Source organism: Bos mutus, chromosome 28 (assembly GCF_027580195.1).
Source record: "Bos mutus isolate GX-2022 chromosome 28, NWIPB_WYAK_1.1, whole genome shotgun sequence".
NCBI classification, from domain to species: Eukaryota; Metazoa; Chordata; class Mammalia; order Artiodactyla; family Bovidae; genus Bos; species Bos mutus.
The window spans coordinates 7113129-7228332 of NC_091644.1; the positions used below are offsets into that span (position 1 = coordinate 7113129).

Here is a 115204-nt window from a genome sequence, read left to right on the forward strand (position 1 = left end):
TGCACACACACACACCGTTTTGAAGCCTGACTTTCGATTGCAACTGAATACCACTCAAAAATCCTTGAACTTGAATTTTCTTGGTACTCTTATACTTCTTCCCTCAGATCTATAAGCTTATAGGACTGTTTGGGGTGAAGGGAAGTCTAGTGCCTTCGCTAGTCTCTTCAGGGGAATTTCGTTTCTGTGTAGTTTTTTTTTTTTCTTTTGTGGTTAAAATCTTTGCCCCACAAGCTAGCTCCTAATATTTGGTTTGCTCTTTGGCTTGCTTCTTCCAGCCCCGTCCAGTCTCCCTCTCAGGGCTGCTGACCTCTGACACAATGGGGAATTCTACCTCCAAGATCCTGATGCCCACCCTTCTGTGAGGGTAGAATGAGCCATGTATTTAAATCTATCAGTTTGGTCCCATCTTCTCTAAGAATGTGCACAAGAGGATCCAGACAGGATGATCCTCATCTCTTTGTGGGTACAGCCTTGCTTCGTTGCTTGGTGATAGAACCTCATGCCGTGGTCCTGCCTTTGGGAAGTTGACCTGTGATATCCCTATTGTTCCTGCTGATTCCAAGGGAGGGGGAGTCCTGCTCTCTGCTCTGCATAGGCTGACATTTACCAACCACACTTCGGCTTTACAAGGACATAGAACACTGTGAGTGAGGGGTAGGGAAAGAGGGCTGGGTTTGAGACCTTATCCAGTCTTCGTGTGGTTTAGCACCTCCAGAATTAATTTTCTCCCCTATTTATGCTGGATTGTTGATCTGTCAAGCATCAGTTGGAGCATAAACTGTCTTAGATTCAGGAAGAAATGCTCACTTTCTTCCCTGTGTAGTTGTCTTTCATTTAAATGGTCCATACCTTGAAGGGTCATGGCATTTCCCTCTGCCTTTCCCCCACACAGAAACTCTACTCTCCTCTGCCCTCTTCTTAGATCCACAGTAAGCCTCAAGCTGGAAGGCTGATGCAGCTAAGAATTAATCTTGCTAGTTTGGGCATGAGGGGCAATGAAACCTACCTCAGAGAAGCAGAAATGTTTTTGTATGGGAATCTGCTTAGGAACAGGATAACGGAGCTGTTGACATTCCTTTACCAGATGGTCTCTTACCCTCTGCTTTCTAGAAACAAGAACATCGTTTCAGGACACTGGAGGACTCCAGGTCACCGCCGGAGTCAGGGACAGGAGACAAATCCTGGCCAGAGGCCTCTGCCAAGGTGATCACAGTAAACACCTCTCTTAGCAACACTTCTGCTTTGCAGGGGGGCTCAAAATCCTGCCACCTGAAGAAAATGACTCTTAACTCTATAGGGATGCCAGAAGCTCCTTCTTGCTAGCCAATAACACTACAAAAAGCCTTTCTAAATTTAGCTGGAAATGTGTAGAACTTTTGGCAGAAGTTGGGAATTCATAGGGGACTCCATACTAAAAGGTCATTTTCTGAATGCAAGCCAATCTAATATGAATTCCAGGTTTACATCTGAGGGGCAAGGCGGGGGGGCCATGAAGGTGGTGATGGAGATGAAGGCTGAAATGGATGTAGAGACAGAGATGGAGATGGAGGTGGGGATGAAGACAGCAATAGAGATGGAGATGGAGATGCAAGGGCGATGTGTCCTCCCTAAAACTGTCAAGGAAGAGGGACCAGTAGTGAATGGCTCTCTTCTCTCTACCCCGGGACCTAAGATGAATTTTCTGCAGTACAAATGGCAAACTTCACTGGGCTGGAGGAAATGTAGGTGAAAGGATTTGTAAATGAGGCACAGAATCCTTGTTGAGACACCTGATGGAAAGTCTTCTTCCTGAATATGTGAAGTGAAGTTGCTCAGTCGTGTCTGACTCTTTGTGACCCCATGGACTGTAGCCTACCAGGCTCCTCGGTCCATGGGATTTTCCAGGCAAGAGTACTGGAGTGGGTTGCCATTTCCTTCTCCAGGGGATCTTCCCGACCCAGGGATCGAATCAGGGTCTCCCGCACTGCAGGCAGACGCTTTACCTTCTGAGCTACCAGGGAAGCTTCCTAAATATATATTTATTTAAAACAACAGTAAGGATTTTGTTTATTGTTACAGGACTTCAATGATATATTCTTTCCCTCCCACTCAATTCCCTTTTTTTCCCTCCAGAGGATAAATATTGAATACCTTCAAAGCTGGATGTGGATGGCAAGAGGGCAGTTTAGCACAGGTATCTCTAAGCTGTGGCAGGCAGGGGTAGAACTTTATCAAAGAGCCAATAATGAAACAATTCCTCAGCTCTTCTTTTACTGAGTCAGCTCTCAATAGGTTTACAAGAAACTACAGCCAGTTAACAAGGAAGAATGCCATGAGAAGGAAGAAGGAGGCCCAGAGCCATGTCTGGGTTATGGAAAGGATTTTGAATTTGCAGAATATCACAGATGATAACATTCGATCACAAAGAGTGAAATGCCTTCTGAAATCACACACATGCACATATACGAATATAAACATGCAGGATGTCTTTTTCTAGATGTAGATAAGTGGAAGCTGACAGTGGAAGGCTGAGGCTTAAACAGAAGCTCTTCCTGTGGAAAGAGAGGCTGTTAATAGCATTATAGAACTAGGTATGAAAACTGGGAGCTCTGTTCTGCAATACTCACTTCACAACTGCTCTGATTATTTTGTCTTTTGCTACCTCCAGGTGTTCAATCTTATCTGGTGGGGAGTAGGAGGTACCTGTCAATACTTCCGCCTGCCTGTCCAATCTTATATCCTCCACCCTTTCCTTCACCCCGCTTTCCCAGGAAACTTAGACTCATGCTTTTTCCCTCTGTTCCACCTTTCCCTCCTAACAGTCTCCCTACCAGATGTAAATATACTTGTGTCTTCCTTCACTTCCTGACTCATCATTACCCACCATCTTCATTTTCAATCTCCCATTCATTCCTTAGCCCACTTCAAACTACTTCTGGATCTAAGTACTCCAGGATTTTAAGCTTCCTCTTATACTTGATATTACTGATCACTCCTTCCTGAATCCTTCTCCCCTGGTTTTCCTTCTTCCTCTTGGCAGCTCTTTCTCAGGCTCGTCTTTTTTGTATTAAATCAGTGCTGAAGTTCCTCAAGCCTGGCTCCAAGCCATGTTTTCTTCTCATTCAGTACATTTTCTCACTCAGGCCTTGGCTAACTGATCCACCCCCAAGGCTTTAAGTCATCACTGTCTATCAATGATTCTTCTCTTATCCACCTGATCCCAGCTCTGAATACCACCTTCCAACCTGGCATCTCTTTGGGGCAGATCAAAACCTTCAAACTATTTGCTCTCACAATCTTTCCATGCAACCCCTGTTCTCTTCCAAGATTCCCATCTCAGTGAACCAGTACACACATCCCATCTTTGGCCACATGCAAAAAAAACTTAACGACTTTTCCATAATAACTCCGTTTCCTTCACTGCCCACCTAAATCCATCACCAAGTTCCGTGTATTGGATCTCCCAGAGGGTCCTTTGACTGTTTCCATGACCACCACCCTAGAGCAAACCTCCACCATCTGCCATCTAGACTACTTCTGTGTCTACCTGGCCTCTTTTCAACAAGCAATCTTTTCAAGATGCCATTCTGACCATGCCACACACTTTGCTACAGCACGCCAGGTGCTTCCCATTGCACTTGGGATGAAGACAAGCTTTTCAGCCTGTGTAGTATGGCTGTACTAGGCTTGGTTCCTTTATAATCTTTCGAACATCGTCTCATAGCTTCCTCTTCCTTGCTTTTCCAGCAGCACTGGTCTTTTCCTCGATTTATCAAACTCACCCTGCTCCCTGTCATCACATGACTCTTGCACACTAAATTACCTCTGTCTGGAACAAATATTTTTAGCCTGGTTGAATCTGTTCTCAGTTCAAGAGGCAGTTCCTCAAGGAAGACTTTCCTGGCTTTATTAATTTCATCAACTGGTTCCATAATAATATGTATCCATATCGTTTTGTATTATAATGCAGTGATCATTTTGCATTTGCTTACTGTTATTATTTCTATATTATAATGATTAAGTCTGTAAGCTCCATCCTATTTCCAGTGTTAGCAAAGTACTTGGCACAGAATGGGCATGCAATAAATATTTATTTGAGAAATAAAGCAAGGAAGGAAATAAAGAAGCCTGAGAGAGAGGGAGGAATTAGGAAGAGAATGAACAAATGAATTTATGTTTCATTTCAGAATCACTGGAAACAGGCCAGCCCAACATGACATGGAAGACTACCTGAATTCACTCCTTTATTCAATAAATATGTATTATTCATTACTAAAGTAATATACTTTTTTCTGATTATGAACACAATTTGGAAACCACGGGGAAATACTTAAAATATAAAAGAAAACCAATTCATAGTCCAATGATGAACTACTGTTAAAATCAATTCAGTTCAGTCACTCAGTCATGTCCGACTCTGTGATCCCATGGACTGCAGCATGCCAGGGTTCCCTGTCTATCACCAACTCCTGGAGCTTGCTCAAACTCATGTCCATCATGTTGGTGATGCCATCCAACCATTTCATCCTCTGTCATCCCCTTCTTCTCCTGCCTTCAATCTTTCCCAGCATCAGGGTCTTTTCAAATGAGTCAGTTCTTTGTATCAGGTGGCCAAAATATTGGAATTTCAGCTTTAGCACCAGTCCTTCCAGTGAATATTCAGGACTGATTTATTTTAGGATTGACTGGTTGGATCTCCTTGCAGTCCAAGGGACTCTCAAGAGTCTTCTCCAGGACCACAGTTCAAAAGCATCAAATCTTTGGCGCTCTGCTTTCTTTATGGTCCAACTCTCACATCCATACATGACTACTGGAAAAACTATAGCTTTGACTAGACAGACTTTTGTCTGTAAAGTAATGTCTCTGCCTTTCAGTATGCTGTCTAGGTTGTTAAAATAATTTGCCACGTTTCTTTTTTTTTTTTTCTATGTACGTGTAGTATATAAGTAGGATCATTCTATCTATGTATAATAGATTTGCTTATTTCTCTTAATGAAGTATGATGAACATTTTCCTGTGTCGTTAAGAATCCTTCGAACACATGGTATTTAAACTTCTAAAATGTATTCTATTGCAAACATGTATGTAATTTAGACATCTTTCCACTTGCCGGATATTTAAGGGCTTGCCAATTTGTCGCTTCTCTAACTAACATATACATGCCTTGTGGGGCCCAGAGACAAATAGGATAATGCAGTGACTTCTGCAGGAAGTGGACTTAGGGAAAACAGGAGGCAGGTTTTTCCAAGTGGCTTAAGAGAATATTTGCTTGAGGGTTGCTGAGCCCGAAGCAGGTGTCCTCAGAGTGGAATGTATTGTCAGTCATGGTAAAGAGCTTTTTGTCTCTCAGGTGTGAGCCCTAGCCATAGTGCCAGATTCCCGGGCGGGTCTGGCTTAAGGCACCTGACCTTCAAACTCTGGGGCAAGGAGCCCCAGAGGCCTTGGCTAGGACTAGCGGACCGCCCCCACACAGCTGCGGGGCACTCAGGCCACACGCCGCCACGCGCCAGGAGCAAATCTCCGCCCCGTTCAGCACTCCGCCACACCCCTCACTGGAGACTCTCACACGCTCTTCTCGTAGCTCCGCCTCCAGGCGACCTCCGCAAGCCCGCCCACCCCCCTGCAGTAGCCCCGCCCCCGGACTGCGGACTCCGCCCCCGCAATCCGGGCCCCCGGGCTGCCCCGCCCCATGGGCCGCTCGCGAAGCGCGGAGGCGGGGTCCTGCGCGGTGACGTGAGCGGGCGTGCGCGGTGACGGCCCGCGTCCCTGTTACTCAGCGGAGCGGCGGAGGCCGGACGACGCGGCCCGGATCGCGGAGCCGCGAGCAGCGCTGGGTAACGGCTGCGGAGACCGCCGAGACGGCGCCGGTTCCCGCCGCCGGGCTTTCCTGTCGCCATTCGCTGCGCTGCCGGGTGAGTGCGGCAAGTGCCTCAGGGCCAGGGCGGCCGGCGGCCCCGCCGTGTTTATGTTATTGTGCCGCCGCCACCGCCTTTGCTCAGCCGTGACCCCCTCCCGGGAATGAGGACGGGAGCGCGCGGCGGGCGGGGGGCGCGCGGCCGGCGGGGGCGGCGCGGGAACAATAGCGGCCGAGGAGGCGGGGGCCGGCCGGGGGGCGTGGGGCTGCGGGACCCAGGCGCGTCCCGGCCGCCCCCTCGGCCCCAGCTCCGCCCGTCGGTCCTCGCGCGCCCTCCTCGCGCGGGTCCAGCGCCCACGTCGGGAGAGGAAAATGGAGCGGGAGGTGGGTGGCAAGTTCTAAAACACTTCGGCGAAGGTCTGGACGAAGGCGCCTAGTCGGCCCGCTGCTCCCCGGCTACCTCTCCCGGCGGCAGGGACCCGCAAAGAGCGCTCCGGTGGCCGGGTCGCGACGCCTGCCCGGCGCCCACGGGGACAGTGTTTTGTGTCTCGGTGGTTTCTTTGTGCTGATGTTCTGAGCGAACGCAGGCAGCGGTGCCGAAAGAGGCTGGAGTGGCCTTCAGCTCCCGGATTCGAGGAAGCGCTGGGGCTCGAGGCTTGGGCAGGAGGTGTCCGTCCAGCTCAGCGCGAGCTTCAGTGGTCAGCGCGCCTTTCTCTTGAGGGTCACTCCGTGGCGACCTTTTGACTTTTTCACCCCAGCCTCCCTTCTCTTTGTCTTGCCCTTGTGTTCCCTGTCCTTCGAGGGGAGCCAAGTCTGCTTTGAAGTACTGTGATGAGCACTTTTCGTTTTAATTTCTGAAAGTTTCCCATCATATGTTTACTGTGAACTAACTTAATAACGTGTTGACTACACGGTGTCAGACAATGTGCAGTGGTTACTATTTTTGCCCCTGAAACTCACTGATCTTTCTAGTAGAATTCTGGTGTGTCAGTCCATTGTGTTTTAAGAAAAGCATCTAGCGAGTACCTCCTTGGTAATGAGAACATCTGTTTGTTTCATTCATTCATTCAGGAACTGTTCAGTATTGTACCCAGATGGAGTTTGAGGGCAGAGAGAAATACCCTCTGATGGAAGAAAATACTCACACTGAACTATAACAGATGTACCTTTAAATTAGACGATTGTATAAGTGATGTGTGTTAAAGAAGGTATAGTTATGCTTTGGGTTATTTTACTATTTTTAGTAGTATATCTGGAATTTCTAGTGTAACATTTTACTTATTAAGAAGTAGGGTTATATTTGGTCTAAACGTACAGCAGCTTTTATGTATTTCCTTACAGTCATTTGTAATATTTACTTCTGAATCCCTTGCTGTGGGTTAAGCCTAGGAGGTCAGATGTGTGAGTGAACATGTTTAGTGTGTACCTGATGTAACAAGCAATCAAAACGTGACTTCCTTGAGGACAGGCCTGTCTTGCATCTGTGTCTCTAACATCTAGCCTGGAATATAGTAAGTGTTCGATGAAAATCAGATTGATGAAAAGCTCTTTAGAGATGATAACATCAAGCCTTAACAAAAACATTTTAATGTTCTCTGTATAGTTTTGGAAGCCTAAAGCAAATTCACTTCCGGATGGCTAAATGATCAATTCATATATATATTATCTGTCATGAAAATAGGGGCTTTTGAATCACTTCAGTATTAATTTTTTTCCTATCACTTCTAACTCATTGACTATCTTAAAATTAAACCTTGTCTAAAATATTTTTTTAAATATGTGAGTGTGTCTGTGTGTGATAAGTGCACACAGACACACACACAGTGATATTTCAACAGGGTCTATATTGATTGTGAATATTACCTTTTGTGAATATTACTTGAAAAGTTTCTGAATACTCTTTTAGGCAGAAAAGTTAAAATAAACAAATTGCATAAAAATTTTTGTTAGAAATGTTTAATTCTAAATTCTTCATTGTACTAATACTATTGGTGAGGCATATGGGCCTAAAACTGAAAATAATAATAATTTGTCCACATTGCATCTCTTTTCCACTTAGTATATTTTAGCATTTGCTTTGGATATAAAAGAATTTGAGGTGAACTTATTCTCTGATTTAGAGAACAAATAAATAAAATGATACTTTATTAACATAAAGGATGAAAATCTTGAGATACTAAGCTTTATTGCTTTACCTAGTTAATATGTCAGATTTCAGTGAGGGTTACTGATACGGATCCCCACAGTCATGCTATACATGCTATACTTGTCAAATCAGAGTTTTTTGCTTGGTTTTCTAAATTCTGTTGGCTTTAAAAAATAACATTTTCAAGACAGCCCATACTCAATAGCAGTTACTCCTTATTCCACTCTACATTATCTTTAAAGGAAGAAAGAGCACTGATTCTGATAATAAGTATATTCCATTAATGAATTTGAAAAGGGCTCCCTTTAATTGTACTGGAAGAGCAAAAAACTATATCCTTTATATCCCAGGAGAAAGGTCGCTTGGAAGGAAATTAGTTTAAGAGTAAATTCTATCAAAATTAATGAAGTTAGAATCTTAGCTGTTTGCCCAGTGCCTGATATTATGGAAATAACCTTGTGATGATTCTCAATGCTTAGTGAAACAACTTGAAGTAATTTATTAAGTGACTAGTCCCAAATTATCCTAGTTGCAATTAAAAGCTTGTTGAATAGAAGCCTGATTCTTAATGTCTTGACTTTGTCAGTGAGTTGAGTTTTGACATATTTGAGTCATCCAGATAATTGAGCTGCTTTGTTGCACGTGTGTAAAGTAATGTCTGATATTAAGATGCCAGCTCTCTAGAGATCTCTGCTCAAGTCAGTAGTATGGATAGTAGTCTTACTGATTCATGTAGTTCAAGGAAGTCATTATAGGCACATAGCTTTAGATAGAAGTCATTTGCCTATTTCTGTGAGCTATGATGCTAATTGTCTTAGTCATGGGTTCTTTACATCAATATTTAGTAGCTTTGTCTTCTTGCTCTAATGCAGATTAACTTGAACTTTGATTTCACAAATGAGTTCTGAGTCAACAAACTTTGCTGCTGAAAAGGTGACAGGAGCTTATTAAAGTAAGCTGCCCTTACTTCTGTCCATTAGGGCAATAGTAGAAATAGACATTTCCAGGAATCAGATCTAGATGACAGAACTTCTCAGTTCTTTGTTGTCAACAGGCCCTAGAGCTGTAGACAAGTGGCTTGTCTTTTTGGTTAGAACTGTAAACTGAGGCTGTTGAAGCTTTTTTTTTTTTTAAACAGAAAGGTTATTCCCCAGATAGTTGGTTCTTTAGAAAACCTTCTGGGACAAGAGAGTCTTTCTTGGGTGATACCAAAATCCTGTGTCAAGAACAACAATGAAACTTAGACTTTGTAATGTACAGAAGCAGAGAAAATTATTGAAACAATATTTTCTGTACTATCTATACTTACATATCAACTATAAAGCCTTACTGGGAGCCAGGAGTTCTTTTGTCCTCGTACTGTCATGTCCAGCTCTGTGCGACCCTATGAAGTGTAGCCCGCCAGGCTCCTCTGTCCGTGGAATTTTCCAGGCAAGAATACTGGAGTGGGTTGCCATTTCCTACTCCAGGGAATCTTCCCAACCCAAGGATCGAACCGGTGTCTGCTTTGGCAGGCAGATTCTTTATCACTGCACACCTGGAAAGCCCCAGGAATTCTTCGGTTGGTATATGTTATTTATTCCGTAGCACCAAGCTTACTAATGAGATTTTGTGCTTTCAGATACTTAGTGGAAAATGTAAAAAAGAAGAGTTTATTAGCCTCAAGAAGCTTATGATCATGAATAGAACTTAAGGCATATCTAAACAGTGAATTTATGTTCTCTTAAAAGATTATGAGGCTTCTCCCAAACGAACACATCTGGGAAGGCCAAATTTTATTGAAATCTAGTTTTTAAAATTATATGTGAGTGTGTATATGTATAGGGCCTTTTAGAGTATTTATTAACTGCCATTCTTTTTCAGGGTGGTGGGTTGTATAACAAATGCAGCACAAATATTGATATATGTCTCCATTCCATATACCTTTGTAGTGCATTGGATTTGGTTAAAATGTAATCATTTTTTAACAATGTTAAGGTGTTCAGACTTAGTTGTGGTTGCTAGCATGAACATTAGAGTCAGCCCTGAGTTCCAGTCCATACTCCAGATCTAACTAGCTATATGGTATAGGCTAGTTCAGTTTATGTAACAGTTCTGGATATGTAGCATTCAGTTCAGTTCAGTCGCTCAGTCGTGTCCGACTCTTTGCGACCCCATGAACCGCAGCACACCAGGCCTCCCTGTCCATCACTAACTCCAGGAGTTCACCCAAACCCATGTCCATCGAGTCAGTGATGCCATCCAGCCATCTCATCCTCTGTCGTCCCCTTCTCCTCCTGCCCCCAATCCCTCCCAGCATCAGAGTCTTTTCCAATGAGTCAACTCTTCCCATGAGGTGGCCAAAGTACTGGAGTTTCAGCTTTAGCATCAGTCCTTCCAAAGAAATCCCAGGGCTGATCTCCTTTAGAATAGACTGGTTGGATCTCCTTGCAGTCCAAGGGACTCTCAAGAGTCTTCTCCAACACCACAGTTCAAAAGCATCAATTCTTTGGCGCTCAGCTTTCTTCACAGTCCAGCTCTCACATCCATACATGACCACAGGAAAAACCATAGCCTTGACTAGACAGACCTTTGTTGGCAAAGTAATGTCTCTGCTTTTGAATATGCTGTCTAGGTTGGTCATAACTTTCCTTCCAAGAAGTAAGTGTCTTTTAATTTCATGGCTGCAGTCACCATCTGCAGTGATTTTGGAGCCCCCAAAAATAAAGTCTGACACTGTTTCCACTGTTCCCCATCTATTTGCCATGAAGTGATGGGACCAGATGCCATGATCTTAGTTTTCTGAATGTTGAGCTTTAAGCCAACTTTTTCACTCTCCTCTTTCACTTTCATCAAGAGGCTTTTTAGTTCCTCTTCACTTTCTGCCATAAGGGTGGTGTCATGAGGTTATTGATATTTCTCCCGGCAATCTTGATTCCAGCTTGTGTTTCTTCCAGTCCAGCGTTTCTCATGATTACTCTGTATATAAGTTAAATAAACGGGGTGACAATATACAGCCTTGATGTACTCCTTTTCCTATTTGGAACCAGTGTGTTGTTCCATGTCCAGTTCGAACTGTTGCTTCCTGACCTGCATATATTATCTGTCAAGTGAGAATAGTAATAGCACATAATCTCATAGGTCTGTGAGATTTAAATAAGGTACTGCGTGTACAGTACCTAGAAGACTAGATGTAAGTATTAAGGACATTTTAGCTAGCTATTGTTATCACCAGTTATTAACTTGGAGCAAATTTAAAATGCCAAGTAAATTTAAAAGCAATTTGATGTACAGTATCCAGTCAGATTCTCCAGAATACACCAGTTTTTTTTTCCCCTTCTCCTCTGAGTCTCTGGGATTTTATTTAAAATTTTATCATGTCCTCTGTTTTCTTTTTTTTTTAAGTTTTGCTTTTTTATTGGAGGTTAATTGCTTTACAGTATTGTGTTGCTTTCTGCCGTGCGTCAGCATGAATCAGCCATAGGTGTACATACATCCCCTTCCTCTTGAACCTCCGCCCTGCCTCTCTAGGTTGTCGGGGAGCAGAGTTTGTCCCCCGCATCGCCCAGCAGGCCCCCCGCTGGCCGTCTCTGTCCACATGGTAACGCGTGTGTTTGCAGGTTGCTCTCTGAATCCGCCCTCCCTCTCTTTCCCCTGCTGCGTCCACGAGTCTGTTCCGTGTGTCTCCAATTGCGGCCCTGCCAGTAGGCTCATCACTGCCAAGGGCACCTGATCTGAATTCTGAAATGATTTCACAATGGATCAGTAATCCTCTCTGCCTTAAAATTTGGAAATGTTCCCAAAGCAAATAATAAAGGAAAAGTTGCCACATTTACCTTTCCCGTGTAGAGAATTGCCAAAGCTTTCCTGGGTTTATTTTGACAGATATCTGAAGGAATGGGAATCCAGGAGCTGTGAATAACTTTATCGTGTACCCACATTTGAAGAAAATGGAATACTGTCACGTCTTTTAAATTTAATCTTATTGAGATCTCTGATTCTGTGTGAAAAGTGCAAATTTGTTAGAGACTGGGTAACCACAGTAGTTCATTAACCATTTTCTAGAGCTTGTTAGGTAGCATCTGGAAATACTGTTTTTCTTTTCTCTGTTTTGTTTGTGTGGTTATTTTGGTAGACCAAATTTCTTGTTCCTTCTTGCGGACAGCGACTATGAGTGATGCGTTTTGCACATGCAGTATCTATTGAGAAGGCACTCTGTACCAAATCAGGTATTAAGTGATTGTGGGGGCCACATGGAGTAGAAGTTAGTCTCTGCTTTCAGTGAGTGCAACTTAATGGAAGATACGAACAAACATAAGTGCGTTTAGGTCCTAATACCAATAATCAGGACCAAAACCAAGTGTTGTTATGCATTTCATTGGGAATTTCTTTAAGCATCAGGCTTCAGAGCTGGCTGGATGTTGGGGCATTTGGGGCTTCTGAACCAAACATCTTTAGCCCTGCCTTTTAAAATATACTGACTAGACAAACCACAAAAAGCAAAACTTCTTCTCTCTTTTGCTATTGCTATTGCTAAGTCACTTCAGTCGTGTCCAACTCTGTGTGACCCCATAGACGGCAGCCCACCAGGCTCCCCCGTCCCTGGGATTCTCCGAGCAAGAACACTGGAGTGGGTTGCTATTTCCTTCTCCAGTGCGTGAAAGTGAAAAGTGAAAGGGAAGTCACTCAGTCGAGTCGGACTCTTCGCGACCCCATGGACTACAGCCCACCAGGCTCCTCCATCCATGGGATTTTCCTGGCAAAAGTGCTGGAGTGGGGTGCTTCTCTCCTAATTTCTGGTTAAAGTTGAGAGTGTGGTACAGATCAGTTAACATCTAAATCAGAAGAAAAGGCATACCTTTATAGTCACTTGGAATCCACTTTGGAACATAACAGGACATCAAAATAAGCACATGAAAAGGTGCAAGTCAAGTTGTTACCCGGAGTCCTCCAACTACTGTATTGAAGCTCCGAATACGGAGGGTTAGATTGATGCTTGCAGCACTTTCTTGAGCCTTTTTCTGTTATTGATAAGTGTGGCTTTACTACTTGTTGTTGCTCAGTGGCCTAAGCCACATCATATTGATGAGAACATTAGAAAAGAAAAACTGTGAGACACACGTGCTTTGCTTGGCATGGAGCATGAAAGACAACAGGAGATCGCGGTTTCCTAAAAGCTGTTAATGGGATGGAAGCCCGCCATTCCCTGCCTTGCTTCTGCGAGGGTGGTCTCTCTAAAATGCCATTTGGGCCAACCAAAAGTGAGATAAAGGAAAGCTAGCCCTGTATAGATTTCCCTGTGACTAGGAGTCGCTTTTCAGTCAAAAAACCAAAGTGTCTGGCTTTGTTACTGTTGAAAATTTAAGTCTTAGTGATTTTATTTTATTTACATTTTATTTATCTTTTGCCGAAGCAGTATAATCATTTGATTCAGAATTCCAGCGATTAGATAAATATACAGCAGAAAGCTTCCTTTCCACGCCTTGCAGCCCAGCCGCTCCATTCCTTATTGTGGAGACGGTGTTGAGTTCCCCATGAATCCTTCCAAAGGTTGTTACTGTGTGTGCAGATAATATAGATACATAATTCCTTTCCAAAACCTTTGGTCTGGATGTATTTCAGAATTAAGGTTTGGTTTTTTTATGGGTGGGGAGGAAGGAAGGACTTGTGAAAAAGATAATGTAGTGCTTCTGGTATATTATCAAGAAGCGCGTGCAGGAGGTAGTGTGCCAGTCTGTGATGAGGCACGTTAGTATTGCTGTATTGAAAGCATAAATAGATAGTAGGGATAAATAAAGACTATAAGTAGTCTTGTGGAATTTTTGGTCAAATAGGTTTGATACCAAATAGATTTGTGCTGAACTTGAGAAACTTGTGTTTCTTGGAGCTTTATGGATTTCACAGTTGCCAGTGGGAGATTGTGTATCTTACGTATGTATGTCCTTTGCCTCCCCTATTTTTTTAAGTTGCAGACCGTGCACATACCCTTTACCTTTTGTTTTTAGCTTAACTGTCTAGCTTAGAGATGATTTCATATTAGTCTTATCAGTCCATAAACAGCAAGCTTATTCTTATTTTTTTTTTTTAGTACCTTCATGGTATAGGACTTGTTTCAGCTTTGGCTGCTGTAACAAAATACCATAAACTAGGTGGCTTAAAAAACTAACGTTTATTTCTCACAGTTCTAGAGGCTGGGAAGTTCAAGGTCGAGGTGCCAAGAGATTTGGTTCCTAGTGAGAGCTGTTCCTGACTTTCAGATGTCACCTTCTAGCTGTGTCTTCATATGGAGAAAGAGTGCTCTGCTCTCTCTTCCTCTTTTTGTGACACTAATGCCATCATGGGGCCCCATTCTCATGACCTCTTGTAAATCTGATTGCCCTAGGGTATTATGCAGGGGTTGGCTAGGGCTTCAACACAAGACTTTGGGGAAGATTAAATAGTCCAATGTTACACAGGCATAGCATGTATTTAAGTAGCCCCTTTCTGAGGCACATTCAAGTTGTTTCCAACACTTTGCTATCAGGAGCCATGGTGCAGTGGGTTACTTTATGCATACATAATTTCACACTTGTATCGAAATGTGTAGGAGACACTTCAAAAATGGAATTGCTCGGTCAGAGTGTGTGTGTGCATTTATAATTTTGATAGATACTGCTGCAGTGCCATCTGTAGAGTCTGTTTCACCACTACACATTTCACCAGCACTGTGTAAGGATGCCTGCTTCTTTCCTCATTGCCAGTATGAGTGAGATTAAACATCCTTCATTCTTTAAGGATTATTGTATGGAGGTGAGAGTTGGACCATAAAGAAGGCTGAGCTCCAAAGAAGCAATACTTTCGAATTGTTGTGCTGGAGAAGACTCTTGAGAGTCTCTTGGACAAGGAGATCAAACTGGTCAATCCTGAAGGAAACCAACCCTGAATATTCATTGGAAGGACTGATGCTGAAGCTCCAGTACTTTGGCCACCTGGCATGAAGAGCCAACTCATTAGAAAAGACCCTGGTGCTGGGAAGGACTGAGCTGGAGGAGAAGGGGACGACAGAGGACAAAATGATTGAGTGGCATTACCAAATCAATAGACACGAGTTTGAACAAACTCTGGGAGATAGTGAAGGACAGGGAATCCTGGCATGCTGCAGTCCATGGGGTTGTAAAGAGTCAGACACGCCTTAGCGACTGAACAGCAATTGGTATTTTTATTGTGAACTATCCATAACCTTGCCTGAGTTTCTATTGCTTTGTTACTCATTTTCTTAGATTTGTAAGATTTATTTTTATAAGGAAATAGTTGAATGAAATTTCTTGGAAATATTTTTCCAGTTTACTGTTTGTCTTTTAAATTTGCTTATGATGGTTTTGTCATGCTGACTTTTTTTCTCCTTAAGCTTACTAGTCTTTACTGACCTCTAAATTATATGCCGTGGTTAGCAAGTCTTTCCCTAATTCCAGATTATATGAAAATTTGCAAATTCTGTTTCTCTAGTATGTCTATGAAATGGAACAGAGAAGTGAGTTGGTCAGAAAAATGTGGGGTTCAGTGGGTAAAGAGGAGAATGTACAGGGAAGGAGATGGCACAGGCAGAGAGACTGGCCTCTGCTGGACATTTCCTCCATCAGATAGGGAACGTAGAAAAGCTGTGTGTCCTTCTGAGGGAGTTTGGAGGCTGCAGGATGAAGGCACGTCCTTTTGGTTTTATCTTCTCTCCTGGTTTCTGTTTTATCAGTGAGATTGGTATGGCCAGAGGCGGATGGGAGTGTTTAAAGCAGTTTGGTAAGAAGTATTGATGGTTCATTTGAGAGTTAGAAGTCATGAATTTAAAGTGGTATCAATCAGCCTGGTTTTGTGATTACTGCGGGCTCCCCCAGCAGTATTTTTCTGAATAGTTACAAGCACAGATAAGGCAGGTGGTTCAGTTCCTCTGGAGTGAGGTTTTGCCAGGTGTATCAGTCGGAGTTCTCCTGAGAAGCAAATCAGCAGGAAATACATTTGTATGTATGTGTACAGAAAGAAATTTCAAGGCACTTGGTTACACAGTTATGGGGACTGACAAGTTAGAAATCTGTAGGGCAGGCTGGCAAGAATCTCTTGGACAGAAGCTGATGATGCAGTCTTGAAGCAGAATTTTGTCTTCCTTAGGAAAATTTCAGTTGTGTTCTTAAGGCCTTTCAACTGGTTGAACGAGGCCCACCAGCTTTAATGAGGATAATCTTTATTCAGTTGTGGATGTTAAACGCATCTACAAACCTTCACAAGGACACTTAGATTACTGTTTGATTAAATAACAGAACTGTAGCCCAGCCAAGTTGACACATAAACTAGGTCAGTATAAAGGAATGAAATTCTGCCATTTGCACTTATATGTGGAACCTAAAACAGAAAATAGAGGAACGTCTATAGCAAAACAGAAAGAGGCTTGTAGACCTAGAAAAGAAACTAGTGGTTCCCGTTGGAGGAGGAGGAGGAGGAAGGGCATGGCGGGTATGGACTTTAAGAGGCTGGCTGCTCCGCGTTAAGTAGATAAGCAACAGGATAGATTATGTATTACAGGGAATTATAACCACTATCTTATAATCACCTCTAATGAAATATAATATGTGAAAATAGTGAATCACTATGTGGTACACCTGAAAGCAACACAATTATAAAAAATTTTTAATTAAAAACTTTTTTTTAATGAAAGGAAGAGAGAAATGAGGGCATTTTAGAAGGAGCGTTTAGAGGAATGGTGATGAATCATGCAGTCTAGTGTGGACAAGAAAGGAGCTACAGTCAGGATGAATAGTAAGGAGGTGGTGGTATCTGGGTATTGGACAGTCTGGCTCGAGCTGTTGCTGGTGTGGTCACAGGAAGTAAGAGAACTGGGAGTTGGACTTGATGGTCAGAGTGAGATGCTTGAAGTAGTGATTTGACAGATGTAATAGTTTCTGGCAATGACAATGTCCAGCGTGGCCTTGGGATGGGTTGCTGAGGTGGAGCAGATGGAAGAGGGGGGGCCAAAGAGTTAAAGGGGCTGCAGTATTAAAGGGGTCAGTCAGTCTGCGTGAATGGTGAGAGGAGTGAAGGTACAGACTGTGAATCAGTTGCTGACATCTCTAATCAACGGGCGAGAAATGGAGGGAAGGTAGTTAATGAGAAGGAATAGGAAAGGTAGTATAAATTTTCTGTTGCTGGTCACGGTTAGAAATCTCAGAAGTTCTGGTAAAGGATTTGGGGGGTAGCAGATGAGAAATTGAGTGAAACGGAGGATACACAAGCAGTGTGGCAGTGACAGTTTGGGAAATCATAGAGGATCAGGAAGAGTGGGACTCAGGGATGTAAGGTGTGGTGAGATTAATCTTGCTAGTAGCTAGGAGAAGGTGGCCATCAGTTCAGCTGTTAGAGGACACAGAATGGCAGTGTTTTTGGCAAGACATAGGATTGCTAGCCTAGACCTCTTTGTGGATTGTAGAAGGAATTTGAGATATCATGACTAGTGTTGTATTTTTAAGTGAAATAGAATAGAAAATGTCAAGGTGTATCACAAGTAATAAGGGGCTAAGATAAGGATTTTTTAGCAGCTTTATTGAGATTTCATTCACGTATCATTACAGTTCACCTATTTGAAGTACACATACAAAGTCTTTTTCATATATTCATGAAGTATTGCAATCATCACAACTAATTTTAGAACATTTTTGTTACTCCTGAAAGAAACTCCATGCTTATTAGCTAGCAGTCGTTTCCTGTTCCTGCCTGTGCACATACCCAACCGCACCTCCTGCCCCAGCCCCAGCCCCAAGTGACTACTTACCTTCTCCTCCTGTCTCTGTAATAAGTGTGCCTATTCTGGACAGTATGTAATGTGTAGTCTCTTGTGATGGCTGCTTATTTCACTTAGCATAATGTTTTCAAGGTTCGTTCATCTTGTAGTATGTGTCAGTATGTCGTTATTTTCTGTGGTCTAATAATATTCGTTTGTACAAATATACCACATGTTCTTTACCCACTCTTCAGTCGATGGGCATTTGGCTGTAATAAGTAATGCCGTCATGAGCATTCATGCACAAGTTTCTATTTTTTCTTTGTTGCTTGTGCTTTTGGTGTTTTTATCTTAGAAATCACTGCCTAATTCAAGGTCATGAAGATCACTCCTGTGTCTCTTCCAAAGAGTTCTATAGTTTTAGCTCTTACATTTAGCATTTAGCATTGTGGTTCTTTTTGAGTTACTTTGTGTGTGATGTGAGGAGGGGATCTGATTTCATTCTTTTCATATGGATATATAGTTGTCCCAGCACTGTTTGTTGAAAAACAGTTGACCCGTGAATGACATGGTTTGAACTGCACTGGTCCACTTTTATGCAGATTTTTTTCAATAGATACGTAACTGTAATGCTGCATACAAGATGCAGGGTTGAATGAATCCAAGGATGTGGATAAGAAGGGCCGACTGTAAAGTTATATGTAGATTTTCAACTGCATGGTGGGGGCTCAAGGGTCAACTACATTGTACTTTCTTGTTCAAATGTCTTACTGTTGTTGTCTTTAAAATCTTTTTTCCCAACTCACTTTTATTCCATTTATCCATATGTCTGTCCTTATGTCAGTCACCATGTCTTGCTTATTTTCTATAGTAAGAACTGTTTTATGAAATTGTGTTTCAATTGAGTGTTCTTACATACAGATACACACAGAGGTGTATATGTAACTGGCTGTGATGTAAAATGCTTGCAGACATCTGATTTGAGCTGTGGCCGCACCCTCTCTCTGGCGGCAGCTTAGCGGGCTGTGCCCGCCTCGGGGACTGTACCAATAGGGCGTGTGAGAGGGCCTGACTGTGGGCACGTGAATATATTTTAGATTGGAAGGCTGACTTTATTTTTTTTTAATTTTAGTAGGTATCATGTTCTTTTTGGATATATGTGGACCAAAGTTTTAGAACAACTATGAATTTCTAAAGAATCAGTTAGATGAATTTAAGGATTAGGAAATGCATGATTTGATATTTTGATTGAGGTTAGTGGACTTTTGTACAGGGCCAGCTCACAGTTAAAAAAAATTTTTTTTGGTACACTAAGCATTTCTGTATCGGATAACTTTCTTATCTTGATCCTCTGTGTTTTCCTATAGGCCGTTGTCAGTTTCTTTCTTTTTTTTTTTTTAAATCATGTCTTACTCTCTTCCTTTTTATTAAGGTATTATATGTGAAAAATTATAGGCATAATTTAACAAGGATCATCTTAATCCATTTAGAGACAAAAATGTTTCCAAGCTGGGCAGTGCCATGGCTGGTCTATTTTATTTTTTCTTTAATCCTAGGATATTACCCTAGGGGGTCCCAAGATAAAACCAAGTGTTTTATTACCCCCTATTTCTCCAACCCCATACTTCGTTGGTTCCTTACCTCTAATATTTAACACCCGTTCTCCGCCAGTCTTGTAAATCTGAAAAGTTCAGCTCAGCTTTCCAGCCACCTTTATGGAATTGGCAGATGCACCCTGAGAAAATGGCCCTCTCATGCCTGGCTTACCTCTGAAGATTTTCTTACTGTCCCAGATCTTTGCCTCCATACCGCTTTATTACCTTTTTAGCAGTCTGATGCCTTTGAAGAAGTATTTATAATTTTTTTCTTTTTGCCTGTGAGATGTCCAGTTTTTCTCTTTGCTTTCAGTAAGAGTGAGTGAGTGAGTGAGTGAAGTCGCTCAGTTGTGTCTGACTCTTTGCGACCCCATGGACTGTAGCCTACCAGGCTTCTCCGTCCGTGGGATTCTCCAGGCAAGAATACTGGAGTGGGTTGCCATTTTCCTTCTCCAGGAAATCTTCCCAACCCAGGGATCGAACCCGGGTCTCCCACATTGCAGGCAGACGCTTTACCGTCTGAGCCACCAGGGAAGTTGAGTGAGTCTAAATTACCCACTTCTCTATTACAGTTGTTGTTGTTGAGTTGCTAAGTCGTGTCTGACTCTTTGTGATCCCATGGACCACAGCACACCAAATTTCTCTGACCTACATTATCTCTTGGAGTTTGTTCAGATTCATGTCCATTGAATCAGTGATGCCATCTAACCATGTCATCCTCTGTTGCTCCCTTCTCCTTTTGCCGTCAATCTTTCCCAGCATCAGGGTCTTTTCCAGTGAATTGGCTTTTCACGCCAGACAATGGTGACAGACTACTGAAAGGGTGTTTTTTTTTTTGAAAATTTGGGGTGAAGGTATGGCAGAAAAAGATAAAGTCCCATTTACTAATGAAATCATAGCGTGACGAATCCAGGGACTGGCTAGTGATGCAGTTCAGTTCAGTTGCTCAGTCGTGTCTGATTCTTTGTGACTCCTGTGGACTGCAGCATGCCAGGCTTCCCTGTCCTTCACCAACTCCCGGAGCTTACTCAGATTCATGTCCATGAAGTCAGTGATGCCATCCGACCATCTCATCCTCTGTTATCCCCGTCTCCTCCTGCCTTCCATCTTTCTCATCATCAGGGTCTTTTTCCAGTGAGTCAGCTCTTCACATCAGGGTGGCCAATAGTATTGGAGCTTCAGTGTTAGCATCAGTCCTTCCAATGAGTATTCAGGGTTGATTTCCTTTAGGATTGACTGGTTTGATCTCCTTGTAATCCAAGGGACTCTCCAGAGTCTTTAGCACCACAATTCCAAAGCATCAGTTCTTTGGTGCTCAGCCTTATTTATGGTCCAACTCTCATGTATTACTTGGCAGTTCACTATTATAAGGGAAAGCAATTTATTAGCTTAATGAAGGCTTATGTCATGAAATTCCTTATTTGAAATTCTATTGTATGTGATTTTAGGGTGAGAGTTTGAGTACCAGTATTCTTATATATGTGGTATATATTCATCATAGATCAGATCAGATCAGATCAGTCACCAGTCGCTCAGTTGTGTCCGACTCTTTGTGACCCCATGAATCGCAGCACGCAAGGCCGCCTTGTCCATCACCATCTCCCGGAGTTCACTCAGACTCACGTCCATCGAGTCGGTGATGCCATCCAGCCATCTCATCCTCTGTCGTCCCCTTCTCCTCCTGCCCCCAATCCCTCCCAGCATCAGAGTCTTTTCCAATGAGTCAACTCTTCGCATGAGGTGGCCAAAGTACTGGACTTTCAGCTTCAGCATCATTCCTTCCAAAGAAATCCCAGGGCTGATCTCCTTCAGAATGGACTGGTTGGATCTCCTTGCAGTCCAAGGGACTCTCAAGAGTCTTCTCCAACACCACAGTTCAAAAGCATCAATTCTTCATCATATATACATTATACCAATTATTAGAGAAAGGAAAATAGGATTAAGATTAGAAAAGGGAAGAAATACTTGTCAGAAAATGATGTTTTTGCAAGGTTTGGGAGAGATGAAGATAAGGTAACATTTTCATGTGTGTCAGGAATTAAAAAGATCAGTCACATACAAAAGCAAAAGCACATACTTTTGACATGATATTGTCTTAGTTATAGGGCTGTAGAGTCCTAGGTAGTGTGGAGGAGGCAACGAGAAGTATCTGCATAGTTATGTTGAAGAAAATTTTAAAATTTGTTCTACAGAGAAACCCCAGGGTAGCCGTCTAAGTCATTAAATGGAGGGATTGACGTTTGGGCTGGAGTTCATGATTGTGCCTTATAGCATTATATACTAGCACAGCCACTAAGCCACTAATATAGTAAGGGATTGCAGGGAGAACTTAATTCTGTGAACCTTGTTAATACCAGTTACATGAAATGTTGCTGGTTTTGATCTGGTGTGCCATCTTCATATGTATTTATGTGTGTAAATTAACTTACGGTCTTCATGAATCCATTTATGCTGCTGACCCTTCAGGGCGGTCATACATTTCTGAAATTTCAGAATTACGAAAGTTTTTATCACTCATCAACCATTGCAGTTGAAAAGGGAAATAACGTCTTTTATAGTCTCTCTCTTTTTTCTTCTTCTGAAAAAATGAGAGATGTTGGAGGTGTTCAGTCTTAGGTCATTTTATCAGTAGAGTTTTGGTTGATACTTTAAACTTTAGAAGATAGGAATTCTTTCTTAAACTGATTCTGTGTCTTTCATGTTCTTACTTTCCTAGTATCATGCAGTGTGTACGTCATAGGAGACTGACTGAAAACCTGTGCTTCTTTCTCACTCCTGCCCATGGAGCCTGCTGTTACTGTCTTCTGGTGGTTTACAAACGGTCATTTAATCAGCTTTTTTTTTAATGACTCTTCTTCCACCCCTACCCTTGCCCCAGCTTTCGTTAAGAGTGTTCAAGCATACAGAGAGATTGGAAGAGCAGGACAGTGAACACCTGAATACTGCCACTTGGATGCAGTTGTTAGCATTTTGGTATATTTGTTTATTTCTCTCCTAATAGAGACTTTTTTATGGGGGCTGCATTTGACCCCTAAAGCATCTCCTAAAATTAAACACATTGTTTTATAAATGTCATATTTGGGAGAAGACAGCCTTAATATTTGGTCTGTATGCAAGTTGTGCATTTGTAGTGGGCTTTCTTGAGCCAGAATTTTAAGTTCATGCGTTACATTTGGTTTAGTCACTTTTAACTTGTTCCCACCTCCATTTTTCTCTCTGATACTAACTTCTTGAAGAGATCAGACCAATCATTTTATAGAATATTCTTGGCATTCTAGATTTGTCTGATTGTTTTCTTATGGTATTTGACTTTTATCTCTAACCTTTGGGTCTAAAGGCTGCATTATATTTAGATTTTTTGACTTAGGTGTTCCTGTGTACATTGTATTGATTCATAACATAAGACAGGTCATATCATATTGTCTACCTGAAATGTGATCATTTGGTTAAGATGATATTGACTAAATCAGTTCATTATAAAGTTGACTTTCCTCCTTCCCTTTTGCAATTAGCAGTTGACCAGTGAGGTGATATTTTGATACCCTACAAATATTGTTTCCGAGAAGCATTTTACCTGATGTTTCTAGCATGTATTGATGAACCTTATCTAAACTAGTTATTTCATTTGGGCTTGCAGAGTGATGCAAGATCCTTCTGGATCTATTAGCCAGCTGTCCTCCGTTAAAAAGACCCTTCCTATGTCAACTGAGATTGAAGTACAGTTCAAAAAGATGACGGATATGCTTATTTTCCTTTGATGTATCAACTCTAACTCTGAGAATTCTTTCAACTCTGAAACACAGAACTAGATTTCAGCTCTGAAAATTGGTGACTAGTCTTCTCCAAAGGTGTCAAATAATTTTATTTCTCTCTTTTGGTTCACAGGAATTTTTGGTTTGGAGGGATGGGGTTTGCAGTCGTTTAGTCACTGTTCCTTTTTTTCCTAGGCTTTATTTTTTAGGAATTTTAGATTTATAGAAAAAAGACAAGAGCATATTACGAGAGTTCCCATAAACCCTGCACCCAGTTTCTTCTGTTCCCTAGATCCTCCGTTACGATGGTACATTTCTCATAATGAGTGAATAATACTGATATAGTAGTATTGGCTAAAGCCCGTTATTCATTCCGTTTTCCTTTGATCTGGTGTCCTTTTCTGCTTCAGGTGTGCCATCCAGGAGGCCACGGCACGTTTAGTTGTCACGTCTCCTCAGGATCTTCTTGGCTTTGAGTTTCTCAGACATTTCTTGAATGTTTTGATGACCTTGGTAGTTTTGAGATGTTTTGTAGGATATCCCTTTATTGGAATTTGGTGTTTTTCTTATTTTTAGACTAGAGTTATAGGTTTTAGCTTCCCTGTGGCTTAGACGATAAAGAATCCGCCTGCAATGAGGGAGACCTGGATTTGATCCCTGGGTTGGAAAGATCTCCTGGAGAAGGAAATGGCAGCCCACTCTGGTATTCTTGCCTGGAGAATCCCCATGGACAGAGGAGCCTGGCAGGCTACAGTGCATGTCGTAAAGAGTCAGACACGACTGAGCGACTAAGCCCAGCACACATGGGTTTTAGAGAGGAAGATCACAGAGGTTAAGTGCCATTTTCATCCATAATATCAAGGGAATATTCCATGAGCATGATTTACGACTGTTGATGGTGGCCTTGATGGCCGGGTTGAGGTCATGCTTGTCAGATCTCCCACTCACCCCTTACCTGGTTGTGTATACTGTTGGGAAGGAGTCACTGTGTGCAGCCTTGAAGAATGCGGAGTTACACCCTTTCTCCTTGAGGGGAGGGTACAGTAGTTATTTAGCAGCCTTCTGCACAAGAGATGTGTCTCTTCTCCCAGTTGTTAATTTATTCAGTCATTAATATCAGTGTAGATTTATAGGTATTTAAAGTGTTCTGTGTAGATTTTTCCAGCTTTGGTTATTGAGACCTGTCTCAGCTGGCTACTGTGCCCTCTGACTGCCTCTGTCACAGTGGGCGATTTTGCTTTTGAGGCTGTCTTTACTTTTTGGCACTGCAAGATGCCCCCAGCTCATCTTGTGTATTTTCTGTCCCAGACCTAGAATCAGCCATTTCTTCAGGGAGTCCTCTTTCAGTTTATTGGAGAATGGTGCTAATTCTCCAGTAAAGATGATAAGATCTGGGTACTAAATGTGCTCCAATAAAGATAATAAAATCTTGGTGCTAAATGTGCTTGTTGCTTCTGGGATATGGTTTCTTTTAGGCACTCTGAGCAGACAGAGTAAAAAAAAAATGAATGTGTATATATTAACACACGTGTATAAATGTGTCTATATACATGTCTATAAATATTTCTTTGTGTAACCATCTATGTCAGTAGTAAAGTTAATATGAGTTCTTACTGTCTTCTATTTTAATCCATTACCACATGAATCATTCTGGCATCCTGCCCTAATTGGTCATAAATTTCCTCCAACAGCGAGAAGCCTGCCTCCTGCCATGTACCATCCATTTACTTGGCTGTTCAATTCCAGTATGTATATGTGTATAGCAGTATCAAAATTATTGATTTATACCCAAATAGAAACAACTGTATCAACTAGGAGGTTTTTTTTTTTTTTTTTTTTTTTTTGGTCCACTTGGTGGGAATTTATAAATCATCTCATTTGCAAACAAAAGCAGTTTTCTTCTTTTAACAATCTCTGTACTCTCTAATTTCTTTTGTTGTCTTACTGCAATAGCTAGAACTTCCAGTATGGTATTGAATAGGAGTGGTAAGAAGACATGTTTATTACCTTGTCTCTGAACTGGAAAGTATCCAGTTTTTTGGGCTTCCCTTGTAGCTTAGTTGGTAAAGAATCTGCCTCCAATACAGGAGATCCCAATTTGATTCCTGAGTTGGGGGGATCCCCTGGAGAAGGGAGTGCTCCAGTATTCATGGGCTTCCTTGGTGGCTCAGACAGTAAAGAATCCTCCATGGGGGAGACCTGGGTTCAATCTCTGGGTTGGGAAGATCCCCTGGGGGAGGGCATGGCAACCCAATCCAGTATTCTTGCCTGGAGAATCCCCATGGACAGAGGAGCCTGGCGGGGTCCATGGGGTCTCAAAGAGTCCTACATGAATGAGCAATTAAATTAAAAAAAGAAATCCAGTTTTTTACCTTTAAGTATAATGTTAACCATAGACTTTTTTTTTAAGGTGTTCTGTATCAGATTGAGGAATTCCTATTCTCAAATTCTGTTTCTAGTTTTCTGAGTTTAAAAAATTTTTTAATCATGAATAGGTAATAGTGAAGTCGCTCAGTCGTATCCGACTGTTTGTGACCCCATGGACTGTAGCTTGCCAAGCTCCTCCATTCATGGGATTTTCCAGGAAAGAATACTGGAGTGGGTTGCCATTTCTTTCTCCAGGGGATCTTCCTGACCCAGGGATCGAACCTGGGTCTCCTGCACTGCAGGCAGACTCTTTACCATCTGAGCTACAAGGGAAGCTCATGAATAGGTATTAGATTTTGTCAAATGCTTTTTCTTCTGTTGGTATGATTATATGATTTTTCTTCTTTATTCTTTTGATGTGGTGGGTTACATTTATGAATTTTAGAACCAGCCTTGATTTCCTGGAATATACCCCTTCATTGTGGTATAGAATTCTTTTTATACATTGTTGAATTTAACCGCAGATATTTTGTTTAGAATTTTTGCATCTGTGTTCAAAAGAGATACTGTTCTGTAGTTTTCTTGTAATGTGTTTGGTTTTGGTATTAGGATAATGCAGCACTCACAAAATGAGTTTGGTAATATTTCCTCTGCTTTTGTTTTCTGGTAAGAGAGTATAGAGAATTTATCTTCATTTTTTTGTTCCTTGTGTGTTTGGTGAAATTCACCAGTGAAACCATTTGGACTTGGCACTTTGAGCTGAAGGTTAGTAACTATTGATTCAGTTTCTTTAGTAGATACAGGCCTATTCAGAGCATCTGTTTCTCTGTGTGAGTTTTGGTAGATTGTCTTTTCACAGATTTGATCTGTTTCATCTCCTTTATCATCTGTCCTTTTAACATATTTGCAGTCAGTAGTGATGGATCCCTCTTTTTGTTGGTAATTTGTGTCTTCACTCTCTCTTTTTTTTCCTTAACCTAGCTATACATTTATTAATTTTATCCATATTTTCAAAAAACAGCTTTGGTGTTTTTTTTCCCTCTATTTTCCTGTCTTCAGTTTTATTGATGTTTGCTTTAATTCTTTTTTTTTTTTCCTGCTTGCTTTACGTGTCATTATTATTATTATTGATGTTCAAATTGTCTCAGACGGGGTCAGTGGGAATTTCTTAGGGTGACTCTTCTGTCATTTTGACCTAACCTGGTTGGTCACTGAGTGCTTCCTGCCAGTGGAAGATGTATGTCTGTATTTCAACGTGTACATCCTCTGCCTCAATCTGGAACACTTCATTTCTGTAGAAAATTAGTTTCAGTCTGAATTTTATGTAATTGTTCATTTCTTGCATTCACATTTTGAATAGATTTGCCACACAGGATCATCCTTTTTGCTTTCTTTGGTAGTCTACAGAACAATTGAGGTCTCTCCTGTCCATGCTAGTATTCAGTAGAATCTTACTTATTTCACATACAGAACCTTTTTTCTGTTCAGTTTATGTGGATATAAAGACTTTTTTTTTACATAAAGCCACATTTTTGTGAAGTCCCTCAAAGTGATTTGTACTTCAGCAGTTTGAACTCCTGCTGTATTAAGAGATAATTGAACAGCACATTACTATACCATTTTAAGAAGCTACAGTATTCTAAATGATCTGATTTGGCTTACTGCATTTCTACAATTATGTCATCATTTATTTTTTAAAGTGTTTGAACTTTAACTTCTGGGCTTTGTTACTTTTTCTTTTAAAAATATTTACTGTGCCAGCATCTTACAAATATTAACACTCATTTAATCCTTTTAACAACCTTATAGATAGAGATTATTTATTATTCTGTGAAAATCACATGGACAGAGGAGCCTGGCGGGCTATAGTCCATGGGTCGCAAAGAGTCAGACATAATTGAGTGACTCATCACTCCTTCATTTTACAGATGGGGAAACTGAGGCAGATAAAATTAATTCCCCAGGATGGTGGGGCCAGAATCTGAATCCACACAGTCTGCCTTAAAGTCTGAGTTTTAATCACGGCTTCGTGCTGCTTCTCCTCTGCTGGTTAAGTAAAAGCTGTTTGTGATGCAACATCATGTTCTCCCTTCTCTTCATGTTAATTATGGCATAGTGGGTGCGGCAGTGCAAACCAGTTGTATAAGTAATGTAGTTTTGAGGTTTCTAACCAGAGGAAGTTAGAGCCTTGTATTTCATTGCTCTGAGTTATTGGCCCTTTACTGAAATTACTTTTGGCCAAGACACAGACATTGTACAGTGATAATCTTCAGAAAGACTGAGGTCTCTTTTTAAAAGATTTTATTAAATCTGTTTAGAGTATGAATTTAAATTTAAAGGAGAGTAGAGAGTAAGTGAGAATACTTAATAAACTGCAGAGCTAAATATTTATAAGTTCATTGGTGTACATAGTTCTTGCTGACACTATATAAGATGTATTGTTTTATGAGAAGAACATATTTTACTGGAAATACTAGGTTTTGGGATCAGAATTCTAGATTCTAGTTCTTTGATATGTTGATGTAGGGTACACTGCATCCTATTTCCTGGTGAAATTTTCTTCTTATTCTTTCCCTCCTTATAGTTACTAAGGCCTGCTGGTTTCCTAAGGTCAGGGCAAATTTTCTTTTTGAAAGAAAATTATCCAGTGCCAAAGCGAGGAAGAGAGTAGTGAGGAGCATTTTCCCATTTTTTAAAAAATCAAATGCAAATACATAGAAAATTGAGGGGAAAAGAAAGATAAAAAGATAAACTATCCATAATCTTGCTAATAATGTTTTGGTGTATTTATTTTCATATATTCCATGCATGTGTAAGAAATTACATATATTTATGTACATGGACTCATGTGTATGTGTTTATTATGAGAGATCTAAAAGTCATATTAGTTTATATTAATTGGGAACTAGAGTAGTGATAATTGCTTTGATTTGATTAGGGATTAAAGTCTAAAAAATACATTTTGCTTTAAAGAAATGTGTCCTAATAAAGTGAGGATTTTTATAAAAGAAGAGATTTACACCATTGGTTTCTATACCTTAGTTTACTAGTTTGCTAAGATTTATTATCATCTCTTTAACAGTAGAAAACATAGGAAGGAATTGCCAGAACTCCATGAAGTTCAGCAGTTTTCACAGTAATACTATGATGCTATTTGCCTTTTTCATGCTTATTCTCAGGAGTTTTTTAGTGGCCATATGGCCTGACCTGTGATGTGGCAACAGAGTGAGTGCAGAACCACATAAGAGAATTCCAGCTGTCTGAAATTAAACCAGACAGGAAAAGGATTTGAAAAACTGTGACACAGTGGGATGCTTCTCACCAGCTTTCAAAAAATGGTTGTTTTCTATCCAAATGGTAGTTATATTAGCATGCAGTAAGTTTATTTTATTTTAAAATAAGTTTTAAAAATTTAAATGTTCAACTTTAATGTCTAATATAGTAAATATTGATAGGTACAATCCACATAAATACAAATTCTTTGGTATTTTCAATAATTTTAAAGGGCTTAAGGGATCCTGAAAGCAAAACCTTGAGCTGCCACATTCTATAAAATTAAAAAATCATTTGTTACTCTCACTACCTGTCTTACCAGAAGAATCTTGGGAAGCTGCCAAGACTCCCAGGGACAGATATAAATTTTCCAAAATTTTAATTTTAAGTTGAAAGTTAGAGTTTTATCATTGGTAGTAAATACTGTCGTTTGTTTTCCTTGAAGTACTGAGCTGACTGCCATTTTTGAGAAAATGTCTTCTGGAGACTCTAGTCCAAGTGATAGTTTGTCCATTTCTTTCCAGTGTTTTATGAAAAAATGGCTCACAACTCAAAAAGTTGCATGGTGCTTTTTTTTTTTTCCCCCAGACAACAGTTATTTTCCAGTATACAAAAGAAGTGCTTGTGTGTACTTTTCGTTTCATCATACAGATAATTTAGATCTTCCTCTTTTTTATTGCGCCAAAATTTAACAATTTAATTGCAATGTGAAATCTAGAACCATATAAATAAAATTTTCTTGCTCTATTAAAACTCATTGGTCTGTCTTGAATTTAAATAAATCGTTTGCCTATGCATTGGTAATTTGGAAAATACTGGTTGAGTTAGATCTGCAAATCTTTTAAACCTTTATGTATTTGATCACAACACCATTGCCATCACCAAAACCCAAATGTTTCAAGTATTGGGAGAGCTGAAATTGATACAATTAATATTTTGAGGGGGAAATCAGTAAAATTGTTACCTTTAATCAAACTGATGATTATAAAAGAGAGAAGCCACAAATTATCAATATCTAGAGTGAAAGAAGGAAATGGCAACCCACTCCAGTGTTCTTGCCTGGAGAATCCCAGGGATGGCGGAGCCTGGTGGGCTGTCGTCTGTGGGGTTGCACAGAGTTGGACACGACTGAAGCAACTTAGCAGCAGCAGCAGCAGAGTAAAAGAAGGATGTCATAATATATCCTAGATTAAGGGAATACTGTAAACAATTTTCTGCTAATAATAAAAGTGGATGAAATGGACAGATTCTTTTCAAAGATAATGCATTACCTAGACTGAAAAAACAAAACTGTGTATTTATTAGAGAAATTGAATTTGTAATGAAAATCTTTCCCAGGAGCTCAGTGGCATCACAACAGAACACTAATTAGATGAATCCACCGTGCCTAAAGTGTGCATTTGTACTAAGTTTCTTCAGTCATGTCTGACCGTCTGTGAGCCAGTGGGCCATAAGCCTCCAGGCTCCTCTGTTCATGAAATTGTCCAAACAGGAATACTGGAGTGGGTTGCCATGCCCTCTTCCAGGGGATCTTCCTGACCCAGGGATCAAACCAGCATCTCTTATGTCTCCGCATTGGCAGTTCAGTTCAGTTCAGTTGCTCAGTCGTCTCCGACTCTTTGCGACCCCAGGAACCACAGCACGCCAGGCCTCCCTGTCTATCACCAACTCCCGGAGTCCACCCAAACCCATGTCCATTGAGTTGGTGATGCCATCCAACCATCTCATTCCCTGTTGTCCCCTTCTCCTCCTGCCCTCAATCTTTCCCAGCATCAGGGTCTTTTCAAATGAGTCAGCTCTTCGCATCAGGTGGCCGAAGTATTGGAGTTTCAGCTTCAATATCAGTCCTTCCAGTGAACACCCAGGGCTGATCTCCTTTAGGATGGACTGGTTGGATCTCCTCGCAGTCCAGGGGACTCGCAAGAGTCTTCTCCAACACCATAGTTCAAAAGCATCAATTCTTTTGCGCTCATCTTTATAGTCCAACTCTCACATCCATACATGACCACAGGAAAAACCATAGCCTTGACTAGACGAACCTTTGTTGACAAAGTAATGTCTTTGCTTTTTAATATGTTGTATAGATTGGTCATAACTTTCCTTCCAAGGAGTAAGCGTCTTTTAATTTCATGGCTGCAGTCACCATCTGTAGTGATTTTGGAGCCCAGAAAAATAAAGTCAGCCACTGTTTCCAGTGTTTCCTCATCTATTTGCCATGAAGTGATGGGATCAGATGCTATGATCTTAGTTTTTTGAATGTTGAGCTTTAAGCCAACTTTTTCACTCTCCTCTTTCAGTTTCATCAAGAGGCTCTTTAGTTCTTCTTCACTTTCTGCCATAAGGGTGGTGTCATCTGCATATCTGAGGTTATTGATATTTCTCCCGGCAATCTTGATTCCAGCTTGTGCTTCTTCCAGCCCAGTGTTTCTCATGATGTACTCTGCATATAAGTTAAATAAGCAGGGTGACAACTTGACGAACTCCTTTTCCTATTTAGAACCAGTCTGTTGTTCCATGTCCAGTTCTAACTGTTGCTTCCTGACCTGAATGCAGGTTTCTCAAGGGGCAGGTCAAGTGGTCTGGTACTCCTATCTCTTTCAGAATTTTCCACAGTTTATTGTGCTCCACACAGTCAAAGGCTTTGGCATAGTCAATAAAGCAGAAATAGATGTTTTTCTGGAACTCTCTTGCTTTTTCGATGATCCAGCGGACGTTGCAAGTTGATCTCTGGTTCCGCCTAGACTGGCGGGTTCTTTATCACTAGTACCACCTGGGAAGCCCGTGCCTGAAGCGGTCACTTTCAGACTTCGTAGTCTCAGAACATCTACATGAAAATCATTGAGGCTGTCAAACAGGTTTTCTTTTTGCGGGCTATAGCAATCAAAATTTACCTATTAGTAATTAAAATTAAGAACTTCAAAACTTTAAAGAACTTAAAGAACTTTATCAGTTCATTTACAAAATAATAAACCAGTTGCAGGTTAATGTAAGTTAACTTTTTAATGAAAAATAAACTATTATACAAAAGCAAAAACAGTATAATCTGTTGTCGATTCTCAGATTTCTTAGACTCTGGAAAACTCTTGTACATCTGTGAGAGAATGAGAATGAAAAAGACGAATGATATACATTTCTGGATTTAACACTTTAATCTTTCAGCAGTTTAAAGTTATAGTCTCCTGTAGTTTCTGGCTTGCATAGTTTCAGGGGAAAAGGTGGTGGTAATTTTTGTCCTTGTTTCTGAAAAAGTTTTGGAAACTGTACATCTATAGCTCCCTGGCAGTTGTCCTTTTCCAGCTTATGGAGTTTTGCCTTATGCATGTGTAAATTAGTATTTGGCTAAAGAAAGAAGAGAGGAATCCTAAGCTGATTTCTGGAGCTCTTTTTCCTCTGAGTGGCTCTCTTGTCTCTATTCTGGCCTCAAGATTTCCAGTCACTTTTGCTTTCCTTATCTGGCTTCTCAGCTCTGTGAGGCTGCTGTGCTCCTTTCATTGTGGCTGTTCTGCACAGTGGTCTGGAAAGGGCCCCTAGGCAGAAGAGGAGGGAAATTGCAAGACAGCTTATTAGTTTCCCTTTTCTTCCCCCCAGGGGTTGAAGGCCTGATTTCTCTGTTACCTTGTGTCTGATAACAGTGTCCCATTTTCTCCTCTGCCTCCTTACTGAAAGAGGGTAAATCTGATCCTAGTACTCCACCATGCCAGAAGCAGAAGTCAGCTTTGTTAATTTTTATTTTTAGAGTTGCTTCAAGAACCATTGTTTTAAAGGAATTGAACTCCATTTAATGTATCCATGTAATGGGTAATATTGGACAATTGACATATTTTTTCTCTAGGTAATCTAACTGTGGATCTGAGTTAAAATGTAATAACAGCATTGGTAACAAAATATAAAGATAGTTCCAGGTCTCTCTGTGGATACCAACATCTGTGGATGCTCAAGTCCCTTATATAAAAAGGCATAGAACAGTCAGCCCTCTGTATCCAGAGGTTCTGTATTTGCAGATATGAAGAGCCGACACTAAGGGTAGAAAGCCTAGGTGGCAGTGGGGAGTAAGAAAGATACCTACCTTCACCACCATCTGAGAGAACAGCGGAAGAAGTAGTGCTTTGAAATACAAGATTTCATTTAAAGCAGGTGTGTTAGTCGCTCAGTCGTGTCCGACCCTTTGCGATTCCATGGACAGAGAAGCCTACCAGGCTCCTCTGTCCATGGAATTCTCCAGGCAGGCATACTGGAGTGGGTTGCCATTCCCTTCTCCTATTTAAAGCAAAGAATCGAATAAATAGATAAGGTTATAGGGGAATTTGTAGCTACAGTTATAGTGGCTCCGTACAATGGTGTGGGAGCATTGAGAATAGAGGTCTTGGTCAAGGTCAGAGAAGTATAGAACTCCTCTGGGGATGGTGATGAACATTTGGTTGGGCATTATTTTTTTTAATGAGGAGTGAGAACCATGATGAATTTTGTCTTACCCTTTTCTGTGAGATTGTGGGCACTTGGCCCAGTTCCCAAATTAATTAACCAACTTGACCTGAAGTGAAAGGTTCAGTTGACAGTAGTCTTAACTTGCCTGAAAGTTAAGGGAGCTCTGAAACTTGGATGATTTTTTGTTCTACTATCTTCAAGAGAAGGCATTTGAGGATAGAAAGCCAGAGTGAAGGAGGCAGAGAAAAGAGGGTAGTACCATACAGAAAAATACATGGAAAATTTGTGCTGTAAATGTATTAATTAAAGACCTGAGTTATTTGATATGTGGATTTGTAGTAGTTAAATTCTATCTCAATGGATTACCCTTTGAACATAGCACATTTCTGATATATCCCCAGTCTTTGCCCCATTTAGGATGCATTTAAGGAATGCAAATTCAATATTTGCTAAAATAGAGCAATATCAGAATAAATAAAGATCACATGCTATTTTGACTCTATTAAATGGATTTCCTCAGTGACCATAGATAACTTGGAAACAGCTGTAGTTGGTCATCTCTTAAAATTATTGTAAGTAAATATGGTCCAGGTGAAGCCTAGTAAGTTTAGGGTAACAGATTTGCTTCTCTATATACATTTTTAAAGCTGCACAGATTTTGTGAGCTCCTTTTTTTGAGCTACTTTTGAGTTTACAGATTTTGGAACTATTTATAGCTCCCTGTTGTCTGTATTCCTAAAGAGCTGCCCCTGTTTAAGATTGTTGCCAGATTGGCCATCTGCTGTTGTCTCCCACTAGTCATTAGTTTTTCATCATGGCTTAAGCAAAGCAATTCTGCTCATTCCTGCTTTGGGAGGTTTCACATCAGGCCTCTCTACCGAAACTGATTGAATATCTTGTTGGTAGTCATTCTGAACGTACGTTTCTAAACTGGCAGACTGCTTACTAGGATTTCATTGTTGATATATTCTCTAGCCACACAATGCTTAGTGCAGAGATTAATCTTCCTGATTAATTCAAAATATATTTGTTGGATATCTTTTATAAGTACAGCAATGTATAAGTACTTTGGGAAGCTTTTCAAAAAGTAATAAAAGATTTTTACTATCCTCCCAGTGCCTATAGTTTATGGACAGATAATATATATATGTTTGCCAAAATCATGCCGTTACAATCGCTAAGACAAAGTGAAAACGCTGTAGGAGCTCAGGAAGTCCAGGTCAGGTTGTGGTGTGGTCGTGCATGTCTCTCATTCTTCTTTTCCTGCTGAGATCCAGAGAGAGGCAGAAAACGAAATCTGAATCGATACTTTCTAAAAGAAAATCATCTACAACAAAGTGATGCAGAAAGATTGAAAGTTAAAAAACAAATTCATGAACTTTAAAAAAAAGATTAGGAAATTGTAAAGGAAACCAAGTATAATGGTAATATATGATATGGTAGAATTCAAGGTGTGAAACAGTAAACAGAATAGAAAGGGTCTTTTTTTATTGATAAATCCTGTTGGGAGACTTTAACATACTTACCTCAGAGAGTAAAGTATGCAGAGAATAAATAAGGCCATAGGAAATGTTACAGATTTCCATAAGCTTGTCAGGAAACCGGTTTCATGGCTTAATCCAGTATTTTTGTGAATTCCCCACTTTATTTCTCTACGATCCGTTCTCTCCTAACTGCTGTGAGTCAGCCAGTATACAAGCTTTGGGTTCTTTGTTAGTTTCTGTTAGAAAGCCAATCCTAAATATTTTGTGAATTTAGTAAAGTTAACTATTATTTGTCGAGAATAAAATGAAATAGGAACGCTTATTTTGAGTCTAAGATCTGATTTTTCACATATACACACCTATCTCCCTATCCAACCCTAACCCTGAAGAAAATATGAAAGTAAACTTAAAAGTGATGCAGTGTAGACTTCTTCCATAAAGGTGGAATACACGTTTCTCTATTCCTCCTGCTATGTGCAGGTAAAAACCATGGACATTATGAATAAAACAGATGTAAGACTCTGAAAAATGAAGAGGTAAAGGTAGGTGGGCTTAGGCCCTCAGAACCCAAATAATAGTATGACTGTGAAAGTACTGAGTTTGTTACCTCATGTGTTCTAGTGTGGGTATGGGGAAGCTGGCAACCCAGAAAGGTCTGGCACCAAAGGCCTCAAGAAAAGTCCATCTTCTTTAGTCAGGAATTAGGAATGGGATAGCCTAGTGAGACAGAAAACTTTTAGGCAGTAACCATTACACTCCAGCCAGATATACAGAAAAAAATCACCCTGATTAGCAGAAGCCAAGTGAGGACCTAGACTTTCATTCTTCTCAGTCATAACAAGGCAACCCCTCCCTCCTGTGGTGTCGGTAGAGACGATAGATGGGTCCGGGGGACAGTGGGGATGGAGTAATAATGTGCTCTTCCAGCCACGGCAGTATTACTGGTGACCCGGAATTGCCACCTTCACCCAGTATGACAGGTTTCCTTTCCCTTCCCCTCCCATCATCCGTCAGCAGAATCTGGGGAGGAACCTGTACTTCCACCCTTGCCAGGCAACAATGAGACCGTATCCTTCTTCCCCTACCAGAGCAGAGGCAGAAGGAGCCTACTATAACAAGATTTTAAATAAGATCCATAGTGTCATAACAGTACCCCAGATATGCAGGTTTCAATCGAAAGTATCGTATCAAGAACCAGGAATGTTTCAACTCAAGTTAGAAAAGAGAGTTAATACACACCAATGGCAAGATAACACAGGTGTCGGAATATCTGACAAGGATTTTCAAGCAGCCACGGAGAAAATTTTTCAACATACAATTATAAACACACTTGTAACAAATGAAAAAAATGTAAATTCTCAACAGCTTTGATAAAATGAACCAATTACTTGGAAAGTACAAGCTATCACAACTCACACATCATGGTATATAGGTAATTTTAAATAGCCCTAAACTATTGAGGAAATTAAATTTGAAATTTCAAAATGAAAACCAGACCTGATTGTTTTCATTAGAGCATTCTACCAAATTCTTAAAGAATTCACACTATTTCTGCACAGTGTATGTAAAATGAAGAAATCCTTATTAATTTCATTTTATGAAGCTAGTAATAACCTTGCTAACAAAGTCAGACAGAGACAATAACAGAAAAATAAAAAACTGCAGACCAATATCCCTCTTAAGTATAGATGCAAAAATTTCTTAAATTATAAGTAGAATATAATTCAGAAATATATTTTAAAAAATACACTATGACCAAGTGGACTTAATTCTAGGAATGCAAAGTTCGCTCTGTATTTGAAAATTAGTCAGTATAATCAACCATAATAACAGGATAGTGAAGAAAAAAAATCACGATTGTATCAGTTATTGTAGAAAGGGTTTTGACAAAGTTGAACACCATTCATGACTAAAGCTCTCAGAAAACTAGAAAAAGAGGAGAATTTCCTCAATTTGATAAAGAACATATGCAGAAAAGATACAGTTTAAGTTCTACTTGATGAAAAGATGAATACTTTCCCCCCATGATTAGGAATAAGGTGGCAAGGATGTCCATTCTCACAACTCATTCAAGATGAGGTTCTAGTCAGCACAGTAAGATGGGGAGACAAAGTGTACAGAATGGAAAGAGACATTAAACTCTTCCTGCTTGCCTATGCAATGGTCATGTGTGTAGAAAATCCCAAGAAAGCTGTAAAAAGACCTGTAGAACTAATAAGTGAGTTAAACAATATCACAGATACAAGACTGGCAAACAAAAATATGTTTCTGTACTAAAACAATGCACATGTAGAAACCAAAATAAAGATTCACTATCATTTACAATTGCTCAAAAGAAGAAATACTTAGATATGGATTTAATAAAACATTTATAGAACTTGTATACTGAAAATTGTAAAATGCTGCTTAAAGAAATGTACAAGCTAGATAAATGCAGAGGTATACTTTGTTTATAGGTTGGAAGACTCAGCAGAGAATAGAAATCTGTTTCCCCAAAATGGGTACACAAGTTTAAAAAGCTCCTATCAAAATCTCAGGAAGATTTTTGTTTCCATTGGGAAGTTTATAAGTGTTTGATTTTTAAAATTTTTATTGTAAGTATATTTGATTTACAGTGTTTGACAGCATAACGTCTAGGTCCATCCGGGTTGCTGCAAATGGAATCATTTTATTCTTTTTTATGGCTGACTAATATCCTGTTGTGTGTGTGTGTGTATTGCATCTTCTTTATCCATTTATCTGTTGATGGACATTCAGACTGCTTCCATGTCTTGACTGTTGTACACAGTGCTGCTGTGAACGTTGGGGTACATGTGTCTTTTTGAGGTAGAGTATTCTCTGAATGTATGTCCAGGAATGGAATTGCTGATCATATGGTGATTCTATTTTTAGTTTTTTAAGGAATGTCCATGCTTTTCTTTGTAATAACTGCACCAACTTACATTGCCATCAACTGTGTGGGATGGGGAGGAAGATTTTTTTGGTTTAGCAAAATTATGCTAAAATTTATATGGAAAGCAAAAGAACTAGAGTGGCTACAACACTTTTGAGAAAAGAAGAATAAAGTGGGCCATTTCACTCCACTCAATGTCAAGACTTATTAAACAGCTAGAATAATCAAGGCAGTGCAGATTGGCACATAGATAGGCCTGTAGGTTAATGGAAGAGACTAGAGAGAAAACTAGAAACAGCTCCACACAAATAAGGCCACTTGATTTGATAGAGATGCAAAAGACAGTGGAGGCAGGATAGTCTATACAACAAATGATGGACACCCACACTTGGATATCCATAGACAACCACGTGAGCTTCAATCCAAACCTCACACCTTATATGAAAATTAACTCACAATGGATTCATAGATTGAAATGTAAATGCTGCAACCTTAAAACTTTTAAAAGAAGATACAGAGGAAAATCTCTGGGACCTAGAGCTTGATGTAGAGTTCTTGGACGTGATCCCCAAAGCACAATATAAGAAAAAAAAATGTTCTTCACCAAAATGAAACACACTTGCTCTGTGAAGGACCCTATCAAAAGAATGAAAAGACAAGCTACATACAAGGAGGAAATATTACCAAACCACCGATCTGACAAAGGACTCATAACTAAAATATGTAAAGAACTCTTAAAACTCATCATGAAAAAAGCAATCCAGTTAGAAAATGGGCTAGAGACCTAGAGACCCATCTTATTGAAGAGGATGGGCTTCCCTGGTGGCTCAGACAGTTAAGAAGCTTCCTGCAATGCAGGAGACCTGAGTTCGATCCCTGGGTTGGAAACATCCCTGAAGAAGGGAATGTTCCATAAACAGAGGAGGCTGGTAAGCTACAGTCCGTGGGGTCAAAAAGCGTCTGTCGCGACTGAGCAGTTAACACACACACACAGGATATGTGGATGGCAATAAGCGCATAAAAAGATACCAGCATCACTGACACTAGGAAATGCAAATTAAGATTACAATGAGATACCTCTACACACCTTTCGAGATGATTACATTTGAAAAATGACAGTACCAGGCTCCCCTCGTAGCTCAGTGGTAAAGAATCCACTGGCCAGTGCAGGAGACATGGGTTCAGTCCCTGGTTTGGGAAGATCCCATATGCTGCAGAGCGAGTAAGTCCATGTACCACAACTACTGAGCCTATGCTCTGGAGACCTTGGGCCACAGCTACTGAGTCCCGGACACCCTTGAGCTCATGCTCAGAGACGAGACAAGCCCTGCAACGAGAAGTTGGAGCGCCACAACTAGAGTGGCCCCCACTTGCTGCAGCTAGTGAAAACCCCGTGCAGCAACGAAGATCCAGCACGGTCAATAAATAAATAGATAAAATTTTTGAAATGACAGTACCACATGCTAGCATGGATGAAGATACCTGAATCTCTTAAACATTGCTAGCAGGAATGTAATATGGTACAGCCACTCTGGAAAACAATTTGGCAGTCTCTTAAAAACTAAACGTACTCTTATCATATGACCCACTAGTGACACTCCTGGGCATCTATCTCAGAAAAAGGAAAAACTGTCTATGTGAAGACATGTACATGATTTTTCATAGCAACTTTATTTGTTACAACCAGAAATTATTAACTAAAATGTCCTGCAATAGATGGATGATTAAACTTATCTGTGGTGTGTCCATACTGTGGAATCTTAATCTACAAAAAGGAATGTAATATGTGCAACAACTTGGATAGACATTAAAGTCTACTCTGCTGAGTTAAAAAAACAGTGTCAAAAAATAGCTGTATGGTTCCATTTATATAAACATTCTTGAAATGACAGAATTATAGAAATGGAGAACAGATAACTAACTGGTTGGCTGTTGCCTGAGATGAGGGGTAGAGGGTGGAGAGGGAGGTGGATCGACCAAAGGGTAGTCTTTGTGATAATGGGATAGTTCTGTATGCTGATCATCGTGGTGATCGTTACACAGATCTACACGTGATAACGTGGTATAGAAATACACATATTGTACCAAAGTCAGTTTCCTAGTTTTGATTTTATATTTGTAGTTCAGTAAGATGTAATCTTTGGAAGAACTGGGTGTAGAGTATGTGGGACCTCTTTGTACTACTACCTTTGCAACTTCCTGTGAATTCAAAATTATTTCAAAATAAAAAGTTAAAAAGAAATCCTAGCTAAAACATCAGGTGAAAAATTCTCAGAGAAAATAAAAAACCTCAAGGTGCAGAATCTCTGAGAAGTTAATTGTGTGACACAGATTGGCTTTCATCCAGAGGGTGATTTTGAAACTTGGTAAACTTAAGTTTCCTTTCCTCAGCCTCAGGAAGCATTGAGAAACTTTGAGGAATAATAAGGTCTTTCTGAGATGATAAATTTAATAAGTCGTCCTCTTATCCTAAAAGCTCAGCCTCAGAGGATTGAACTGGAAACCCCCCCACCAATCCCACCATTCTTCAGTACTGCAAAGAAAATTGATTTTTCTCTATGCTTCTTGGTTTTAATATGCATTAGAATCACCTGCTGCTGCTGCTGCTGCTGCTAAGTCGCTTTAGTCATGTCCGACCCTGTGCGGCAGCCCACCAGGCTCCCCCGTCCCTGGGATTCTGCAGGCAAGAATACTGGAGTGGGTTGCCATTTCCTTCTCCAATAGAATCACCTGGAGGGTTGCTGAAACACGGATTCGCAGTAGACATCTACAGGGCTTGTAGGTCATGGGTATGGGATAAGGCCTGAAAGTTTATAGTTCTAACAAGTTCCCTGGTCACAATGATTTTGCTGTTTGGAAACCACACTATGAAAATTATTAGTGTAGATATGTGGGGGCAAGATCATTGCTGAGAATTTTGAACAAACGGTGGTTACTCATGTGGTGTGCAATTTGATTTCAATACCCCCTTGGTGGTCTAATAAAATTTCCCTGAGATAATTTAATTTGGTACCCCTCTAATGGTAGTGATCATATATTTGCACTGAGTCTCAGTAGCTCTTGGTAGAAGCAAATATGGGTTCTCATAAGAGAAGCTCATCTTTATCCCAGGGCTGAAAGCTTTTCCAGACACAAAATTCCAGGCTAGTAGAGCGAGCGACAGCTCAAAGTTCCAGCGCAAGAAAACTGAGTACCATGAGCAGGAGTCAGCAGGAGACCAGCGAGTAAGTAAGAATAATCAGACAGAGAATATAAAATAACTGCTTAGTAAGTTTATAGACATGTTAAAATATATACCAAGTTTAAGAAACTATAAAACTAACCCAAAAGATTTTTTAAAGCAGCTAGAATTTAACAGAATTTAAAATTCTAATTGAATCTAACTAATTGAAACTTTTAGAAAATCCTCAGTAGTTGGATATAACCATACATGTAAATTTGAAGAAGAGAATAATGGATTGAAAGAAACAAGGAATTATCCTGCATGTTTCAGGAGAAACAGATGAAAACTATGAAAGAAAAGTCGAGAGCCATCCAACAATATCTAAATAATTACTTGAATGGCCTTCTGTAAAAGAGACTGGAAACAAACAACAGTTGAAAAGATAATGGTTAAGAATTTTGTACAACTTTTGGGCAATGCTGACCTGTGCATTCAAGAACCACAGGAGCCCAAGCTGGGTAAATGAAATTCTCAGCTTTGTTTCAGTGGAACAGCAGAAGATCAAAGACAAAGAAAAGACCTTAAAATTATCTAGAGAGGGAAGAGAGGTTTACCTTCAATGGTGTTACACTCAGAAGTCATTGAAACATAAATAAAAAGAAAAAAATCTAGAATTCTACACCAAGGGAAAAGGGGAAATTCAGACACTTCAAATAGATGGCAGTTCTTCACTAAAGGACATTTTGAAGAATGTACTCTAGGCAGGAGAAGTGATTCTCAGATGAAAGTCCTGAAATGTAAGAAGGAATGAAAGACACATGAGGTGGTAAGTGGCTTAATAAGTCTAAACAGGTAATGATTTGTAGAAAACAGTAGTCATGTCTCATGGGCTTTTAAAAATGGAATTAATATATACGCTAATAATAATATATAAGCCAGAGAAGGGTGAATAGCATTACGCATTCTAAGGTGCTTGTTGGTAAGAGGAGTAAAGATATACAACTTTTCAGAGTCTAAATTACTCAGCATGCATGTTATATGAAGATTAGCAACTGAAAAAAACTGAAGGAATGACTTCTGAAATAGTATAGAAAATGGGATAAAGGAGAACTGAAATCCAGAAGAAGAAATGCAACAAGCAAAAACATAAATAGTTCACAGAATAAGTAGAAAATATAAAGTGGTGGATGTAAATCCAAACATACCGGTAACTACACTAAATATAAAATGTAGTAAGCCATTAATTTCAAATGTTGGGCTAAATTTGAAAAATTCAACTATGCAGTTTATCAACCCCACCACCCCCCAGAAAGGAGAGAGTATCAGATCAAATCAGATCAGTCGCTCAGTCGTGTCCGACTCTTTGTGACCCCATGAATTGCAGCACACCAGGCCTCCCTGTCCATCACCAACTCCCAGAGTTCACTCAGACTCATGTCCATGGAGTCAGTGATGCCATCCAACCATCTCATCCTCTGTCGTCCCCTTCTCCTCCTGCCTCCAATCCCCCCCAGCATCAGAGTCTTTTCCAGTGAGTCAACTCTTCGCATGAGGTGGCCAAAGTACTGCAGTTTCAGCTTTAGCATCATTCCTTCCAAAGAAATCCCAGGGCTGATCTCCTTCAGAATGGACTGGTTGGATCTCTTGCAGTCCAAGGGACTCTCAAGAGTCTTCTCCAACACCACAGTTCAAAAGCATCAATTCTTCAGGGCTCAGCCTTCTTCACAGTCCAACTCTCACATCCATACATGACCACAGGAAAGACCATAGCCTTGACTAGACGAACCTTTGTTGGCAAAGTAACGTCTCTGCTTTTGAATATGCTATCTAGGTTGGTCATAACTTTGCTTCCAAGGAGTAAGCGTCTTTTAATTTCATGGCTGCAGTCACCATCTGTAGTGATTTTGGAGCCCAGAAAAATAAAGTCTGACATTGTTTCCACTGTTTCCCCATCTATTTCCCATGAAGTGGTGGGACCGGATTCCATGATCTTCGTTTTCTGAATGTTGAGCTTTAAGCCAACTTTTTCACTCTCCACTTTCACTTTCATCAAGAGGCTTTTGAGTTCCTCTTCACTTTCTGCCATAAGGGTGGTGTCATCTGCATATCTGAGGTTATTGATATTTCTCCTGGCAATCTTGATTCCAGTTTGTGTTTCTTCCAGTCCAGCATTTCTCATGATGTACTCTGCATATAAGTTAAATAAGCAGGGTGACAATATACAGCCTTGACGAACTCCTTTTCCTATTTGGAACCAGTCTGTTGTTCCATGTCCAGTTCTAACTGTTGCTTCCTGACCTTCATACAGATTTCTCAAGAGGCAGATCAGGTGGTCTGGTATTCCCATCTCTTTCAGAATTTTCCACAGTTTATTGTGATCCACACAGTCCAAGGCTTTGGCATAGTCAATAAAGCAGAAATAGATGTTTTTCTGGAACTCTCTTGCTTTTTCCATGATCCAGCGGATGTTTGCAATTTGATCTCTGGTTCCTCTGCCTTTCCTAAAACCAGCTGAACATCAGGAAGTTCACGGTTCACATATTGCTGAAGCCTGGCTTGGAGAATTTTGAGCATTACTTTACTAGCGTGTGAGATGAGTGCAGTTGTGCGGTAGTTTGAGCATTCTTTGGCATTAAGTTTTCAGCTTTCTCATTAACTGATAAACAAGTACACAAAACACTGACTTAAGACCTGTTTATAGTATCCTTCGTATCTGTCCCATGTCTGTAGCATCTGCTGTCGCGGCAGTGTTTTCACCACTGATGTTGAGGGGGTAGTGCTTTCTTTCTTAAACTTTTGCTTAGTCTCACCAGAGGTTTATCACATTTACTTGTCTTTTTTGGTCATTTTTCAAAAATTTAAAGTGCATATAACATGGAATTTAATATTGGTCACATTTAGTACATTCACAGTGTTGTGTAACCATCATCAGTATATTATTCAGAACATTTGATTTCCCCAAAAGGAAGCCTTATGCCCATTAAGTAGTCGCTCCTCAGTCTCCCAACTCCAGCTCCTGGCACCCATTAATCTGCTTTTCCTCTGTATGGATTTGCCTATTTTGGATATTTCACATAAATGCAACCATTCAGTAACTTACTTTACATAAAAACGCCCTTTTATGACTGGCTTTGTTCACTTCCTGTGTGTTTTCAGTTCAGGTCATTCATGTGGTATCAGTAATATCAGTACATTGTTCTCTTTACATCAGGACAATACTTCATTTTATATGTATATCATATAAACATTTTTGTTTATTCTTTAAGCAGTTGATGGACATCTGGATTCTTTCCAGCTTTGGCTACTGTGAGTTAGTGCTGCTATGGATGTGGGTGTATGAGATTTTGTTTGAGTGCCTGTTTGCAGTCCTTTTGGATATATGCCCAGGACTGGAATTGCTAGGTCGTATGATTATTCTGTTTAATTTATTTAGGCAGTAGCCAGACTTTTCCACAGTAGTCGCACCATTGTATATTCCTTCCAGCAGTACACAGGTGTTGTGGTTTCTCCACATCCGTGCAGTGACCCCTTGTTGCTGTCTGTCTGGTTGATAAAGCTAGCCATCCTAGTGGGTCTCATCGCTTTGATTTGCATTTGCCTGATTGTTAATGATGTTTATGATCGTTAATGATGCTGAACATCTTTTCAAGTGCTTACTGGCCATTTGAGTGTCTTATTTGGAGAATGTTTTTGCCCATTTTTTGATTAGGTTGTTTATTTTTATGTTGTTGAGTTGTATGAGTTCTTTATACATTCTGAATCCTGGACCTTTGTCAGATATTAATTGCAAATATTTTCTCCTGTTTTATAAGTTGTCTTTTTAACTGTCTTGATATTATCCTTGGATGGTTTTAATTTTGGTGAATTTCAACTCATTCTTCCCCCTTTTGTTTCTTGTGCTTTTGGTGTCATATCTAAAAGCTCATCGCTAAGTCCAGAGTCAAGAAGACAAAATTTTAAATATCTGCATGCAACAGTAGTTATAAACAAAAACTACTAAAAGTGATATGTGTAATTAATGAAAAAAGATATTAAAACTTGTGGGATAAAGTTATACAGTATATTGATGGAAAGCTATAGCCTTAAAATGCACTTTCTTAACAGAATTAACATTACTTTTTCTTTTATCCACTAGATGGCTCAAGTGCACTACTTTGGCAACTCATACAGACATTTGTGTGTTTGGCCTGTGATTTCTGCTTTCTGATTCAGTTCAGTTCAGTTGCTCAGTTGTGTCCAACTCTTTGCGACCCCGTGGAGTGCAGCATGCCAGGCTTCCCTGTCCATTGCCAGCTCCCAGAGCTTGCTCAAACTCATGTCCATCAAGTCAGTGTTGCCATCCAACCATCTCGTTCTCTGTCCTCTATCATCCCCTTCTCCTCCTGCTTTCAGTCTTTCCCAGCATCAGGGTTTTTTTCGGTGAGTCAGTTCTTCTCATCAGGTGGCCGAAGTATTGAAGCTTCAGCATCAGTCCTTCCGATGAAAATTCAGGACTGATTTCCTTTAGGACTAACTGGTTTGATCTTGCAGTCCAAGGGACTCTGAAGAGTCTTCTCCAGCACCACAGTTCAAAAGCATCAATTCTTCGACACTCAACTTTCTTTATGGTCCAACTGTCACATCCATACATGACTACTGGAAAAATAGCTTTGACTAGATGGACCTTTGTTAGCAAAATAATGTCTCTGCTTTTTAATATGCTGTCTAGGTTTGTCATACTTTTCTTCCAAGGATCAAGTGTCTTTTAATTTCATGGCTGCAGTCACCATCTGCGGTAATTTTGTGAAAGTCACTCAGTTGTGTCCGGCTCCTTGAGACCCCGTGGACTATATATAGGCCCTGGAATTCTCCAGGCCATAATACTGGGGTGGGTGGCCATTCCCTTCTCCAGGGGATCTTCCTAACCCAGGGATCAAACCCAGGTCTCCCGCATTGCAGGTGGATGGATCCTTTACCATCTGAGCCACCAGGGAAGCCCAAGGATACTGGAGTGGATAGCCTATCCCTTCTCCTGCTAATCTTCCCAAGCCAGGAATCGAACTGGGGTATCCTGCATTGCAGGCAGATTCTTTACGAGCTGAGCTATCAGGGAAGCCCCTACAGTAATTTTGGAGCCCAAGAAAATAAAGTCTGTCACTGTTTCCATTGTTTCCCCATCTATTTGCCATGGAGTAATGGGACCGGATGCCATGGTCTTTGTGTTTTGAATGTTGAGTTTTGAGCCAGTTTTTTCACGCTCCTCTTTCACTTTCATCAAGAGGCTCTTCAGTTCCTCTTTGCTTTCTGCCATAAAGGTGGTGTCATCTGCATATCTGAGTTATTGATAGTTCTTCCTGCAATCTTAATTCCAGCTTGTCCTTCATCCAGCCGGGCATTTCACATTATGCACTCTGCATATAAGTTAAATAAGCACGGTGACAATATACAGCTTTAACGTACTCCTAGAGTTTGAATACTCATTGAATATCCGTACTGATACGATTAAGAGGCAGTTGAAAATACAGGAGGGAGGTCAGGGCTGAAAACAGAATTGAGAATCATAGCTAAAGCTATGAATTTACCAAGGAAGGGTAATATATAGGGTGATATGGTCGTCTTTGGTACTGTGTATGTTTAAGAAGTGGGAATTAGGAGCAGAGAAACGGTACTTGCAACATTTGAGCAATTTGCAGAGAAACTTAGGTTAAAAAGGAGTTAATGAAGGGGCCAGTGGATTTGGGACGTCTTGAGTGGCTCTCCAGAGGGGCCAAGAGATAGTGGAACGTGAAAGGAGGTTGTAAAGATGTGAGGGTTAACTATGACTTTTTGGCAGCCATGGCATCTGTGACTTACTGCCAATGAATGATGCATACTATATGCGATTTTTAAAATCTCTCCAGTATAATGACATTTAAAAAACATGACTTTGCTTTAAAGTTTTTTATTAGCTGGGTTCTGGCTTTCTGAAATGGAGTACACTGATCATTTACTTTTCTAAGGCCTCAGAGTGTCATAATTAGTGATTGGTACACGTCACTACTGTACCTGGGCCTTTTGAGCACTGTTAGGACTTGTTCTTAATACTGAGTGCTTGCAATGTGCCTTGTGTTTTGAGGCCTTCTTCTCTAGGTCATTTGACATAATTACTCAAGGATTTTTTTCCTTCAAAGTACTTCACTGTGTTATAGTTTAAAACTGTTAAGAGAGCTGTTTAGGAACAAATAAATATACTTAAAGTAGTTAACACTGTTAACATTTATGAATCAGAAAATTCCAAACCCCAAAAAGCAAATTATTTTATCACTCGGCTATTTGGTGTGTTGGACAACACATGTTATGTTTAAATTGTCTTCAAAGTGACTTAATGAGATTTTTCTGTATGTAAATTATTGTACTACTCCAGAAAGTCATGTATCTCTTTAGGGAATTTGAGGGGGAATATTAGAGGAGAAACATTTGATATCTACTGTAGATTTATGTGGGGAAAAACATTTGTTGTTAGTCTCTGGCTTTTGTTGCTGTTACTGTGTTAGTGAGAAAAGGAGATTTTTATGGCCTAAGCTGTAGGTCTTATCCAGTGAAGGGCAACTTGAAAATGAGATAGAACTTAAACCTTGAATGTTTCTGAGTGACTGATTATAGTTTTGTAGCTGAACAGTTAAACCTTTTTACTAAGGTTGCATAACTTCAACTTAGAACTGTCATACCTGGTTAATACGATCAAATGGAAGTGCTGTTTTTCTCCCCATCTGAAACATGGTGTAATTTACTCTGAAATTCAGGGTTTGGTTTTGTTTTGTCATGCTGGGAACATGCATATTTAATTACTAAAAGCTGTTTGTCATGGGATCATTTTCTTCTAACACCTACCTAGCACTTAAAAAAAAATCTGATTATAGCTGGCAAGATAAACCTCGTGGTAATTATATGTGGAATTAACTAACATGAATAAAATTCCCTGTAAGATGCTTCTGGGATACTTCTCGTTTGCTGTTCCCAATTTGTGGTTTTAGAAAGTACCTCTGGTGGTGGTTGAATGTGGTCAACATTTTCTTCTCTTGTGAGCCTGAGAATCTTATTACTAAAAGACCTGACAAAAGTTATTAGAAAATGTCAGGCATTTGACTCTTTCTCAAGGAGTATTCTGTGTGCTGTTTTTGGATAGTGGAAGAATTTGCCCAGGTGCTGCATTGTGCATAGGTGCCCTTACAACTGGGCACTCTTCTTTGTATAAGAGCTCATAAAAATGTTATAAGAGTCTACATGTATGACTTTTTTAACATTAAAATGAAAATACCTTTTGAAAACCTTGGGAAATAGTATATTCTTACAAGTTAGGTTACCTATTTTTATTTAATTGAATGTCATTGACAATATTGGTTGCATTTTAGCCACTAACATTAATAATCTAGATACAGTTGAGAACTCCAGAACCAGTTTCCTAATATTCTGAGGTTTTTGCCATTTTGCAAACAAAGTGATTTTAAAATTTTGGATACCATCTAACTGAAATGTTGATAACCATTTCATAACCATATTGGATTCCATTACATAAAATTACCATCATTTGTTTAAAAAGTAACCAGATGCATATTACTTTATTGATGAGGACAGTGCTATAAAGTCTTTCTTAAAAAATTATTTATTTTTAATTGGAGGATAATTGCTTTACAATATTGTGTTGGTTTCTGTCATTTATCAACATGCTATAAAGTCTTGAGGTCTTTAAGAAGTTACTTGAAGGTGTAAAATCTTGGGAACTAATTATGAGGTTTCCATATAGCTGCCTCTGTTTAGCTAGTCTTCCTCAAAATATAAACATTGTGGAGGGACACCTGTCTTAGCATTATTTGGAATGAAATAAACCTACTCGAGTAAACTCATCTAAGATGTGTGTATACAGTGAAATATCACTCAGCCATTAAGAAGAATGAGATAATGCCATTTGCAGCAACATGATGGACCTAGAGATTATCATATTAAGTGAGCCAGAGAAAGACAAGTATCACATGGTATCATCTATATATGCAATCTAAAAAAAAAAAGATACAAATTGAAGTAATTTACAAAACAGAAATAGACTGAATATATCTGAATCACTTTGCTGTACACCTGAAACTTATACAACATTGTAAATCAACTATACTTCAATTTTTAAAAATTACACATACAAAAAAGAATTAAATCTATTTTATGGGATAGGTCTTAGAAAATCCAATTGCAAAAGTACAAGCTATGGAGGGTGTAAGGGAGTGTCAAGAGGGAGGGGATATATGTATACTGATTCACACTGCTCTACAGCAGAAACCAACATAACATTGTAAAACAATTATCCTGGATTTAAAAATAAATTTAAAAAAATGTACAAACCAGGCCTCTTTGTGGGTAGGGGTCAGATTCTCCTAATAGAAGGAATTGGTAGTGGCCTGGTCACAAAAGTTATCTCTTGGCTGGAATGATTGATTTCTTTCTGTGATCGAGGGTAGCTTAAAGAATGATAACTATACTGATGATTAAACAATTTACTCTCTACTTCTTTACAAAGGATCTCTGAGAGTAGATCCTAACCTCTTCTTTGTAAGAAAGCAGTGCCTACAGAGAACAAAGGAAAAGTAAGAGACTCAAATTTAGAGGCACATTATTTCAGCCCTCACTTAGGCTCTTACTTTAATAAAGTCTGAGTCAGATGAATTAGTTTTATGATTCTAACTTCTTCATGGAAGCTTTATTATTTTAATGCTTATGGTAGTGACATTTCATCATACATGAATTTAGTTTTAACTTTGGAATATCCAACTATGCATATCTTGCAGATACATGACAATTTAAATTGTACAAACAATTAATATTTAAACAATTGAAATTCTGTCCATCTCAGTGAACTTACTAGGCTCTTGGATGCCGGGGTCCAGCCCCGGTGGATCCAGGGAATTTGAAGCGGGGACGGCGTCGGCGAGGATCAGGAAACAATTGCTTAATTAAACGTTAATTAAGGATATAAAGAGTGATTTAATAAGGATAGCTCAGTGAGGAAATTCAGTGGAGAAAAGAGGCTGAATAATTCAGCCAGAAGGTGAGAGAAAGAACGACGTGGAGAGACCAAGCTTTGGTGAACAAGACCCGCACTTTATTTTCCAAAGTAGTTTTTATACCTTAAGTTATGCATAGAGGACAATGGGGGAAGGGGTAGAGTCATGCAGTAAGCCAGGCTTTCTTCCTGCAAACTTATCATATGCAAAAGTTTAGGTGATTTGCATCATCTTCTGGCCTGGAGGCCTGTTAACTTTTTGAGACCCTTTCTTCAGAAAACTTATTTTTCTCTAAAGGTGATTAGTCAAGCGCCACCCTCCAAAAGCATTAGATAAAGTTGCATTCCTACAGAGCAAAGGTGTGGTGGGCTGTAACAAGAAAAAGAATTAACTCAAGGGTCCCAGGTTACAAACATTAAAGCTACTACTTACACCAATTATATTAATCAATACACTGCCAGGGACACAGCAGGTAAGGGATATGGAAACTTAGCAGCAAACATTGACCCTACAAGTGAAAAACCCTTCACCAATACAATTTCTATCAATCTTTTAACTGCTCAAAGGAATCTGTATTTAGACAGTTTAGAACATCTCATGCCTTTCACAGTTAGGAGGCTCTGAGCAATCACATGTGGCCGGAAAAACCTATTCAGGCAGGCTAGAGGACTTCCAAAGGAGTTTGTAGGTTGAAACACTATCACACCCAGGAATTATTAACTGGAGCTGTAAGCTAACTCTTTTTTCAGAGAGAGGTAGTGGGGGACAGCCCCCTGTAAAGTCAGAGGTGTAGGTGAGAGCACAAAGCAGAAAGTAGGCAGACTCTGGTTTTGGGGGTAGATGCTCGAGAATTTCCAGGGGAACTCCTGAGGCTCGATCCCGCCTTTGCGTATGCCAAGCCTCCTTCCTCATGACCTTTGCCACGGGCGGAGCTCCTCATGCTGGCTCCCGGCACTTGGAGGCAGGTATCTACTGTTCTGTTTTAGTAGATCCTTTATGTCTCCCATAGGGTGAGCATCTTGTGTTTAGTGTGGCCTTAAATGTATGTCATTGTTCTAAAAGTTATCATTATGTTAAGATTTAAGGAATTTTCTGAAAGAGATGTCTTGTCTTTCCCATTGTATTGTTTTCCTCTATTTCTTTGCATTGTTCACTTAGGAAGGCGTTCTAACCTCTTCTTGCTGTTCTTTGAAACTCTGCATTCAGGTGGGTATATCTTTCCTTTTCTCCTTTGCCTTTCACTTCTCTTCTTTTCACAGCTATTTGTAAGTCCTCCTCAGATAACCATTTTACCTTTTTGCATTTTTTTCTCTTGGGTATGGTTTTCATCACCGCCTCCTGTACAGTGTTAACCTCTGTCGATAGTTGTTCAGGCATTCTATCAGATCTAATCCCTTGAATCTATTTGTCACTTCGACTGTGTAATCATAAGGGATTTGATTTAGGTCATACTGAATGGCCTAGTAGTTTTCCCTACTTTCTTCAATTTAAGTCTGAATTTTGCAGTAAGGAGTTCATGATCTGAGCCAGAATCAGCTCCCAGTCTTGTTTTTGCTGACTGTATAGAGCGTCTCCATCTTTGGCTGCAAAGAATATAATCAGTCTGATTTCAGTATTGATCATTTGGTGATGTCCATGTGTAGAGTCGTCTCTTGTGTTGTTGGAAGAGGGTGTTTGCTATGACCTGTGCATTTTCTGGCAAAACTCTTGTTGGCCTTTGCCCTGCTTCATTTTGTACCCCAAGGCCAAACTTGCCTGTTACTCCAGGTATCTCTTGATTTCCTACTTTTGCATTCCAGTCCCCTATGATGAAAAGGACATCTTTTTTTGATGTTAGTTCTTAAAGGTCTTGTAGGTCTTCATAGAACCATTCAACTTCAGCTTCTTCAGCGTTAGTGGTTGGGGCATAGACTTGGATTACTGTGATATTGAAGGACCCCAGGCAAGGAAGCCATCTAAGTGCCTGAATGGGCAGAGCTATGGAGAAAAACTGGCCAAGGAGGCCTTGTGATCACCAGCTATAAGAGGCTTGAAAAAAGACTCTGATAGGGCCATAACTCCTGGGGTGGAGGCAGTCCATTTCCCTGCACACTTGGGGCTGCCAGGGTCCCTGCAAGCCAAGCAGCTGAGCCACCTTCACACTCAAGTCTCACTGAGTAGAGTGAGAGTTGTTCTGGTAGACATAATTTTTGGTTTCCTTTGTTTGCCGGGTCAATTTTTCTCACTGGGCAGAGCTTCCACAAGCAAAAAATGTTTTATGCCTGTGCATGTAGGGTTGCTCCAGGAGTGTCTGACTCTTTGCGACCCTGTAGACTGTGGCCTGCCAGGCTTCTCTGTTAGGGAAGGGGTTCTCCAGGCAGGAATACTGGAGCGTATTGGCCAATACTGGTTGCCATACCCTTCGGGAGCACTATATTTCCAGCTGCCCTAGCCTCCAACCCCCTTGAGTACCTGGTGCTGCCAGAACCCCTGTGACCCAAGCAGCTGCACCACCTCCACACCTGACCCTCACAGGGGCAAACCCAAGTCCTACAGGGCAGCCTCAGGAGCAAACCCCAGTGAACAACCCACATGCAGAGGTGGAAATAAAACCACAGTTGAAACCCAGGGGCAGTGTGACTAAGGAAGAAGACTCAAAACCCTCCCACCAGCTGTACAAGCTGCAGATTAAATCCACACGATCAACTAGGCAGACTCTGTGTCCATGCAATATATAAAAGGTCATTGAGAGCTCCCACAAAGAAAACGCACTAGTTCTGGTAGCTGTGGACATTGGCGGCAAGAACACAGAGGCATAGGACCAGATTAGAATCTGAGCTGCCCCCCCCAGCAGGTCCAGAGATCAGCACAGTGTTAGAGGGCATCTTAGGGAGGTGAGGGGGACTGTGACTCTCAGTGAGGGAAAGGACTCTGACAGCAGTGACTCAAGAAAAACATTTATTATTTTTGGATTTTCTTTCTTTTTTTCCCCCCTCTGTTGTAGTTGTCAATTTTATTGTCACTATGAAATCTAATTAAGCTTCTGAGCTTTTTTTTCTCAGTCACATTTTTTATTGTTGCTATAAACGTCTGCCTCTGTGTTTCGCTTTTGTAGTTCTGGGCAGTTTTGTTTTGCTTTTTCTTTGCTCTTAAAAAATTTTTTTAAACCTATTATTATTTTTTCTACATTTATTCTTTTGTTTGCTTTTCCTACTGTTTTTTCCCCTTATAGTTAATCTTTAATATGTGTGAATCTTCTTTATCTACTTCTATTTAACTTTGAATATCTATTCTTTCTTTCTTTTCTTTCTTTCCTTTAGTCTCAACATATTTGTTAGTTTCATTTTCATTGCTTTAGTCCCCAATTAACGCCTTGGTGTAGCTTTGTTTTCCAGTCCGTGCTTTGGTTCGTTTTGTTCTGGTAGACATAATTTTTGGTTTCCTTTGTTCACCGGGTCAGTCTTTCTTTGCTTTCCTCTCAACATACTTGTTAGTTTCATTTTCATTGCTTTATTACCCAGTTGGCACCTTGCTTTAATTCTGTTTTCCAGTTTGTGCTTTACCTAGTTCTGTTATGGTAGATATAAGTTTTGGTTTCCTTTGTTCGCTGGGTCAATCTATTGTACTTTATTTTTGTTGGACTTTTGTTTTGATTTTGTTTATGGGTGTATATGTATATTCAGCCACACTTTTTCTTGTTATAAACCTCTGCATCTACATTGGGCTTTTGCAGTTCTGTGGAGTTTTCCTTTTTTTCCCTTTTTCTTTCTTCTTTTTTTTTTTTTTTTTATAATTTTAACTTTAAATTTTTTAAACCTATTATATTTTTTCTACATTGATTCCTTTCTTTGCCTTTTCTACTATATTTTCCCCTTGCAGTTAATCTTTAATATATATAAATCTTCATCTACCTCTGTTTAACTTTGCATATCTATTCTTTCTTTCTTTTCTTTCTTTCCTTTCCTCTCAACATATTTGTTAGTTTTGTTCTCATTGCTTTATTCTGCACCTAGCACCTTGCTGTAGTTTTGTTTTCTAGTTTGTGCTTTAGTTAGTTTTGTTCTTCACTAGTAAATATAATTTTTGATTTCCTTTGTTTGCTGGGTCAATTTGTTGTACTTTATTTTTGTTGGACTGTTTTGACTGTGCTCATGGGTCTATATTTATATGTGTATATCCCATTATTTTAATTATTATTGGCCTGATTTTGTAACTGCCATTTGTCTGGGGTTCATCTTTGATTTCTTGTTTTGGGGCGTCTCACTTAATGCCATAACAAACCATTTGTGGAATCTTTGTTCCTAATCAAAGATCAAGCCCTGAGCCTTTGGAGTGGGAGCACTGACTCCAAGACCCTAGACTACAAGAGAACTAACCCTAGGGAATAGCAGATAGTGAGAACTCACACAAAGGAAACCACTGGAATACAAGACCCAGCATCACCCAGCCACCAATAGCACCCTGTGCAGGACAAGTCATCTAAACAACAAACAAAACAAAAATACAAACACAGTCATCAGCAGAGAGGATTACCACCTCACTCAGCCTTGCCCATCAGAGGAAAAACAAACAAAAACTCAACACAATCTCACTCTATAAGAAGCTTACACAAACCACTGGACCAACCTTAGAGGGCAGAAACCAAAAGAAAGAAAGAAATTCAACCTGAAAGCCTGGGAAAAAGAGACCTCAAACACAATAAGTTAAAAAAAAAAAAAGGTGGATAAATACTACACAAATGAAGGAACAAACTAGAAACACAGAAGTACAAATAAATGAAGAGGAAATAGGCAATGAAAAAGAATTCAGAATAATGGTAGTAAAGATGATCAAAACCCTTGAAAACAAAATGGAGAAAATGCAAAAATCAGTTAACAAAGACCTATAAGAATTAAAGAATAAACATGCAGAGACAAACAACACAATTACTGAAATTAAAAATACTCTAGAAGGAATCAAGAGCAGAATATCTGAAGCAGAAGAATGAATCTGTGAGCTGGAAGATGAAATGGTGGAAATAACTTCTGAAGAGCAGAATAAAGTAAAAAGAATGAAAAGAACTGAGGATAGCCTCAGAGACCTCTGGGACAATATCAGATGCACTAAAATTTGAATTATAGGGGTCCCAGAAGAAGAAGAGAAAAAGAAAGCGTATGAGAAAATTTTTGAAGAGATTATAGTTGAAAATTTCCCCAACATGAAAAAGGATACGGTCAATCAAGTCCAAAAGGCACAGAGTCCCATAACAGGATAAACCCAAGGAGAAACACGCCAAGACACATACTAATCAAACTAACAAAGACTAAACACAAATAAAGAATATTAAAAGCAGCAAGGGAGAAGCAATAAATAACATATAAGGGAAACTCCATACGTTTAACAGCTGATCTTTCAGCAGAAACTCTGCAGGCCAGAAGGGAATGGCAGGACATATTTAAAGTACTGAAAGGGGGAGATCTATAACCAAGCTTACTGTACCCAGCAAGGATCTCATTCAGAATTGATGGAGAAGTCAAAAGCTTTTCAGAAAGCAAAAGTTAAAAGAATTTGATACTACCAAACCAGATTTACAACAAATGTTAAAAGGACTTATATAGTCAAGAGATACAAGAGAAGAAAAAAGATCTACAAAATCAACCCCAAACAATTAAGAAAATGGCAATAGGAACATATATATCAATAATTACTTTAAATGTAAATGGAATAAATGTCCCAACCAAAAGACGCAGACTGGCTGAATGGATACAAAAACAAGACACACATATATATATACTGTCTACAAGAAACCCACTTGAGACCTAAAGACACATAGATTGAAAGTGAGAGGATAGAAAAATATATTCCATGCAAATGGTAAGCAAAAGAAAGCTCGAGTACCAATCCTCATATCAGAAAAATAGACTTTAAATAAAGACGATTACAAGAGATACGGAAGAATACTACATGATGATCAAGGGATCAATACAAGAGGAAGACATAACAGTTGTAAATATCTGTGTACCCAACATAGGAGAACCTCAATACATAAGACAAACACTAACAGACATGAAAGGAGAAATTGACAGTAAAACAAAAATAGTAGGAGACTTTAACACTCCCACTCATGCCAATGGACAGATCATCAAAACAAAATTAATAAGGAAATACAAGTCTTAAATGATACATTAGATGAGATGGATTTCATTGATATCTTCAGGACATTCCATCCAAATGTAGAAAAACACACCTTCTTCTCAAGTGCACATGGAACATTCTCCAGGATAGACCACATCTTGGGTCACAAATCAAACCTCAGTAAATTTAAGAAAATGGAAATTGTTCAAGCATCTTTTCAACCACAATGCTATGAGACTAGATAGCAATTACAAGAAAAAAACTGTAAGAAACACAAACACATGGAAATTAAACACACATTTCTAAATAACCAACAGGTTACTGAAGAAATCAAAAGGGAAATAAAAAAATTTTTAGAAACGAATGGCAATGAAGACACAACTCAAAACCTATGGGATGCAGCAAAAGCAGTCCTAAGAGGAAAGTTTATAGCAATACATAATCCTACATCAAGAAATAAGAAAAACATCGGATAGACAACCTAACTTTATACCTAAACAACTGGTAAAAGAAGAACAAAAAAACCCCAAATTAGTAGAAGGAAGTAAATCATAAAGATCTGAGCAGAAAGAAGTGAAAGAAATAATAGTAAAGATTAATAAAACTAAAAGTTGGTTGTTTGAGAAGATAAACAAAATTGACAAACCCTTAGCCAGACTCATCAAGAAAAAAGAGAGAAGAATCAAATCAACAAAATTAGAAATGAAAAAGGAGAGGTTACAACAGACTGTAGAAATACAAAGGATTATAAGAGACTTATGAAAAACTATATGGCAATGTGGCTAACCTGGAAGAAATGGACAGGTTTTTAGAAAAGGTCAATCTTCTATGACTGAACTAGGAAGAAATAGAAATTATGAATGACCCAATTACAAGCACTGAAATTGAAGCTGTGATCAAAAATCTCCCAAAATACAAAAGCCCAGGACCAGATGACTTCACAGGACAGTTCTAGCAAACATTTAGAGAAGAGCTAGTGCCTATCCTTCTAAAACCCTTTCAAAAAATTGCAGAGGAAAGAACACTTCCAAACGTATTTTATGAGGCCACCATCACCCTGATACCAAAACCAGACAAAGACAACACACAAAAAAGAAAACTACAGGCTAACATCACTGATGAACATAGATGCAAACGTCCTCAACAGAGTTTTTGCAGACAGAATTCAGCAACACATCAAAAAGCTTATACACCATGATCAAGTTGGGTTTATCCAGGAATGCAATATATTCAAATATGCCAATATATGCAAATCAATCAATGTCATACACCATATTAACTAATTGAAAGATAAAAACCATATGATCATCTCAATGGATGCAGAAAAAGCCTTTGGCAAAATTCAGCATCCATTTATGACTAAAACTTCAAAAAATGGGCATAGAAGGAACCTCCTTCAACATAGTAAAGGCCATATATGATAAGCCTACAGCAAACATTGTTCTCAGTGGTGAAAAACTGAAAGCATTCCCCCTAAGATCAGTAACAAGACAAGGACATCCACTTTCACCACTGTTAATTCAACATAGTTTGGGAAATCCTAATTACAGCAATCAGAGAAGGAAAAGAAAGAAAAGGAATCCAGATCAGAAAGAAGTAAAGCTCTCACTCTTTGCACATGACATGATACTGTACATAGAAAACCCTAAAGATCATATGAGAAAATTACTAGAACTAATCAGTGAATTTAGCAAAGTTGCAGGATACAAAATCAATACACAGAAATCACTTGCATTTCTATATACTAACTAAGATGAACTGGAATGGGTGAATTTAACTCAGATGACCATTATATCTACTACTGCGGGCGGGAATCCCTTAGAGGAAATGGAGTAGCCATCATAGTCAACAAAAGAGTCTGAAATTGCAGTACTTGGATGCAATCTCAAAAACAACAGAATGATATCTGTTCGTTTAGAAGGCAAACCATTCAGTATCATGGTAATCCAAGTCTATGCCCTGACCATAATACTGAAGAAACTCAAGTTGAACAGTTCTATGAAGACCTACAAGACCTTCTAGATCTAACACTGAAAAAAGATGTCCTTTTCATTACAGGGGACTGGAATGCAAAAGTAGGAAGTCAAGAAACACCTGGAGTAACAGGCAAATTTGGCCTTAGAGTACAGAATGAAGCAGGGCAAAGGCTAATAGACTTCTGCCAAGATAATGCACTGGTCATAGCAAACACCCTCTTCCAACAACACAACAGAAGATTCTACACATGGACATCACCAGATGGTCGACACCAAAATCAGATTGATTATATTCTTTGCAGCCAGAGATGAAGAAGCTCTATACAGTCAGCAAAAACAAGACCGGGAGCTGACTGTGGCTCGGATCATGAACTTCCTTATTGCCAAATTCAGACTGAAATGGAAGAAAGTGGAGAAAACCACTAGACCATTCAGGTGTGACCTAAATCAAATCCCTTATGACTATACAGTGGAAGTGAGAAATAGACTCAAGGGACTAGATCTGATAGGCAGAGTGCCTGATGAACTATGGATAGAGGTTTGTGACACTGAACAAGAGACAGAAATCAACACCATGCCCAAGAAAAAGAAATGCAAAAAAGCAAAATGGCTGTCTGAGAAGGCCTTACAAATAGCTGTGAGAAGAAGGGAAGCAAAAAGCAAAGGAGAAAAGGAAAGATATACCCATTTGAATGCAGAGTTCTAAAGAATAACAAGGAGAGATAAGAAAGCCTTCCTCAGCAATCGGTGCAAAGAAATAGAGGAAAACAATAGAATGGGAAAGACTAGAGATCTTTTCAAGAAAATTAGCGATACAAGGGAACATTTCATGCAGAGATGGGCACAATAAAGGACAGAAATGATATGGACCTAACAGAAGCAGAAGATATTAACAAGAGGTGGCAAGAATACACAGAAGAACTGTACAAAAAAGATCCTCATGAGCCAGATAATCACAATGGTGTGATCACTCACACTCACCTAGAGCCAGACATCCTGGAATGTGAAGTCAAGTGGGCCTTAGGAAACATCACTACGAACAAAGCTAGTGGAGGTGATGGAATTCCACTTGAGCTATTTAAAATCCTGAAAAATGACACTGTGAGAGTGCTGCACTCAATATGCCAGCAAATTTGGAAAAGTCAGCAGTGGCCACAGGACTGGAAAAAGTCAGTTTTCATTCTAATCCCAAAGAAAGGCAATGCCAAAGAATGCTCAAACTACCGCACAATTGCACTCATCTCACTCGCTAGTGAAGTAATGCTCAAAATTCTCCAAGCCAGGCTTCAGTAATACGTGAACTGTGAACTTCCTGATGTTCAAGCTGGTTTTAGAAAAAGCAGAGGAACCAGAGATCAAATTGCCAACATCCGCTGGATCATGGAAAAAGCAAGAGAGTTCCAGAAAAACATCTATTTCTGCTTTATTGACTATGCCAAAGCCTTTGACTGTGTGGAGCACAATAAACTGTGGAAAATTCTGAAAGAGATGGGAATACCAGACCACCTGACCTGCCTCTTGAGAAACTTGCATTCAGGTCAGGAAGCAACAGTTAGAACTGGACATGGAACAGCAGACTGGTTCCAAATAGGAAAAGAAGTACGTCAAGGCGGTATTGTCACCCTGCTTATTTAACTTCTATGCAGAGTACATTGTGAGAAACGCTGGGCTCTGGAGGAAGCACAAGCTGGAGTCAAGACTGCCGGGAGAAATATCAGTAACCTCAGATATGCAGATGACACCACCCTTATGGCAGAAAGTGAAGAAGAACTAAAGAGCCTCTTAATGAAAGTGAAAGTGGAGAGTGCAAAAGTTGGCTTAAAGCTGAACATTCAGAAAACTAAGATCATGGCATCCAGTCCCATCAGTACATGGGAAATAGATGGGGAAACAGTGGAAATAGTGTCAGACTTTAATTTTCTGGGCTCCAAAATCACTGCAGATGGTGACTGCAGCCGTGAAATTAAAAGACTCTTACTCCTTGGAAGGAAAGTTATGTCCAACCTAGGTAGCATATTCAAAAGCAGAGACATTACTTTTCCAACAAAGGTCCGGCTAGTCAAGGCTATTGTTTTTCCAGTGGTCATGTATGGATGTGAGAGTTGGACTATAAAGAAAGCTGAGCATCGAAGAATTGATGCTTTTGAACTGTGGTGTTGGAGAAGACTCTTGAGAGTCCTTTGGACTGCAAGGAGATCCAACCAGTCCATCCTAGAGGAGACCAGTCCTGGGTGTTCATTGGAAGGACTGATGTTGAAGCTGAAACTCCAATACTTTGGCCACCTGGTGCGAAGAGCTGACTCATATGAAAAGACCCTGATGCTGGGAAAGATTGAGGGCAGGAGGAGAAGGGGATGACAGATGATGAGATGGTTGGATGGCATCACTGACTCGATGGACATGGGTTTGGGTGGACTCCGGGAGTTGGTGATGGACAGGGAGGCCTGGCATGCTGTGGTTTTTCAGGTTGCAAAAAGTTGGACATGACTGAGCAATTGAACTGAACTGAACAATGAAAAATCAAGAGAGAGAAAGTAAGGAATCAATCCCATTCACCATTGCAACAAAAATAAATATCTAGGATTAAGCTTACCTAAGGTGACAAAAGAACTGTACACAGAAAATTATAAGACACTGATGAAAGAAATCAAAGACGACATAAACAGATGTAGAGATATTCCATGTTCCTGGGTAGGAAGAATCAATATTGTTAAAATGACTATACTACCAAATGCAATATGCAGATGCAATGTGATCCCTATCAAATTACCAATGGCATTTTCACAGAACTAGAAGAAAAATTTCACAATTCATATGGAAATACAAAAGACCCCAAATAGCCAAAGCATTCTTGAAAAAGAATGAAGCTAGAGGAATCCACCTTCCTGACTTCAGATTATATTATAAAGCTATAGTCATTAAGACAGTATGGTACTGGCACAAAGACAGAACTATAGACCAATGGAACCTGATAGAAAGCCCAGAAGTAAACCCATGCACTTGTGGATACCTTATTTTTTACAAAGGAGCCAAGAATATACAATGGGGTAAAGACAGCGTCATCGTAAATGTTGCTGGGAAAATTGGACAGCTACATGTAAAAGAATGAAATTAGAACGCTTCCTAGCATCATACACAAAGATAAACTCAAAATGGATTAAAGACCTAAATGTAAAACCAGAAACTATAAAACTCTTAGAGGAAACCATAGGCAGAACACTCGATGATGTAAATCAAAGCAAGATCCTCTATGACCACCTCCTAGAGTAATGAAAGTAAAAACAAAACTAAACAAGTGGGACCTGATTAAACTTAAAAGCTTTTGCACAGCAAAGGAAACGATAAGCCTGGTGAAAAGACAACCCTCAGAATGGGAGAAAATAATAGCAAATGAAACTGACAAAGGATTTCCAAAATATACAAGCAGCTCATACAACTCAGTGCTAGAAAAACAACCCAATCAAAAAGTGGGGAAAAGACCTAAAGAGACATTTCTCCAAAGAAGACATACAGATGGCTAACAAACATGAAAAGATGCTCAGCAAGTCTACAAACAATAAATGCTGGAGAGGGTGTGAAGAAAAGGGAACACTCTTACACTGTTGGTGGGAATGTAAATGGATATAGCCACTATGGAAGACAGTATGCTGCTGCTAAGTCGCTTTAGTCATGTCTGACTCTGTGTGACCCCATAGACAGCAGCCCACCAGGCTCCCCCGGCCCTGGGATTCTCCAGGCAAGAACACTGGAGTGGGTTGCCATTTCCCTCTCCAATGCATGAAAGTGAAAAGTGAAAGTGAAGTCACTCAGTCGTGTCCGACTCTTAGCGATCCCATGGACTGCAGCCTACCAGGCTCCTCCGTCCATGGGATTTTCCAGGCAAGAGTACCAGAGTGGGTTGCCATTGCCTTCTCCGGAAGACAGTATGGAGGTTCCTTAAAAAACTAGGAATAAAACCACCATACAACCAGCAATCCCACTCCTAGACATATACCCTGAAGAAACCAAAATTGAAAAAGACGCATGTATCCCATTGTTCATTGCAGCACCATTTACAATAGCTAGAACATGGAAGCCACCTAGATGTTCATTGATAGATGAATGGATAAAGAAGTTGTGGTACATATACACAATGGAATATCAGTCAGCCATAAAAAGGAAGGCATTTGAGTCAGTTCTGATGAGGTGGGTGAACCTAGAACCTATTCTACAGAGTAAAGTGAGTCCGAAAGAAAAAGATAAATATTATAACACACATATACGGAATCTAGAAAAATGGTACTGAAGAATTTATTTACAGGACAGCAGTGGAGAAACAGAATAGACTTATGGACATGGGGAAAGGGCAGGAGAGGGTGAGATGCATGGAGAGAGTAACATGGAAACTTATATTACCATATGTAAAGTAGATAGCCAACCAGAATTTGCTGTGTGGCTCAGGAAACTCAGGCAGTGGCTCTGTATCAACATAGAGAGGTGGGATGGGGAGGGAGACAGGAGGGAGGTTCAAAAGGAACCAGACATATGTATACCTGTGGCTGATTCATATTGAGTTCTGACAAAACAACAAAATTCTGCAAAGCTATTATCCTTCAATAAAAAAAAATTTTTTAAGTGATATAAAATGTAAGTTTATTAAATTTAATAGGATTTTTGAAACATTGGCTTCAGTGTTAGGCCAGGAAATCTCTTATTATACTCTGAAAGTAGTCAGACTTCATTAGTTAGACCTGATATCACAGAGACTAACATGCATAGGGCTGTCGTATAAAAGGCTATTATCTACTTGCTGAGAAAGCAGGGCTAAGCAATTCCTTAGCATAGATGGATACTGTAGATTGTGGTTCTGCCACCTTGGCCATAACTGATAAGCCCAGGGCAGACCTTTGACCTAAGGCTAGTGGTCTGTCAAATAGCCTGGTATGAAAACTGCACAAAAAGCAATAATGGGGATTCAACTAGTCAATCACATACCTCTTTTTTCCCTGGAAGCTACTCCTTGAGAGGAAGAGAATGAGGGCAGTTTGTAATGGGAACTTACACAGTTACAGTTTGTTCGTTTGTCGTTCATTCACCTATTTGAATGACCAGTATTTGCCAGTTACTATTCTAGGCTCTAATGATTTAATCATAAACAGACCAACGTTTATGCTTTCTTGAAAGTCATGTTTGAGGGGACAGATAATTAGCATCTAATAGATGTCAGTAGTGGTAAGTGCTTTGAAGAACAATGAAACAGGCTGAGGAAGAGGGTATGATTAGAAGGTGCTAGTTTAGATAGGCTAATCATGTAAGACAGGGCTTCCCAGGTGATGCTTGTGGCAAAGAGCCCGCCTGCCTGTGCAGAAGATGTGAGAGATGTGGGTTCAGTCCCTGGGTTGGGAAGGTCCCCTGGAGTAGGAATTGGCAACCCATTCCAGTACTCTTGTTTGGAAAATTCCATGGACAGAGGAGCCTTGTGGGCTACAGTCCATGGGACCACAAAGAGTCAGACACGACTGAGTGACTGAGCACACACACACAGTCATGTAAGGCATTTCTGAGAAGCTGATGTTTGAGCAGAGTCAGATGAAGAGAGAAAAGGCAGCATGCAGCCACCATGAGAAGCCAGGAGTTACACAGAAGAAACCTTCAGAGTAGAATGAGATGTTATGTTAGTTAAGGTTCTCCAGAGAAACAGAACCTAGATGTTGGGTGAGTGGCTGGATAGATGGATAGGAAGGGAGGGAGAGAGAGACTATGAATGGATGCTGACAAGTTCCAGGATCTGAGTTGGCGTGCTGGAGACCCAGGAAAGCTGATGTAACACAAGTGTAAAGGCCTAACACCCAGAAAAGCTGATGATGTAAGTTCTAGCCTGAAGGCCAGCAGGCTCGAGACTCAGAAATAATCACTATTTCAGTTCTGGGCTGAGAGCATGAAAAAAACGATATCCCATCCTGAAGACAGTCAAGCAGGAGGAATTCCCTTCTACTTGCAGTATAATAAACTTTTTTGTTTTTATTCAGGCCTTCAGCAGACTGGATGTGGCCTGCCAACTTTAAGGAGAGCGGTTTGCTGTACTCAGTCAGTTGACTTAAATGTTAAAGTCATCCAAACACCCTCGCAGAATCACCTCGAGTAATGTTTCACAAGTATCTGTGTACCTGTGGCCTAGTCAGAGTTAACATGACTTTGACATGCAGAGTTAACCATCACCGTTGGTAGCCATAAAAACAAAATGAGTAAAGATGGATAAGCTCCACTTCAACCCCAGAGACTTCTTATTAAGATTATGTGATGATTAAAGCTGTCTTGAATTCTGAACTTCATTGCATTGCCTGAATTATTTCCCTTTGTCTGTGAGGCCTGGCTTTATGGCTCTATAGAACTCACTCTTTTTTCCCTAAGTACTTTTTATAAAACTGCTGAGTTTAATTTGTTTGTCTCTACATTCAGGCTCACCAGACCAACCATTACATGGATGACCGGCCTGATAGCAGTTGAGTCTTGTTTGTTTGTATAGACATTACAGAAGTAAACCTTCGGTCATAAAAACCTAATTCAGTCTTTTTTTTTTTCCCCTACTTATGAAGGAAAACAGTGGTAAAGATAAACAGAACACTTTAATTTGTTACTTTAAAAAGGTTCATGTTCTTGGTTAACATTTTTAGCAGTTATTAAATTTTACCTCTTTTGAAGAGCTGACGTGTTTTGTAAATCTGAAGGTGTAGGAGACACAGTCCTTACCCTCAGAAAGACCACACAGTCTGGTAGTAAAATATGCGTATCCAAGTATACAGCAAGGTAGTTTTGATGAGAAATTAGATTCAAGCTGGAAAAGGCCTCATTAATATTATTTTTAAACTAGTCTTTGGTAGATAGAAGGCTTCCCTGGTGGCTCAGATGGTAAAATGTCTGCCTGCAATGCGGGAGACCTGGGTTCAGTCCCTGGGTCGTGAAGATCCGCTGGAGAAGGAAATGGCAACCCATTCCAGTACTGTTGCCTGGAAAACCCCATGGATGAAGGAGCCTGGTAGGCTACAGTGCATGGGGTCACAAAGAGCTGGACACGACTGAGCGACTTTCTCTCTCTCTCTCTCTCTCTCTCTGTAGATATAATTTACATAGATACAAAAAAAAGAGGTGAAAAATATTTCCCCAAAAAAGAAAGGGAAATTAGTAAATCAGAGCATGGGAGTTTGGGAGTGCTAGTTTAGCCACGTTGACATGAGTGTAGTGTTCTTGCAGAGGAATATTTTGAAAGCTAAAGCTGAAATTCATCATGTCTACAACATTCTGTTGCATGTTAATCACTTTTAGCCTAAGTTACGGAGAAGGCAGTGGCACCCCACTCCAGTACTCTTGCCTGGAAAATCCCATGAGCGGAGGAGCCTGGTAGGCTGCAGTCCATGGGGTCTCGAAGAGTCGGACACAACTGAGCGACTTCACTTTCACTTTTCACTTTCATGCATTGGAGAAGGAAGTGGCAACCCACTCCAGTGTTCTTGCCTGGAGAATCCCAGGGACGGGGGAGCCTGGTGGGCTGCCGCCTATGGGGTCGCACAGAGTGGGACATGACTGAAGTGACTTAGCAGCAGCCTAAGTTACTCATCTATTAAGTGGCATAATAAATGCCTGTTTTTTCTCTGTTTCCTATGAGCCACGTAAGCAGTCACATCTAAATTCTCTACTTATACTTTTGTTGTTTTTAATCCACAAAGAGGCCTTTTTGAGTAGGGGAATGAGTTATCAGACTCCGTATCATTGCCTCCTCACACTCTTCCTGCTTCTGCTTCATCATGGAGCGAATAGTATGCCAAATGCACCCTCTCTAAGTCTCCCCGGTATCCTTAATGCAAGGGTGCCTTGGAAATTGTCCCTTCTGCCTTAGTCTTCTGAAGGCACTTTCTGGTGGCACTGCTACTTTCGTATTTTTGTCTGTATGGCCATACACATGCTGTGGATCCCATTTCTTTCCATGTTTTCAGAGAGATTATTCTAACTGAAACCTTAGTTTTCTTTTTCATTCTCCTCATCTCACCCTTCCCACCTTTTGCAGTCCTTTCTGTTAACAGATAAATATGCTCAGGTTGTCTTTGTATTATATATGTTATGCATGCTATGCTGTAGAATGTTATATATTGTATCTAATCTGGTCATCTTTTCTTGACCATATATCATTCTCCATCAATTTCCTCTCATCTTCTTTGCTAAAGTTCTCTAAAGAAATAGTTACACCCACTTTGTAATTCTCACCTAAGCTCATTCCAGTCTAGTTTCTACTCCCATCACTCCGCTTAGTTGACATTTCTATAGCATTCAATACTTTTGGCCACTCTGTTCTTTAAAACACTCTTCCTTTGGCTTCTTCAGTGTATTCTCCTCATTTTCTATCTGTCTCTGGCTACATCTTCACTGACTTCTTTGTTGGCTTATCTTTCTCTAATTGCTCATTAAATTGTGGGTATCCACAAAGCTGACTCAAGGTTTTCTTGCTACAACATCCTCTTGAGTAATACCATTCTTTCTCATTGCTTTAATAACAATGCCAACTCTTAAATTTGTATCTTTCACCCAGACATCTCCTTGAGGTTCAGTTCTGTATCTAGCTAACAAATTGATATTTCCGTTTGGATGTCTCAGGGATCTATCTCAACATGCTTAACATGTGTAACGTGTTTATAACTTCTCCTCTTCCTTTATATCTTCTTCAGCACCAAGACTGGTTTATTTTGGACTCAGTATATATAGTGCATGGATGAAGGACTCAAAACAAAACAAACAACACACAAAAACCCCTCACTTTACTCCTTACTAACTTTGTAATCATTAAGACTCAGTTTTATCACCTGTAAAATGAAAAAAACAATAGGTCCTTTCTTAATGTAATGCAGCATCAGACAGAAGCAGTGTGTGGGGCTTCCAATAAGATGCGGTAGCAGGGACTGAATTTACTCTCTAGCCATAAGCAGTTATTAATAGAAAACCCTCATAGGACTGTTGTGAGGGTAAAAGAGTATTTATTAAACACTTGAAATAGGACATAGCATAAAGTAAGCTCTATATAAAATTTTACTTTTTTATAATTAAATATAGATACGGTAAAAAATTGTAGAATGAAGCTATAAAGTGCTGCTTTAAGGGTAAATTAATAGTATTAAGTGTGCATATTATAAAAAGCAGTTCTCAAATCATTACTCTTAAGCTTCTGTTTAAAGAAACTAAAGAATAAGAGTAATGCCAAAACAAAAGGAGGAGTAAAGGCAAAAGCAGAAACCAAAGAAATACAAAAGTACAAAAGAAAGAAAATCAGAAATTAAAACCTGGCTTTTTAAAAAGGTTGATAGTAGTGATAAAATGCTAGCCAGTTCAGTTCAGTCACTCAGTTATGTCCGACTCTTTGCCACCCCACAGACTGCAGTGCACCAGGCGTCCCTGTTCATCATCTACTCCTGGGGTTTACCCAAACTCATGTCCATTGAGTCAATAATGCCATCCAACCATCTCATCCTCTGTCATCCCCTTTGCCTCCTGCCTTCAATCTTTCCCAATATCAGGGTCCTTCTTTTCAAATGAGTCACCTCTTCGCATCAGGTGGCTGAAGTATTGGAGTTTCAGCATCAGTCCTTCCAATGAACACCCAGGACTGATCTCCTTTAGGAAGGACTGGTTGAATCTCCTTGCAGTCCAAGGGACTTTCAAGAGTCTTCTCCAACACCACAGTTCAAAAGCATCAATTCTTTGGTGCTCAGCTTTCTTTATAGTCCACCTCTCACATCCATACATGACCACTGGAAAAACCATAGCTTTGACTAGATGGACCTTTGTTGGCAAAGTAATGTCTCTGCTTTTTAATATGCTGTCTAGGTTGGTCATAACTTTCCTTCCAAGAAATGAGTGTCTTTTAATTTCATGGCTGCAATCACCATCTGCAGTGATTTTGGAGCCCCCAGAAATAAAGTCAGCCACTGTTTCCACTTTTTCCCCATCTATTTGCCATGAAGTAATGGGACCAAATGCCATGATCTTCATTTTCTGAATGTTGAGCTTTAAGCCAACTTTTTCACTCTCCTCTTTCACCTTCATCAAAAGGCTTTTAGTTCCTCTTCACTTTCTGCCATAAGGGTGGTGTCATCTGCATATCTGAGGTTATTGATATTTCTCCCGGCAGTCTTGATTCCAGCTTGTGCTTCTTCCAGCCAAGTGTTTCTCATGATGTACTTTGCATAGAAGTTAAATAAGCAGGGTGACAATATACAGCCTTGACGTACTCCTTTTCCTATTTGGAACCAGTCTGTTGTTCCATGTCCAGTTCTAACTGTTGCTTCCTGACCTGCATGCTGGTTTCTCAAGAGGCAGAAAAGGTGTTCTGGTATTCCCATCTCTTTCAAAATTTTGTAGTTTATTGTGCTCGACACAGTCAAAGGCTTTGGCATAGTCAATAAAGCAGAAATAGATGTTTTTCTGGAACTCTCTTGCTTTTTCCATGATCCAGCACATGTTGGTAATTTGATCTCTGGTTCCTCTGCCTTTTCTAAAACCAACTTGAACATCTGGAAGTTCACAGTTCATGTATTGCTGAAGCCTGGCTTGGAGAATTTTGAGCATTACTTCACTAGTGTGTGAGATGAGTGCAATTGTGTGGTAGTTTGAGCATTCTTTGGCATTGCCTTTCTTTGGGATTGGAATGAAAACTGACCTTTTCCAGTCCTGTGGCCACTGCTAAGTTTAGCAAGCATCTGTTAATTTCTGGTTGCAGTCACCATTTGCAGTGATTTTGGAGCCCAAGAAATTAAAGTCTATCAGTGTTTTTCCATTGTTTCTCCATCTATTTGCCATGATGTGATGGGACTGAATCAGTAGTTATTAAAAACAAAAAAAGGATAACACTTTGACCAAGTAAGATTTGTTACAGGAATATAAGTTTGGTTTAAGTTTTGAAAATCAGTTAGTGTAATTCACTATATGAACCTACTAAGTAAGAAGGAAAAACTGTGATTACTGGAATAGATTCAGGAAAATCATTTGACAAAATTAAATGTTCTATAGTGATAGAAACTCAGTCAACTAGGGCTTGAGGGGACTTTCTTAGCCTGTTAAAGGCATCTAGTAAAGTCCAATAATTTGTATCACACTTTACATCACATTCAGTGGTATAAGACTGAATGCTTTCCCCCTGATAGGGAATGGGGACTGATGTTTGGTCATACCACTTCTTTTCAGGATTATAGTCATTGTAGTGAGGAAAGCAAAGGAAGTCAAAGCCATCCCAACTGGAAATGAAGAAGGAACTGCTTGCGTATGTAGAACAAAAAAAGTCTACTAAGTAAGTAACAAGTGAGCTTAGTATGAAGTTATTATACAACTTGTATTTCTTTGTACTAGCAATGAACAACTGAAATTTAAGTGAAAATAAAAACATCCACAATAGCATGTAAAAGTTGTTAATACTATGAAGAAGCTGAACAGAATTTTGCAAGATCTGTATATTGGAACCTATAAAATGTTGCTGAGGGAGCTTAAAGAAGAACCAAGTGAATGAATGAATATCATGAATATGGATCAGAAAACTGAAATGAGTATCAGAAAACTCAAAATTGTTATAGTATCATTTCTCCCCAAATTGATGTTTGTTACTCAGTACAGTTCCAATCAGTGTATCCACAGGCTTTTTTGTAGAAATTGACAAGTCTAGGGTCTTTCAACCTAGGCAAAGTTAATGAGACTTTTGGTTTCAGACAGTATTCTCTGGAGTATTACATGACTAGTTCAGTTATTGATTTTGGAGATGTTCCTCTGGGCTTTTCTTTTGTCTAATTAGTTTCTTTACCTTCTCAATTGCTTTCAATTAATTTATTTCTCCTTTAAAGCCTATACTGTTTGTACTTTTTGTTTAACTTTTATTTTTAACTCCACATATCTAAAACTTATTCATTTTATTTCTTTCATTTGTATTCAGTAACTCACTAGTTTTCTTCTTCCAGCTCTTGCTCCCTCTCCTCTAATAGTGTAACCTCCAAGTAGCAGCTGGTCAAGGCACTCTCTTATTCTGTACTTTAACTTTCTGGTGGTTTCTATCCTACTCTTACGAATTCAGCTCTTAGTAACCGGTTCTTGAAGCGCCACATGATGTGGCCCCAGGGTACATCGTAGTGCCTGACACACAGTAAGCATTTAGCACACTTCAGATTAAATCTTTGCGTTAGAAGTCTCAGCAGAGCTCGGGCGTTTGTTGTTTCTCTTGTTAGCATTGTCTGAAGACCATACGCATGAGAAGTCCTTTAGATCTCATTGGCTTCTCAGCTTATCCTGGGATAATGGAACTGTATGGCATGCATTTTAAGACTCATTTAATTTTGTTTTATCTTTTGGCTGTAGTTCATGCCATGTAGGGTCCTAGTTCCCTGTGGCCAGGGATCAAACCTGTACCCCTGCACTGAAAGCACAGAGCCTCAACCTTGGACCACCAGGGACATCGTTTGCGTGCATTTAACAATAGGCTGGTTTTGTCTAGTAAGGATAGGTAATGAGGTTTGTCAGTAACCAGTACTCAGATGGGTAGAAAAAGACTGCTTTGGCTTTAATCAGACAAATGGTTAAAAAAAAAAGACTGTGGTCAGAACTTAGGTTATGCTTTAGGTGACCCAAGCAGTTTAAAGCAGTACTGTTTTGTTTCCTATCTCAGGATACTAAATGCTTCTCTCACTTGTATTTTCTTATTTTTAAAGTAATTTTACCTTATCTCTTTTTTTTAATCTTGTATTTTCTATCCTATTCTCATTTTTTCAGCCATGACAGCCTCAGCACAGACAGCACACCCAGATGTTGCTGCTGGGCGTCAGGAGCTGCCGCAGCGGCAGCAGGTGCTCTGCTTGTTTGGCAGGAGGATAGGAGACGACTGGCCTGCCAGTTTGCTGTTCCTTCCACATGCACTTAGTCAGATGGGGGACTGTTTTTGAATGAAAGTTTATCAGTTACAAAAATTAAGATTTTAACACTATAATCAACACATGAAAAGGACTAGTTTAAATCTTTAAACTGTGAGTGATCTTAAAAACATGTTTAGTTATAATATTTGCCTTTTTTGTTTTTGTCTTTTTTAAACTATTAGTTATTTCTAAGTGTAACAGATGCTAACTAGGCTCTGTGGTATTCTTTCTAACTGTGATTTGTAATGAAGCAGCTCTTTTAACATGATCTAGCAATCTGTGAACAGAGTAATGACTTGAATTTTAAGATTAAGCAAATTCATTTTGTTAACATCACATTTTGTTCCATTTTGCAGCTTTGTGGTGAATTTTTGGATGAAGCCATTAAATTAATTGCTTGCCACCATGAGCAGAAGCAAGCGTGACAGCAATTTTTATAGTGTAGAGATTGGAGATTCTACATTCACAGTCCTGAAACGGTATCAGAATTTAAAACCTATAGGTTCAGGAGCCCAAGGAATAGTATGGTAAGTTTTTACTTCGAAAGTTAGGCAAAAAAATCATTAACTGCTTTGTTTTCTCCTCTCATAAATTCCATGGTAAATGTTTAGCTTGCCTCAAAAAATTAAATTAAAACTATAAAATTAAAGCTGTAATAATAAGTTGTTTTCTTCTGACATTAAGGTTTTTTATTATTATTCAGAAAACATAACTTTATAAATCAGCTCTGTCATCCCTAAGTGTAAATCATGATTAAATACTTGGTCTTAAGCCACGTAAAGACAAATATCTGTATCAGGAATGAATAAGTGGCATGCTTATTAATTCTATGTCTATTCCATAACTAACTGTTCAGTAAGACGCTTCACTTAATCATCACTTTTACACTGTAATGAAATTCTGGAATTTCATAAATCTTATTTTACACTGGGGAATAAAGTCAGCTAACGTCTCATCATTATGTATTTCAAAACTATATGTATCTTTAAAATTGATTTACAAGCTAATTTTTCTACAAAAGACCTAGGCTTTATAGATCATTATGATTCCTTATAAACTGAAAATCAAAACACTCTTTGGGACAGTTCTGTTAATGATAAATTAGCATAATAAGCTAGTGTTGGGGAGTCTAAGCCTCACTCAAGCATAATTATATCTGTATTACCTCTTCTCGGACCAGATTTGTTTTTGAATCTATTAAAAATCCTAAGTGTTTACAATCCTGCAGTTCTTCGAGGTTCAAGAAAAACTCTTGCACACAGCTCTTGCGTATGTCCAGAAAGAGACATATCTAGCACGGTCCTTTGCAGTACCATTTACAATAGCAAAGTTGGGAATAGTATCGAATCTGTCAGTAGGAGAAGAGAAGCACAGTGGAGTGCTGTGTACCATTTAAAATGAACGAGCTGTATGTATCGACAAGGATAATCAGAAAGGTAATGTTGAGTTTAAAAGCAAGATGTAGAATATACATATATATGTAGTTTAGAATATATAAAGCAATATCATGTAGAATTGATGAATGCAAAGATGTAAAAACATTCATAAACACCAAACTCAGAGTAGTACTTACCTCTGAGAATAAGGAGCAAAGGAAAGGGCTTTACCTATAATAATATATTTCTTTTAAAAACTTCAGTAGAAAAATGGTGAAATATTAGAATCAGTAAATTTGTGTAATGGGAACAGTAACACCACCAACTTTTAACAGGCATGAATTTGAGTAAATTCCGGGGGATAGTGGAGGACAGAGGAGCCTGGTATACTGCAGTCCATGGGTCCACGAAGAGTCAGACATGATCTAGTGAGGAACAGCAACAACAAAAATATCTATTCTCTTTTCTGTATTCTTAATTTATGGGCTGTAATTTATACTGTCACAAATTACAGAAGCTGGGTCATTTTACAAAGCATTATTGGCTGACTGGTTATCATTTTAACTAATCACATTTAACCACAAGTTAAATTTGAATAAAATAATGTGGTAATTATCAATGTTGTAAGAATTTTGAAAGCAAACTCTTGATTCAGATTCTAGCTCTTTGATTTATTAACTTTGTGACGCATGGCAAATTTACTCTTCTGTAGCCTATTTTCCCACCTAATATATGCATGGTTGTTGTGAGGAATATATTATTTATAAAATGGTTAATGGTATTTGAAAAATGTAGTTTCTGTACTGTTGAGTCGTGCCCCAAGGCCACAGAAGCAGGACCTAGGACCAGGGTCATCTCCAAAGCTAAATGAGCCCCTTTGTAACTGTCGCCAGGAGCCCCGATCATCGCCGACAAGCTTCCTGACTCCAAATTGGGCAACGATGCCCCTCCAGTAAACACCTGTAGCACCCCAGCCAGTCACCTAGGAATTTCCTTTATGTTGAGGCTGTAAAAATGGGCTGTGAGCTCACGAAAACTGTAGACTCTCCCCAGTCCACCGCGCTTGCAGTGCCCGTATGATCTCTGCTCTATGTGCTTAATAAACTCACTCCCTTCTGAAATACTCTGTGTCTGGAAATTCTTTTCCAACCTGCACTTGGACTGCCTCAACAGGTACCTTCACTTAATCCTCAGGTAAGTGCTTTTTGAAATTTATGTACCAGAATTTTTTTTTTAATTGCTTTGGAAAGTAACACCAGTCCTAAGGAATAAATGCCTTCAAATTTTTGATTATTCCTTCCAAAACATGACTATGAAATAGACAAATAATAACTTTTTTAAAGGCACTGTTGTCTTATTGTCAGAATCAACTGGAGAACTTAATTTTTTTTTAAAGACATTATTTTGGGCCCCAGTTTTAGATAGTAAGATTCATTGGGTCTGGATTGGGGCCTCTGAATACCCAGGTGTTTCTAATTTGTGCACGTTTAAGAATCAATAATTAGAAATCTAACTCCTTGGATACAAAATAGTTCAATGAGATACTTGTATTTTTCAATTTTAGACTTTGAAAGATTACTTTGATACAGTAGATAAAAATTAATAGGAATGAAGTTAATGGTTAAAAATAAAACATGCTTTATCTGAAACAATCAAAACTTCTAAACATTTGCATGACCTCTTTTTTTTTTTGTTTTTTTTTTTTTTTTTAATTTGGGAAAACATATCTGTAAATAATGGCACTTTCTAATAAAAATAATACGTTTTGGTATGTGTATGTATATATATATGTATATAGGCAATAGTTATGGTAATAGAATGTACAGATGTATCCTTTTATGCAGTGCCAATTTCTTAATACATAATTTCTTCGCTATATTTAATACAGTAAAATAACCACCAAAAAAACTCAAGTTTCCAATTAGTCCAGTCCCTCAGTCATGTCTGACTCTTTGCAAACGCATGAACCACAGCACACCAGGCCTCCCTGTCCATCACCAACTCCCGGAGTTCGCCCAAATTCATGTCCATTGAGTCGGTGATGCCATCCAACCATCTCATCCTCTGTTGTCCCCTTCTCCTCCTGCCCTCAATCTTTCCCAGCGTCAGGGTCTTTTCAAATCAGTCAGCTCTTCGCATGAGTTGGCCAGAGTATTGGAGTTTGAGCTTCAACATCAGTCCTTCCAATGAATACCCAGGAGTGATCTCTTTTATGTTGAACTGGATGGATCTCAAATGAGTGTCTTTTAATTTCATGGCTGCAATCACCATCTGCAGTGATTTTTAGCCCCAGAAATAAAGTCAGCCACTGTTTCCACTTTTTTCCCATCTATTTGCCATGAAGTGATGGGACCAAATGCCATGATCTTCATTTTCTGAATGTTGAGCTTTAAGCCAACTTTTTTCACTCTCCTCTTTCACCTTCATCAAAAAGGCTTTTAGTTCCTCTTCACTTTCTGCCATAAGGGTGGTGTCATCTGCATATCTGAGGTTATTGATATTTCTCCCGGCAGTCTTGATTCCAGCTTGTGCTTCTTCCAGCCAAGTGTTTCTCATGATGTACTTTGCATAGAAGTTAAATAAGCAGGGTGACAATATACAGCCTTGACGTACTCCTTTTCCTATTTGGAACCAGTCTGTTGTTCCATGTCCAGTTCTAACTGTTGCTTCCTGACCTGCATGCTGGTTTCTCAAGAGGCAGAAAAGGTGTTCTGGTATTCCCATCTCTTTCAAAATTTTGTAGTTTATTGTGCTCGACACAGTCAAAGGCTTTGGCATAGTCAATAAAGCAGAAATAGATGTTTTTTCTGGAACTCTCTTGCTTTTTCCATGATCCAGCACATGTTGGTAATTTGATCTCTGGTTCCTCTGCCTTTTCTAAAACCAACTTGAACATCTGGAAGTTCACAGTTCATGTATTGCTGAAGCCTGGCTTGGAGAATTTTGAGCATTACTTCACTAGTGTGTGAGATGAGTGCAATTGTGTGGTAGTTTGAGCATTCTTTGGCATTGCCTTTCTTTGGGATTGGAATGAAAACTGACCTTTTCCAGTCCTGTGGCCACTGCTAAGTTTAGCAAGCATCTGTTAATTTCTGGTTGCAGTCACCATTTGCAGTGATTTTGGAGCCCAAGAAATTAAAGTCTATCAGTGTTTTTCCATTGTTTCTCCATCTATTTGCCATGATGTGATGGGACTGAATCAGTAGTTATTAAAAACAAAAAAAGGATAACACTTTGACCAAGTAAGATTTGTTACAGGAATATAAGTTTGGTTTAAGTTTTGAAAATCAGTTAGTGTAATTCACTATATGAACCTACTAAGTAAGAAGGAAAAACTGTGATTACTGGAATAGATTCAGGAAAATCATTTGACAAAATTAAATGTTCTATAGTGATAGAAACTCAGTCAACTAGGGCTTGGAGGGGGACTTTCTTAGCCTGTTAAAGGCATCTAGTAAAGTCCAATAATTTGTATCACACTTTACATCACATTCAGTGGTATAAGACTGAATGCTTTCCCCCTGATAGGGAATGGGGACTGATGTTTGGTCATACCACTTCTTTTCAGGATTATAGTCATTGTAGTGAGGAAAGCAAAGGAAGTCAAAGCCATCCCAACTGGAAATGAAGAAGGAACTGCTTGCGTATGTAGAACAAAAAAAGTCTACTAAGTAAGTAACAAGTGAGCTTAGTATGAAGTTATTATACAACTTGTATTTCTTTGTACTAGCAATGAACAACTGAAATTTAAGTGAAAATAAAAACATCCACAATAGCATGTAAAAGTTGTTAATACTATGAAGAAGCTGAACAGAATTTTGCAAGATCTGTATATTGGAACCTATAAAATGTTGCTGAGGGAGCTTAAAGAAGAACCAAGTGAATGAATGAATATCATGAATATGGATCAGAAAACTGAAATGAGTATCAGAAAACTCAAAATTGTTATAGTATCATTTCTCCCCAAATTGATGTTTGTTACTCAGTACAGTTCCAATCAGTGTATCCACAGGCTTTTTTGTAGAAATTGACAAGTCTAGGGTCTTTCAACCTAGGCAAAGTTAATGAGACTTTTGGTTTCAGACAGTATTCTCTGGAGTATTACATGACTAGTTCAGTTATTGATTTTGGAGATGTTCCTCTGGGCTTTTCTTTTGTCTAATTAGTTTCTTTACCTTCTCAATTGCTTTCAATTAATTTATTTCTCCTTTAAAGCCTATACTGTTTGTACTTTTTGTTTAACTTTTATTTTTAACTCCACATATCTAAAACTTATTCATTTTATTTCTTTCATTTGTATTCAGTAACTCACTAGTTTTCTTCTTCCAGCTCTTGCTCCCTCTCCTCTAATAGTGTAACCTCCAAGTAGCAGCTGGTCAAGGCACTCTCTTATTCTGTACTTTAACTTTCTGGTGGTTTCTATCCTACTCTTACGAATTCAGCTCTTAGTAACCGGTTCTTGAAGCGCCACATGATGTGGCCCCAGGGTACATCGTAGTGCCTGACACACAGTAAGCATTTAGCACACTTCAGATTAAATCTTTGCGTTAGAAGTCTCAGCAGAGCTCGGGCGTTTGTTGTTTCTCTTGTTAGCATTGTCTGAAGACCATACGCATGAGAAGTCCTTTAGATCTCATTGGCTTCTCAGCTTATCCTGGGATACGGAACTGTATGGCATGCATTTTAAGACTCATTTAATTTTGTTTTATCTTTTGGCTGTAGTTCATGCCATGTAGGGTCCTAGTTCCCTGTGGCCAGGGATCAAACCTGTACCCCTGCACTGAAAGCACAGAGCCTCAACCTTGGACCACCAGGGACATCGTTTGCGTGCATTTAACAATAGGCTGGTTTTGTCTAGTAAGGATAGGTAATGAGGTTTGTCAGTAACCAGTACTCAGATGGGTAGAAAAAGACTGCTTTGGCTTTAATCAGACAAATGGTTAAAAAAAAAAGACTGTGGTCAGAACTTAGGTTATGCTTTAGGTGACCCAAGCAGTTTAAAGCAGTACTGTTTTGTTTCCTATCTCAGGATACTAAATGCTTCTCTCACTTGTATTTTCTTATTTTTAAAGTAATTTTACCTTATCTCTTTTTTTAATCTTGTATTTTCTATCCTATTCTCATTTTTCAGCCATGACAGCCTCAGCACAGACAGCACACCCAGATGTTGCTGCTGGGCGTCAGGAGCTGCCGCAGCGGCAGCAGGTGCTCTGCTTGTTTGGCAGGAGGATAGGAGACGACTGGCCTGCCAGTTTGCTGTTCCTTCCACATGCACTTAGTCAGATGGGGGACTGTTTTTGAATGAAAGTTTATCAGTTACAAAAATTAAGATTTTAACACTATAATCAACACATGAAAAGGACTAGTTTAAATCTTTAAACTGTAAGTGATCTTAAAAACATGTTTAGTTATAATATTTGCCTTTTTTGTTTTTGTCTTTTTTAAACTATCAGTTATTTCTAAGTGTAACAGATGCTAACTAGGCTCTGTGGTATTTTTTCTTTCTAACTGTGATTTGTAATGAAGCAGCTCTTTTAACATGATCTAGCAATCTGTAAACAGAGTAATGACTTGAATTTTAAGATTAAGCAAATTCATTTTGTTAACATCACATTTTGTTCCATTTTGCAGCTTTGTGGTGAATTTTTGGATGAAGCCATTAAATTAATTGCTTGCCACCATGAGCAGAAGCAAGCGTGACAGCAATTTTTATAGTGTAGAGATTGGAGATTCTACATTCACAGTCCTGAAACGGTATCAGAATTTAAAACCTATAGGTTCAGGAGCCCAAGGAATAGTATGGTAAGTTTTTACTTCCAAAGTTAGGCAAAAAAATCATTAACTGCTTTGTTTTCTCCTCTCATAAATTCCATGGTAAATGTTTAGCTTGCCTCAAAAAATTAAATTAAAACTATAAAATTAAAGCTGTAATAATAAGTTGTTTTCTTCTGACATTAAGGTTTTTTATTATTATTCAGAAAACATAACTTTATAAATCAGCTCTGTCATCCCTAAGTGTAAATCATGATTAAATACTTGGTCTTAAGCCACGTAAAGACAAATATCTGTATCAGGAATGAATAAGTGGCATGCTTATTAATTCTATGTCTATTCCCATAACTAACTGTTCAGTAAGACGCTTCACTTAATCATCACTTTTACACTGTAATGAAATTCTGGAATTTCATAAATCTTATTTTACACTGGGGAATAAAGTCAGCTAACGTCTCATCGTATGTATTTCAAAACTATATGTATCTTTAAAATTGATTTACAAGCTAATTTCTACAAAAGACCTAGGCTTTATAGATCATTATGATTCCTTATAAACTGAAAATCAAAACACTCTTTGGGACAGTTCTGTTAATGATAAATTAGCATAATAAGCTAGTGTTGGGGAGTCTAAGCCTCACTCAAGCATAATTATATCTGTATTACCTCTTCTCGGACCAGATTTGTTTTTGAATCTATTAAAAATCCTAAGTGTTTACAATCCTGCAGTTCTTCGAGGTTCAAGAAAAACTCTTGCACACAGCTCTTGCGTATGTCCAGAAAGAGACATATCTAGCACGGTCCTTTGCAGTACCATTTACAATAGCAAAGTTGGGAATAGTATCGAATCTGTCAGTAGGAGAAGAGAAGCACAGTGGAGTGCTGTGTACCATTTAAAATGAACGAGCTGTATGTATCGACAAGGATAATCAGAAAGGTAATGTTGAGTTTAAAAGCAAGATGTAGAATATACATATATATGTAGTTTAGAATATATAAAGCAATATCATGTAGAATTGATGAATGCAAAGATGTAAAAACATTCATAAACACCAAACTCAGAGTAGTACTTACCTCTGAGAATAAGGGCAAAGGAAAGGGCTTTACCTATAATAATATATTTCTTTTAAAAAACTTCAGTAGAAAAATGGTGAAATATTAGAATCAGTAAATTTGTGTAATGGGAACAGTAACACCACCAACTTTTAACAGGCATGAATTTGAGTAAATTCCGGGGGATAGTGGAGGACAGAGGAGCCTGGTATACTGCAGTCCATGGGTCCACGAAGAGTCAGACATGATCTAGTGAGGGAACAGCAACAACAAAAATATCTATTCTCTTTTCTGTATTCTTAATTTATGGGCTGTAATTTATACTGTCACAAATTACAGAAGCTGGGTCATTTTACAAAGCATTATTGGCTGACTGGTTATCATTTTAACTAATCACATTTAACCACAAGTTAAATTTGAATAAAATAATGTGGTAATTATCAATGTTGTAAGAATTTTGAAAGCAAACTCTTGATTCAGATTCTAGCTCTTTGATTTATTAACTTTGTGACGCATGGCAAATTTACTCTTCTGTAGCCTATTTTCCCACCTAATATATGCATGGTTGTTGTGAGGAATATATTATTTATAAAATGGTTAATGGTATTTGAAAAATGTAGTTTCTGTACTGTTGAGTCGTGCCCCAAGGCCACAGAAGCAGGACCTAGGACCAGGGTCATCTCCAAAGCTAAATGAGCCCCTTTGTAACTGTCGCCAGGAGCCCCCGATCATCGCCGACAAGCTTCCTGACTCCAAATTGGGCAACGATGCCCACTCCAGTAAACACCTGTAGCACCCCAGCCAGTCACCTAGGAATTTCCTTTATGTTGAGGCTGTAAAAATGGGCTGTGAGCTCACGAAAACTGTAGACTCTCCCCAGTCCACCGCGCTTGCAGTGCCCGTATGATCTCTGCTCTATGTGCTTAATAAACTCACTCCCTTCTGAAATACTCTGTGTCTGGAAATTCTTTTCCAACCTGCACTTGGACTGCCTCAACAGGTACCTTCACTTAATCCTCAGGTAAGTGCTTTTTGAAATTTATGTACCAGAATTTTTTTTTTAATTGCTTTGGAAAGTAACACCAGTCCTAAGGAATAAATGCCTTCAAATTTTTGATTATTCCTTCCAAAACATGACTATGAAATAGACAAATAATAACTTTTTTAAAGGCACTGTTGTCTTATTGTCAGAATCAACTGGAGAACTTAATTTTTTTTTAAAGACATTATTTTGGGCCCCAGTTTTAGATAGTAAGATTCATTGGGTCTGGATTGGGGCCTCTGAATACCCAGGTGTTTCTAATTTGTGCACGTTTAAGAATCAATAATTAGAAATCTAACTTCCTTGGATACAAAATAGTTCAATGAGATACTTGTATTTTTCAATTTTAGACTTTGAAAGATTACTTTGATACAGTAGATAAAAAATTAATAGGAATGAAGTTAATGGTTAAAAATAAAACATGCTTTATCTGAAACAATCAAAACTTCTAAACATTTGCATGACCTCTGTTTTTTTTTGTTTTGCCCTTTTTTTTTTTTAATTTGGGAAAAACATATCTGTAAATAATGGCACTTTCTAATAAAAATAATACGTTTTGGTATGTGTATGTATATATATATGTATATAGGCAATAGTTATGGTAATAGAATGTACAGATGTATCCTTTTATGCAGTGCCAATTTCTTAATACATAATTTCTTCGCTATATTTAATACAGTAAAATAACCACCAAAAAAACTCAAGTTTCCAATTAGTCCAGTCCCTCAGTCATGTCTGACTCTTTGCAAACGCATGAACCACAGCACACCAGGCCTCCCTGTCCATCACCAACTCCCGGAGTTCGCCCAAATTCATGTCCATTGAGTCGGTGATGCCATCCAACCATCTCATCCTCTGTTGTCCCCTTCTCCTCCTGCCCTCAATCTTTCCCAGCGTCAGGGTCTTTTCAAATCAGTCAGCTCTTCGCATGAGTTGGCCAGAGTATTGGAGTTTGAGCTTCAACATCAGTCCTTCCAATGAATACCCAGGAGTGATCTCTTTTATGTTGAACTGGATGGATCTCCTTGCAGTCCAAGGGACTTTCAAGAGTCTTCTCCAACACCACACTTGAAAAGCATCAATTCTTCAGTGCTCAGCTTTCTTTACAGTCCAACTCACATCCATACATGACCACTGGAAAAACCATAGCCTTGACTAGACGGACCTTTGTTGACAAAGTAATGTCCCTGCGTTTTAATATGCTGTCTAGGTTGGTCATAACTTTCCTTCCAAGAAGTAAGCGTCTTAGGTTTCATGGTTGCAATCACCATCTGCAGTGATTTTGGAGCCTAAAAAAATAGTCAGCCACTGTTTCCACTGTTTCCCCATCTTTTTGCTATGAAGTGATGGGACCAGATGCCATGATCTTAGTTTTCTGAATGTTGAGCTTTAAGCCAACTTTTTCACTCTCCTCTCTCACTTCCATCAAGAGGCTCTTTAGTTCTTCTTTACTCTCTGCCATAAGGGTGGTGTCATCTGCATATCTGAGGTTATTGATATTTCTCTCGGCAATCTTGATTCCAACTTGTGCTTCTTCCAGCCCAGCGTTTCTCATGATGTACTCTGCATATAAGTTAAATAAGCAGGGTGACAATATACAGCCTTGACGTACTCCTTTTCCTCTCTGGAACCAGTCTGTTGTTCCATGTCCAGTTCTAAGTGTTGCTTCCTGACCTACCTGAAAGTTTCTCAAGAGGCAGGAGAGGTAGTCTGGTATTCCCATCTCTTTCAGAATTTTCCACAGTTTATTGTGATCCACACAGTCAAGCTGTGAGGGCTTCCCTCATAGCTCAGTTGGTAAAGAATCTGCCTGCCATGCCAGAGACCCTGGTTTGATTCCTGGGTCAGGAAGATCCCCTGGAGAAGGGAAAGGCTACCCACTCCAGTATTCTGGCCTGGAGAATTCCATGGACTGTATAATCCATGGGGTCGCAAAGAGTCGGGCACGACTGAGCGACTTTCCCTTTCACACAAAGGCTTTGGCATAGTCAGTAAAGCAGAAATAGATGTTTTTCTGGAATTCTCTTGCTTTTTCAATGATCCAGTGGATGTTGGCAATTGGATCTCTGGTTCCTCTGCCTTTTCTAAAACCAGCTTGAACATCTGGAAGTTCACGGTTCACATACTGCTGAAGCCTGGCTTGGAGAATTTTGAGTATTACTTCACTAGCGTGTGAGATGAGTGCAGTTGTGCGGTAGTTTGAGCATTCTTTGGCGTTGCCTTTCTTTGGGATTGGAATGAAAACTGACCTTTTCCAGTCCTGTGGCCAGTGCTGAGTTTTCCAAATTTGTTCACATATTGAGTGCAGCACTTTCACAGCATCATCTTTCAGGATTTGAAAGAGCTCAACTGGAATTCCATCACCTCCACTAGCTTTGTTCGTAGTGATACTTCCTAAGGCCCACTCGACTTCACATTCCAGGATGTCTGGCTCTAGGTGAGTGATCACACCATGCTGATTATCTGGGTTGTGAAAGTCTTTTTTGTACAGTTCTTCTGTGTATTCTTGCCACCTCTTCTTAATATCTTCTGCTTCTGTTAAGTCCATACCATTTCTGTCCTTTATTGAGCCCATCTTTGCATAAAATGTTCCCTGGGCATTTCTAATTTTCTTGAAGAGATCTCTATTTTCCCATTCTATTGTTTTCCTCTATTAGGAATAGGTTAGAGAATAATTTAGGTTGGAAAATAGGTTCCAATAAGGTTAGAGAACAATTTTAATCAGTATTATGCTACCTTTGGGCTTCCCTGGTGGCTCAGTGGTAAAGAATCCCCTTGCTGGTATAGGAGATGTTAGTTCTATCCCTGAATCAGAAAGATCACCTGGAGAAGAAAATCGCAACGCACTCCAGTATTCTTGTCTGGGAAATCCCATGGACAGAGGAGCATGGCGGGCTACCGTCCATAGGGCTGCAAAGAGTTGGATACAACTTAGCAACTAAACAACAACAAATGCTGATTTTCCAAGTATTACATAAAGAGAAATCATCTTTTATAATGGTCCAGGATGAAAAGCCGGAGAAGGCAATGGCACCCACTCTAGTACTCTTGCCTGGAAAATCCCATGCACAGAGGAGCCTGGTGGACTGCAGTCCATGGAGTCTCGAAGAGTCGGACACGACTGAGTGACTTCACTTTCACTTTTCACTTTCATACATTGGAAAAGGAAATGGCAACCCACTCCAGTGTTCTTGCCTAGAGAATCCCAGGGACGGGGGAGCCTGGTGGGCTGCCATCTATGGGATCACACAGAGTCGGACACGACTGAAGTGACTTAGCAGCAGCAGCAGGAAAAGCATGACCTTATGTCTCAGTCTTCTAGACTCAGCTTTGCCTTCAACCTTCTGGCTGACTTTGAACAAATTAGTTAGCCTCTCTGGCCCTATGTCAGGCAGTGATCCAAATGATTTTTTAAATCTCTTCAGTCATACTATTCTATAACTTTTAGTCACTTTACCTTACTTGTGCTTTACTTTCTTTGACCTGCCATTTGTGAAATGTACCATTTATCAGTGTCATATGGTAGAGAGATGAAGAGTTAATGAATATAGTGTTATATTTCCCAGAATTATAGGTGTTTCATTAATAGTTATGAGGTGGCTTCTGGTGTCCTGAAATCTAGCATTTATAAATACCTTGATTTTTAATTGCGCCTCCAAAACAAATTTTGTGTTTACTTTTATAAAATAGTCTTTCATATGGATGCCTTTATATGTACTTTGCTCTTTCTGTGTTCATTTTGTTGTGTCTGAAGAGGAGAAGGCGATGTAGGATTCTTCAACAGGTGTTTTGAGTAGAATTTATGAGCACATGTATTTTTATCCTGTCTTTTCTTAATGTCGATTTGGGTGAGGCCTTCTGTAGGCTCTCGGGTGTGTCTGTTGGACTTGAATGCTCGTTACAGCTTTGTGCATTATGTGCCCATTGTGTGCCAGGTGGGTCTGGGGTGACCCCCGGTGAACACAGCCTCTTTCTTCACAGTTCATTTTTGCTTTTAATCCATTAATATTTTAAGAAACGTGTTGAGTACTAAGGGCTGGAAATTGATTGAGTTGCATTTATCTTTGGAGAAAGTGAGAAATCTACATGAATGTTTCATAATTAAGTTTGCAGATTTTTGATTAAATTTTTGTTGTTTTGAAATTTTTTATTACAGTGCAGCTTATGATGCCATTCTTGAAAGAAACGTTGCAATCAAGAAGTTAAGTCGGCCATTTCAGAATCAAACTCATGCTAAGCGTGCTTACAGAGAGCTAGTTCTCATGAAATGTGTAAATCACAAAAATGTAAGTGAACATTCAGAACATTTCTTAAGTGGAAAATCAAGACCTCCTCATGAATACCTGAATATCAAAATCTTGTAAAATAGTAGGTGTTTTAAGTTGTTCTTTTGGGTTGAAACATTGCTTAAAAGTGTATCTGCATTGTGAAATTTTTCTCAACTTTATTAAATATTAGATGAAAAATACTTTATGAAATGAAGATTGTGTAATTTTCTGACATCTACTTTTCAAGAGGAATTTTAAACAGGTAGATGTTTTAGAACTCTATGTGGGGTTTATCTCATCTGCTTTTTGTTTTCTGTTAAGCTGACATTTCAGAAAACTGGAATCTTTGCACATAGATGAATTAGTTCCCATTATTCTTTGACATTGGAACTTTATTTAATAATATTGGATAAAGCAGTTTAGCAGAAACTTTAAAAAATATTTAAATGAAATTAGTAAAACATTCCCAGTTCTATTTTCTAGTGGTTATAAAAACTTAGACATATGACTTTCACCCTTTTATATTTTTTCATTAAAAAATGCCTTTCTGAAATCCATATATTATATGTCTGGTGGCATTTCTCCAATCTGTTGCTGTTCTTTGTTATCATTGCTGTCGTTGTTTCTGTTCACAGAAGTGAAGTTTCTCAGTGAATTTGTACATGTTTCTAGTAATGTTTACTTCTTTCACAGTGGTCCTGTGCCACCCATTTAATCAGCCCTTGACTTCTGTTTGTCCAGTGCACAACTGATGCAATTTTCTTCATTTCTCTTTTGGAAAAGAAGACAGCTATCCATTTTAATCTTTTTTATGTAACAGCTTTATTATGATACAATTCACATACAACTAATGCATTTAATTCATTGGTTTTCAGTTAATTCACTGATATATGTGACTATCACCATAGTAGGTTCTATAGCGTCTTCATCACCTTACAAAGAAACCCTCTTCCTTTGGCTCACATTCCCCCATCTCCCTCGTTCTCAGTTCTGAGAAACCACTGATATCCTTTGATACCAGACTTCTACTCTGGGATTGACTAGATATTAATGAGAATGGTTTTACTATTTCTCCAAGTCTCCAAGTGTGTAGTTCATCTGGTTAGACATGTTAGGAGGCATTCATTTAGAACAATTGGATACTTATTCCTCTGTCTTAAACAAATCTGTTTTACCCTCTCCTATCTGAAAATTATTTTTCAGAATTTTAACACTGAACATGTACTGAACATGTATTTGGATGTCTTCTGTGAGCAAAGCATCATGCTTAAATGACTCACACGGGCTCTGCTGCATGAAGTTTACGTCTAGAAAAACATTCTAAGTATAATTGTCAACACATTTCAAAAATATGTGTCAGGTATTTTCTTATATGTCAGAATTGCGAAAAGGAGTAAGAGGCAGTTGTGAAAGCACACCAGTGTATTAAATGCCATAATAACATTGATGTTGTGGGGCCAAAGTAGACTACTCCACTCTGTCAAGAACCAGGCATTGTCAGATCCTACGAAAAAAGCCTATCTTGAAGATTTGGTAGCATTTAGTAAGAAAGTGACAAACATAGGGAATAGAATGTTTAAAGGCCTTGGCAGTTTTTGAGAAACAGCCTTCTTGCTCAAGTATCAAGTTTAATAGAAGGCTTAGCAAGAGATGAAGTGGGTTGCTGTCCTGTCATGGAGGGCTTTGAATGTACTGCAGGGGAGTTTTAGAAATTTTTTTGGTGGCTTTAGATTTCTGAAAAGGTGAGTAATACTATCTTTTTATTACCATATATCATAGACAGTAAAATGGTAGCTGGATTTGCAGAAAACCATTGTTAGGGAACCAAGTGTTAGAAGTTATTACAGCATGAACAGTCTAGATGAGATGTTAGACACCTCAACATATGTAACAGCACAGGGGGTGAAAAGAGGTTGAAATTTACCCTGATAATAGTGCATAGATAGCATTCTTTTATTTATTATGGTGCAAATGGGGTCCATGGGGTCACAGAGAGTTGGACACAACTGAGAGACTGCACTTTCACTTTTCAGATATTGAGAAAAAGAGTAAAAAATCACTCTGTGCTTTCTGTTGTAAAAAAGAAGATACTCTGGAAAAGTAAGAGGTTTGGGTTGGAAGGATAATGAATTCAATTTTATATTATTTTGAGAGACCTCATGTGAAGTAGCAATGAAAATCTGAGACTCATAAACCTGAAGAACCTTTAATGAATATTTGGAATTATCCATATAGATTTGGAGGAAAAAACATACATAGTATCACCCAGGAAAAGGGTACAAATAGAGAAGGGAGGAGGATTGGAAAAAGAATAGTGGAAAAGATTGCATGCCTATGGATAAACTGGTGAACTAGATGGGAAATGAGGAAATCTGGGAAAGTGCAGTTTTATGAAGAACCAGGAGTCAAAAGGGCTGAGGTTTTATAAAAGTACTGAGTTGTATAAAAGCTGGCAGAAAGTACTTAAGATTTGCTTACAGATTATGTAGAGGACTGTATAATATAGGTCCATAATAATTGAATGTGCATAAATGGAATGGATTTTCTGGAGCTCTTCTGTTGGTATAGTTTGTGTGTGTGTGTATAAGACTGTGTTTTAGAGCAGTTTTAGGTTCACAGCAAATCTAAAGAAAAGTACAGAGATGTCCCATATATCCCCTGCCTGCATACATGCATAGCTTCCTGCATTATTAACATCCCCCACCAGAATGGTACAGTTTTTTATAATCAGTGAACCTACATTGACATATACTTATCACCCAGAGTCCAGAGTTTGCCTTAGGGTTCACTCTTGTTGGTGTACATTCTGTGGGTTTGGACGACTGTGTAATGATGCATATATCTACTATTATAGTCTCATTCAGAGTCTTGTCTCTGCCCTTAATATCCTCTGTGCTCTGCTTCTCTCCCTGCCCCCAGCCCTGGCCATGAAGGTTTAATATATAAGATAAGGCGATTACTTAAGCTTAGAACATTAGACTTGAAAAACTTCATACAGAGAGTGGCTTTTTTTTAATCCATGTATTTGCAGTTTCCAAATGAAAAATTTTCTATTTCTCTGCTTTTGCCACAGATAATTGGCCTTTTGAATGTTTTTACACCACAGAAATCCCTAGAAGAATTTCAAGATGTGTAAGTGTAATAATTAAAATTTTGTTGATACATATTATTCTTTGATTGTTACTGCATTCTTTAGCTGTTATCTTTTTTCGCCCATAAAGTTACATAGTCATGGAGCTCATGGATGCAAATCTTTGTCAAGTGATTCAGATGGAGCTAGATCATGAAAGAATGTCCTACCTGCTCTATCAGATGCTGTGTGGGATCAAGCACCTTCACTCTGCTGGAATTATTCACCGGGTTAGTAGAAAAAATGGTCATATCTTTTTTTAATCATTGAGGTTAAATTGATGTAACATAGAATTCACGGTATTTCAGAGTGTGCAGTTCAGTGATATTTAGTGCACTCACAGCATTGTGCAACCACTACCGATAGCAAATTTCAAAATAGTTTCATTGCTCCAAAAGGAAACTACCTAGCCCTGGTGGTCATCCCATCCCTTCTCTCCCCAACCCTGACATATACCCGTCTCCTCTCGGTGTCCATGGATCTACCTCTCTGGATGTTTCATATAAGTAGAGTCATACAGTAGATGAGCTTTTTGTCTGGCTGCTTTAACTTGGCATAATGTTTTCAGTTCCACCTGTATTAAGGTGTGTATCAGTAGTCCGTTCCTTTTTATGACTGGTGAATATTCTCTTGTATATATTTACACATTTTACCTGTTCATCCATTAATGGACATCTGGGTTATTTCCACCTGTTAGCTTTTAGTGCTGTTAAAAACATTAAGGTAGAAGTATTTGAGTTCCTGTTTTTAGTTCTTTTGGGTATCTACCTAGGAGTTTTATTGCTGGGTCTTTTTTTTTTTTTGGTGATAGTCTAGTGTTTATTTTGTTACGGCAGGTACACTTGAATTTCAAAAATTTAAAACATATAAAAAGTGGTTAGGGACTAACATTTGTATCAACAGTTGGTAAATGTCTAAGATTGTTTATTATACAGCAGGGTACAATGGTAGTGCTGACGCCAACAGGGCACTGTGGAAATTGGTCTAAAAATTATTATTAGGCTTTATACAAGCAGCATCATTTGCTGCTGTTTTAGAATTTGGGGACACAGTCTGCTTCTAATGCTAAGCAGTCCATGAACACTTTTAATGTTATACAGTGTTACAGTAATTAGTTTGGCAAATGTTTCAAAATAAAGTAGAAATGTATTCATAACATCACAGAAATGCACATCCAGTTTTGTTTTCAATAAGAACCATAATAGGTACAGGTCAGAACTCTTCCCTATATGAAATAATTTACACACGATGAATGCTATAATATCACTATCTAAAATAATCACTAAATACAATTATTTTTCAGAAATAAACAACCAAAGGTTTTTTTTTCATTATCAAATATCAAAAACATAGAGAATGTATTATTTAACTTTCTGAAGAACCAGCAAATTGTTCCCCACAGTGGGTACACCATTTTACATTTCCAGCAATGGTACACAAAAATTCCAATTTCCCCAAATCTTTGCTGATTCCTAATGACTTTTTCATTCTAGCCATCCTAGTGAGTATGAAGTGGTATCTCATTGTGGTTTTAATTTGCATTTCTCTAATGACATTAAGCATCTTTTCACGATTGTTTTGTATTTGTATATCTTCTTGGAAGAAATATCTATTTAAGCCCTTTGCCCATTTTTTAATTGAGTTGTTTGTCTTTTTGTTGTTATCAGGATTCTTTATATATTCTGAATACTGAATCCTTATCAGATGAGTAATTTGTAAATATTTTCTCCTATTTTGTATGTTGTCTTTTCACTTTCTTGATCTCTCTTGATATGCAAACATTTTAATTTTCATTAAAATCAGTTTATGTTTTCTTTGGTTGTTTGTACTTTTAGTGTCTTATGTGAGAATCCATTGTCGAATTCAAGATCATAAAGATTTACTCTTAGTCTTTCACTGATCGTTTTAGCTCTTACGTTTGGGTCGTTGACCCATTTTGAGTTAATTTTCATATATGATCTGAGATAAGGTGCTAACAACTTCATTCTTTTGCTTGTGGAAATCCAGCTATCCTAGCACCATTTATTAAGAGAGACTGTTGTTTCCTCACTGAATGATTTTGGCATCCTTACTGAAATTCAGTTGGCTGTAGACATAGGGTTTGATTTCTGGACTCTCCGTTCTCACCTCTATCGGTCTTTGTGTCTGTGCTTTTATCAGTACCGCTTTATTTTGAACACTGCAGCTGAGTAGTGAATTCTGAAATGGAGTAGTACGAGTCCATCACCTTCATTCTTTCTCAATATCATTTTGACTGTTGAGGTCTCCTTGTGATTCCATAGGAATTTTGAGTATCAGCTTTTCCATTTCCACTGAAAAGGCCATTGGAATTGTAATAATAATAAGGATTTCATTGACTCTGTAGGTTGCTTGGATAGTTTTGCTGTCTTAACTATATTTAGTATTCCAATTCACAAATATAGGTTGTCTTTCCACTTAGGCTGTATTAGTCTATTTTGTGTACCATAACAAAACAGCACAGACTAGGTGGCCTAAACAAGAGAAATTTATTTTCTCACAGTTTTTGGACGTTAGAAGTCCAGGACCAACATGCAAGTAAATTGCGTTTCTAGTGAGATCTCTCTTCCTGATGTGGAGGTAGCCGCCTTCTTGCCGTGGCCTCATATGCCCTTCCTTCCGTGCTTGTAAAAAGAGAGACAAACTCTGGTGTCTGTGTTTCTTTTCTTATAAGGACACCAGTTCTTTTGCATTGAGCCCAACCCTTATGGCTTCATTTAACCTTAATTGCCTCTATAAGGGTCCTGTCCCCAGATATAGTCACATTAAGGGTAGGACTTCAATGTTTGCACTTGATGGGCGGCGGGGAATGCAATGTAGTCTGTGACAAATCTTCTATGTTTTACAGTTTTCAGTGTGCAAGTCTTTTCACGACCTTAGTTAAAATTTTTTCCTAGGTATCTTATTCTTCTGGAAACTATTATAAATGGAGTTATTTTCTTAATTTCTCTTTCAGATTGTCCACTGCTAGTGTATAAGAAACTGGCCCTTCTATTCTTAGTTCCCACTCACATCCCATTGACTAGAATTAATCACAGGCTGGAAAAATGTGGTAGAGAGGATGGAATATTAAGTTAGTCCACTGCTCCTGTCACACATTCATACGAGTTCAGCCCTTCAGAGATAGAGAGAGCAGTGCTGCTCAGCGCCTGTGGAAGGGTGCACGCTGGTGTGTGTGTCCTCAGGTGCTGAGTTGCGTCCGGCTCCTCCCCACCTCAGGACTGCAGCCCGCCAGGCTCCTCTATCCATGGGATTTTCCAGGCAAGGATACTGAAGTAGATTGCCATTGCCTTCTCCGGGGGATCTTCCTGACCCGGGGATTGAACCTGCATCTCCTGCATTGGCAGGCGTGTTCTTTACTACCGTGCCACTAGGAAGCCCATACATACTGATATACAAGGATGAATGTCAGATGATATTCTTTTTTGAAAGTTTCTTTCCCTTAACAAAAAATGATTATTTAAAAATTTTTTTATTTTGTTCTTCTTCCAAAGTAAAGTGTTTAAGGTTGAAATCTTATTCCTAGACTAGAATGCAGTACTACAATGAGCCATTAAATCATTAACCAACATGATAGACATTGAAATAGTATCAAAGCTCATATTTATTTTTGAATATGCAGTGTTTCTTTGCTGAGGTATTGCATTTTGGAAATAATGACCACATATTTATAGGATAGCAATGATAAAAATGTGCATCTTCTGTTCCATAAGCCTGTTGATACTTATTTTTAATTTGATAAAACCGATCGATGACATGACAGACTGAGACAGCGTATTAAAAAGCAGAGACATTACTTTGCTGACAAAGGTCCATCTGGTCAAAGCTGTGGTTTTTCCCGTAGTCATGTGCAGATGTGACAGTCGGTCCATAAAGAAGGCTGAGCCCTGGACTGCAGGGAGATCAGACCAGTCAGTCATAAAGGAGATCAGCCCTGAATATTTATTGAAGGGACTGTTGCTGAAGCTGTGACTCCAATACTTTGGCCATCTGATGCAAAGAGCCAGCTCATTGGAAAAGACCCTGGTGCTGGGAAAGATTGAAGGCAAAGGAGATGGGAGCAGCAGAGGATGAGATAGATAGCATCACCAACTCAATGGACATCAATTTGAGCAAACTCTGGGAGATAGTGGAGGAAAGAGGAACCTGGCATGCCATCCATAGTCCATAGGGTTGCAAAGAGTCAGACACAACTTAGCAACTGAGCAGCAACAACAAATAGGTGACATATCTTCTAACTCCATCTATGATTGCCTATCAAAATAGGCTGAAGACAGTATACATATTTTGCTGGATATAGACATTGCAAGAGTAATTAATCATTATTTTTCAGGCCAGTTTTCTGTATTGTTAATCATTGATATTCAATATGTGATATTCAATGTGAATTATAGGCCTGCTTTTTTTGGTCTCTCCGTTCATAACAGGATTCATGGTAGCTAGAAGGCAAGATGGGTTGAACTTGAAGCCTTGAGTATTTATGCTGCTGCCTTTTTATGCTTGTAACATAGAATTCCTTGAGGTTGGGTTCACGTGGGTAGCTTTTCACGGACGTTACTTTGCAGCATCAACAGCAGGTGATTTTATGGGTTAGTGGCACCAGGACAGTGGTGTCCTACCTCTGTGGGAAAAAATTGTATGAACAAATTTGTATGATTTTCGGTGAGAGATCAGTGATGGGAAAACTGATGATGATTACTTTGGTCCTTCAGAGTGGAACATCTGCCTGTTTGAAAAGTCAAATGCCATGTGGTTGGGTTGACATAGAATGGCCTGTTGTTGGTATATAATATTTATATAAAGCTTACTGTGATTTTAAAATGAGAATTTTAAAAGCTAGTAATTTAGTGTACAAGTGAATATAAATGCTAACTTATGATTCTCTCTCTTTATTTAACCATGAAAGTTCTTACATGAGCTCTGAGATGCCATTCCAAATCGCTTTTACACCCCTTGATTGAAACTGTCTAGTTAATCATATTTTCTAGCAAATAAAACATTACTAACTTCTAATAACTACTGTATGTATTTGTAAATTAAAAATGCCATCAAGCTAATTTCTCAAATTTGCCTATTTATGATGAATCTTTGCAGTGGTAACAATTACAGTTTGAGAAAAATGAACAATTAGCATGAATTGTTTTATAAGAGATCTCATTCATAACGAGTATACTGCAAAATATTTGTTTATATCATAGCAGTCATTTTTTGTATTTTTATTTTTGAAGGACTTAAAGCCCAGTAATATAGTAGTAAAATCAGACTGCACTTTGAAGATTCTTGACTTTGGACTGGCCAGGACTGCAGGAACTAGTTTTATGATGACACCTTACGTAGTGACTCGCTACTACAGAGCACCTGAGGTCATCCTAGGCATGGGCTACAAAGAAAACGGTCAGCAAACACTCTTTACTTGAAATTCTGTTCAGATTTATTTGCTTTTGTTTATCAGATTTCTTATGTAAATACTTAAATTGAAATGCATAAAGAAAATTATCGCTGTTTGAGATGTTTATCAAGACTTTGGAAGTAACTACAAATTTTGTCATAAAAGTTTGGAAAAACTTGGGGCCCCTGTTTATTTAAATACAAATACATAATCATCAGTACAACCATCGAATAAAGAATTTGTTACCATGGCCCCCGTAACAGAATACGTATATAGAATACATACCATTTTCTTGCCTGTAACGTGAAAATGAGCATTCTGACATGGGCGCAAGGAAGTGTATAGTGGACCCACATCTTTAGGGGTGATCTTAGTTTGCATTAATGGTATTTGCACACATTTCCTGTCCCATGACATTAAAGTTAATAGCAGTAGCACCTAGTGCAGACTTTAAGAGCTACAGTAAGGCTGTTCTGCAAAGCTGATGGATAATTAATTGAAGGTGACCTTTCAGAGGAAATGGTGTTTCATCAAAGCCCTTGTGTCCAACCTTAAAGAAATGGCATTATTATGTGCGAATATAGCCAGTTACATAAATTAACACTAGAATTAGGTTGAAGAAAATGATCAGGCATGTAGTTCATGAATTTTAAAAAAATGTTATACATACACATATTTCTACCTAAGAAAGTTTGCTGAATCTCAGTCATTTGGAAGATGAATAAGTCTACACATGATTTTATTGACTTTAGCTTTTAAAATGTGATAATTGAAAATACTTTATAAAGTAGGACATAGACATTTTTTCTAGCAAAAGACTCTGAAACAGCAGTTTACTCTGAATCAGGAAACTGTATCAAATCAGTTTTGAGGATTCTTTTTTTCTAAAAAAGATAACTTTGAAGTAAGGATTTTAGCTTAATATTCTTATCTGAGCTAGTTAAAAACACTTTAAACATTTATTATCAGTATTATTCTTTTGTTCTTAAATAAACATGCTGTTCTCTTGTCTTACTCTTGACCTAAAATTGTCTTACACCCTGTAAAATCCAGTGAGTTAGATTTAGTATTAGACTCTCTCTTTTTTTTTTTTGGAGAATTGCTATTTCAAGTGACAACATGATCATCGTCTTTGTATTTGCTGTAAAACCATTGACTGTCATGAATAATGTGCGGTGTGTCACTTCATCTTGGCATTGTGATCTTAGGCGCTCCCTAGTAGAAATCAGCACATGACAGAAAAACTGTCATGTAAAGAGTTGACATACTTTCCTTTCTTAGATAAGAATTATATAGATTCACTTTATTGCGTTCTTTCTTTTGTCTCCAGGAAACTGAGTCAAATATAATGCTTAATATTGATAACTACATTAGCCAGCAAGGTCAAATATAAGAACTTCCACCTTTTAGTGACACCTCTCACCCATCCTACACCTGTTTTGAACAACTTTGTTTATATATATGTCTTTTATTGCAAGCTACCCTCAAAGCTTTTTGGAAAGTGAGATAACGGGGTATATTTAAACTGCCAAATAGACTAAGCAATTAGACCTGTAAAGCTCTTTTTATGTTTGAATCAGGCTTGTCATATTCTGAGGAAAGCCTTCATTAGCCCAGAGAATGCTTGCAATAGCCTCTCATGCTTGTAGCTTTTGAAATGTTTTAAAATATGTTTTTCTCAAGATTATGTATATAAATTGTGTCCTAGATATTTAACTAAAGCTTGGTATTCTCTATAAAATCCACAAGGAAAAATTGTTGTAATAGATTTTTGCCAGAAATGAAAACCCTGGAAAAAAATTTTCTCTGAACTGATAGGTGAATATTAACTTTCCCTCTAAAATTTTATCCTTGGAAGTTGAATTATGCCATAGATAAAAAAGATTTGTATGTATTCTAATATGAAATTTTAGAGAAACTTGAGTTCCACAGGATTTCCAAAATTTATTCCTAAATATAGCTCCTAAAATTCTGTAATGAACTAATAGTCTCCTTATGAGTGTATTAGAAAGTACAGATTTTAAGTTCCCAAGTCATCCTGCATGGTTAAAGGTACATCTCTAACATCTATTCCTGCTCTTTTATTCTTTTGCTATTAAAAGATTTGAAGTCTTCAGACTTCAAAAACAAATGCATATTACTAAAACTTTCCCTTCAAATTGCTTATTCTTCCCCTTCTGGTATTAAACTGTAAGCACCTTCTCTTTTTATCTGCTTTCAAACCCAAAGATATAAAGTGTCAGGGTATGTGGTTAGTTTTAATGAAGTAGGTGGAGATCCTCAAATTGCTCATTTCTGTGTCCGGCGCATTCTTTTCAACGTTGGTTGGAACTCTCATTTAAAATTAACAAGCGTCACAGGATTTCCCTTGCGGTCCAGTGGTTAAGACTCGTGCTTCTACCACAGGGGATGCAGGTTCAATCCCTGCTCATCCCGTGTGGCCAAAATAAAAAATAAAGTCGGCAAGGGTCAGTAAGTCTAGTAGGAGACTCTGTAGATAATAAATTTGCGGGAGCTTTCATGCTGTGTTCAGCCGAAACCAGCTTCTTACCCCAAAAGTGGTTTAGTTCTACAGGCTTAAAACACTTTAGGTGGAAAACATGAAATATACTTTCTTGGCTGTGTTTTCTTGACTGTTTGTTCATTCTCTATGTACTTGTTCCCTTTGGGGTAGTAGAGTAAATGCAACATGGTGTTGCCAAGAAAACAAATGATTTTCTATTCAGAGTAAACATAGCACTTCTCAAAACAAATTTATGAACTCCAGCTTGAAAGTTTCTGAAGACCTTTAGGTTAACTTTTTAACTGTAATTATTCATAGAAACATTATTTCTGTTCAATGTTTTAATACGCTAGACTGTTTCTGCTCATGCTTTTTTCTGTTATTTTACTTAAAGAGAGAGTATAATGCACAGTTGACTCTCCAAATAGTATCAAGATTTTATTTTTTAAATTTTGGTACCTCCTGTACATTTTCAGCCTTATTTATAAATTTGTGTTGGTTCCTTTTCATATTTTATAAGTAAATTTTCAGGGGCAAACTATAGGTTTTACAATCATGTGATTTCTGTGCATAGCTCTCCCTTTAAATTAGATATGTAGCTAAAAGGCTACACTTCACATTTGCTTTTGTGAATCAGAGCCTTTTGAAAAATATTTTATGTTTTAAATTATTCCATTAGCTAAAATTAAAGTCACTTTTTTCTTTCTGTGATGTTTTGCAATGTTTATATAATGCAGTCATATTATGCTTCTTTGATTTTAACGACCTTTTGCTTTGCTTTTCCTTCTTTTGTGCTGCAAACATATAGTGGATTTATGGTCTGTGGGGTGCATAATGGGAGAAATGGTTTGCCACAAAATCCTCTTTCCAGGAAGGGACTGTATCCTTGTGCTGCTGCAGCAGTTTGATTAGTTAGGTGATGAACTCCCTTATGTTCTCTAATGAAGATGAATATAGTGTACATTCATACACGTGGGGTTTTTTAAACAGACGTAAAGTTTGTGGCTGTTATAGTTCAAAAATTTCGGTAATGTTTGTAGGCTGCATTTGGCAGTAGGACATACAGTCTCTGCTGGTAGTCAGAGCACATTCACTGTCACCCATTTTTATTTTATACTGCTTTCTTTAATTTTGAAGTATACATGGTGTGCGTGATTTTTTTTAATGTTTATATATTTTTTTATTTTAACCAAAATCTTTATGTTAATGTCATTGCATTTTGTTTTCAGTTGACATTTGGTCAGTTGGGTGCATCATGGGAGAAATGATCAAAGGTGGTGTTTTGTTCCCAGGTACAGATCGTATCCTTATCTTTGGCCTAAAGTGTAGTTTCTAAAGGTCAAAATGTATGACAGCACTTCAGCTTGATCAGGTATAATGTATTTTGTCTCTCCCTAATAAAGTATTGTTAAATTACTCTTTCAAAATACCACCTGCTATTTGACATAGACTTTCCTTTCCCTCATTGGTTGTCTCATTTGTTAATTCTGAAAACTACTCAAGTTAATTATCCACAATTACTTGTTGGCTTTGAGTTGACTTATTTAACCTAAATCAAAAATCATGGCTTGCATTAAATTTTTCTAATAATTATACACTTGAGTAAGTCTAGAAGTACTTAGGACATACTATGAATTTTGAAATTGTCGTTTCTGGTCATCCTTTTGTTTTGCCCCCCCACCTTCTTTTTTGTTAATGTTCTGTGTGTTCTGTGTCTTTCCGTTGTTGTCTCGTTTCTCAACATAACATACTGATCTTTCCATCTGAGAGTTTCAGCAGTAATAGTTGAATATGGTGATGAGTAGGTTGGGTTCACGATTTTTGTTCATCTGACTACTTCTGGTATTTATAGTAGCAGTGGTCTTTTAGGTGTTTCTCAGTGAGTGACACTTAGTTTGAAGAAGACGAACGGGAGAAACCGTATTCTCTGGGTTACAGTAAGAAAGTTTTAGGTCTTAATCCACGGGGAGCACTTGAAGTATAAAGACTAAAGACTAGAAGGAAAGAAACCAGGGAATTCTAGCCTTATTCCTTAACCAAAATAGTGAGTCATTTTCTCAGATTTCAGAGCTTTAAACTTAATTTTAGTTAACATAAGCTAAACAAATGGCAAAAAGAAATGCCGTCATTTTTATTGCTACTGGTTATTTTCTGTTAGTTTAGAAAACTTGGAAAAGCAGGACAGATAATAAATATTTCTTATCTTCTCAAAAATGCAGTCACATTTTCTGATAAGCTAGAAGAAAAGGCAAATTCTATGTTCAAAATTGTGTCATTTATATTTAGAGTCTGTATGGGTAGTAATTACCATTTTTCTTTGAGCCACTCATTATTTGTATTTGGAATTTGTGAGTTTAAGCTTCCATTTTTATGATAAAATCAGTATTAGTAGACACACACACACATAATAAATAAGGTTAACAAAAGCTTGTTATTGATTCTTTTTGTCCACCTACAGTCATTGCCTTTTGCAAGGTGGCTATAAGATTTATAACTGCCACATTCTTTCTTAGAATTTTAAATTGCTATTTTCATGTTATTTTAATATGGATATGACTGATATGTTGAACATGAGATGCACAGTATTTTTCTTAGCTACTTGATACTAGATATTGATCAGTGGAATAAAGTTATTGAACAGCTTGGAACACCATGTCCTGAATTCATGAAGAAACTACAACCAACAGTAAGGACTTATGTTGAAAACAGACCTAAATATGCCGGATATAGCTTTGAGAAACTCTTCCCTGATGTGCTTTTCCCAGCTGACTCGGAACACAACAAACTTAAAGGTACTTTTTAAAATATTACCTTTAATTCCATTGTGGGTAGGTGGCTGTTTGTGGAGGAGGTTTTTATGGAGGTGTATTTATATTGTTATGGGACGTAACTCAGCATTATTTCTGAGTAATGGAACACTGTGAGGTTTTAGTTACTTTTAGTTATATTTTTAATCATATGTATGATCTAATTTTATAGTAAATCTATTCTTTTTAAAGCATTTTTTAGTAAATGATAATTTCAGGTTTCTGAAATTGATTGATAATTTTAAAACCTTATGAGATACGTGTACATAAACATCTCATTACTTTTGCAGCCAGTCAGGCAAGGGATTTGTTATCCAGAATGCTGGTAATCGACGCATCTAAAAGGATTTCTGTAGACGAAGCTCTCCAGCACCCGTATATCAATGTCTGGTATGACCCTTCTGAAGCAGAAGCTGTAAGTTCTTTTCTGAATGTTTGAAGAATATATTGTACTCTTAGAGTTGAAGTTAGGTTTGGAGTATATTTTTTTAATTTTAAATAAAAATATAAATAAATGATGATGGTGCTTTCTGTTTTTGCATTAAAAATTCCTTTAGAGAATGAACATATCCAAGTACCTCCTACACAAAATAAACTTCCCTCCCATTGTTTCTTGCCTTTTTGCCTTACTACCTTGTAAGTTGAGCTCTTTGAGAAAACATCTTAACTTTGTTGTAAACAAATTACTGTGCCCAAAGCATAGCACAATTCTGTGATGTAAATAAAATATACTAGCTGCAAAAACAAGAAAAAAAAGACTGTTAAGCATCTTTTTTCCTGTCATGGAGTCTTCCCAAATTAGTCTGTCTACACAAAATCAGCATTGATCATTGATCAGTCTTGGTATAATGGTGTGTTTTTCCAAGGCTTCTGCATGATTAATATTTCAAGTAATTATAAGGAATTTATATACTTTGAATAAACTGACTCAATTTTTGTTACCTTGTTTTTCAGCCACCACCAAAGATACCTGACAAGCAGTTAGATGAAAGGGAACACACAATAGAAGAGTGGAAAGGTAACATTCACCAGATTCCTTAAGATGGAGCTGAGAGCGCTCTGGCTTTCTATGCTGTTTATTCATCATTTTAGGGAGATGAAAGATATTTTCTGTTATTCATAGCTGATATTTGATAATATGATTTAAAATATTTTGCAGAAGTAGAAACTAAACCTCCTTCCTTCACTAACTTAATGCCTTATGTTCCCCACCCCAGACAGAAGCACATTTGTACTTTCAGGAACTTTAATATTCTTTCATACTCTGCGAATACACAAACCTGTGTGTGTGCTGTCTCCCCCTTCTCCTCTCCCACCCTGTTTTAATCACATACAGTTGTATGCAACTCACAATTGCTTTGTTGATATTATCGTATATTTTAGAGATTATTCCCTCTTGCTCCATATACCCGGCTCCTCTGCTTTAATAGCTGGGTAGTGATCTGCTGTGCGGCTGTGTCACAGGGTCGCTCTGACAGCCATTTGAAGAGCTTAAGCTGGGTCTAGTCTGTTGTTATTGCAGTCAGCTCTGTAGTATTGTGCACATCTGAGAATATGCCTGTGAGAAAGATCTTAAAAGGAGATTTGCTGGGCCAAAGGATATTTTCAGCTGTTTCTAATTACTCTCTGAAGAAATTATAGCAGTTTACACTCACATCAGCATTGTATAGGAATATCTAACAGAGTTTTTTTTTTTTTACTTTGGTTGAATATTAATAATGCATTGAAAGTCTTGGAAATGTTAAAGTATTTCTTTCTTTAAAAGATTCCCTGGGACATTTGAGCCAAGTTACCTTTAGATCTCATTTGCTTCTGTTTATATTGTTGTCATGTAATATTTTGACCAATTTTGTATCTGCATGACTTTGGAGAAGTCACTTAAAATCAGGTGGACAGAAGATATGTTATTAAGAGCTAAGAACCTAAATACTTGGAAGGCAAAAGGGACTGGGGAGGTATAAACCAAAGCAGGTAGTCCATTTACAGGTTTATTTGGGAAGAATTAAGTTGATTCTTTCTTCGGAATAATCAGAAATTAGTTTTCCCTCAGTTGACTTGGGAGACATATAGTATTAATAAGGTTCTGTAGAGCCCACCAAGACGACAGAATGAGGTGGAACCTAGTACATCTGACGGTGTAACATGTCATATACAAGAGTATAGAAACTGTGGATCAGAATAGGTGTTAAAATGTCTAACCTGATACTTTATATATCATTACATTTACAGTAAACATATATGATATTTTGTGGAATTTTAATAGGCCCCCAGTTGTAAAACACACTATTATATACCACTAAGAAAGAGAAACACAATGCCAGCTGTATTGCACCATTAAGCTAACTGAAAAAAGTACATCTAAAAATCAGTGAAACATAGTATTTTCATTTGTATATTTCTAGGATTTTTGATTACTTTAAACATACTTATTTTTGTTCTGTATCTTTTTCTCCTACCCAAATGCAGTTTAATAGCTACCTACAAACTCCCTTTTTAGCATCATAACAGAAAAAATTCAGTGCCAAAGCCATTAACTACAGATTAATTTGTCTAGTTAGTATCCCTGGTTAGTTTGGTTCTTCTGCCTTCAGTTCAGTTCAGTCGCTCAGTCGTGTCCGACTCTTTGCGACCCCATGAATCGCAGAACGCCAGGCCTCCCTGTCCATCACCAACTCCTGGAGTTTATTCAAACTCATGTCCATCGAGTCAGTAATGCCATCCAGCCATCTCATCCTCTGTCGTCCCCTTCTCCTTTTGCCCCCAATCCCTCCGAGCATCAGCGTCTTTTCCAATGAGTCAACTCTTTGCATGAGGTGGCCAAAGTATTGGAGTTTCAGCTTCAGCATCATTGCTTCCACTGAACACCCAGGACTGATCTCCTTTAGGATGGACTGGTTGGATCTCCTTACAGTCCAAGGGACTCTCAAGAGTCTTCTCCAACACCACAGTTCAAAAGCATCAATTCTTTGGCGCTCAGCTTTCTTCACAGTCCAACTCTCACATCCATACATGACCACTGGAAAAACCATAGCCTTAACTAGACGTACCTTTGTTGGCAAAGTGCTATCTAGGTTGCTTTTTACAAAGAGATATTGTTTTATCTCTCTCTCTTTTTAATCCTCCTATCTGGAATGCTTATCATTCCTTTTTGTTTCTTAAAGACATCTCCCGTTCTTGCCTCTATCAAAAGACTTCCTATTTCTCTTCTTCCTAGCTCAAGTAGGTTACCATCACAAGCAGACTTCGGTGTCTCCAGCTCTTGTTCATCCCAACATATCCACTTATTTTACCTTATTATCAACGTGAATATTGCCATACCCTGTGATCAGAAATCATTTATCAAATGTTTAATGAATTACAGACTCCTTGAAATTCTGTGCAGCGTTTTTTGTGTATACATTTTTCTCAGAAGAGCATTCATTGCTTTTATGCAGTCCTCAAAGAACTTTATGACCTGAGAAGAATAATGGCAATGTTAGCATACTCCAGAAAGGTCTTAAGTTGACAGGCAGACTCGGTTGGAGTGGCCCTGCCAGTCGTATACCCACCATCCAGAAGCCTAGCTAAGGAACGAGATGCTCGTGAAGAAATCTGTATAGTAATAATAGGCCATGCTTCAACTCAGAAGATGTTGAAGGATAGCTACCTGATTCTTTTCCTTTAATGAAGATGTATTTGTATTCTTTTCTGATTAAAGAAGGTTCCATATACTCTTGCATTTATATCTTTTAACAGGTATCTGGGTAAGTACCTACAGTGTACCATGCTGTATGCCAGGCTCTATGCTCTATTGGGAAATAGAAGTTAGTAAGACAAATTTGATTCAAGCCCTCATTGAGAGAATTAAATGAGTATTTGTAGTATAGAATGATATAGTATAAAGTCCTGGTGGAGTATAGAAGATGAAACTTCTAACCTCAGATCTATCTTAATCTAACTTTTGGAATATTACAACAGAGATTTTTTTTCTTTCAATATAATTCATGGTTGAGGATTGATAAATTGTTAACACCTTTGAACCTTTAGTTGACACTTTTCAACCTTCTGCCATTGCAAGGACACCATTCGAAGTATTTAATGTGTGTGAATATTTTTTACTTAACATATACATATCTTTGGAGATTGTCTCTCAGACTTTGAAAAGTTTTTATTTACCTCTTTTTCAGAATTGATATACAAAGAAGTTATGGACTTGGAGGAGAGAACCAAGAATGGAGTTATACGGGGGCAGCCCTCTCCTTTAGGTTGGTTACAATATAAGCTCAGTTATGATTGCAGTTTACTTCTGGTGTCGTAATCTTCAGTGGCCTGAAACTTTCTGTTCTTTCTGTATTTACTACCATTCGTATCCAGGTTTAGTAAATATAAGGAGTACAGTTTCTGTGGTTAAATTTGAAAGCACTGGCACACCGTTCTATCAGTACATTGTACTAATATATCAGTAACTGACTTCATAAAATGCGCATCTTTTTCTGTGATACTGACATCCCATTGAAGAACTGAAATTTAAAACCTTTTTTATTGTTGGCATTGTTGTGTTAAAACTGCTGTCAGAAGGTATTCTATCTCTTAAGAATGTTAGCTTTGTATGAGTTAAACATTCTCTTTTATCATAAGCTCATGTTAACTTTGAGTGCTTGTAAAGCATGAAGACTTGAAGGGAAGAGTCAGATGACAGCATATACGTAGTAAGCACATACCACAGGGTAGACACAGGTGGGTTCTGTACTGCATTTCATTCAGCCCTGGAAAACCCCAAGGAAGGGATTTGTATGCACATTTTACAGATGAGGAACCAGTTTAGAAAAGTTAAATGATATAAGACTACAAATCTTTTGTGTAGAAAAGTGAATACTTGAAGCCATGTTTATCAGTAACTTCAAGAAGGCATGGTTTTTCCAGCATCCAATTTGGTCTCTGGCTGGCAGCAGAGACTTCTGGCTACAAAGATTAGGGAGAGATTAAATTTGAGCTGAGTCTTGAAGAATACTGTTTGAACTGATAGGTCTTGAATTAGAGTAAAACTGTGTCATTTTAATCATCCTTCTAAAACTCATATACAATAATTCTAAGAAAAAAAATGGGATATCATATCTAGCATCTTGTTTATGAAGTAATATTTATAACTGCAGTTTCAGGTGCCCAGTTTTTTATACTGTAAACATATATTTAAATAATTTTTGTAGCTTTCTATGACATTTTTGCTTATATTTTAATTCTTTGTTTTTTAAATCCTTGATCAGAAATGCAGTCTTCCAAATTATAATATAGATTCTCTTGAAAATATAAATTGGTTTCAACAGCTTATACCTACAATTAGTTGTAACGAAGGGTCTGTTATAAATGCTTTAATAACTGAGTTTTTTTGGTGGCTTCCCTGGTGGCTCAGATGGCAAAGCGTCTGCCTGCAATGCGGGAGACCCGGGTTCAATCCCTGGGTTGGGAAGATCCCCTGGAGAAGGAAATGGCACCCCACTCCAGTACTCTTGCCTGGAAAATTCCACGGACTGAGGAGCCTAGTAGGCTACAGTCCATGGAGTCACAAAGAGTCGGACACGATTGAGTGACTTCACATAATAACTGAGTTAATTAATTGGCTTTGTAATTGATATGCAGTAGTCATGTAAGTGAATTGTTCATAATGGAGGCTCAAATTGAATTTGAAAAATCCATTATTTAGGAGACTTTTATACTTTAGCATAATATCCTAGTAGTGGCACATCATGTCAAATGTTTGAGTAAACTTAATCATCTCATGAAAGATACAGCAGTTGTATTTGTTCTTAATTTATAAGTGAAAAATTTTAATCCTAGACAACCTTTAATTTTAGTGACAAAGTAAGTCAGTGAAAGGACAGGACTAGAAGTTTCTAGACATTTTCTGGATTCTCAGTTACAGCTTGCAAAGAAGAGTGTTAGTAAATTAATGCTGTAAAAATATTCAGTTCTTGATTATATGCAAAAACAGAAGAAACAATATTTAATTACTCAAAATATCAGGAATTCATAATACCATTTTGTCTTGATTTTAAAAAGTAAATATATAATTTAGCCCCCTGGATTTCCTCTTGTCTTTATTTTGGTTTATGTAATATTAAAATGAGTTTGCATGCCTTTGAGTATGTAGAGAGTAACGGAGAGGGAAATGATAGATACCTGAAATAAAAGATATCAGATCCAGAAATTAAAGACTTTCAGATCCAGATAAATTAAAGATTTTTCCATATTGTTGCCATTCAGAGACTTTACTGAGAATTTACTATATTGCTTGAAAGGTCAGAGTAAACAAGTTTTTTTTCCTTAGGTATTTGATTTTCAGATTAAAAAGTTAGCTAATTTATGATGCATTTAAATTTTAATTTTTATTAAGAAATTTGGATAAAATAAAATTTGGATTAAAAATAGAGGCATGAGAAAGTATATGTGATAAAACACTCTTATGATTTGAATGTTTCAGTACAGGTCTTTGAAGCCATCGGTGGGATTGTATGCTGTAGTCAGAAAAGGTGCATCCTGTAGTGCTGTACGAACTGAACTTTTTTTTTTCTGAAGTGATTTTAATCTGTAGATGACAGACTCTAAATGATACTCAGAATTGAACTTCTAAGAGTTTAGTGTCATCATTGCACTGTGACTGGGTGCTTAGAAGGTTCTTGGGTCTAGAATTCTAGGTTATCACACCCCTCCTTCTCCTCTCTCCTGTCAGCCCTGAGGCATCCCGCGCACCTCCTTTGCCAGTGCACCTCCCATCCCCTGCTCCGTCCCTTGAGGTTTCATTCTTCTCTGCCTCCCAGTCCCTGCCAGCGCCCTAAAGATTTGCCTATTCCAAGTCCCCTAGTTAATTCATTGTTGGACTTGAAGACAAGCTCTCAGAGGCCCGTTCATATTTAAATGTTTTATTTCTTGTCATTGGACAGAAAGGAGGGATAATTTCAAACACTGAGGTACTGGGTTCTGGAGCAGTGGTTTTCAACTTGCTAAGTTTTAACATCATTGGGTCCCTGAAACTCAACCCTAAAAATTTTTATTACTCAGTTTGAAAACTGTTGCTTTTTATTCCATAAATCTGTTCTTAAGAACTTCTGTATAACATGCATTATTTAATATACTCAAATTTGGAATGATTCTTATTCAGTGATTCTTATTTAGTAGTTCAAAAGCTGTTATCTGTTGAATGAGTCATATTCCCCGCCCCATAATGTCGTTTCTTCTTCCTGACCCAGTTGCACTGTGAGAATTTTTCTGTAGGTTAAGTATTCCTGTTACTTTTTAAAATCTAGGAAATGCTTGTTTGGCTATACTTTTGGTAAAGGAAAAGAGTCTCCCCTACGTTTATCTCTTTATTAAGCCCATATGTACATTTATCAAGTACTTATTAGAACTGAAATAACAAGACCCGAGTTTACCCATCTAGAGCACTTGTGTGGCTCTGGCAAGTCATGTAACCAAATGGTGCAGTTGGACCAAGGATCCTTTGAATTAAAATGATTTTAATCTTTGTCCTGGCTTTTGCTTTAAAACAGGATATATCAGAAGGATGGTTTGTACTTTACAGTGAGAAGATGTCATGAAGCATTTTTTATTAGGGCAGTAGTTTTATTTTAAAAAATTTATTTTATTGAAGTATAATTGGTTTACAATGCTGTGTTTCTGGAGTACAGGGAAGTGCTTCAGTTAACCATATACACAGTAGCACAGTAGTACAGATTTGCTTTTGCTCATCTCACACTCCCAGTCCAGCCACCCTCACCCCTCCTGTTAGGCCAGCCACCAGCCTGTTCTCTATGTGTCTTTTTCTGTTTCATAGATAAATTCATTTGTCGTATTTTAGAGTCCACATGTAAGTGATATCATATGGTAGTTGTTTTTCTGACTTAGAATGATAATTTCTAGGCCATCCATATTGCTGCAGATAACTTTATTTTGTTATTTTTTATGGCTGAGTAGTATTCCAAGGTGTGTGTGTGTGTGTGTGTGTGTGTGTGTGTGTGTGTGTACACCACATCTTCTTTATCCATTGACCTGTTATACTGTACATACAGGCTGCTTCTGTGTCTTGGCTGTTGTGAATAGTGCTGCAGTGAGTGCTGGTGTGCGTGTATCTTTTCAGATTATAGTCTTGTCTGGAGATATGCCTAGGAGTGGGGTTGATGGATCATATGGCAGTTTTCTTTTTAGGTTTTTGAAGAAACTCAAAACTTTGCATGCAAAGATGGGCACAATAAAGGACAGAAATGGTATGGACCTAACAGAAGCAGAAGATATTAAGTAGAGGTGGCAAGAATACACAGAAGAACTGCACAAAAAAGATCTTCACGACCCAGATAATCACGATGGTGTGATCACTCACCTAGAGCCAGACATCCTGGAATGTGAAGTCAAGTGGGCCCTAGGAAGCATCACTACGAACAAAGCTAGTGGAGGTGATGGAATTCCAGTTGAGCTATTTCAAATCCTGTAAGATGATGCTGTGAAAGTGCTGCACTCAATTTGCCAGCAAATTTGGAAAAGTTATCAGTAGCCACAGGACTGGAAAAGGTCAGTTTTCATTCCAATTCCAAAGAAAGGCAATGCCAAAGAATGCTCCACCTACCACACAATTTCACTCATCTCACACGCTAGCAAAGTAATGCTCAAAATTCTCCAAGCCAGACTTCCACAGTATGTGAACCATTGGATTTTAAAAAGGCAGAGGAACCAGATATCAAATGGCCAATATCCGTTGGATCATTGAAAAAGCAAGAGAGTTCCGGAAAAACATCTACTTCTGCTTTATTGACTATCCCAAAGCATTTGACTGTGTGGACCACAGCAAACTGGGAATTCTGAAAGAGATGGGAATACCAGACCACCTGACCTGCCTCCTGAGAAATCTGTATACAGGTCAGGAAACAACAGTTAGAACTGGACGTGGAACAGCAGACTTGTTGCAAATAGGAAAAGGAGTACGTCAAGGCTGTGTATTGTCACCCTGCTTATTTAACTTATATGCAGAGTACATTACATCATGAGAAATGCTGGGCTGGATGAAGCAAAGCTGGAATCAAGATTGCTGGGAGAAATATCAATAATCTCAGATATGCAGATGACACCACCCTTAAGCAGAAAGTGAAGAAGAACTCAAGAGCCCCTTGATGAAAGTGAAAGAGGAGAATGAAAAAGTGGCTTAAAACTCAACATTCAGAAAACGAAGATCATGGCATCTGGTCCCATCACTTCATGACGAATAGATGGGGAAACAATGACGGACTTTTTTTCCTGGGCTCCAAAATCACCGCACATGGTGACTGCAGCCATGAAATTAAAAGACGCTTACTCCTTGGAAGGAAAGTTATGGCTCCAAAATCACCGCACATGGTAACTGCAGCCATGAAATTAAAAGACGCTGACTCCTTGGAAGGAAAGTTATGGCCAACCTAGACAGCTAATTAAAAAGCAGGGACATTACTTTGCCAACAAAGGTCCGTCTAGTCAAAGCTATGGTTTTTCCAGTAGTCATGTATGGATGTGAGAGTTGAACTATAAAGAAAGCTGAGTAGTGAAGAATTGATGCTTTTGAACTGTGGTGTTGGAGAAGACTCTTGAGATTCCCATGGACTGCAAGGAGCTCCAACCAGTCCATCTGAAAGGAAATCAGTCCTGAATATTCACTGGAAGAACTGATGCTGAAGCTGAAACTCCCAATACTTTGGCCACCTCATGTGAAGAACTGACTCATTGGAAAAGACCCTGATGCTGGGAAAGATTGAAGGTGGGAGGAGAAGGGGATGACAGAGGATGAGATGGTTGGATGGCATCACCAACTCAATGGACATGAGTTTGAGTAAACTCCGGGAGTTGGTGATGGACAGGGAAGCCTGGCATGCTGCAGTCCATGGGGTCACAAAGAGTCTGACAGGACTGAGCAACTGAACTGAACTGAGTGGCAGTTCTCTTTTTGATTTTTGAGGAACCTTCCTACTCTTTTCCATAGTCACTGCACTAGTTTACATTTATTAGGGCTGTAGTTTTTTAACTGTTTGAGTCATACATCCCTTGAGATCCTCTTTACAACAAAAGGCAATACAGACAGTTTTGCATGTATTATCAGTATTATTCACACACAATCTGAAGCCAGTTCATGAATCTTGCTATAGGACTGTTTCTAAATATTGCTTGGCATTGACAGTTCTTGTCTGAAATTGAAAAATTAGTAGAAAGGGCAGGGACTCCAGGTTTCCAGACATTTTCCAAATTCTCACCGTGTAGCTTGCAGTGATGTGTTTGTAAGTTAGTGCTGTGTTGCGTGTCACTTGTGATTATTTTTAATGAGCCTTTTAAACTGAAAGAACAATTATTGACCACTGGAAGTAGTCAGTACAGTACCAGTAGCTCGATCTGCGACTCTGTCTGCAACTGATTTGCTGTTTTGTTTCTCATAGCACAGGTGCAGCAGTGATCAATGGCTCTCAGCATCCATCGTCATCGTCGTCTGTCAATGATGTGTCCTCAATGTCAACAGATCCGACTTTGGCCTCGGATACAGACAGCAGTCTAGAAGCGTCAGCTGGGCCTCTGGGCTGCTGTAGATGACTACTTGGGCCTTGGGGGGTGGGAGGGATGGGCAGTTGTTTAGTCATTGATAGAACTACTTTGAAAACAATTCAGTGGTCTTATTTTTGAGTGGTTTTTCAAAAATGTAGAATTCATTTTGTAGTAAAGTAGTTTATTTTTTTTAATTTCAAGTGATGTAATTTAAAACTTAAGTTGTGTTTTAAAACAGCAACAGAACTGTGTATTTTTGCTGTAATTAACTGTATAATGTAAACCTAATTATTTTATCATGGTTTAAAATTTTTGCATATTTGCTTTATCTTATGCTGCTGATTTTTTTTTTTTACTGAATTTGTAAGATTTTGTTTATCAAAGCAACTATTATGTGGTGACTTGCCTATATCATGAATTATTTAAGATTTTATAGTTTTTTTTATTAGAATTTATTTCAAATGTTTTGTTCATGATGCTATCCTTTAGGGTTATGTGCTTATCAATGAAATAACCCCAGAGGAGTGAGGGAAAATAACCTGTAGCCAGTTATATTCAGGAATAACTACTGTAAATGATGAACGTGTTTTAAAAAAGAAAAAAAACCTCCAATATTTGCTACTTGCCAATTCTAATTTAGTTACATACAATTGATAGGTAATCCTATGTGAATTTTGGCAAAAAGCCCCATCATCTAAACGGCAGAATAACTCAGAGCATGTCTTTGAAAGTGTTGGGCATCCACCACCACCTTCCTATCCCCATATCCCACCCGCCAGCAGTACAGTAAGAGAATATGGTGTTTTCTGCACATCTGTGGCATGCTCAAAGCTTATGATCACTAAAGTCAAGAGGATACTTCATGAATAATACATTTCAATGCAAATAAACAGATGGTTCACCTTTACTAGCTATGAGCCTGTTTTTGTATACACTGAGTTGATCTACTCAGGCTGTAGGTCCTAGCAATGACCTAGAGTCTGGTCTTTCTCTTTCCTACAGCCTCGGGCCCTTGGACCTATTCAGTTTCCTGTTAGAGTGTCAGTCAGTCGAGCACCAGTTCTCAGGGTGTTTCTGGCCATTTGATTCTACCTGTGGCATAATCATATTTATACTAGCTGTTGGGAGGTTCCAAAGCCTACTTAGATTTCTGTAGGTGATGTATAAAATGAGCAATATACCGTTCATCTGAAAATAGTAGCGCACAGCCATATATAGGATATCATTTTCTAAGGACTGTTTCTTCATACTGAGCAGAGCAGGCATAAGTGGTAGTTATTTAGTCTGAGTCTTTCATTTGTTTTAATACCTGATTTTCAATAAAACACACGATGTGGATGTTGAATAGTGTAAGAATGGTGCTGCTCCTGACGGTTGTATGTTAATTGTTTACATTTTATATCTGCAAAATTATTTCTTTATAACAGAATTTTTCTTAAGTAAAATGTCATTGAAGTCTCATCTCTGAAATATGTTGTCTGTAATGCCCCAGGCACTTTTTATTATTTTTGGAACAAAAGGGATTTCTTGTAATGAACTGGGAAATGCATACTTAAATAAGCAAAAAGTTCTAGGCAGAAAGCCCAATGGAATTAATGACCAGCAGGAGTAGGAACTGGTGCAATTCAGCGTGTGGCATATGAAAGTCCACTTGGCATGGTGTTCATGTATTCAGTGAAAAATTCCTTTTGAATAAGGTATTTTAGGTCATTGTTAATGTGCAATATTTAGGATCAAAATACATTAACAGCCATTTTATATGCTTTGAAATAGTAAGATTGTTTTTGATTGTTTAAGCCATGATTTCCAGCCTCTCTTGAAGTGGCAGTCTTTTTATTAATTCCTTTTCTACTTGTATGACAGGGTGCATTAATTTTATTAGGCAAAATAAAGTTTTGAGACTATAACACCTCTTGAATTGTAGAAATAGGATTGGATTTGCAGTTTCAGGAGAATTTGAGCACGAATGTGTTAAGTTTGTATTAGCTTGACAGTTAACTAGCTTTATTTCTATAGAGTAGATTATTTCACTATTGCACTTTAACAACTGCCACGCTCCCAGAAGACTCCCTTCGTTTTCTGTTTCCTTGCTGATAAGCCATCTCGTGGTACAGGTGTTGGTTCAGCAAGGAAAACCAGGTGTTTCAACAGTATCATTTGTTGTAAATGCCAGCTCCACTTGCCAACCAGCATGTTTCAGTTGATTCAGAGAAAACAAAACTCTTAATAGTCATGTACACTTAAGATACATCCTGAAAACAAAGTCTGTTTAAGTGTTGTGTGCTCTGGGTTTTTAAAATGCAGTATCTCAATACAACTTTCCCTCTTCTCTAACTGTGTTAAAATAAACTAAAGATGGGCTAGTTCTTTTTATTTTTAGAAGTTTTTGAACCTTTAAAACATCTTAAACACTTTTTAAAGAAATGGAAATAAGATTTCTGTCAAGCAGTACTTATGTAAAACCACCTTGCTTGTCTTATAACTGGATTTTCGACTTTAAATACTTAATATACCCATGGTCTTACTGTCAGAAAATTATTTAGACCAAGATTTAGTATTCAACGTTATAGGTTAGGAAAGTAATTCTTTCTCTGTATTTCTTCCTGGTTACTATTCTGTTACCCTCTAATATAAACTGACCATTTGTTAAATGATTGTATTGTTGGGATTGCTTAATTATAATAGACATAAACAGAGCATCTCAACGCTTTCATACTGTTTGCTGGACAGTTCTCATTTTGTTATACAGCCTCAGCCGCTGATTGTTCCTGGTATGCACGCCCTATGTTGGTAAAGGCACAGTGTCGTCACACCAGACTTCCTCAGAGAAATACCAGCCTCCTAAGTGAGAAGGCTGTCACACAACCCCCTTAGCAATAGCAAGACGCTTGATTGCATGTAAAATGGCAGACTTTCCCATAAGCGCTTTTTGTTATTTTTTTCCATGCTGATCCTATTGTGTTGTCTAAAAAGGTGAAGAGGCTGTGGATATCTGATGGTGCAATCAGCAGCAGGCGAATGAAGCCCTTTGAGGTAACAGATAAGACTTGGTACACACTATTGGCCAGTATGTGCTACACTATGAAGATGTAACTACTCATTGTTGCCTAGACATAAGCCTGTACAACATTTTGAGGTAAAAACATAGTCTGTTTTCAAAAATCCTGTTGTAGTTTGTTTGTGAGTGTTGTTCACTAGTCACACATTAGCTGTAGAGTGAGTGCATGACGCCCCGTGACCCCAGGAAACTCGCCAGTAGGAAAAGCAGACGCCACTGTTCTCTCGTTAGCAGCCCTCTCAAGTGTTGCCTCTGGATCCTGTGCATTTCGGTATGCATTGTGTTTCTACTGATCTCTCTTAGGTTTTTCCTCAATGAGAGGAAACTAGTTTTTCCTGAGTAGCATGAAAGATGGAGGGGTAAAGGGCATTGAAGCAGAAATGTATAGTTTGGGGTATGATTAAAAACTGGTAAGGAAAAAATGTCCTAATTAGTTTCAAACTAACTTGCTCTTAGTTAAGTGCTCTTAAGGAGAGTCTAGTAAGAGTAACACTTCCTGGCCGTTTCTGATTTAGATTCTCTTCATTACTGAAACTTCTGAGAAATATTACCTGTGGATTACTTTTGCACAATGTTTATTCTCACAGTAACTTACAAATTAAACTAGGTTTTTATTGAACTACCTCACACTAATTTTCTATGCTTTCCCAAGTAAGCAGTTGCCCTTACTGTTAGATCTTCACTGAGTGTGAATTATGTGTGTTAAGTACTTTATAGCCAATGTCAACACTATACCAATAAGTATGTAAAATATATACCTTGCATCAGTAAGAGAGACTCACCTGTAAAATCTTTCACTATGTATCTTCGAAAATTGTGTTAGATGTGCTCGTTGGACATTATTACTGTCTGTTTTTGTAAGTAGAAACCTGCTCGTGATATCAGTCCATTCTTTACATTTTACAAAAGGAATAAATCTTAGTAAATTTTACGAAGAAATAAATTACTTTTGTAGGCCCGATATTTGGTATATTTTTGAGAAGCTCTTAATCTTTTAGCCGAATGATGAAGTTAAAACTGAACTAGCTGTCTACCTGGACTGTGACATCTATTTTCTCATAGTTTATCCTGTTCAACAGGTTTTGAAACCTGAAATCTAAGTATGATAATTGACATTTGCTTTTCTCCCTGTGTGATGCCATTCCTTCTTCATTCCTCTCCCTTCCCTGTGTTCCATTCCCTCTCCTCTCCCCTCCTCTAGACAAAACAAAATGGGGCACTTTGTAGGGAATGCTGAGATAATTATTGTGGTTTTTAATCATTCATGCCCTAGTCATTAAACATGCACCACTGGAATGTAAACAATGTTATCTTAGTATGTTAATTGGTTATAATATTTTAAATAAAAAAGAAAAAAGTGATATGAAAATTACGAAATTAAGAGTTTTTCATTGAAAACAAGATACAAATTTTTGGTAAAAAGTTTTTCTGGGCAGGTATCAGATTTCCTATGGATTTGGGATTAAAGGGATACTAGGGCAAGTCTCTTAGATTTGGATTTTATATAAATTGTGAAAAGGCTAAACTATCACCCTGGTTTTCTGACTTATCTACACTTTTCTGGTGTTTGAACTTGCTAGAGAAACATTATCTTAAGAAAGGAATTTGCTTCAATGCCCTTAACCTAGTTCTTAGTAACTGTGTGAGACAGCAGTCACATGGACAGCAGACCACTTGGCAAGAAGTATTTTAAAAGGATCTGTTTCAAAGCCACCCAGGGATTTCAGCTCAGCGCATTTCCAGCTTCGCCATGCAGGTGTTCTCTTTGCCTGTACTGGTCAGGCTAGCAGGCTCGTTCATTGCATATGTCCAGTCTGTTGACTCTCCTCTGTCTTGCTCGACTCGTGCTCCATATAACCCTCATATCGGGAGCTCACACCCCTCCTCACCTGCACTCACACTCGCCTGGTTCTGAGGAAAGGACGGGCAAGGCCAGGTATCCACCTGACTCTTACTGCTCCATTAGCAGACGTGGTTGCCAGCCTCATCACGGTCATTGGAGAGACCTCGTGATAGACTGGATGGCAAGAGCCACCAGCCTTGTTGAGTAAATTTCCACTCAATCATAATACCCTAGTGACACCAAATAAATTGAAGCAATTCATGTTAATTGAGGCATTACATTTATTTTAGTACTGCTCCTTAAAAGATCCATTAACTATGTTATTGAAAATTCATTTGTACTGATTTTGTGGATTGAGATCCATTGACTATGTTATTGAAAATTGATTTGTACTGATGTTGTGGATTGAGTTTTTTTTTTTTTTTCTTAGCTTTTATAGCAGTATGTCTTTGGACTTCATTTGAAACTAAAAGATAACTTCAACTATGTTCTGTGAAGTTAGACTTCTGTCTGACATCATTTACCGTATCCTGTTGTCTCTCTCTGCTTTCATGATTGGTGACGTGTTTCATTTAATTCCGTCAGTGTGTGCATATGTGTCTGAGACCCTGAGTTAGAAGCTGGACATGAGAGATCTGAAAGTGATGACGCTCGAGTCTAGTAAGCCTGATCGAAATAAGTTTTGTGTGGAGGAGCAAAGACCATGCTGAAGGAACACAGGGAAGGACTGATGAGAGGAAATGAGGGTTTTTGCAGAAGAAGCATTTTTTAAAGGAAGGTTTGGAGAAAAGGGCATTCCCACGTAAAGGGAATGAGAAGTGAAGAATGGCCTAGGGGTATAACTGTAAAGAGAGAGTGTGATGGGAAGTAAGACTGAAAAGTTGAAGATCAGAAGTGAAACATTTTGAAGAACTTGTCATCATTTTAAAGGCAGTAGGAATGGAGTTACTATGAACAGACTTAGAATACCTGACGGTGGGTGCAGGTCTGATAAGAGGACGCGTGGAAATTGGGAAGCCAGAGATACTCGGTTGGGAGAACTGAGGTCCTCTGCACATATTGAGAATGGAAAATGGGAATTTAGATTGCCGTCACATGAGTGACGTTGCCAGGATTAGCATTTGGGGCTGACTGGTCAGCACATGAGGCTGTTCAGGGAGAGCACACTGGATGTATTTTACAGTTTGTACATCACAGCTCATGACGGAACACACTTGGGGTACGGCATCAGCTTGCCATTTAGTGTTCCGGGAGTGGAAGGAAAGGAGCGATCGCTACCTTAAAGCTGTCGGCCTCTGTCCTCACAGTCTGCTCCCTAATGAAGCCTGCGTCGCTGGCTCGTGTGGCCTGCGCACCGTTTTCACTAGCGTCATTTTGTAGACAGAGGGAAAAGATGGGGATTCTTGCTGGATGTAACATAAATAAGACTTGGAGTTACCCGAACAGGTAGGAGCATAGTCTGATTGCTGAGGATTGAGTGAGTGGTAAAGCGGCCGTAAAAAGTACTTTCAAAAAGTTGGCAGGAAATACAAAGAATTATGACAATGTCTTGAGACACAAAAGGTAGACTGAGGGGTCAGAACAAGTTAAAACGGAGAATTCAAAAGCACATGTGCCTTGAGGAAACATGCTCCTGGAGAGGGTGGGTCTACTGAGTCTTAGGGATCCACACTAGCCTGAGCTCCAGATGGAGAGTTTGGTAATCTTGGACAAATCTCAGCTTTGCCGAGCCTGGGGCTGCTTCATCTGTCACACGATGGGAGATAAGTCTTTCGCAG

At 38.7% G+C, this 115204-nt stretch overlaps 1 protein-coding gene across 5 annotated transcripts; it reads left to right on the plus strand.

Annotated features, from left to right (window-relative positions):
- Positions 1 to 5735: 5735 nt before the first annotated feature.
- MAPK8 (mitogen-activated protein kinase 8) lies at positions 5736 to 109437 on the plus strand. Of its 5 annotated transcripts, XM_070364877.1 has the most exons (13): positions 75598 to 75690; positions 77151 to 77401; positions 77651 to 77821; positions 84043 to 84172; positions 87228 to 87286; positions 87376 to 87514; positions 92531 to 92696; positions 96424 to 96495; positions 97804 to 97986; positions 98292 to 98416; positions 98956 to 99019; positions 102168 to 102245; positions 108428 to 109437. In XM_070364877.1, the coding sequence occupies exons 3-13, from the start codon at positions 77700 to 77702 to the stop codon at positions 108571 to 108573; spliced, it is 1284 nt and encodes a 427-aa protein (XP_070220978.1). In that variant the 5' UTR covers positions 75598 to 75690; positions 77151 to 77401; positions 77651 to 77699; the 3' UTR covers positions 108574 to 109437. The 5 variants fall into 5 exon arrangements, with proteins under 5 accessions (XP_070220979.1, XP_005900683.1, XP_005900685.1 ...); XM_005900621.2 differs by lacking the exons at positions 77151 to 77401; positions 96424 to 96495 and adding an exon at positions 96003 to 96074 and having other exon boundaries at positions 75570 to 75690; XM_005900623.2 differs by lacking the exon at positions 77151 to 77401 and having other exon boundaries at positions 75571 to 75690; positions 108423 to 109437.
- Positions 109438 to 115204: the final 5767 nt, after the last annotated feature.

What these genes read in the sequence shown, in the direction of transcription:
- MAPK8 (XM_005900621.2), top strand. Translation starts at nt 77,700, where the DNA reads ATGAGCAGAAGCAAGCGTGACAGCAATTTTTATAGTGTAGAGATTGGA. An exon ending in CATGGGCTACAAAGAAAACG is followed by an intron (nt 92,697 to 96,002) that starts GTCAGCAAACAC and finishes GCAAACATATAG; the next exon opens with TGGATTTATGGTCTGTGGGG. An exon ending in CCTCTTTCCAGGAAGGGACT is followed by an intron (nt 96,075 to 97,803) that starts GTATCCTTGTGC and finishes ACTTGATACTAG; the next exon opens with ATATTGATCAGTGGAATAAA.